Source organism: Mirounga leonina, unplaced genomic scaffold, assembly GCF_011800145.1.
Source record: "Mirounga leonina isolate KUSES-001 unplaced genomic scaffold, KU_Mleo_1.0 Mir_101664, whole genome shotgun sequence".
NCBI classification, from domain to species: Eukaryota; Metazoa; Chordata; class Mammalia; order Carnivora; family Phocidae; genus Mirounga; species Mirounga leonina.
Window position 1 is genome coordinate 23,251,532 of NW_023270175.1, and position 144,179 is coordinate 23,395,710.

Genomic DNA, 144,179 nt, shown 5'->3' on the forward strand with positions numbered 1-144,179 from the left:
TTGTTAAAGAAGAAAGGTCAAGTGTAACTATTGGAAAGGGGGAGCAGTTTTCCCAAGGTTGATTCCACAGGCCGCGTCAAGCCCTCGGCCACTGCTAGAGAAGTATGAGTCTGCATTAACCCTATTTTGACAAAACCAAAACCAAATCCAAAGCCATGTCTGGACTTGGGCGGGGGGGGGGGGGGGGGGGGGCCAGGGGGCAAGCCCAAGGAAGGGGGGGGGAAGGGGGAGAGGCCGCTTCGAGGATAGCAGCTTCAGAGTTGGTGGGGGAGGAAAGGAACACGAATCAGGAGGGTGGGGGAAAGAGGGGATAGCATCAGAGTTGGAATCAACCTTGAAATAAAAAGTTTCTGCATTTTTGACAATGCAGACATACTTACGGGCACGCTTCCCTGCTGGAAATAGAAAACAAGTCTTTCCACAGCATCATACTGACATTTGAAAACAACTGACCACAATCCAGGACTCTGGTGAACCTGGGCAACTCCCTTTGGTCTGGCCAGGCAGTGGTGATCCATGTAGTCTGAGAAGAACAGAGTCCCCGGGGCACAAAGGGTCCCTTGGCCCTGCCTGGGACCCTGCCCCTAACCCCCGCTGATGTGTCTTGGCCAAGGTGAAAGCTGTTGCTTTTCCTCATTCATCTGGATTCATGTGGACCCACCAAATACACCATCATACTCTCGCTCTGAGGGGACACCGAGGGAAATGATCCCCTCCTCCCATGGGGACAACCAGGAGTTCAGCTAGCCTTCGCTGATCTAACTGGGCAAGGAGCACTGTGGGTCCTACATACAGCAACTACTTCTTTCTTCAAAGATTTTATTTATTCATTTGAGAGAGAGAGAGAGAGAGTGCACGCACACACATGCCAGTGGGGAGGGCGGGCAGAGGGAGAGGGAGAGGGAGAGGCAGACTCCCTGCTGAGCAGGGATCCTGAGGCGGGGCTCGATCCCAGGACCTGGAGATCATGACCTGAGCCGAAGGCAGACGCTTCACCGACTGAGCCACCCAGGTGGCCCACAGCAACTACTTTTAAAGCTGATACCGCAAGGCATTTCCTTAAAACATTTCCCCCCCAAAAATGTTAGTTATTAGGTTATGCTCTGGTCTAATCTCCCGTTAAAATTTAAACCATTCAAACCAAAAACGGGTTTGAATTATGAAAAATATCCAAAGATCTTGACGCAGACAAGCCAAAATTTTCCCAGTTATCTGGTTATTTTTTAAAGTATCTCTTGGTAACATGTACGGATCTCCAAGGCAAATTTAGTTAGGAGCATCTGAAAACTCCCATTTACGATGGAAACACTGACAGTGACTTCAAAGGCTCTGTCACCTAGTCACTGAGCAACCAGTATGGGTGTGTACATTTTAGAGCCGGCGGAAAACCTTTTCTAACATTTAGAGCCGCCTAGAGATAGAACGCAATGGTAAGTAGTGAGATCACCATCACTGGAAGTGTTCAAGCACGAGTGGCTGGGCAACCACGCGGCAGGACTATTGTAGAGGACAATCAATCATCAAGGATTCAAGATTGACCTGGCTGACCTTTAAGGGACTGGGGGAAATGGAGTTGAGCTGGTGTATGTCTAGAAGATGATAAACTGATCTCCGTGTAGCTCTGCGTACATTCCAGAATCCCTGAATCAACGTGAAGTTTCCTACCCCTGCCAAAGCTGCTGATGGCTAACGCACTGATGTAATGCTGTGCTCCTCCATCCCGGATGCAGCGAGAGCACGCTATACTCCTACTAGTGTTACCCTCCAGGTGTGGCCCACCCAGTCGTTGGCCAACCCAGTAGCCATTCCTCCCTTCTTGCCTGTCGGTCTGCCCCTGATTTGTTCGGTGCCTCTCCTCCCCACTGAAGCCATGTCTTTCAGAGAGGACCGGCCTCAGCCCAGGGCATGAATCTTGGTTAGCCTTTCTACTCAACAACGTAGGGCCGGTGAGCCTACGAGACGAGAGGTGAGGGGATTCGAGACAACGAGAGGGGAGGGGATGCTTGCTGGAAGAGGGTACCGCCTAGGAAAGATTTCTTAGCTCTTCAAAAGAAACTTGAGGGGAAAAAAAGAAGTGTCTTATTGCTACCAACAGAAAGTGGTGTGCCAAGATGTAGTCTTACTGTAACCGTGACAGCCATGCTTTTCAGCCTTATGGAGGCTTCCCAGCCAACTCTCAGTCATGAGGGAAGCTATGCAACCTACTGAGGTTGGCAAGTTGAAAGATGGAAAGAATCGGGATCCTCGATAATAACATGGAGAAATAACCATCCCTGGAGCTTCCTTACATCGTGGCTTCTTGTTACAGGAGATGATAAAGCCCTTACTGTTTAACTCATTTTGAGTTGGATTTATCCTCACTTGTAGCCAAGAGCATCTTAATGAATATCACAGGCTTTGATGGGATCTTGTCCTCTCAACACGGTATAGAGAGGTGGTGAAGCCACTCTTCTAATCCGTGTGGCCTGGGCCAGAAGACTACAGGGAAGACAGACAAGGCAAGTGCTCTGAATCATCCTTGCCCTCTACTACTGCTCTAGAAGCATCCCCATACCTTACTCAAGCTTCCCTTGTGGTGTGATCATGCGCAGGTAACTCCTTAATCCCTGATGAAATTAGACCCCTCGTGGGTCCTGCTCACTGCCCCCCACCCCCACTTGCCTGGCCTTTTCCGGAGCCTGAGGTGTGGTGGACAGAACGTGGGCTCCATTTGGGAATATTAAAGCCTAACCTGTCAGTGTGGCAAGATGATTGCCGTCTCGGGCAGTTTACCTGATTCCTTTCTTCCCAGTGTTTCTTTGGAGTTGCCTCTGACTGATTGTCCAACAGGGCTGTGTGCCCTGTATCAAAGGCCAGGCCCCCAAACTGCTTTGCTGGGGGCACCTGGGTGGCTCAGTCGGTGAAGCGTCTGCCTTCGGCTCAGGTCGTGATCCCAGGGTCCTGGGATCGAGCCCCTCATCGGGCTCCCTGCTCAGCGGGAAGCCTGCTTCTCCCTCCCCCTCTGCCTGCCGCTCTGCTTGTGCTCTCTCTCGCTCTCGCTCTCTCTCAAATAAATAAAATCTTAAAAAACAAACCTGCTTTGCTTGGGCCAACAAGCCTCAAGGCGTAGCCTCCAGAGCCGCGGAAGCAACAACACCTGGCAACTTGGTAGAACTGCAAACTCCTGGGCCCCATCTCAGATCTACTGAATTAGAAACTCTGGGGATGGCCCCCGGCCATTTGTAGTTTATCGATCCCTCCAGGAGATTCTGCTGCACGCTCAAGTTGGAGGACCACTGGCCTAGACCTTGGCTGCCGCCAGGACTGGTAACTGTGGGTGTGGCAGTTTCCCAGGGCTCTAACGTGATTCTTTCCTACTGCAAGGGTCCCATTTCACTCTGTAATTATGCTTTCTTCCCTGTGACTATTTGATCCTCTATCTCCCTCTCTCATGGCAAGCTCTACCAGAATGGTCACCGGGTCTATTTTGCTTCGGGACGGCATCCCCAGTGCCTAGAACAATGCCTGGCCCATGGCATATACTCTGTCAGCATCTGTGGAATATGGGTGAAGAAGGGCCCCCACGGGCCACATAAGCTACCAGGTGGCGTATTTTGCCCCATACTGAATTCAGCAGATTCTCACGGTAGTATCTAGCTAAGCTGTTCACGTTGCACAACATTTTCTCTCTAAGCTGGGCACAACTGGTAAACTGGCTTTCACGTTTGCCCGACTTGAAACAATGAAGACACCTTCAAATTCCTCTAGAAAGTGACTTCCACTCAGCAGGCTGTCACGCTAAAGAGCCATGGATATTGGCTACTGTTTGCTACAGGATGTGCATGGAAGTCCGTATTCCTTTGTTCCTTTCCCCGCCCCCCCACCCCCCGGAAGCCTTGGCCCTCAGAACACCAAAGACCCCAGGGCCAGTGTAAGAGGAAACATGCAAAACGCCCAGAAGGCCCTACTCACTCCTGGCCCTTCCTAGACCACCTTGGATTTTTCTGGAAAGTACGGATGGGAATTGGATGCTGGGAAACACTTCTGCATAGCTTTCTCCCTCCTCGCTGTCAACTCCAGAATCAGGGGAGCTGATGTAACTTCACTATACGACCAGGAGAGAAGAGCCTGGGTTCACAAAGGAGATGGCAGCCCCCCGGGGACTCAGAGTCTGGCGGGAAGTTGGGGACAGTGGTGGGGTGGCGTGGGGTAGGGGGTGCGCAATCAAGAGGACCGAGGGGTGCTCTCCTGAGCATCCTGCCTGCCGGCCTCCTAGGAAGGAAGCTCAGGGTGTGGGACTCCTCTCCCCTAGCTGCACGGGGCGAGAGGAGTAGGAAGAGGTATGTTTTGTTTTGTTTTTTTAAAGATTTTATTTATTTATTTGACAGAGACAGAGACAGCGAGAGCAGGAACACAAGCAGGGGGAGTGGGAGAGGGAGAAGCAGGCTTCCCACTGAGCAGGGAGCCCGATGCGGGGCTTGATTCCAGGACCCTGGGATCATGACCTGAGCTGAAGGCAGACGCTTAACGACTGAGCCACCCAGGCGCCCGAAAGAAGTGTGTTTTAAGGACGGAAGACAGTGCGTGGGCCATGGAAAGGGACCATTTGAAGCTGATTGTGTTTTGAACACTTAAATCAAAATATGTCATTCTTAGAGACCTAGAATCTCCTCTTGTCAGGAAGAACCAGGCTTCATACTCCCATCTGCTCATTTTCTGTAAAACCCCAACCATAAGACTTTGATCTAAATGCAGCCTCCCTGCTACCGCTTGGCAAGGGCAGGTGGATGGGGTAGCTCCCTTCCAAATGCATGTGGTGTGTAGCCCACAGAGGGGGCGCCAAGAATGCAGATGGGGCCACGGTCCATCTCAGCGTCCTCAGCGGGAGCTCTTTCCTGCTCAGGCTCCAACCTGTGCCCACTGCCGGAAGTGGGGCCCGGAGGCCAGGCCTCAGAAGTGCCGTCACCCCTCATGCAGGGACCTCGTGTGCTCTGGGCCAAGCCCTGTCCTGGAGACTCTCCTGGCACCCTAGGCCCCCAGAAGGGCACTTCCCTTGGAACGCCACGGTGTTTTCCAGCTCCCAAAGCCCCGGCGGGTGCATCTTCCTAGCAGTTCCTCATGATCACCCTGTGCCATAGACAGGGCGTGGAGAGACCTCATTTCAGAGAAGACCCCAGAAAGAAGTCAAGCAGCTGCTTCGTAGTTTTTAAACTGTGAGCCAGGTCACCCAAGAGGTAACGTGACAGAAGCTGCCTAGGACAGCCTTGCCCCTCTCACCCCATCAGAGGATCCCCTCTTTAATCTGATATATATTTGGCCCGTTCATCCTGTGGGCTAGCTGCCTGATGCTTGAAGAAGTTTCCCATCTTCCCTGAAATCCCAAGTCCCTGCGGGATGGCGTCTGAGGAACCAGACTCCAGAGATGCTTCTCTGTGTTTCTCTCCAGAACCAAGAGGCTAGAGCCGAAGACAGTGGCCTAAGATGCCTGGCAAGTCTGGGATGCCTGCGGGGTTGGGGCTCTGTGGGTGAGCCAGAAGCAGTGCTGGAAGAAATGGAGAGAACACGGCCAGGTGGCTGGCCGCAGGTGTGTGACGTCCAAGGGTGTGATGGGGTGGGGGGCCGCGGGGACCACTTGTAATGCGTCTGACTGCACTGTGAGCCTGGACATCCAACAAGTACCTCCCGTATGGAACTGGATTGCCTTTACCACAAAGCTCCCAATCGAGACGGTTTGGGGCAGGCTAGAGCACAGGGGGTGTGAAGGGATGCTGAGCCCCTTCGGGATGTACAGTAGAGTGCTGAGCACTGTCAAACCCAAGGTCAACCCCACGGGATCCACGCCACATGCTTCTTAGTTCATCTTTATACACCCTGGGCAGCATGTCAAGGCCTATGCAAGAATTTCCATTCAATGGTGCCCACTTGAATTTTAAATTGCCTTGCCTGGCTTTTGAGGACTCCAGACTCTTCTCTAGCCCTGTACTAACAAATCTTCACCTCCATTCTTTATTTTTTATTTTTTTAAAAAGATTTTATTTCTTTATCTGAGAGAGAGAGAGCACGCACAAAGGGGGTCAGGGGTTGGGCAGAGGCAGAGGGAGAAGCCAGGCTCCCCACTTGAGCAGGGAGCCTGACACGAGGCTCGACCCCAGGACCATGACCTGAGCTGGAGGCAGACGCTTAACCCACTGAGCCACCTGGGCACCCCTCCTCCGTTCTTTCTTTATTTTTTTTTTAAGTTTTATTTAAGTAATCTCTACACCCAACATGGGGCTCGAACTCACGACCCCAAGATCAAGAGTCGCATGTTCTACTGACTGAGCCAGCCGGCGCCCCTTCACCTCCATTCTTTAGACACATCGTTTTCCTGCCGCTTGTCAACCCACATCTATCCCACCACCGCCTTCAGACCACCTGTCTGCCCTTACCCCTTCAGTTCCAGAGCAGCCAGCACCTTACTGGGAGGCAACCTGTAGCATCCAAAGAGTACTAAGAACCACAAGGAGCTCCCAGGGGCATTCCCTCTCCTCGCTTCCTTTCAAGTCCAGCTAGAGCCCCGTCCCCCCCTCCCAGGAAGTCACCCTGCCCCCTGCGCTCTGCGCTGTTCTCCCTTGATCAGCAGGGCAGCCAAGAACTTCTGTATTCACTGGTATGGTTTCCTGGGTGACCCTCTTCTCCCCAGTGGAATGACGGGCTTCCTGAGAATGAGGACCCCATTTACATCCTCGCTCGTCCTCCCACACAGAGACCAAAGCCAGATGTGTCATAAATCACATTACTGCCGAGAGGACACTTACCATGATGAGCACCGAGTAGTGTATAGAATCATTGAATCACTATATTGTACGCCTGACACTCCTATAACACCGTACATTATCTATATGGAATATAAAAAATTCTTCAATAATTATAAATTTCTAAATAAATGAATAAATAAATAAGTCCTATTACTGCCTCAAATCCCATGTGGTTTTTGGCACCCCCCCCCCCCACACACACACCCAGAGCCAGAGGGATCGCCGTTAGCAATCTCTGCTAACCAAGGGCTGGCCTCTTCGGGCACTTCTTCTTTGGAGCGTGTTTCAATACGACAGGGACCTTCAAATTCTTTGGTCATAGGGCGCCTGGGTGGCTCAGTTGGTTAAGCGACTGCCTTCGGCTCAGGTCATGATCCTGGAGTCCCGGGATCGAGTCCCGCTTCGGGCTCCCTGCTCGGCGGGGAGTCTGCTTCTCCCTCTGACCCTCCTCCCTCTCGTGCTCTCTGTCTCTCATTCTCTCTCTCGCAAATAAATAAAATCTTAAAAAAAAAAAAAATTCTTTGGTCATAAATTACAGTTCTCCAAAAGGGAACTTGGACAAATTATGCAATGTGGGGCACCTAAGGGCCCATCCAGCCCTGACTGTGTGAGCCAATGGCCCAAGGGGCAGGTTGAAGAAGAGTAACACCATCTCTGCTGGCCACCTCAGAGGCTGTCTGCCCTATCCATACCACCTTGACCCACCTCTGGAGTCCAGGGATTTTGTTCACCAACAGCTCGTCCCCATCAGCCTTCAGCGTCTGTGGTTGAACTGATTTTCTAAGTCACTAGGTGCTCATGACGTGGTCGCAGACGAGTGAGACATCCTTTGGCTTTCATTTGGAGGCGGAGTCCACAGTCCCTGCTGGGCTCACAGGTTTCTCTCTGGACCTTGGATCAAGGCTGAGGTCCAATACTGGAGTCAGAGCACCCCTAGGTCAGCACCTTTCCAAACTGTTTTCAGCACATACCACCTGATGGGCATGCTGGTGCAGGCTTTCGGGGGACAACCAACAAAGGCCACCAGCTTCCCTCTCCAGGTAGGAAATGGCAAGTCAAATTCTCTTGTCCCTCACGCACAGGTTTTGGCGTTGGATGTGGTCTTTTCTAATGTGCACTGAGACCAGTCCAGGAGAAACACACCTATTCTTGCACCGCCTATGATCTTGGTTCTCTTTGTCCAATTTCTGACCCACGTGTAACTTTTTTAAAAAAATATATTTATTTATTTATTTGACAGAGAGAGACACAGCGAGAGAGGGAACATAAGCAGGGGGAGTGGAAGAGGGAGAAGCAGGCCTCCCGCGGAGCAGGGAGCCCGATGCGGGGCTCGATCCCAGGACCCTGGGATCATGACCTGAGCCGAAGGCAGCCGCTTAACGACTGAGCCACCCAGGCGCCCCCCACGTGTAATTTTTAAGGTGAAATCCTGTTGAGGGTTCTTTTTTTTTTAAGATTTTATTTATTTGACACAGACACAGCGAGAGAGGGAACACAAGCAGGGGGAGTGGGAGAGGGAGAAGCAGGCTTCCCGCAGAGCAGGGAGCCCGATGCGGGGCTCGATCCCAGGACCCTGTGATCATGACCTGAGCCAAAGGCAGACGCCCAACGACTGAGCCACCCAGGCGCCCCTGTGGAGGGTTCTTTAAGAAGCCCAGATTTTATTCACTGGGCCCCATTCATCCCAAGATATATTTACCTCCTCTCGAAGCTCCAGCTGATTAAGCGGGTATGAATTTTCCATATGTAAACCATGGTATTTTTCTGAACTGATTGTGTTTGCTTAAGTGTTCAGCGAGTGGCCCCTTCCCAACGATGCAGCTGCCAGGGCGACCACAGAGCCCTGCCACACAGGGTCACATGGCCTCGAGAGGACTAGAACTGGCACAGAGGCCACATGGTCCCGACGCGCTCTCCACCGAGCTCTTCCTGCTTTGAAGTTCACCGAGCAAGGAGCCACTGTGTGAAGTTAGAAAACCTTTTCGACAAGATTGGTCTCCAAAAATAAAAAAATAACAAATTAAAAAATTAAAAAAAAACCACAAAAATCAAATAAAGAATTTTAAAAAAAGAAGAAAAGAAAGATTTGTCTCCAGGCGGCCCTGGACTCCTTCACCTGTACTCGGGTCAGCCAGAGTCTGCCATGACCTTTAACTTGGTCTTCTGCACGGCCAGGACGGTGCTCATTGCCGCAAGCCCGACAGGCCTGTCCCTTCCTGATGATTGAGACAACAGAGTAAGGGGGAAAGGGTAATGGAAGGAAAAGGGGCACTTGGGGGGAAAAAAAACGACAGGCTCTGGTGGCCAACCGACCTCGGTTTCAAATCTGGTTCTCGCATTTCTTACCTGTAGGTCACCCTTGGGGAAGTTACCTAAGGTCTTCGAGTCCTTTCCCTCCTGTGCAAAATGGAGCGACCTCTACTTGTGACCACGGACGTGGCCTGGCTTAGTGGCCCGGACCCGGGTTCGTCCTGCCTCACTGCTCAGTCGGGATGCTACAGGGGAATAAACAGCAAGGAACTTTCTTTTTACAGTCCATACGTTCAAGTAACTTTCGGTTGCTGCGGCTGGAGCTTGTTGCAAACTATTCAGAACTGAAACAAGTTTTTCATTACATTTTAAAAGCCAGGTGAGCGCAGGGACACTCAAGACCTATAAAGACAAGTGCAGCGAACGGGTTCAGACCCCGATGCCAGGGTCCAGAAAACTACCCACCCACCAGGGTTCTCTCTTTGTGGCCGGCCTGGCACCAACTGCCCTGTGGGGTGGGGGGTCCCCGAGAACAGTGAGTTACAGTCAGCTTTGGGTTATCAGTGTTGGTGCAGAAAAGCAAGTCCCAGGCCGTGGTAAACCTAAGCAACTCTATCTGGAATGCATTTTATATGTGCGTGTGTGTAGTTTTTTCTTGGCAGGAGGCTTACCTTCCTAATTATGTTTCCCTTCGGCTATTATTAAAATCAGTCTGCATTCCCCAAGCACACAGCACTGACAGCAGGGGGAAGGCACTCCGTAAGTGACAGGGTAAGGTCTGCCTGGGATTAAGTGTTTGAAAAGACACAAACCCGTATGTAGGTATGTAGGACTTCCAACTCTGCCGCAGGTAAGAAACACGGTAACACAGAGTTACTGCAAAACTTCCCCAAACACCGGAGAATAATACCTTTAAACCCCTTAGAAAAGCATTGTGGGCATCACACATGCTTTCTCTTCATTCTTTAACCGGACTGGTCAACTCTCATCAGCTTTTACCCGGCAGGATTGATGCATGAAAACTTTCTGCTTTCCAACAATCTTGCCTTTTCCCGGGATTCCTCATCTGTCTTTAAGAACTGTCAAAAGTAAAATGTGCATTTAATGCCACATGTGGACACTCTTGCTGAGAAATGGATTCCTCTAGATTTTATGGACTGGAATGGAAATTCAACCTTACATGACAACTGAACTCTGACAATCATTTACATATTCTAATGGCTCGCTGGCCATCGGACAGATCGTTCATATGGTGACTGAGAAGATCTAGGTACGCGTTTCCCACTATTCTCATCTCCACCCTGCGTGATGCAGCTACGGCTTCAAGTCCTCTCGGCTTGAGGAAACACTAAGAGTACATTATTCTAGGGCGCCTGGGTGGCACAGTGGGCTAAGCATCCGACTCTTGGTTTTGCTTCAGGTTGTGATCTCAGGGTCGTGAGATCGAGCCCGGCATCGGGCTCCATGCTGGGTGTGGAGTCTGCTTAAGATTCTCTCTCCCTCTGCCTCTGGTGGGAGGCCACCACATACTCTCACTCTCTCAAATAAACCTTAAAAAAAAAATGGAGTACATTATTCTAATAGGAGTCATTTCCGGGGTACATTTCCTTTGGACCATTCCCAATCATTAACAGTGGTGTTCATGTGCTGTGTTCTAAGGGGATCTTCCCAGTTGCTTTGGCCAGTCAGTATCTTCTTCACTGATGAGGATATGGAGACAAACTACCAGGAACGAATCTTAATGTGAACAGACGGTATCCTAATGATGCACTCCGGGATTATAGCCCTATAACGCCAACCGCTCCTCATTCAAGATTGGTTTCTTGAAAGAAAAAAAAAATCACCTCGATTCAACTGGGCCAAAATACAGTAAAAATCCCAAGTCGGGTACCACTGAGCAACCATGCCTTTAGAATGGGACTCCACATCTTTAGGGATCCCTCAATAATGTAATTGACCAAAAAAAAGGGGGGGAAATCTCTACTCATATTTGCTTCCATATGCATAAGGAAACTTTGGAAGAAGCCAAAGTGTGTGTGTGTGTGTGTGTGTGTGTGTATAATCAACTAATAATTTAGTGAATTTAGAGTGTGGGGTAACTGGACAGGTTGGATGGGGGAACAGGAGGGAAACTTTCACTCTATACCTTTATGTAGCTTTTGGTTTTTAAACCCTGTCATAACATTACCTAATGAAAAGCTAAGTTAGACAAGTAAATATTACATGGATTGGCCTTACTGATGGGCTGGTATTCCTAGATTACCACAGGTTATCTTTCAGAGATTTTTCACCTCTGTAAGGGCTTCCAGAAGAAAATAACTAGAAGAGGTTAAAAGTAGAAACTGAACTTGTACAATAAAGTGTATCCCAGAACGCACAGCTATATTTTCCCCACGAGGTTCTAAGTTGAAAAAACAGTTCTCAGTCCTTGTTCCCTTATTTCAAGGAAGAAAGTTGTATTTGGTAGTTGGGCATTTGCTCGAGAATGAGAAGGTGCACGTGCAGGCCTCCTCTCGCAGATCCGGTCACTGACTTGCCACCCTTTAGCTCTGCAAGTGGACGTATTCTGCAGACACCAAAGGGCAAGCATAATTTTGCATAGCATCACCAACATCTATTTTCATGCCGGTTCTAGAATCACAAGTGACAAATTCTTCTTCACGTAAGCTGTTAGGTTTCTAACACGCAGGAATGAAAGTTTTACAATGCACATCAATGCTTTGTACTTTGTCTTTTATCAAATTGTAGGTGCTAATTATGGACTGTTTTTGAAATAAAATGTAAATCGAAGAGTCGTTAAAATGTTTTTTTCTTAAGGTACAGGGTGGTGAAGTGTTGGAAAGAAAAAATAATTTCCAAATGACTTTGTAAAACACAGTCACATGCTATTAACTGAGACTTTGGAAAAGTCAGGTCTACCAACAAAGCTTTTATTCTACCTCATACTCTGAACTCTTAAGATTTTAGAATATTCAACTTGCCTTTGTTCTTTTTTGGGGGGAACGTGGTGCAATGGTGAGCCTGCCGGCTGGTTAGAAGCCAAAAGTTACCCAGTCAGATCTGAATGGAAAAATCTATGATTTGTTTATTTCATAGTTCAAGTTCAAAAGCAAGAGACAATTTAAATAATAAAAGGGTAACAGGAAAAAATGCAAAGAAAGAAAACAGTGAGAGTCCAGAAGAACCTTCAAGAATATTTAATTCGGAAAATGTTATTGGTGTAGAGAAGCTGACTGAAAGAAAACAGCTGGGCAGAGTTCAAGGTTTTAAATTAAAAACAATCTCACAAGGTCTACGGGGATAACTCTTTGAGCCACATTTTGGAGACCAGATTCATTTCTACCAAGTCAAAGTAATAGCAGTCTAAGCTAAAAAGGAAATTCCTCACAACTGAGGTAGTTACTAAGTATCAGCACATTTTCCAAGTTCTCACAAGGCAGCTTAGCTATTTACAATACATTTTTCCTCATACATAAATGGAGCACCTTTTCAATTTTAGGTCTTCTGTGATTTGTTTAAAAAAAAAAAACAAACACTTATACACACCAGCCAGAATATGCCTATTTTATTAACATCATGCTTTAATAAATAACTGGCTACTTCTAATAAAATTAAGCCTCTGTTTACAACAGCCCCCAATATTCCATGTTGACCATTCTTGCAGAATTTGGTGTGAAAAGCTGAATGAAATGTAGACCCTGAGCTATCAAGTAATTACATTTCAATATAAAAATAGAGAATTAGTCTTACAACCAAAGATGGAACAGGAACACAAACCACCTCTCTGTGGGTGTTAGCTTCTGTGGAATCGGAGATCTCAATGGCTGTCTCAAGCAGGAAGAGACTTGCAGCGTTTTCTCTTTTTGAAGACTTTTTGGGAACTCCTTTTTAAAGGGAGCTGTTACCTTCTCATAGTTTTAGAAGCTGTCATTTGGTAAGGATACAAGGAACGGGGTCCTAAGGGGCCAAGGCAGTTGTCTTTGGCCTGGGACAACAGTTATGGCCTTTGCCAGATCCCCCCACCCACACCCACACCCACCCCGGAATTGTGGCTAAGGGTCACAGCTAAGCTATTGCCTTCTGGGCTCTCTACTCCCTCCCGTCCCCCTCCAAACAACAACAACACGTGAAAAAAGTCTGGACACCCAGATCCCCCCCAAGCGGACTTCTTGGCTGATAGGGTAGCACACGGCTGTGAACCACAGCAAGCCCTTTGCCTTTCTGATCAGAGGGGCCCGGGTAAGACGACTCAAGTAGGACACTTTAGCAATCTTGTTTTACAAAAATTGGGATCCAAAACCAAATGCAAAGACGAAAAGTTTGGTGGAAGAGTGTGGACAGCTATTTGGTGAGCCCAGACTGTACCCCGGTTTTGGCTAGCCTCCAGACAGTTCCCTATTCTATAAGGTGGGGTGTGAAATCTGGTATGCTGTAACAAGGGGGACCAAATGAACTCCTTGGTCACTTATTTCTGCCATCGGGATAGGAAGTCAAAGCAGGTCAGTGTGGACATGAAGACCAGCACACAGCGGCTTGCTAACTTGCCTGGATAAGACAGAAAAAGACAAAAACCCACCCCCAAACTAAGTGTGAACGTGTGATAACTTCGGCATCCTGAATGCTTTCTATATTTCTAGGGAGAGTGTACCGAAAAAGAATCTTCTTCTAAATGGGCGCTGCTCTAAGTATAAGCGGGTTCGAGAAATGGACCTGTGACCTTAGTTTATATAATTCAATTCAACCAAGACGGGTATAGTCTGCAGTCTCTTCCAGTCCCTGGCTATCAATGAAGTAGAGCCTTCTTCTTGTATCGATGCCTGAATACAACCTACCAAGTGGCTCAGAAGCCCCCTTGTGCCTTCACATTCTGTCCTACCTTAACAATAATAAAAAACAAAATCACATCCGCTCCTCTCCAGATAAGGCAACTAAAACAACAGGGATAAATGGAAATTTTACTACTTGTTGGGCTTTTTCTTTTAATAAGATAACATGATAAATAAAACCTGCTTCTGTACAGCTATTTAATATTTCAGAAATACGTACACGTTACATGCCAAGAAAGGACCCTGGTTTTCTTGTAAGAAACAAGGTGAGATCATAATTGAAGGGGAAAAAAAAAACAACCCACAAACAAAAAGAAAGAAAAACAAAACAAACAAGAGTGATAAAATCACAAATGCACAACTAACTACAGTTCTGTACCTACACTGTCAGCCACGTTTAACATGATGCGGGGGGCGGGGGGCGCCAGGAACCGCCTTTATACATCCAAGTCCCTTTCCCCCCCTCGCAAAACTGAATGAGAACACAAAGTCGGCATTTTTTTTAAACCAGTGGCCACATAGTAAAAACTGTACATCGTTGTCCATTCATTTAAAAAGCAAAGTCACTAGGATGGTATAAAAGTGATAACTGGTGCCTTTTTAACTTTTTGAAGAAAACTCGCTAAGGCTCAGAATTATCTGCACTCTCTCTGCATGACCAGGAGCACGATGCAGAAGGCGGCGAGGAGGGAGGGCTGCGCCCGCACAAAGCCACCAGCGCTGCCGGCCTGATCGTTGGCGCTCTTCCCGGAGGGCTCGGTGGCGTTGTGCCCCAACTCCGAGGGGCACTGCTGGTACTCGCAACCGCTACCGCTTCCCTCCCCACTGCTCTCGTCACCTATTAAAAAAAAGGAAGAGAGATTTCATTCTGCTCGTTCTCTTCACACGGCGTACGAGAGCAACGTGTAAGATTCAAACCACAAACGCTTACTGATGTCAAAGAAGTCCACATCGTTCCCGTTGTAAGCATTCTTCATTTTACTGGTCATAACCCGAAGAGCCATGATCTGGCGAAGGATCAGTATGTCCGGTTTGCTGGTGTCCACCTGGACCTCCGGATTGTTGCCCTGGTTGGCTAAGCCATTTCCCGTCACCGCGAACAGGTATCTGAAATGAAAAATGACTCTGCTAAGATGATCGGTAAAGCTCAAAGTGGCCGAAGATCAGAGAATTCTGCCTTGATTCTAGTAGTCCTACTGAGTGCAACTCAGGGGAAAGTGCTCCCATTTCGTGTTTCTCCGCTTTGACGGGGACCTTTTGGAATGCTACCCCTTTTACGGAGGTTGGTGGGTCAGAGTCGAGGGCCGATACAGCGGGGACAGAGCAAAGTTACTTGAGTGTGGAGGGCAGTGACACAAGAGATCACCCAAGAAGAGAACGAGGCCTTTGGGGGAGCTGCAGCTTTAGGAGGCCAGGCCGGTGGGCCGAGAACCACAGGCATTAAATCCTGGAAAGACGGGGCTACTGGAACGACCTGACCCCGGGCTGCAGCCCTCGTGCTGGGTGCCTTCCCGAGGCTTGCGAGACAAAGCCCGTTCCTTAGACCGTCTAGAAGCCATCATGCTGTTGCTACCTACCGGCCGGTGCTTCGTGATGCCTCCCTCGAGTGACTACTGAGCAACCGCCGTCTGACCCACGCTCCCCCTCCCCGGGGCAGGCGGGAAGGGAGCCCGCCGGCCCGCTCGCCCGAGCCTAACCTGCTCTTGCCCTTCCCGTCCCAGCAGTCGTCCTCGTTCCCGTTCCCAGCGGCCATTCTCCCATCGCTGCACACATTGCTGGGCAGAGAGGACCAGAACTTCTTGGCCTGTTTCAGCTTCTCCTTGACATCAGTAACCTCATTAGCAGGGGCGGGGGGAAAAAAAGAAACACCTCTGTAAAAACACACAACTGCCTACAGATGTGTCTTCTGATCATGTCTAAAGTAGCTCCAGAGCGCTATGCGATTCATTTTCAGCTTGAGTCACAAGAGAAAAATGCAGATCAAATCTATACAGAAAAGAACAAACTCGCTCAAATGAACTAACGGTTGGAACACAGGCCCTGAAGGAGTGGCCCCGATCCACCGGCCACTCTCCCTCTGTATTTACAGCTACCGTAACCTGAGGCCCGCTGGCCTCGGGGCTCCGTGGGTACGAGGAGAAGCCACCGTCTCCTCCCGCGAGGCTTTCCTCCTCTGGCTGCAGTGTCTATACCGCCTGCCACAGCGCCCCCTCCGGCCACGGCGCGTGCGGCTCGCTGCCAAGGGCAATGCGGTTCGCTTCCAACCCCGTCCCCCGGGTGCTTCCTATCCATCCCCTTTGCTAGTGAAGCCCGGGGTCTCTGCTGCTCCCGCTGAACAAGGAGGAGTCTCATCGCTCTGTGCTCCCTATAATGGGCACAGTGATGCGCTCACAGGAGATGCGTCGCGTTTCCTAACGAAGTACGAACTTTATGAGCTAGAAAATGAGAGGCAGATTTATGGACATCCCCATGCAACCTGCTTGGAAAGTTTCACCTGAAAGACCCGCACTTGAAAGCCTTCCAACTAAAAATGCATCCGGAGCAAATGTTGTCAGTTCTTTGTCATTAAACGCGGCCGTTCCTGCGCCGAAGTGCTCACCAGTCGGTCCAAACTCGTGCCAGCTGCCGTGGTCGGACGTTCCTCGGGGTGATACGGTCTGAAGCGGGCGCTGAAAGCCCCCTCGGAGATGGATCGGGAAATCCGGCCGGCCGGGAGGGGTTTGGGGGGTCCACATCCCTGGAAGACCTGCATTGAAGCGAACACAGTCCCATTAGGGAAGCTGGGTCCCAAGCCCCCCCCCCCCGGGGGGGCAGGGGGAGGTGGGAAGAGGGGCGGTGGGGGAGGGAGGGCTCTGCTTCTCCTTGCCAGTTATCCTGCCTTCATTACCTTCTGAGACACTTGCACACTATTCTCCTGCATATTCATTATCGCATCGGAAATCTTCACATCGATGGGATCCATGACCGATTCGATGTTGAAAGGACCCTCGAGCCTCTCCGCCACCATCAGCATCGCATCTAATAGGACGTTTGGGGAAAAACACAACAGCAGAAAAAGTAAACCGTTAGTTCGGCCTTGGGTCATCAGTCTGATTATCTTACTGCCTTTGTTTCCGGTGGGGGGTAGGGAAGAAGGCATGCGTCATAATCAATTCATGTTTTTACGTCCGTTTCTATTACACAAGCGGCATTTAGTCACCGTGTATTGCTAGCTCTCTAAAGTGTGAAACGGCCAGGTGAATGCCTTATTCCACAGCAAAGGAACCCAGTCGGGAACGTTCTATTGTACTGATTATTCATTCCTCGTGTGTCGGTGGCTGTCACTGTAAGGCTCCGAGCTAGCTCCTGCTGACAAACCTAAGGCTGGGGGCAGAATAACATGCCACTTCTCCCAGTGACTTCCTAGGATCTTTTCATTTAGGTTCCATTTACAAGACTCAAAAACATCAATCCGTTAAAATCCTGGCATATCATTTCCTTTCTTTCATTTTTTAAATGAAACCCTTTCAGCTCCTTGAGCACACAGTTGGAAAGTACAAATGACAGTGTTCCTAGGAATTCTAATGACTTTGCAAATAATGCAAATTTGAAAGATGCAATTTTGTACTAAGATAAACTTCCCGGGGAGGGGGGTGGGAGGATGGGTTAGCCTGGTGGTGGGTATTGAGGAGGGCACGTTCTGCATGGAGCACTGGGTGCTATGCACAAACAATGAATCATGGAACACTTCATCTAAAACTAATGATGGAATGTATGGGGATTAACATAAGAATAAAAATTAAAAAAAAAAGATAAACTTCCCATTTCAAACACAAGGGCCTCGAGTTAAAGCAAAACATGTGCGTCTTTTCATTCGGGTGAAAAGACAACACAAGACACAGTACACAAAAAGCCTGTGCTCACAGTGTGAGTCTTCGCGGATTACTCTGCGAGTCACCTTGGCCTTCTGGAGGAGTCTAGAATGTTTTAGTACACGTCGAATCTCTTCAACAAAATATGTGGTACTTGCTTTTCTGCCGTAGGTGTTTGTGGGGATTATGAGGCTTAGTATTCTTGCCTGATTATCCTGGTCAAAATTAGAGGAAACTGGAAATGAGGAAAAGGCTGCTTCACTCCTGACAAGCACTGAACTCTTCAACTTGTTTGCTCTCCTTTCCACTCTGGTGCTTAAGGCCCGGCAGGGAAAGGATCGTTAGGCCCACATTATCTACAGCCTCCAGGTAGGCCAAGGACAGCTCCCCAGCAAGGAGGGCTAGTTTCCAGAAGACTATAGGCCCTTCTCGGAGAAGACTGCAGGCCACCACCATCTTCTACCTCAGCTTTCTGGTGCAAAGGAGTTTTGGCATCAGCCTGTCAATGAAATCCAATCTGCTCATCAACCTTTCACCTTCCACCTAGAACAGACGCAACACAACATCTGAAGGCGTGGGGGTCCTTTCTCTAAGCTGCAATTCCAATGTCACAAACCACAAATAGATTTCCGTGAAATGCATTTTTTTTTTTTTAAATAACAAATGAAGTTTCAGATTGCATTGTGGTAAGCACCAATAAAGTGGCGCTTCCAACCTCTAAGTAAAGACTGCCAGCATGAATATAGCATTGTACTAGAGGGGGAAAAATGCTTTTGATGTGCTAGCAAAAGGAGACTTTTGTAAACAAGTGGAGCACAACGTCAGTGCGTTCATCATTGTCAAAGCATCAGGGCTGCCGCGTATAGAAAGCACATTCTTTGCAGAAGAAGTCGCTTGCTCCAAATAAAAATATTATGAATAGACAGATAATCAACATCCAAAATGCAGAGGTTTAAACAAGAAAAAGAAAAGAAAAGAAAACAGAGCATTTTGAAACTACTCATTCCCCTCGTGGCGAGGAAAGGCTGGATCACTAATATGTTTGTGAAAGGCTCAAAGGAAACATAAACCCGATTCTTCTGGCTGTTTGGCGTCTTTGTCAACTCTGGGACTGGAGGGAAGCCGGGCCTTTGTTGGGGCCGATGCCATGGCGTCCTGCGCGGGGCGGCTGAGGAATGCGCTGAGCAGCCTCCAGCCCCTGGGGGGAGTCCTGGTCGGCTCTCAACGAGGCCCTGCCCTAGAAGCAGCCAGCCCCGAGGGAGATCCAAAGATGGTGGGTGTGGGGTTGTTTTTCTTCTGGTGGGTCTAGGCTAAAGGTCCCTCATTTCCGGGATAGCTGATGGGTCCCTGCCTCCTTCCAGCAGCCCCGACACCCCGACACCCCAACACCCCAACACGAAAGTCCTGCGACCTGAGTACGGTTGGCGTCAGGTGAATGTTAAGGCAACCACAGTGCGTGATGGAAAACAAGGTGCCACCAAGCAGAATGTATGGTTCTCTAGAAACTGACTGTTCTGGGGGTGGCGGTGGGGAGTATTTGGTCGACCTTTTGAGGCAACCTCTTACAAAACCAAGTCCAGCGTGTTTCAACTGTTTGGATCCATCTGGATCAAGGCTGACAACAATTCAAGAGAGGGAAAGGAGGCCACGGCAGCAAGAAGGCAGATGTGGAAAACTTAGCTTGAGTCTCTTCAAGGGCCTGGTCCAACCTCCGGCTCTCAGCGCTCAGGCTATGGGCACTGGGTCACCCCCACCCAGCCACAGAGCATCCCTCCCGTGTACCAGGCAAAGTGAATCCTTTCGCACTATGCCACCAATAACCACAAACCCCCATCTTCAGCCTCATGACCCACCGGGAAAACAAAAGGCAGTTTCCCGACTTAACCCCAAGATCTGATTTAAAGAAGTGGGGGGGAAAGCTCTTCGCTGTTCATTAACTGCAGTCATTTAAAGGGGTAAGAAAAATTCTTTGCAAAGAAAAAAAAAAAAAGGAACTTCGAGCAGAGGCATGTAAATTGGGACTGAATTCTACAACCACAGAGCAAATTAAACCCTGGTGAAAATTCATAAAAAAGCACTGGGGATTAACAATGTCTATTACTCCTGGCCTGTTAGATCAGCTAATGGGACATAAAGAATAAAATACCCATTAAAAATTAAGTTTAGATACAATTATATACCCCATCCCTCCAAAAAGGATCATTTCAAAGAACTGAAGAAAATGGATTGAGAAATCTGATCAATTTCCACTTGGGTTTAATTTTGTTTCTTGAAAAAGAGCAAATGTAGGTTTTAAAATTCTCAACAAGAACAACAGCAACTCACTCCTCCTTGCTTTAGAGTACCTGCTTGAAAACATTAATTAAGCAGGCCACAGTGTGGTTTTGATTTGATGTGGACCTGCAAACTCTTCAGAAAAATATGAAAAAAAAAAAAGCAAGCGCACAAGAGAATTTGTATTTTAATACAATGAGTTACAGTTTCTGCCAGACATGTTAGAATAAGAGAATAGTGCGAGGGACACGGCCCTCTGCACCTTACTCCTGATCGATCCATAGAAAAGTTGGCAAAACTCGAGGGCTGTCACTCCACACTGTGCTGTACAGTGAATTCTCCTCCTTTGCCCGGAGAACAAGTACATTAGATGCTATAAAATAAAAAGGCTAACCAACATTTACAAAAATGAATTTAGCAGAAGCGAACTGCAAATTTGGCAAGTGGGTGTGGGGGTGAGGGTAGGATTGAAAAAAGAGCAAAAACATCAACTTCAGATCTGGAAATGCCACGAGCTTTTCTTTCCTGGGGGAAATATTTAAAGCAACAATTTCTCCCATGGCTTCCTTCTGGGCACGATGGGCCTCCGCTGCCCCACCTTCCCTTTCACGGGACTTGGCTCTCCTGCGTGTAGATTTTCTCAGGTCTTCTCGCTTTGAGCTATTTAGGCTACAATTTTGCTGAAGTGCTTAATATTCACATCTTTTTTTATTCCTGTGTCAGCGTTCTCAAGAATCTGTTGGAGCCAATTTATTGATGCATTTTCAAACAGTTAATATGGTAATTAGCTCTCATGCAGACTAAAAAGCCTTCTCTCCAACACCAATCCCCCACCCCAAAGGTGCCAGCAAATTGCATACATGTTCCCATGATGTGAACAAATAAGTGAAAAACAGGTGCTTCTAAAGCCACTTACGTTCTGCAATTACACAAACCAGGAGGTTTCAGGACTAAGCTGTGCATGAAGAGCACATCAACCAAGTCGATGGCCGGACATTTAAATGATCCTTAACTTGTCCTTTCCCACCGATGTTGATGAATCCTCTTGGAAAGTGGGTACCCCACTCACATTGCTGTCTGGATTCTGGGTGCCAGGGACCTGTGAGAATGCTTACCTCTAAAATGACTAGAGCAAAAGGGCCTCCGTGCTCACCAGAGCAGTCGGTTACTGTTAAATCCTCTATAGAAAGAGAACCCCTAAAGTCCCCCCAATCCGGTTTCACTTGATTCAAATACCCAACGGGCATCCGGCCGGTGTGCGGAAGGCTCGGTCGCAGTGTGACAGAATGATTTCAAAGCTCAGTCAGTGATGGCCATACTCCAGCATTTACAGGGACACAGCCTATGATGCGTAACTAAAACGGACCTTTTGGGGGGGGAAGTGCCAAGAAGTCACATTCTCCTTATGACAACTTGCGATTCACCATGTCTGAGGTCTTCCGTAACGCCAACACTTGTTCAAGGAACATTTACTTGTAGACTGGTGTGAACTTTGAGTACAGTGGGAACCCTGGCCAACAAGAAATAAGGAACAGAAGAACTTCCACAGACGGTAATTACAATATTCCCCGTGGCCGGAAGCTGAGCATTCTCCAGTGATGGAAACCCCTGCCTCGCTCACTCACCTATGAAATTGTTCCATTCAAACTCGAGATCCCCTTGGTTGGCAAGACAGCCTCTCATGATGTTCGAGCAGTAGTTGTAACATGGCTTCACACTCACGAGCCCCTGGCAGTGGGAGCAGTAAAGCATCTTCAGCAAGGCCTCGGCACACTGCGCTGTGGGACTGACCTAGTTTGGGGCAAGACAAAGACAACGTGGGGCAGTGATAACACAGACATTCCAAGTGCATCCAGTTGACCTTGAAGGTTTGGCCATGAATTGAACTTAAGAATGAGTTGTGATGGATCACACTGAGCAGGCCTGGCCTGCTGCTTCTAGAGGAAGATTAGATAAAAGGAAGGGGTCTGCTGGGAAGAAGGTGGGTGGGTGGGGGTAGAGGCAAGAACACCGCTTGACCATAAATACCCCAGGTGCACATACTTCCCACCCTGTAGACTCCCATGCTTCCTCCATCCCGCTCCCCACCGCCCCCCCAACACACACACACTCACTCTCACTCATTTTATGTGGCTCAGTTGTTCCAAAGTCCTCGTACACACACAGTTCCAGGATCGGCCAGGAGACACAGGAGTAGAGACGACCTTCTCCTGCCCACCATGCATGGCCTGCTGTGGCCTCTACCATCACTGGGTCGGCCTCGGACACTTAGCCCCCCCATCGAGGTGTAGCGGGGTACCTAGTGTGTACTCCCTTCTGTGCCCGTAGCTGTGCTGAAGGCCAAACTCAATGTATCCTACAGGCAAGAAGGTGAATACATTTAAACTTGGGGTGAGGTGAAGGGCTTCCAAGGCCTGGGAACAGTAAAGCAGAGTGCTCAGGGAACACTCGATGGAAGACAGGAGACTTCGGTGACTCTGGGGAGAAAGGGTTGGATTTAATTGGCCCACTGAAGGGAGAACGCCCCCACCAGGGAGAACGCAGAGTGCCTGGGGTTGAGGAATTGTGGGAAAGACAGCTGGCTGCCCAGGAAGGAGCGTGTGCGTGGCCAGAACTGAAAGGCACGTGAAGACCAGGCAGAAACAGAGATACCATTCGGCAGGCCACAGGGGGCTACGAAAAGCTCACGAGGAAGGGAAGCAGCAAGGATAAACGTGGTACTGGCTGTCCTCGGCGGAGAAATGAGGCGTCGTGTCCTCTTTTCACTTCCACCTGTCCTGCATCTTCATCAATGCTTAGAAAGGATCATGGCCAGCCATCACTCATGGGCAGCTAACCCAAGGTTTCTGTCTTCTTGTTCTCTCTGCCCCGCCCTCTGCTTTCTGAGTCACTATCGGAGGATTAGTGCGTTCCTCTCTATCAGCACCAACCAGTGTTCTAAGCAAACTTTCCAAAGCAGATACCGGGGCAGGGAACAGATGCTGGGATGCACTTCACCTGCTCTGGAGTGTGACTTTGGAGACCGCTTATCAACAGTAGCCTTAGGAACAGGAACGAGGGATTAGAACTGTCAGGAGGAAAACTTAACACCACTGGGCTCCTATCTGATGTACACACACACACTGCCTCTTATCCCCACCAGAACTCTGGCCTCCAACAACAAGCTGGTAATTGTGTATGTCAAAGTCAACATCCCCTCCCAAGAATTAGGACCTTGCTGCAGTTTTTAACCGAGCCCAAATTAGTCCTTTTCACTGTGCTTTAATGGGCAGTGAAATCTTGGCTACCCAATATCCTGGGGGGATGGCCAGTCTGGAGGGCTAGATTTTCTGGATAGCTAAAAGTCCAATCTTTTAAAGTCATCGATAGCTAGGACTTCAATACCTGTCTGCCCCACCCCCTCACTTTACAGATGAGCACGCAAGCCTGGAGAGAGGAGGTGGCTGGAGAATGCCAGGATCACAGAAGTCAGAGCTGGGACGGGCCTTAGAAGTCACATCGTCCGGCTTTCCCATTTAAGAGACAAGAAAAGCAAGGCCACACAGATGAACGGACTTGCTGACGGTGCCCCTGCTACATCGGATTCTAGCACTGCACCTTATCAAACATGGCCCAGAGAGCTCACGGTTCCCGGCCTTCTCCAACACAGGCCGTGAACCCTCATCTTAGGCACACTTGTTTCCCTCTGTAGTTCGGCTCCACGTTGATGATACCCCTAACTGGCTGTATTGCAGAGAGGCGAAGGGTTAGTACGTAAATGCCTATGAGAAATCGGATTACAGCCGGTGGCATTTGTTGAATATTATGCTTCAGCGGAAACCATGCCCTACTACGGAAACATGTACAAAGCTCAAGTGTCAACAAATAGTTACTGAGCACCTATCTCGTGTTGGGGATTATTCTGGAATGTACTTGTGATTAGGTAGCAAGTAGGAATCTCTGTATTAGAGTAGGGAACCTGCTCTCAAAAGCACAAACACATTCCAAAATGGTATGGGCCTTTAGGAAATAAGCCAAAATCTAAAACACAATAATCTATTTGACAAACTTCCCCCCACCCCCAAAAAAAGACCTTTCCGTTTGTTTTCTTTTCTTAACTCTCTCCAAGGTCAGCTCCATTCTTTGTTCCATTGTAAGTCAAATCTGTGATGTAGCAGACCTGGTCTACTACACAGGTAGATGTCAGCTCTAGTTTTAAAGACTGGGACCAAACAAAATGACACAGAGTTTTATTAAAGGAAGATTATGAGGCTGGGTTTGGCTGACTTTTTCCACTTCATTCTCTGGCTAAGTGCTGGCTCATGCTCTGCACGTGACTGGTTGTCGAACTACTAAAAAGGATCACCAAGAACTCAGCTATAACATGCTATGGAAATACTAGATACCAGAACTGAGAAGAGAGATGGCCAAGTTCTAAGAAAACCACAATGGGCAAGGACATGAGCAATACCCAGGCTGGAGAAAATCAAACGGAGTCTTTGTGGTCTCAGGACCACTACTGAGACCGCTATGTGCAAGTTCACATTATTCAGACTTGAGAAACAAAACCCTTGTGTGGGAATGAGGCCCTGGTACAGAGAATGGTTGGGTTTAAGATTTTATTAGAGAGAGAGAGAGAGAGAGCACACACACACACAAGGAAGGAGGAGGGGCAGAGGGAGAGGGAGAAGCAGGCTCCCCCTCTGAGCAGGGAGTCCGACATGGGGCTCTATCCCAGGACCCCAAGATCATGATCCGAACTGAAGGCAGACACTTAACTGACTGAGCCACCCAGGCGCCCCTAGAGAAGGGTTTTAACACAGTCAGGAAAAGGAAAGAAACAGGCATCCCCTGCAATGCTCAGCCCCCCAGAGGAAGTACCAATAACGTGACCATTCCCCAGGCCTTCGGTGCCCACTCTCACGGACCCAACCAAGCTCAGGATGGTGAACCCAGGGTGCCAAGGACCACTTCTCCGTTTTGGCTCTGGAGTACCCAGTGGAGAAACAAAATGGTTGCCTAGCTTTTGGAATTTTCAGGGCTTTGTTCCGGGGCTTCATTTATTTTGAATACAAATTCAAGTTCAGGGGCACCTGGGTGGCTCAGTCAGTTGAGCATCTACCTTCGGCTCAGGTCACGATCCCGGGGTCCTGGGATCAAGCCCCATGTCAGGCTCCCTGCTCATCGGGAACTCTGCTTCTCCCTCTGCCTCTCTCCCCACTCGTGTGCAAGTGCTCTCTTTCTCAAATAAAAATCTTTAAAATAATTTTTTTTTAGGGCGCCTGGGTGGCTCAGTTGGTTAAGCGACTGCCTTCGGCTCGGGTCATGATCCTGGAGTCCCAGGATCGAGTCCCACGTCTGGCTCCCGGCTCGGCGGGGAGCCTGCTTCTCCCTCTGACCCTATCTCCTCTCATGCTGTTTCTCTCTCTCTGTCAAATAAATAAAAATAAACAAAATCTTTAAAAAAAAAAAAATTTTTTTTAAATTCAAGTTCATTCACATTCTACTCCCTCATAATCCTCAAAATCAATCGCTTCTTGAGTCCCTAAATAACTTACTTACTAAAGTACATTTACGTGGGGACCCAAGTCCAAGTGGTAGATCCTGCCCCGTGGGGATTAACACAAGGGGCAACTATACTCCAAGGTTGTCTTTTAATCCTCAATTCTATACTGATGCTCTATGGCATGACATGCCACTTAAAATACTCAACATAATTGTTCCTTTGGGTCATAGGTCCTCTTGACTAACATTTGAGGTCTTCCTTTTGTTTAGAATGGTCTGTTGAGCCCTGATGCCGGAATCCTTGGGGCTGGGGTAGGAGTGAGAGTGGGGGGGTTATGATTGCTTTGATAAAAGGCACATTTTTCAAACCTCTCTTAGAGATTAGTTATTTCTCAAAATATTTAGAAGCAGAGGAGGGAAAACTGTACATTCCTCCCTTCCCCCTTCGAAGCACTAACACAAAGAATGGATCAATGGTCTCAGGAAAAAATGCTTATTTAGCTTCTATGGTTTCATGATCATGCAGGGTCTTGATGTCAAAACTGAAGAGAAGAATATTCTGTTCTATGTCAGAATTACCTGTCTACTGATAGCTTTTAATGGATTTTATTGATATATAAGATACAGTTACAAGGTATTTACTATGTGCCAGGATCTCTTCTAAGTACTTTGCATGTATTAACTCATTTAAGCCTCCCCATAATCATATGAGAGGCATATTATCAATTCATTTCACACACGCAAAAGCGGAGGTCAAAAGAGATTAAGGGACTCAGACAAGATCTTCAAGGGAATGGCCAAGATTTGAAAGTGGGCATTTTGGTTCTAGAGCATGTACACTCAGCTTCCTTGATGTGTATCAGAGTGGCTTCTTTTGAGGAACATTACAGTAAAAGAAACTTGAGGGGAGCATAGGAAGCTTGGTCCTTTCCCCACAGCGCCCCAGACCTAGCAAAGGGGATCCACGCACAGCAAATGCTCAGCTATGAAGCTGGATGGTTTTCTGGTGAGAATTTGCAGTTTTCAAATGTAGTGACCAAATGAAACCATTTTTACGTTGGAGGGCAAGTTAGGATTCATCCACATGGTGGATGTGCTTGACCAGACCCTTCAATGAAATGACATACTGTTTAATGAACAACAAGGACTTCCTCAGCCATTGCTCTATTTTCACAATAGGTCGAGATGGCACAGGGGCGAGGGAAAAATATATATATATACCACCCACCGTCCCTGCTCACGAAGAATTCAAAAGCTCCAGTAAACACTGCTGCACATGGAGGAAAAAAGAGCTCACTTAAACAAACGAACACCAGAAAACAATACACATATTTTACCAAAGTTTTAACATTTTTAAAGAATTATGGCTAAATGTAGCAGAGATGATCAATTTCTACTAGGAAGTGGGATATTATGTAAGAAAAAGGTCTGACATCACTTACTTGAGAATGAGGTGGTCTGACTTGTTTAGTTTTGGGGGACAGTATGGTAGAAAGGGGACATCATCTGGACTCAACACTTCTATACGCCCTCAAATCAAAATCTATCTGAGTTACTGACCCATAATGACAAGATATTAATAGCCAACTTCCAAGTCTTATAAAATCCTTCAAGACTGACAAGGGTCTTTCTAAACATTGAAGTGCCTTAGGATTTTAGGAGGCTGTCTGTGTTTCATGGTAAAAGTCAGTGGGGGGGTGTGTGTGGAGGGGAATCCTCATTTCCCTTTTGTAGGATACTCATTCCTGCCACCCAGTATACATCTGACATTGACATCTGCATGTCATTTCTGCTATAAAAAGCCTTTGCAGAAAAGGCCCCTTCTCTGCAAAGACTCTTTTAATATAGATCGAGACTTTCTACTCAATAACCTGCATTTTCCAAACACCACATTGAAAACTACTGCAGGCAGCCTGAAAAAAGAAAACTGCTGGAGAAGAACTCTTCATGCAGCCTGGATTTCATTTCGGTGATTCCGGACGAACCTTAAGCCACACTACATTTCCTTTTAGTTTATTCCAGTCCCTAACATACATTTGCTGCAATATTTTTTTTTGGTCTGCAAAGCCAACTGCACCAAACAAACAAAAAGACCTAGATTTTATCTGTTGCTTGGTAACATAAGCACCCAATAAAAATAAGGGGAAATATTTCCCAAAATTATGATTAAAAAAAGATAGGAAACCCAAACATGTTGTGAGATGTGATGAGTTTATTCAACAACTTCCTAGGGTTGTTTTTTTTTTTTTTTAAGATTTTATTTGAGATTGAGAGAGAGAGAGAGAGCGCGAGCGAACATGAGTGGGGGCAGGCGTGGGGGGGGGGCAGAGGGAGAGGGAGAAGCAGACTCCCCGCTGAGCAGGGAGCCCGATGCGGGACTTGATCCCAGGACCCTGGGATCACAACCTGAGCCGAAGGCAGACGCTTCACTGACTAAGCCACCCAGGTGCCACAACAACGTCCTGGTCTGAATTCAGTGCACACACAAAAAGAAAGAAGGATGAGATATTCCTATTCCCGAGAACAGAATTTTCAAGACATAACAAAATATGTGGAACAAACCAGGGCCCGTTGAGGAATATTTGTTGATGCGCTGTCAATAAAACTGAAGCAACACTGTGTTAACCTCCTTGCAGAGGGCTTGATTTTTGTTCCGAGAGCACGCCGTCTCAAGTCCTTAACACTTTCCACGCTCCTGCTGTCCCACTTCGTCCCCCACTGTCAGCTACAGTCCCACCTTCCTCTTCACAATTCGAGTTGTTTAAGGTGGTGAGTGTAAACAAATATTCAGGGTTGAACAAGTGTCTACACCTAGCTTCTTAAAAGCTTTTTGGACAGACCTTTATTAGAATTTACATTTATAATGATGCAGGAAATGGCAAGATCATTTGTGCAGTCCTCTTGCAGGTGTCAGGGCATTGTGAACAGACAAAATTGAAGGGGGGCAATGGAAATTGTTCTCGAGGCAGGACAATCACTTAGACATCACAATGGTGAGGCACTGCTTTCTAATTATAGCCCCTGGAGTTTGGGGTGGGGGTGTAGACATAGTCCCATTATGTCAGTGTTAATTGAAACCATGAGAATGCAACTCTCTTTGGCATAGGAGCTATTCATTTTCATGGTGCATGTAACCACTCATGCATTTCTGAAAGACCACAACAGACTTCACCCTTCCAGGCAAAACTGCTGCTAGAGCAGGTCAGTAAGAAATGCATCATGAACCATGACATGTAACGAAGGACTAAGTCATACAGAGATGTGTAGTGCCAGGGTGCTCTTGGACCATTTGTTACCAATTAAAGGGACTTTTCTGCAGTTGAAATTGTAAAGCTCAGTGGAGTAAGGTGCAGTCACTGCAGGTTTGGCCCCAAAAATCTGAAGCAAGGCAAGTATACTTGGCCTAAGAAGTGACTTTCTCTTGAAGTAAGTTAAGCTTACTGGTGCTAATAGCCTTTAAAAGGCTTAGTGATAATCAAATCATTGCTCAGCATTTAACTACAACCCTTGTGTGGCAAAAGCAAGCTGGAAAAACAGGGCATCCACTTATGAAGAGAAAGTGGGAACGTGTTTGAGTTGAGTGTGCAGTAACTACCCCCAAGACCCCAGTGCTTCTCATATTTGACTTTCAGAGACCTCTTTGTAGATGAGGTGGGTGAGGTGACTCTCTTTAATGAGGAAATATACTCTCCACTCTGAATGGTCTTTTCAAGCCCAAGGTAATTCATTCTACTGGACACCAAAAGGAGTGTCTATTTCTTGAGTTGCTCTAGTCCCACCTGCAGACAACCCTTGGACAGCAACTGCAGACTTTGTTTCCAACGTGCTCAATTTGAAGGTTTTTTTTTTTAAAGATTTTATTTATTTATTTGACAGAGAGAGACACAGCGAGAGAGGGAACACAAGCAGGGGGAGTGGGAGAGGGAGAAGCAGGCTTCCCGCGGAGCAGGGGACCCGACACAGGGCTCGATCCCAGGACCCTAGGATCATGACCCGAGCCGAAGGCAGACGCCTAACGACTGAGCCACCCAGGCGCCCCTTGAAGTAAGGTTTTGATAGTCAGATCATTTACTGTCTTCCCCACACCACTGTATCTTAAATTAAAATTGGTTTATTTGGGAGTCATACTCCAGAAATTAACGTACTAAGTATTTTCTCAAATATCCAAGTATTCCTTAGATAATTCTAGGCAGAAACATTATATAGATGAGAGATTTTTCAATAATTTGTGTTTTAACTCCTTTAGAAATTGACCTGATACCTGAGTATCTTATCATTGTGTAATTTAGATAACATGACCTAACTTAGTTGAAGGATTTGATTTCAAATCAGTCCTTAAGTCTAGAAGAAGCTCAGTAGGGAAGCAAAACATTATTAAAAAGCTTCCAGTTACAAATTCAACTTTTAAGTAGACATAAAAGAGTATTTTTAACTAAACAATTGGCAAGCAATGTTTACTCAAAGTAAATCAAGCCTTATAGCTTGTATTCATTGTATTCTCATGTTACTACGCAAACATCTCTTACACAGATATGAGAAAATACAATGAACGTAGAATACAGATCAATTCTGAAGCAAATTTAGGGTTATATTTAGAAAGGAACTTTCTCAAACAACCTAACAATACTAAGGTACACAGGAAATCTCTTGCTGGAAAAAAAATTCATACCAGAAGAAACACCAGAAATTGTGACTCTTTTGAGTCACATACTCTTTATTGTATAGTTAAGGGTGTTTGAATCGTTTATACAAAAGCCAATCTTATGGATTTCCCACCATGAATTCTGAGAACCATGTCAAGAAGAATGTGACACTGGGAAGCCACAACTCCTTCCTTCTCCCTACCCTGGGAGGTGGGCTGGAGTGGACAACCGCAAGCCTTTTTGCCCTTGATCTTCTAAATCTGCAATGAAGGGTCTCTAAAGCACTTCCTTGTTTCATCTACTGCCTTCAGCTGTGAGTTGGAGGCTCTGGAATCTCAGTTCTCTAAGGGAGTTTCCAACCTAGCAAAGTGAGGCTAACCAGACTTCTGCCGGCCTGGTCCCTCTTCCCAAGAACTGAAAGGGAGATGGCTAATGGAAAACAACCATTTTCAGATGCTTGCAAAGGTCTTTCTACTTCTTGCCTTTCTCTTCCACACGAGTGTGCACGCACACACACACACACTCATTCAAACCACAGAGCAGCGAGCGCCTTTCCGCCTATTCAGCTGAGGATGAATGCAAGGACTCGATGAAGGAGGGCAGATGTTTTAGGTGAGCTACCATGTCAATAACTGTGATGTGGAATAACTGTGCCTTGTTTCAGGACTCTGACATGAGCATCTGCAAAATTCATAATGGTTGCTGAGGTTGGCAGAAGTTCAGGAATCAGATTATTCCTTTAATTATAACCATCACCCTCCCTACTTGCTCCCACCTACTCTCATATGCCCCAACAAATTTTTGCAAATTACAAGGAGAATTATCAGGAGGAAAAGGAGTCAACAAAAACATGCTGGAAAGAACTGTTGTTCCCTGAAAGTTTATGTGCCTGAAGATGAGAGAGAACATGCAAACCTGCAATAATGACGATGACCAATCAACTAAGCCTCCTATCACCCAATCTTAGGATGAAATATCTTAGAAACACCTAATTTTTATGGTACACGATTCTTTAGAATCTTACCTTCACTGGGTTAACGTCTAAGTTTCCTCTCTAACTAGGGTAACCACGAAGCCTGGCCTGATCAGGACAAGCCTGGTTGCTTCTTCAAACTTAGCGGCACATGCTGTCTGGGTAAGACTGGTAAGAAGCACCTCTTGGTTTAGACAATAAGCATCCTGGTTTGGACAATAAATTATGTGGTCACCCGAACTCTAAATGAACTGATAGGCAATCAGACTGATAGCCCAGATGTTTGTATCGCTGTTCAGTTTTCGTTTTGACCATGCCCTCCAGTCCTCAAAACCACCAAATGGCCTCAGTAGGAGCTGCTGTCCTTCGTCTGCAATTTTTTTTAGCGAATGGACTACAATTTGGCTTTTCCTTTGAGGGCTGAAATGTAACAGCACCAAGATGAGTCTTCCAAAGGTAACTTGTCCCAGATTACTGTTTCTTTGCTGGTATTAAGTCATGGAAGGGTAGAGGCAGGAAGACCTTCCAGAAGTTTTCAAATTTCATTTTTTTCTGGGGGAGCAGGGAGTGAAGGAGCCATAGAACCTTTTCCCCCTTGAAATCTTGCTCAAAACTCTACTTTGAGGGGCACCTGGGTGGCTCAGTCAGTTTAAGTGTCCGATTTTTGATTTTGGCTCAGGTCACAATCTCAGGGTCGTGAGATCAAGCCCTGTGTCGGGCTCCGTGCTCTGCCGGGAGTCTGCTCCAGATTCTCTCTCCCTCTTCCTCCCCCTGCTTGCTCTCAAAATAGATAAATAAAATCTTAAAAAAAAAAACAAAAAAACCCTCTACTTTGAAAAGAGAGAAAAGCAAAGTTTCTCTGGTGCAGCCAGGAGGTAAAGTCATAGATGCAGAGTCTCGCTTACTAGAAGATTCCCCTCATCTCCCCTGCCTCTCCTCAAGGAGGCCCCTGAAATACCTCCTTAAGCTGGTTTCAAAGAACATTGTCCAATTCCTTTAGCTTATAAATGAGGGAAATGTGCCTCATTTCAATCTGCTCTTGCTTACATATTACAATTTCATTCTCTCTATTGGTAACCCTATAAACAAAGCTGTAAGTCAAGAGCACGTGGCCCCCACTGTCATAAAAAGCTCTGCCTTCTAAAGAGCTCTGAGTGTACCTTAAAACAAGGAACCACGTACTAATGCATGTTCAATACTGCTCTAGACTGTAACTAGCAGGCCCAAACCTAGTCACTCAAAGCAACCAAATATGGAGCCTGTCTGCTGCTTTCTCTGGAGGGGAAGTAGAATAGGAGCTGAAAAGATACTAAACCAGGTTCCAATAGAAGAGCTACCCAAGAAACCACTGCAAAGAACGATGTTATAGGATGATGTTCATCACAGCATGGTATCTAACTATAGGGCGTATCTGTATCAGAATAAAGTGTGTGAGGGAAAGGCCAAGAGAAAGAAGACAGCAGAAGAGAAGAAAATGGTTACTGAGTCCATGGAATTCTACTCATTTTTCTACCTCCCAAACTTTCTTTGTTTAAATGTATTTATTTGAAAGAGAGCACGCACACACAAGCAAGAGGGGGAGATCTAGAGAGAGAGAGAGAGAGCCCCAAGCAGACTCCCTACTGAGCATGGAGCCCGCCCTGGGGCTCCATCCCATGACCCTGAGATCACGACCTGAATCGAAATCAAGAGTCTGACGCCCAACCGACTGCGCCCCCCGCAAACTTTCTTTTAAAAGGAAACAACAAAAACAAACACACAGGATGCAAAGAGCACTTACCACAGAGACTTTGCTCACTACATCCCTTGCGACCGCTAAGCCTTGAGCAAAAGTACGGGCAGCTACAAATGCACGCGTAACCTGAAGCTTCAGTTTCCGAGGGACATCTCCGAAGGGCTTCAGCTGCTCGGTGTACTTGCTCACGCATTCCAGATACTCATCTGTGAAGTGGTACTGGGAGTTCACCAGGCGGAACATCCGCTCCAGAAGGCGAGCCCAGAAGTCACTTAGCATTTCTTCCAGGTTCACGCTTCCTGCCACGTAGTAGCGCTTCAGCTCTCCAAAGAGATCTTTAAATAGCTCAGAATTTTGCATGTATAAGCGGCCATAAGTCTTCACAAACATGTCATTCAGGGATTTCTCTGCATTTTCCAGTAGTTCTTTGAAGAATTCTAAAAACAAAACAAAAAAAGAAAAAAAAATGGAAGAAAGGGTTTTCAGTAATTAAGTAACAAAGCATTTTTCAGGTCAGTTTGAAAACTGGAAAAAATACGACAAAATGAATTTGGAAAACACACTCGTATATAAGGTGGATTCCTTTTCGTGTCAATGAAAGGAAATCTAGCTCACGAGTCACAGTCACTTACACGTGTCTACACTTAAGAAAGGGGAAAAATGATTATTTTAGACCAACAACTTCCCAGTAGTCAATATAAAACATGCTTGTATGCGCGCGCGCGCGTACACACACACACACACAGACACTTCTCTCATTCAGTCACAAGGTAAATAAAGAACTTGATAAAAATGGGTACATGAAATCTAAAAATGAGGTTTGCCAGAACTTTCTACTGCAAGAATCTAAACCAAAGCTAACAATGCCTCCTAACTGAAACCTGACACCAGGACAGGTATTTTTAAAACATGTTGTTTTACTTGGACACAATTTTTTTTTTCTCCTTACATCTACGTGACATGCAAGAACACTGCTTGGGACATGCTGGAGGCCAAGAAACATAACGAAATACCACAAAAGCTAGCACTGAGGTTTTCTGAAAATAAGTTCTCAGGTGTTCCCTGTGAAAAATTGGGGTATCCAAGTTGACCTTGGGTTCTTAAAGGATTCATATGGTAACATCATGAGATTCTTTGGGGGTGGGGGTGGAGGTGGGGAGAGAGGGAAAGAAGGGGGAAGGGGGGGAGGGGGGTAGAGAGACGTGCAATGCCTAGCAGACTCAACCACAGATTTGGTATATTTACCGGACAACAGGGAAAATAACAGAAAAATACGTAAGAATACCTGGTTATTCCACCTTTACTTTCTGGCCTGAGTGTTAAAAAGATTTTAATCTCTCAAGTACAAAGGGCAAATTAGTTTCTCCTGAAGCTTTTGTTAGGCAGTTCAAAGAAGAAAAGAGCTAATGGTGTATCTGTAACAATCATTCTTAATGAACCTATGGCTGGTATAAAAATAAACACTTCACGATATTAAGTTTACAAGCAGGAAATGTAATAAATACTAAAGCAAAATGTAAGGACCACATCAATTAAGAAAGTGCCTCCAAGTGAACATGGAGCAGAAGAAAAAATCTGGTGCCTCCTTTGAAGCCAGAAGAACATTAGCAATCTTCTCAAAATGCAATAGCGAGACAAAGCCATTATCTTCTCATGTTGGGCGGGCAAATCAGAGGCTGAAAACTACTTCCCAATAGTTTCTCAAAACCTGCACTGGAAACGCTGAAGCCTTTTGGAGGCGATGCGTGTGACTGCTCCCTTCCAAGAGATTCCATACCTATGCCCCCAGCTCGGCAACCACATGGTGGCTTGAGCCTCAAGGTCCACAGTCTTCTGGGTTCCAGCTTTTCAAACTATGTGTGTTTTGTTTGCGGGGTATTTTTGTGGGGAGAGGAGCTCTTTCTTTTTCCTTTGAGTTTTGCTTGTTTTGTATTTCCTGGGCCCTCTTCAAGGAGACAAAGGGAAATGGATTCCCTCTGAAGAGCTAAAAAGGTTGGTGGTGGGGGAACGGGGACGCAAGTCAACTCCTCATCTCCATTACAAGTGCACAGCCTGGCGTTTTTGCCCAAGTTCTCTCCCCGGAAGAAGACCAGAAAGTACGCAAGGAGCTAGGGGAACCGTATGAAAAGCATTACTCAAATCAGGTACCTGAGAGGCCTCTAATTCTCTCCAAAATCCCAAGTGATTCTCAAGTGTGGTCAAGTCAGGCCAACATCAACACCACATCACCAGGGCACTTGTCAGAAATGCAAGTTCTTGGACCCCACCCTAAACCCACCGGATCAAGAGACCCTGGGCATGGAGCCTAACCATCTGCGACTCTGCTTCCCCTAAGGTTTGAGAACTGCTGCTCTCGCCAAGGAAACGTGTCCCATTTCCCTCCTCAATAGCAATCAACACCAGCTCAGGGCTGTGCTAAATATGAAGCATACGGGTTAAGCGTTTTAATTAGAGGAAAATCTCTTTCCAGTGACTTGGGTTTTTTTCATTTTTTTCCTTGCATTCTTGGGTGTGATTTATGATGTTTTGGGGGGGGGGGTAAATTTTCTTTTGTGGAAGTCTCTCAACTGAGTGTCCAGATGCAGGTAGCACTTTTCTAGAATTCAAAGCTGGGGAGTGTTGGGGTACGAAGCAACCTGGAAATGCCATCTGGTCCACTTCCCATACCTTGCTCGAATCCCTAGCAGCCCTGCCAAGTGCTGCTGGGTCGTCTGGGACATAATAAAGAAGGTACGCTGAGTTGCGTTAGTATGTGTCCCACAGGTTGCACACGTAGCTCTCACATGCTGGGAAACCAAAGCCTGGTCATTGAGATCAATATGCAAAGCCTTGTGTCAATCCACTGCTATTACTAGTTCACGATCCAAAAGAGAAGATTCCAAAGGCAACCACAGGTCCTTCCCTAATACTGGATTTTTATTATATTGCTCATAAAATTGGCACACATCATTTAGTGTAAAAGTAGGATGTTAGAAACTATTTGACTTGTGCTTTGATGACTCATTTAATAAATAACTGAATACTTACTTGCATTTCTAGTGAATGGCACCTACAGTTGTATAGGTTTTAAGGGTGGGGGCAGAGAGGCATTTCAGAGGTGTTTTAATTTAAAAAAGCTATACAATGTCAGAGTTCACTGTTTAAGCTTCAAAGTGCTCGAGGTCAAAGAAATGCTAAGACACTGAACATTTTATGGGAAAAAAAATAAAAGTCTTAGAGTTCCTCATTCAGATCAAGAACCTATGGGTTGGTGTTACTCTGTATAACGTAGCTGCTTTGGAGTATAATTAAGAGGAGAACAGATTTCAAACCAGCATGCCCTCTGTCCAATACCATCACGGACCTTACTTTGTTTCCCATGACTCAAATTCTGTCTAGGAAGGGTGTGTGCGTGCGTGCTATGTGTGATGTTAATTTAAACTTTAAGAGATTAGCTTGGTGCTACACACATACTCAATTCTAATTCCTTTGATTGTTCAGAAAATTGATTTCCTTTCTGACACACTTTAAAAGACTCTTTAGTATGGCCATATAAGTTGAAAATACAAAGATTGTTTGAGTGGGCTATATACAGAAATTCTATAAAACTGATATAACAAGTTAAAATCTGATCACTGAATCCCTCCTAATGACTATGCAATTTGACAAGTATGTACTGAGTGGCTATTATGGGCTCAAAGCAAAGCAAAGCACACAGTTTTACCACGCATCTTTTTTTTTTTTTTAAAGATTTTATTTATTTATTTGACAGAGACACAGCGAGAGAGGGAACACAAGCAGGGGGAGTGGGAGAGGGAGAAGCAGGCTCCCCACGGAGCAGGGAGCCCGATGTGGGGCTCGATCCCAGGACCCTGGGATCATGACCTGAGCCGAAGGCAGATGCTTAACGACTGAGCCACCCAGGCGCCCCTTTACCACGCATCTTAACCTTCCTGCCCAGACTATAATCAACATTCCCGAGAAGACACATTTCCTTCATCCAACTCACCTTTACTATACTGCCAACCCTCCACACATGGCTTTACGTGCACCAGAGATTTTTAAAGCACCTATAAAATCCTTAATCCTTCATTGCATATAGCAAGTTTTAAAATATTCATCTCTTTCGCCTACGGAAGTCAAGAGAACAAAAGCCAAGGGACCTGAAGGATCCAAACTCCCTTCTCTTTAGACTTATTCAAACTATGCCTTTTGCCTCAGAGCCCTTGTAAGGATGGCAGATATAATTTAAATTCCAAAATCCATACCAGTTAGGTCCAATATCAACCAAAACATAATAATTTGCTGTAAGGAGAAGAAAGGAGAAGGGGGGGAGCTTTTACATCTGCTCCTTCTATCAAACTAGCAGCTTTCACACGTTCGTGTATAACTCTTTTGCATCCCCACTCCTCCCTTTCTTCCTAGGACACTTTCTTCTCAATGAGGAATAGAGCAAAATTAGACATTCGGGCCCCGGTCCCGGTCCCGGTCCCGGCCATCAGTAGCAACTTCACTAATCACTGTAATGTTCATCTTCACTTTTCCCCCCATTATTCAGAATTCAGGATCAGGGTCTGATCTTAACTGCTAAAGAGAAACTGTACAGGCCCAAGACAGCTAGCAATCATTCCTTCTTAATCATTATGCCTGAAGCCAATTATAAGACACTCGGTGGCTAAGAGAGGACCAGCCAGAGCAGTGTAACCCAATATTCCGCAACGATCAGAAGCTTAAGTTAATGGGGAAATTAGATCTCCCTTGTGACAACTGCTTATACTCATGGAAAATGCTGGGCAGGGAGTCTGTTTCAAGTGATGCTACAGGTGTCTGAAAGACAGAGTCAAAGAGGTGATCAGGGTTTATTTCTCCTTCAGCTTTCAGTTTGGAGGCTTAAGTGTTTACGTTCTAAGGATCAAGCAACTGCTACTCCCAGGGCTCGAGGATGAGCACGTAACACAGGGGTGGAAACAAGCACTGTAACATGCTACATATCTAAACTGGAGTGATACAGTGGGGAAAGCATGGGATCCCTCACTTATGAGCAGTGTGACCTTGAATGGAGAGAAGATCTAACCTCTCTGATTTTCTTTGGCCTCATCCATAACATGACGCTGTTACTGCTCACCTCATATGGATAATGCCCAGCACCAGAGATGCTCAATAAACGGACACTACTTGTAATCAGTGAAGGGTTCTTATGGTCACCTTTAGGGTTTCTTCCTACCTACAGTCACTTTAAAAATCTCTTAAGGCTGGTTTTTATCTTTCCCGGTAGAGTCGAATATTATCCAGCTCGGGGAACATGAATTAAGCCAAAGCTGATGGAGGTCAATTAAGAAGACCCAAGGCCTTATAAAACTGGGAGCAATTTAGTCAAAGGAAATGCTTAATGGCTCTGGCTTCCAATGCTGTGAAATGTCCCAGACATCTACAAGGGTGGGAGCTACCACTGAGTGAAAGACACGGAATGGAGAAACCTCAACCCATGGAAGAGGAGTATTACACACATCACGCATATATAAACACAGATCAGGGATTAAGCAAAGAATCGGGGAAAGGAAAATTAAGAATGAAGCAGCAGGTCAACCCCCAACCCTCCCCACACACTTCACCTGCCAGAAGTCCGCTCAGTACAAGGGCTGAGCTAGGGGGACTGAAAGTATCTGCCAGCTCTAAAATGGATTATGCGGAAGTCAGGAGTATCCGTTTAACATGGGAAAAACTAGAACGAGAGGTCGCCTTTTCCATATAAAAGTTTTCTACGCAAATATCCTGTCTTTTAAAAGAACGAAGAAGAACATCATGTTCTTCTATCCCCAGCCACTTGTCTCGCATCAAATAAACATTCAAAATTCCTGAAACAGGTCAAAAGGCCCCAGTTCTGCTATTAAACGCCATTAGTTACTCCATTATAAACAATCAACTGGCTATTGATGAATGAGCTAGAAAACATTCTAGAACTAACCCACGACCTTAAGAGATTAGAAGTCCTTTCTATTCAATCCACTTGGCTGCGTGTTATAAATTACCACCTTGTATTTATATTATTAGGAAGCCGCCTTTTACGTTGAAGGATTAATTTCCTCTTTACTGTAAAGACTGAACTTCGCAGCCCTGGCATGGTGTGCGAACAGTTAAGTTACCACCTCAACAAAACTCCTGAGAAAAGAAGCCTCCTTCTAAGTGCTACAAATCATACTTTTCTCACTGTTAAGAAAATTCAAAGAGTTCTATTCACCCTTTCACCAGAGATCAACACATTTAATCAAGAACGGCTAACACAAGCATCTGCGAATGGAAGAGAAAAAGGAAATTAAACGAAATGGAAACTTTGGTCTCTGACGATCTCCTCCCTCTGTCTTGCTTTTTCGGTAACGTCTGCTTAAGTTTTCAGCAGGCACTTTCCTCCATCTTGGCATAATCTTACTTCTCAAAAGTGCTTGATGTACTGAAAGGACACGTACTTGACAAATGTTCATCAACTGACAGCACATCAACAGACCTCCCCTAGGATGACGGGGCAACGGCCAACTGCAGCCCTTACTAGGGGCTGTGAACATACGAAACGGTGCTAGGAGCTTGCCAAAGTAGGCATGGCTCTTTTTCTGCAAGGTTAATTTTCTTAGTTAACCCATTATGAATGCTAAAGCTCCTTATGTTATCTCTCATGGCCCCTGCCTCATGCTCTACTGTAGCCAGAGACATGGGCTAAAGACTGTAAGCCTTCTACTAGACCCCATTCCATCCGTACTAAGGGTACACCCAGTACCAGCTAAGCCAATTCCCTTTAACACACATACTCCTTCTCATTCAAGTGCTCAGAGGAGGCTGAGGGGATGTTTAGGGAAGCCAGGAGGCTGGAAAAGCCACCCAAGAGTTCCATATACCAACCTCTAGGTGGATCTATTCTATGGCCTCACATACAAACCTTATAATATGGTCTAGGTGCTCATGACCTATTATTAAGAGAACAATCAGGACACATAGTAACAATAATCTGTTATGGTTCCAATTTGCATCTACCTGCACAAAAAAAAAGATAAGGCAAATACAATGTTGATATAAAAACAACGGATGTTAGGGACCTGGGGTAATTTTTTTCAATAGATGTTTCTCAATTTTGTTCACCCAAATTTTTCAGTGACATTTTATAACCAGAAAAATACTGTACCTTCACATATTCAAAGAGTACTTTATTTCCCTTATTCTACTCATTTAATTGCTGGAGGTTTCCATGCATTTTTCTGTCTACAAATGGTCTATAGTGACCACTGTGATACTTTAAGGGGAAAAACCCAAATATTTTCTTAAAATGCCACCGAAGCATTTTTCATGAAAAAAATACAATTTTTTCCTATCAAGTATCCCCTTCAAATTGTAGCAACTTAAAAAGTATGACAAGATATGAAGAAAATAGAAACAAGTTGCCAATAACCCCACTACTAAAAGACAGCAACAACGGTTTATCAAATTCTCTTCTTCCTAGGAAGATATGTATTGTTACAGGCTTGAGATCGTAACGTATCTGTACCCTATTCTCGGGTATGTGATTAAAGATCCTTCAGAAACTTCAACGGTTAACAACTGCATATATAGGACACCATGTGGACAGACCAGAGTCATCATAGGACATTTAGACCGATTTCCTATTTGTCATTATTGTAAGTAATGCTGTGATGAACACCCTTGTACAGACATCTTTCTTTCCTTGAGAGAAATACCTAAAAGTAGAATGACTAAATCAAAGGGTATGAATGTTTTCAAGACTTCTGGCACATTGACCTCTAGAAAAGGTGTGCCCACATAACACTCTCTCTGAGTCATATTTATTACAAGAGTTTCAATGGCTTGGCCAATTCTTTCAAGGGGAGGGGGGGATGGAGCTGGGCAGGGACAATAAACAAGAAAGGCCTGGCTGGCTTGAGAATTCCCCCAGTCAATCAGTTAGGAGGCAGTGCTAGATCAAATACGCCCTTTTCTTTGCCTGGACAGACAGACACACAGAAGGAGGGTGGGCAGAGAGGAACAACAGTGTTCTCCACTCCCAGGCTCAAAGTGCAATGAACCAACAAAGTAGATAAAAGCCGTTCAGCTGAAGCTCTTCCATTTTATTTACTTGCCTCCAAACAGATCAGCTGCTTCTTGCTGATGCCCTGACTTCTTAAGAAGTCAAAGCTAACAGCAGAGGCCCACAGCGCTGGTGCTCTGGGCTCGGGGCGCCCTGCAAGTTGCACAAGCATTTCCAATCCAACGAGATAGCCAATGCTAGAGCCACGATTGGTCACACTTCAGATAACAACTCAAAAGGCAGAAAACCTTTGTCAATACAGAAATGCATGTGTTTTGTCTGAGCTCTTGATTTGATTACAGTAAAGCTGCCAGTGGCTTTTTTTTCATCAAGGTTCACAGAGAGATTATGAAAGAGTTAGCAAAAATGCCCGGCATTTTAGTCCCCTTCACATGGAAGGAAAAGAAAATAGAATTGTAAAGAAAAGAGGAGTAGTGCCTTCCAACGAAATCAAAAGACCCTTAGCATTAGGATCTGGAAAGAGCGTGACATTCACAGGATGGCCAGAAGGCCTCACACCTCTCTCTCCAGTTCTGAGCTACGCATCCCGTGAAATGCTGTCCACTGCATTACAGCAGAGGTTTCAGAAAGCAACACATTTTTTTTTTTAAACGTCTGAATGGATCAAATCTGAGGTGAAGATTAAAAAAGCAAGCCCTAGGATGTTCTACATTCTACCACATGTTCATTTTGGAGGATATTTAAGACTTGTTTTTTCTATAAACGTAAAAACCTCCCCCCCCCGGGGGGGGGGGTCTTGAGTCAGTCAATATGGACGTGCAAAGGACAAGAATAAGACCACGTAGTTGAAAAAATAGTGGAGGTCAGAGGTCAGGAAAATTCCAGAAATTTCAGCTTAGCTAATGGCCATGAAGCCTAGTCAGACGCATTTGCCTTTTAAGGTGAGTGGCCAGCTTCCTCCCACTAAGGTCACTGCTTTCATGGGCCTGTGAATGCAAATGCCGTCAACTCCCTGCGCCCCCACGCTGGGGTCAACTCCCTGCGCCTCCACGCTGGTTTTCCGACTGGTCTAATGAAGGGATGGCCCGTGTGAACTCTGGGAAATTTCCAGTCAGTGATTAAAACACAGATTTGGCTAAATCTGCAGAGTGCGACGAGTCCTGCCTTTGTGAAATGATAGAAAACAAGGGGACTTGAGGGCTTAAGGGAAGGGTGGCCACTTTGATTTACACTTGGCCTGTGCAGATAGATGGGACAATTATTTCTTTTATGTGCGTTTTAAGCTAATTCAGAAAATTTCTACTATTATTCGAGTTAACAAGCTTCAGGCTCATGGGAGGGTTTTCAAAGACCTGGGGAAAGTAGTGGAGTTAAGAAATGATAGCAGGAAAATAGAGGGTACCAGACAGGCGGCTAATTAACATCTTGTAAGACCTTTCACTAAAGCAGCTGGTCTAGTCACATGTTTAGAAGATTCACAGAATTTTCAGAACTGAAAGGGTCTTTAGAGAGCATCTAGCTCAACCCCCTCATTTTATGGATGGGAAAACTGAGACCCAGTTAATTGCCCCAGGTCACAGTGGGTTCACAACAGAACCAGGCTGACAATTCTATGCGCTCTGCCCCTGAAGTTACTACATTTGTTCCCTAACACGAGGAATTAACAGAGTTTTTGCAATGGACTAGCCTCAGACAGCTCTATTTCCTTAAGATTTCTTTAACATGCAAACCGTTTGATTCGGGAAGTTAAGCAAAAATGTATTTTCATACTTGTTACATCATTTTTACTATGTGATTCAGAGATATATTTAACGTGGCAGCTCTAATCTTCTTAATCTATTTGGGTTGTTTGATTGAACCATGCTTCTTTTAAAAACAACTAGTCTCTCACAAAATGCAACGTTTTGGGGTGGGCCTTTATGTTGTGGTCCCAAAACACGGATTATGCCCCACTTCTATTATTTCTATTCCTTTGCCTGGCGATTCTTTCAAAGCCCCCTGAACTGAGCATCTGATTAGCATATTCATGAGACAACCGATTCAGCTATGTTAATTAGCAGTTCTACTTCAAAAAAAAAAAAAAAAATTTCCCCCCAGAACTCACCAAGAGGGGGAGCAGCTAGCTCTGCCACTCTCACTTCCTGGCTCTAGGTCTCCAGCCTAGGACAGTACATTTCTGGTTCGGAGCATCCCCAGTTAGAGAGTGGAGAAGGGGGATTACGGTGTAGAAAAAGAAAGAAGTGAGACCTTAAACTCAGACATACAAGTTTAAGATAGGAGAACCCTGAGCATTTTGGTGGGGAGGGATGCTGCCTAAGGAAGTACACTTCTGTACTTTACCCAGGTCTGAAAACACACACATGCACACAGTTCACAACCTAAAAATGGATTTACAGACTGTATAATCTCTTTAGATGGGCAAACAGTAAAAAATTAAACGTGTACAAAAATTGAACATGTAGAACAAAAAAAGCCTTTAGAGATAAGGGAACTGGCCCTGAAACTCCACAACTGGCACTTGAACTCTGGAGCGCCTCGAGGAGGAAGGATAGAAATTTGAGGCAATGGGATGGTTTCTAGTTAAAGAAGGCTGACCCACTAAAAGCCTACGAACCTTATTTTTGTTGGAAAGTTTCTAAGAGGGGCACCTAGGTGGCTCGGTTAGGTTAAGTGTCTGCCTTCGGCTCAGGTCATGACCTCAGGGTCCTGGGATCCAGCAGCTTCTCCCTCTCCCTCTGCCCCTCCCCTCCCCCACCGCTTGTGTGTGTGCGCTCTAATAAATATACAATCTTTTTAAAAAAAATTTTAGGGGCGCCTGGGTGGCTCAGTCGTTGGGCGTCTGCCTTCAGCTCAGGTCATGATCCTAGGATCCTGGGATCGAGCCCCGCATCGGGCTCCCTGCTCCACGGGAAGCCTGCTTCTCCCTCTCCCACTCCCCCTGCTTGTGCTCCCTCTCTCGCTGTCTCTCTCTGTCAAACTAAATAAATAAAATCTTAAAAAAAAAATTTATAACGAGTTAGTTGTTCTGGCCTTAGAAAGAAGCCAGTATCTCATAAACAGGACTTAAGTTTTGATGGTACAGGCAGATGCCTGGGCTCAGGGTCACCACTTTAAATTTATACCATAAGCTTAAAGATGGCAAAAGATGCTCCTTTGAAGTTGCCTGACCTTGTGGGTTTCCATGTGTCCCTCTCCTATTTCCTCATGACTTGTCAGCCTTCTTCCTGCTACCTGGCCACCCCAGCTTGGTTCTCCAGTGGCCATCTTGCTGCTCGGCCCAACCTCCTCTCTTTCATTCACATCAATTAGCTCGGGCTTGTCCTTTATAATGGCCTGGAAAATTCTTTGACCAAGCTCCCTGCCCTTGGATTTCTGAGCATCAAGACAGCCCCTACACAATTTCACTCAACTTTCTCTTTAGGCCTGAGGACAGCTGGCGGGTCCTAACTGCCATCCTTAAAAATCAGTCAACAAACACAGCACCCACTTGAGGATTGTGGTTTGCTGGATACCAGTCAACTGAGGTTTTACCATACAAAAGCATTTAATTATCTCAGAAAACCTAGTCTGGAGGAAATAGGCAACGTATCCCAGCTCTGTTTTGATCTCCAGACCAAACACATTTCAACTACTACTCCTTCAAAAGAAATTTAATCTGTGCTCACGACCTTTATTGTCTATGCCATATTTTAATTTGAAGTCAGAAGAAACAAACTAAAGTTTCATAATCATTTTTCATGACCAGTTTTGAAACTGATAAAGAAACAGTGTTAACACATTTATTGAATGTGAAACCTGGTAGGGAAAGGTCAGAGAAACTGTTTTTCCGTCCTTTTTAAAAAAAACATGTTAACACTTACTGATAGTGTTTCTCTGTATGGCTTTTTAAAAATTACACACTGGAATCATACGAGTAATGCTATAAAACCATGGGGAGTGAGAAGGGGAAAGAATAGCTAAAGCGGCAGGCCTGTAGGCGAGAGAGGTCACTAATGTCCGTGGGCTCCGAACCAGCAGGAGACATATCCAACAGGAAATGGGGCGACTTGGAGGTGGCAGAACTTGAAAACAGCTTTATCTCCACTCCATCATGCTACCAACAGGCTAGCCTTTTGTAAAGAGCAGGACTTTTTCCCTTCTAAATGCCCTTATTAAACCCCAAGGGGTCATTTTTATGTACCAGCATCTCAAGTTTTCAAAGATGGCCATCTAATTATCTAAGTATTCTCCTCAAAGTAAAAGAAAATGCTAAGATTACAGTCTTGAATGAGAAATGCCAGAGTCAAGTGAATACCAGTCTTTTCAATAATCACACTAATAGTTTAGTGACCAAGAGAGACAGAGGTGGCCTAATGATGTCTTTTGACAATAACACCCATCTTCACATGGTGTTAACACGTTGTTAAGTACTCTTTATAGTTACAGCATGTGGGGGGGGGCGTGGACTAATAAACAGGATATATGGATATATAAAACATTTTCATCCATCCAGAAAGAGGAGGAGATAAAATCAAGACAGAACACAATTTTTCACAGTAACTGGTGGTAAAATGGGTATGATAAATGACATGCTACATAGAGAAAACTTTAATTCAACTACATTACAAATTAAATATGCTCTCATGGTCTAGCCTGGGAATCTAACACTTATTAAATCGGTTATAAGTTTCAAATAACAAATCTCAAAAGCCAACATTCGAAATACAACCTGTTCTTTAGCTGGGGACTGCCTTATCAGCTATATAAATCTAATTTAGTCCAACTTCTCACCATGGTAACAAGCCCTTTGCAGAAATACTCAAAGACATTTCACATCTTGAAAATTTGCCTTGTACTTCTTCACCACACATAATGTCAAGAAAAGCATGCTTCAAAGGTACTATGTAATTAGAATGGCCTTTAAAACAGGCACAAAGGAAATCATTCCTATTAAAATTAAATCTACTTCATAACAATCTTCAAGCTGAGTGAAGAGCACCAGAGAAGAGAATCCTGAGGTGTTTTGGACCCCATAGTCTATAGTTTTTAAAGTCTATTATCTGTAACATTGCCTCAGATATGACTGAAGTGCCTCTCATTTGGCTCATATTGGCTATTTCTTCACTATTAAAAGACAGCGTGCATATGAGAATTCATGTTTGGCACATGGGACTGAAAGGAGTTTGGTCGCGGCTTTACATGGACAAATGATGCCAAAGTGCCAGCTAAGGGATGAAGCCCAGCTTAACAACAATTATAAATATAGTAGCTACTTCTGGGTCATTGCTGCATGCAAACTCAAGAGCTGAATTTTAATCCTATCTATGTTCTACAGGGCTTCTAGGATTCTAGTTGTCTCTGGGAAATCCAGTTTGAAATTTAATATGAAGTCCAGCATCTGCAGAATCTCTATGCTTATGCTAAGTTTTCAGATGCCTGCTTTTTATTAGGGAGATTTTTTTTAAGTGACTTACGTCAACAACACTATTTTGTGTTCACCCAAGAAAATAAATGAAAGCCTTTAAATTAAACTCCTTCAATCTCTTTTTTGGCTTCTTGCGACCATATTTCCATAATGCCTACCATACAGATTCTAGTGCATCCAGAAGGATCCTAGCAATGAAGCTGGAAGGCTAACTTGCCCTTAGGTTCCAACAAGGAGAATGTCTTGGGAAAAGACAGAGGAGCTCTGAAAAAGCAATCATAGAAACTGAACTGTCCCCACCTCTAAAACATGACTTGCATAAAAGGTGTCAAACAAATTCAAGAACAAAGCACATACTGACGCTTACTTGGACCAAAGTTCCAATACCTACCGTCAAACTTCTTGTAACGGGAAGCAAAGATGGCCTGCAAGTGATTGCACTGTTCGCTGACCACACTTTTGAAATCATCTTTACTTTGCAGGCTATATTTCTCCTCCATCTCCTGAGAGCAGCAGGTATAGCCCTGGGGACAGATTTTCAAATGATCACCTGGAAGATAAAATTGTAGAACAATCAATCTCCATCATCATTCATCAAGTCCAAGAGGGAAGAGTTTGGCTTAAGTGCATACACTCTGCTTCATTTCCACCGGCAAGGTTCCCGCAAAAGCCTAGACATCATGTGTATCTGAAATGTTTTACTAAAACTAAAAACATCAAGGCAGTGGGCAGGCTCAGTTGGGTAGAGCATGCAACTCCTGATCTCAGGGTCGTGGGTTCAAGCCCCACGTGGGGGGATAAATAAACCAAAAACATCCATTCCCTTATGGGACAGCTAAAATAAGAAAGCCACCTACAAAAGACAAGAGGACGTTCGAATCAAGAAGATTGCTACACCACAGGAAAATCGGTGTGGCCAATAAACAGTATCATTCAAGATCAACCCAAGGCTTTTTTTTTTTTTTTTTAATAAATTAGTCCAGATTCTATGCTAAATACTGTACAAGTCATATAAGTGAGACATAGTTTTTCTAGCTTTTGGGAGTTTACATTCCAAGAGAAGGTACCCTTAATGAAGAATGATTTATAAAATACATGACAGGGGCGCCTGGGTGGCTCAGTTGGTTAAGGGTCTGCCTTCAGCTCAGGTCATGATCTTGGGGTCCTGGGATCAAGCTCCCTGTTTTAGGAGTCTGCTTCTCCCTCCCACTCTCCCACTGTGCTTCCCCTCCCCTCTAATAAAATAAAAAATAAAATAAAATACATGACAGCCAAAGACTGAGCAAACACACCAGTAGTAGTTATACTGTTGGGGAAGCAAAGGGGTAAGTGGATTTCAAGGGGTTGCTGGCCAAGAGGAAACAATGGGAGTTTGCGCTGGATAATTTCAGGCTGTGATAAGTCACAAAGTATAATGGAAAATGATCCTCAAAGTTCAGATTTTCTCATCCAGCATCTCCTGTGCAGTTGTCAGACACTATTTGACCTCATAATATCGGGATATGTAGCCACTGATCCCAATATAGACTAATGGCTTCCAATAAATGTCATCTTCGTGCAGTGATGTAGTCCTAGGAGTCAAGAGAAGTGCCAAAAGATGCATCACTCCACAGCCACTCAACCCACAAGGTATCTCCCTCCCTCTACACCGACTATATTCTGCTTGTGGTTAGGACAGGAAGGTTTGGAGAGCCTCTTTTTTTTTTTTTACTAGATCCCAAAGTTCACCCACACCTTGTTCCTCCTGCCACAGAACACAACTGTGCTTTGCAGAGACCATACCTCTCCCTCATAATGACCAAGAGATGTGGTGCCACTGAAAACTGCACCCCAACAGTTACTACCCCTTGAGTCACACCACCATTAACTGGTGTGATCTAATTTTTACAGATGTTTACAAGGATTCACTGACACTGTTCCTTCTGCTATTGCCATCCATGTTCCACCTAAGACGAGGGGTCTGAAAACAAATCAAGATCTCGGGAACTCAGGAATGAAGTATGTTGAAGACATATGCACCTGTCAACCATAAGTGTAAACAATAAATAAAGGGTTGGAGAATGATGAGCCAGTCAAACACCACCAATCACAGGAAATGAACTGGGCCGTGAGCTGGCCATTGCTGCTGCTTGGCTGAGTGTGCTTAGTAGAAGAATAATCTTGACCTAAGATAGATACCGCAGTGGCTTAGGAGAGGTGGGGTACTGCAGATAAAATGGACTTAAGCAACTTAATTTGACTAAACTAGGATCGTCTATAGCATGTACACAAATATTACATAATCATACAAATGCCCGATCATTCTTCCTTCCCAGCAATTAAAAAGTAGGGAGAATGTTACTACCACACAAAAGAGGGGGCTACAGTAATCAAGGACTATTTAGGAAAGGGGGGAGGGAAAAAATCTTCAAACAACTTCCTCATCCAGAAACTGCTAAACGTTTCTTTTGGCATTTTTGAAACCCTTGGTCAACAGATCAATCTAACCAAAAAAAAAAAGGGGGGGGTAAGACTGTGTCTAAGAGTTTAGGAGTTGTGAAGCTGCAGAGTATCTTAGATCTCATTAGCCAAAGAAGGTTGCTAAGGCTCAATTTTCTGCAAACACCTTTGTTACAACCAAAAACAAAACTCCCTCTTCACTGGCTTAACAAGTTCACAGCAGGCCTTTGGTACTGAGACACATAATTAACGGAGAGAGATCCAGTTGTCTCCAGGTTTCAGGGTTGAGGATTTCCCCCAATATGGTCTTAACATGTGAAATAATATGAAGAACCCCAACTAGGACAGCACTTGCTGTAGCTGTATTAAATAATCCATCACACTCACACCCCACATAGAAAATTAATTGGAATGCTTAGAGTGAGAGCCTAAGACACACAGGGCTATTTAAATGAATTATAAGAAGGGAGCAGCTACTTTTTAAGATCGTCACAGGCTAAAATTCATCACATGCTGGTTTTCCAACGCTTGCTAAGATTCCATTGGGGTATGCACTGAATTTCCAAGGCGAAACAATTCATGAGTTTGGAAAATAATCTACATTCACCAAATCTTAGCAGGGTTCACACATATAATAAACCAAGGGGCCACTTAATGGTTGCTATCAAAATAGGTTTCTAAATTCAAGGAAAAACACACCTTTTTCCCACCCCCAATGCGCGCGCGCGCACACACACACACACACACACACACACACACAAAACCTGAAGCCAGAAAATTCAGAGACAGCAGGAAAGAATAATTTTCTGTACTTTAGAAGGTGCTAGACATTGAGGGGTATAAAATGACCCACGGGAATTTTACACTAAGGAGACACCTTTCAAAAATGGGTAACAGCAATAAAAGTTACCAGTAACCTGCCGAAAGCCGAGAGCACCATTTCCACTCACATACACGTACACTAGAGCATCGAAAAGGCCCAGTGTGTCAGGACGCCTGCGCGGCTCAGTTGGCTGGGCGGCTGACTCTTGATTTCAGCTCACGTCATGATCTCGGGCCCGTGGGATTGAGCCCCACATCAGGCTCTGCACTCTGCACAGGGTCTGCTTGTCCCTCTCCCTATCCCCGCTTGAGCGCATGCTCTCTCTCACAAATAAATAAAAATCTTTAAATAAATAGTCCAGCACGGCCAGTGTACTCTGCCCGTTTCATAGCCATCAGGGGCCCTTAGCAGGGCCTTCTGGAGACCAGCTTATACCAGAACACTGGAGTACATATTTGTTTTGGCAATACCTAATAAGAGAGAGTCCACTTTCATTTTAGAGAGAAGGTCTCTCCAGGAAGACTTTGTCTAATGGTAAAAGGCTCGCCTCGTGTAAAGGACGACAACAGGGTAGACACTTGGCTAATGCTTCTGCTGTCAAAGTTGTCTTCCTCTCTGTTCCAAGAAGCCTACTCCAACAGGCCACTTTGCCTATGTAGCCTGGAATGCACCACTTACTCTGTCTGCATTTCTAAAAAGCATTACTTGAAAACGTAATCTGACATCCTTGCCCAAAGCCCTGCCTGAGATACACACAGTCCAAGACACACTTGTGAATTAAATCCCAAGACATACATACGCTACTGGGGGCTCAGTGCCGTAACCAGTTTCGGCTGATGAGAAATATGAGGGAAGGGGGGGGCAGTCTTGGTGCGTTTGAAAATGGAATCCGAGCTTCGCCTTCTCATAAGAACTCGAACAACTCATTTGGTTTTTAAAACTTAGAAGTGTCTGGGTAGCACAGTTGGTTAAGCATCCCACTCTTGGTTGTGATCTTGAGGTTGTGGGATCAAGCCCCGTCTCAGGCTTCATGCTCAGCAGAGTCTGCTTGAGATTCTCTCTCTCCCCCTCTGCCCCTACCCACCCCACCCCCCACATACTAGCTCACTCTAACCCCCACATACTAGTTCACTCTAAAAGAAATAAAGCTTTAAATAAATAAATAAAACTTGACTATTTGTAGGGCACCTGGCTGGCTCAGTCAGAAGAGCACTCTTGATCTTGAACTTGAATATTTCTACTTTAAGTACCCCAAATGGTTTATATTAAAAGGGCACACGTATTATTTGAAAGACATTCTCTTTGTCTGCGACTGCTCCTAAAATGCTCTGTCTGAATGAGAAATGCCTTTCTTTTCTTTCTGGAGATCTCCTTTCTAAACCTGGTGATCCTTTCTCATTTAGGAAAAGAAGGAGCAATGTTTTCTTCGGGCTGAGTGAGCAAGCACCGGGACAAGAGGACCTGATATGGGACAGGTGGGCAGACAGTGCAGGGGGTAAGTACTGGGCATGTGCCTTTTTTTTTTTAAAGGGCCCTAGGTAATTCTGCTACATACACTTCCATAAGAATTAGTACTTGAATCGCTTAAGTAGTAGACCAACAGAAGAGCTGGGAATAGTCGTGAACCAGTTAGTCCAATGGCTCAGGTGAACAGCGGGTCATGATCTACGACTATTCTTTGTTTCCTCTATTTCCCCAGCTCAACCTCCTCCTTCCAATGACCCTTGTGGGTGCAGGCTTCTCTCCATGTATCTCCTCCTGGCTGCTTTCACTCCTTTCCTCCCCCAGACTGTTCTTCATCACCCTCCTCCACAGCTTCGGACTGCACCAAATATGAACCCGGAGGCTTTTTTTTTTTAATTTGTTGTACTTATTTAGAGTTCCCTGATCTTCATTTAAAAAGCAGGTAAGGGGGCGCCTGGGTGGCTCAGTTGGTTAAGCGACTGCCTTCGGCTCAGGTCATGATCCTGGAGTCCCGGGATCGAGTCCCGCATCGGGCTCCCTGCTCTGCAGGGAGTCTCCTTCTCCCTCTGACCCTCCCCCCTCTCATGTGCTCTCTCTCATTCTCTCTCTCAAATAAATAAATAAAATCTTAAAAAAAAAATAAAAATAAAAAAATAAAAAATAAAAATAAATAAAAAGCAGGTAAGTTGAATGCTTTATGGTTTTCTAAGGAAGAACCTAAATTAACTTGCTTTTTTTGTACACGGCCCTTGATTCATTTTTTTTCTTTGTGGGTCAGTGGCCTTCTAAAGAAAAAAGGTCCCCTAGCTCTGTCCTCGGAGGCTTGGATGAGATTCAATGAAGCGTGCTTTTAAAGCTTAACTCTATGTCATTAAAACCAAAAAAAAATCACTCGAAAGAGCCAAACTTTTTTCAATCGCACCAGCTCTATGTAATTTCTCTTTAGTCTTGATATCAATGCCTTAGTTTTCAAAGCTGAACAAAGACAATCACAATAAATTACTACTCGATCCTGCCGAGTGTGTATTTGTCCCTTTTTGGAAGCTCTTCAAATCAATGGCTAAAGAAGCAGGCACTGAGGATGAGAAATCTATTCGATCCTTTATCAGGACTCGGTGGAAAACAATCTGTGGAAATGCGCTTTCTCGTTTTATCTCGTTCACTTCCTCTTACCAAAGGCTGGCTCTGAGGTACAAATGGGGCGCAGCCAATGTCTGTGGATTTTCGGTTGCTCGTACCCACTCCCCCCTAGAAAGTGCTACAAATGGTGAGCAGTTCTCAGGCCAGCTCTCTGCTTATTTACTAAAAACTCGACTCTTTTCACCTGTATCTTACAACCACTTTCTAGGTCATTCTCAGAAAATTCATTTTGAAGTCTGACTAGATGCCAAGAAAATGTCTCTCCGCTTCTCACGCATTTGGGGGGAATGGTGATAAAAGAATACTTGTAGGCACCACTAAGGTGTTAGCTTCTGTATCTGCAGGAGATACTAGGAGATGCTAGTCATTAGTCCCCCCCGAGTTCTAAATGGGGCAAACAGTAGCCAGAAACCTTTCCGGGACATGGTGGTAGAGAACCCAGGCTCGCCTGCACCAGCATGTGTACCCACTAAGGTAAGATTCTAACGGTAGGAAAACTATGTGCTATCCTCCCAACTTCTGTAGGACAGACATCCTCTGCACCCCAACTGACTTTTACCAATAAAATGACCAAGTGCCATTGGTAACTTATAGAGACACAAATTGCACCCTAAGGGTAAGGGCTGCAGTGAGGAACATTTGAGAAGAAGAGACTGGAAAGCACTTTGTAAATTGCAAACATAAGAAGACTATAATTTCACATTGCTCGTTCTTGCCGAAATGGAGTGCCTCACTTGGGTTTTGAAGAAAACTTAGCTCTCTACAAGGGTGTTTAGGAAGTGAGTTTAGAAGGTTCCAAATACTTAACACGATTTGGTAGTCTCGGGATAAGAAGACCTATGTGGGAAGTCAGGCCCTGGGTTTGAGTCCCAGCTGGACATGATTCACTGCAGGCTCTGGGGAAAGTCGCTTACCCACCAGAGCCTTACAAAGCCCTTTGTAAACAAGGAAGCAGTCTGTAAATGTAAAAAGTGCAATGAGGAAATGCAGAAAGAACATCTATTCTACCCCGATAAGCTACTGAAGTCATCCAGGAAGAGACCTTCCCGACAACTTGTACTAGCTGAGGGAGAGGGGCCAGGAGGGCAGCACCTTCTCTCCTCTGGCTAGTTCAGGAAACTTTCTTGTTCCGGGGTGGATTTGAGAGAATTCAAGACAGCCAGACAAGAGGTGCTGAGCAGCCTGCATGAGTGAGAGCGAACTGATGAAAACGAAACACCGACCTCTCAAGGGCTATCAAAAGCAAAGCTCCGGGAGCTTAAGGAGACACGATGATGGACTAAGATATGGTATCCTGGACGGGTCCCTGGAACAGAAAAATGACACTGGGGGAAAACACACAAAGACTTGTATGTGAATGTTTACAGCAGTATCATTCCTAATAGCCAACTGTCCATCGGCGGGGATAAGCAAAATGTGGTATATCTGTACGATGGATCATTCCGCCAGGAGGAGGAATGAAGTTCTGATACGTGTTAGAACATGGCTGAATCTCAAAAACAAAAACAAAACAAACACCCAAAAACTATGCTCAGTGAAAGAGCCAGCCATCAAAGTCCACATATTGTATGATTCCCTTTATATGAAATGTTCAGCATAGGTCAATTTACAGAGACAGAAAGTAGGTTGGTGGGTTGCCTAGAGGAATGGGAAGTAAGGGGAGGTTGCAGCTAAAAGGTAGGGGATTTCTTTCTGGGATGATGAAAATGTTCTAAAATTGATTTTGGTGATGAATCCACAATTCTGTGAGTATATTAAAAGCCCCTGTACACTTTAAATGGGCAAATCATTTAGAATATGAATTATATCTCAATAAAAGCCATTAGCAAAATAAAAAACTAAGAATATCAGAATATCAGAACTAGATGGGGACTTCAAATAATAATGCATCCACATTGATTTATCAATTGTGACAATGTACCACACTAAGGTAAGATGCTAATAAGGAAAACTATCTGTGCTATCCTCCCAACTTCTGTAAATCTGAAACTCTTCTAGGGTAAAAAGTTTATTATTACTTTTTAAAAAGCAAACTTCCGTTTTCAAAGGAAAAAGGGGTAAATATGTGTGTTTGGGGGGGAGCTTTCATCAGGCTTTTAAAAAAATATCAATGCTTGGTGTAATTTTACTGATCGGAGCTACATTAAGCTATTATTTGCTGGAGGTGATTTCCCTAATTCCTCAATTGCTACTTTACTCTTTTTCTAATTTTTATTTGTTCCAAAAGTAAAGCAATTCCTTGCCGTTGGTCAAGAGTTACCAAAATGGTTTCTGCTCACTTTCTAGACCTAAATCCATGCAGGCACAAAGTGAGCTAAAAAGCAGGCTGCTGTGTAACTCCAGTGCCTCCAAGCTACCCGAGAACCACAGGAGGAATATACAATGTTCTGCTTCACGGGAACAAAGAAAGAAAATCTCTAAAGGGTTTTAATATTCCCAGGGGGGCTAGGGGAGCATATACATTAATCCACCCACCCCTTTGTGAAAAGGAGTGGAATTACACATAGGATGTGCGATGCACATCGAAAGCCTTAAGTCATTTGACCTAAGCCTTAGTAAGAAAGCACATAAATTATAGTTATTATGCAGACGTAGCATTTGAGATCACCTACCAATCAGTAGAAGAAATGCAGCTAGTTAGTATTTTGCAAAACCTTGCGAAAATACAGCTCTGGAGGGCTTAAGACTGCCAATTATTTTTAGGTCCACTAATCCTGCAAGGTAGGCTGGAGAAAGCCAATCAGAAACACGTATATTTTGAAAATCAGTTGCATTGTATTTTTCTAAGAATACCTTCCTGTAAGTGTAGTTGGAAGAGTTAGGGTTGCTATTTTCAACAGCTTTCAAATCCACTCCAGATAGAAATCAAGCAGGGTTTTTATCGCTCTTTAGATGATAAGAAATTATGAACCTAAGTTTCTATCTGGCAATCTTGGAACCCCCTCGTAGTAGTAGTTAAACCAAAGGTTTCCTGAAGTAAGGCAATATCAGCCCAAGTGAGCAAGGCAAGGGGCGGGAAATGCACACTCCCACCTAGGTTACCGTCACTTTAGAACAGTGAGAGCACCTGCATCGATTTTGCAGTTACAACAGGCCCAGGACTCTCAACAGGAATAGTAATACTGGTGATTAACCCAAAACTCTTCAATAATTTGGAGGCTCCAATGCATACTACCTAAGCAGCGGGTGCTAATGAAGGCTCACAGGACTGTGTTAGGGACTCCTGGGGGGCTGGCTAGGGGCAGGCAGGAAAAGTCGGCACTCTCTCGCTTTACCACTAACGTAAGAGAGCTTTCCTGTCTGAGCTTCAGGTGCATTAATTTAAGACAGCTAGTCAGGGCCAGGCTTGGAGGGCCACAGGGATTCCCAGGGTCGGGGAATGCTGGCCACCAGCTTCTCACTCTTTCTCTGCACACCCCCTAGTGTACAGAAGTCTTAATGTAATGGTTGCCCCTGAAAGCAGTCTGTGGGTGATCACTTAAGACTACAGAGAAAGTGGATGAGGCAAAGTGTCCTCAGAAAAAAACAGGAGTGATTTTCCTTCTTATTCCTAAATAATCTCTCCAAGGAACCCCCAGGAGCCCTGTCCTCAGATAACCTGCCAAAGCCATTTAGGTTAAGTAGCAAGATCAGAAGTATTGGGCGGATGAGTCCCGAGTTTATCACAGGTGTAGAAGAAAATGCAGCTGGTGGATGGAGAAGTTCACAGACACTTGCTCTAATATAAATATCAATACCTTCCATTTCATATACACTACATGGGTCGTGCAGGTCATGAACATTTTTAAAAGTAGCTTCTCTTTTTTTCATAATTGTTTTCAGCTTGGGTGCTTAGGAAAATAAAAACCCTCAACTTTTTTTTTTTTTTAGATTTTTTATGTATTTGACAGAGACAGACACAGTGAGAGAGGGAACACAAGCAGGGGGAGTGGGAGAGGAAGAAGCAGGCTTCCCACGGAACAGGGAGCCCGATGTGGGGCTGGATCCCAGGACCCTGGGATCATGACCTGAGCCGAAGGCAGACGCTTAACCGACTGAGCCACCCAGGCGCCCCACCCTCAACTTTTTTTTACTCTCTTTCATGATACACCTAAAATTCCTCCCTCCAAAATAGTGTGAGAATAGGTTTTCAGTAAACCTACTTTCTAGAAAAAATACACCTAAAGAACAGCACATTCATTAATCATGAATCCTCCCAAAGATATTTCTCCAAATGGCTATCTAGAAAGCTTTTACACTAAGTGATAGCAACGTCTGCTAGCTCACATAAAGAAAAATGATTCTCTAACATCAGATTTCATGCCACAGGAACCGTTCTTTAAAATTCTAGCCAAGTGTCAATGAAATGGCAAAGAAGAAAGAAACATTTACATTTCCAGTGTTTGTACTTAATGACATCCCTTAAAATCCACTTCCACAAAATTCTTGTTCAAGGTCACAGTGAGTTACAGCTCACTCTAATACAGATCTGCATTGAAGGACTCAATTAGTCTCCATTCCACGCACATGGACATGAGCCACAGCTGAACAGGAGTTAACTTCTATAACATGAGAGGAAAAATTCTGCACCTTAGCACAGGTAGATGGAGGAGGGGCGGGGTCCTCCTTTTGCCAGGCTGAGTCTCTCCAGCCCTCAAAAAAGCTCCTCTCCTTACCATTATCAAATACCCTAACACCTGGGCCCATTGCCTTTGGGACATACACCCTAGAATTTATTCCCTTTTAGTGGGATCTTTGCTAAAATTTTGTCAACAAAAGTTGACTTCCTCTTGTGGGGCATTTTTTTGGAGCTCTAAGTAAAATCTGTCTGGGTCCTAATTTTGCAGAGCATGCCACCGTTAATGTTGCTATCCAGAGAATTATCTATCCATACCCTTTGCTTCCTTCCTCAAAGTCAACCGTTATAATGTTTGATGGAACAGTCCCACATTTCTGTCATGATGCCAATTATTTCAGGTTTCCTTGGCTTGGTGTGCAAACTCACAAACAGCTTTTTGAAGGCCTAAGTAGATCATCTGCCCTGGTTTCCCTTGGTCCACATATGCTTTAGCTGCTTGAAAACCACAAGGTCATTCATTAGCCAAGCATAGAGTCCCGTTATAGAAATGATGTTGCCTTTCCCAGAAGATTGGCTTTGCTTAAGTTTTCAGTGTTCCCACTCTTTATTGAGATTCTCCCAGCTTACCTGTATAGGGAGGAAGCCCACATCTGATGGGGATTTATCCTAATGGCAATCTACTAGCTCCTTGGCACCACTTGATCCCCCAATCTTACCCTTCAGGATCTTTCCTTTAGGATCAGACCTGTCGATTAATTACATTGGATTTGTTCCTTAGGATTAGAAAATCCAATATCTTTATCACTTCTTGAACTAGTTACTTCCACCAGTCCACCGCAAGAGATTATCTGGGAGGAGAATGCTGCTTTAAATTTTTCCCCAAGCCTAAATCAACAACTGTTCACTTTACCCAAACTAACCTTTGACCCAATTTGGCAACACAAAAACAGTAATGCGGTATTTTTCAAGTGCCTCTCATGCACCAGATGCCATCCATCAGTGCAGAAAATACAAAAGGCGTGGTCTCTACTCCTGAAATTTACAAGATGCGCAGACATGGATTTTATTGTTGCTCTACAGGCTTTTTCTCCCTCTTACTCTCTAATCTGAATTCCTCCAGCCCCTATCCCCCAGAATCTCTGAGGTCCTCGGATCTTCTCTTAGAACAACTCAAGTTCAAAAGACAGGAGAGTTGACACTACCCGGGGCAAAGCCATCCAACCCATGCTTCTCACACTGGGACTTCGGCAGAGGTGCTTTTGGAGGTGCCTTTGGACAAACTGGGAGCAAGAGTCACACACATTTTTTGAGTCATCCAAAACAGATGTTCGTTTGGACTCAAAGCAGAATCCTGTAATGAAGGGAATAAGCGAACTCCTTGGGGATCTGGTACTGCTACCTTCCTTGGTCAACGAAGCAAAATCGGCAAAGCAAAAAAAAACTTCTCACACAAATGCTATTTTTAGTTATTTGGCTTAACACGTCACGTCACTAAACATCCAAATTTATTTTAAAGCCTCCCACCTCTAAGAGGATGTTAATGCTTTGATTTTTACAAGTATCAAACTCTGGTCATTTAAGGCTGAGCTTCCCTAAACTTATATTCCAACAGGCAATAAACTACTGACATGGTCCCATTCAGTTTTTGCAAGTGAGGTCTCAGGAGAAGCGCTTTTATGCCTTCAAGTGACCGACACACCAAACAGCAAAGGAGCTGAGATACCACACAACTCCTCTGTGCCACACTGGGAATTATCCCTGTTTGTTCTGGGCTCTGGAACTCTGATAAAAAAGTGCTTGAAGCAAAATGTAAGGTATCAGGGAATTCTTCAGCTGGACTGCCGCCATGCCAACCACCTACCATTTTACTCTTCTTAAGTATCACAGAGAGGGAAAAGTAAAGGCAGATCTTGAGCACTAAATTGAAGTATTAATGTGATTATTTATTGACGACATGAAAAAATTTACTTCCTTACAGAAGATGATGGAACAGTGTTTGCTGCTTTGCCAGCAAGTGACACGGAAAAGAAAGAAACCAGTCGTTTGCTCTGCATTCAAGTCCCCACAGGCCTATTCAATTCCTGACCATCCTCAGATGCAGGCCTGCCAGATAAGAGGCCTTATAGTTACCCCAGGGCCACATAGATGAGAATGTTCAAAAAAAAAAAAAAAAAAAACCCACAACCTAATGCATTGGAGGTAGCCTGGCCCTCATTAGTGCCGAGCTGTCAGATAACCAAGAATGAAGGGCTGCCTGTTACCATTTTTTGCTTCGGGTGGGGATGAAAGGAAAGAGGCCATTCTAGTTTGAGCCTCTAGGAAGAAATGGAAGTTGCTGTCATAGGGCTGACATTGGAGTCACTGTAGAACGGTGCCATCATAGGACCTAAGAAAGACAGCAGAGCTTCAAAACCTGGGCAAAAGTCAAGCTTGAGATGGATGTTCATAGTCTGGCATCAGACAGCTTGCTATGGGCTGGACCAACTGGATAAGTGGGTGCTTGTTTCATTATGTCAATATCCAACTTGCCTTCTGTAAATCTTTGGGGTCATGGGTCAACTGTTCACTTGAAAGGCAATTAATTTGGCCAAATATCTGATCCCAAGGAAGTTCCAATCACTCCCCCAGTTCCAGAATGTGACCCATCATGAAAGCCACAGGAGTGAGAGAGAAAGAACGGACGAGAAGTGGGGGAGGGAGGAAGACAAGGAAGATGGTGTAATGACCGGGGGCGGAGTAGTGGCAATCTGGTGCTCAGGTTCCACTGTAAGTCTTAGCAGGCACAGGGAGAGGTTTTTCTCTCTAGTTTCCATTATACAGAGCCTGCAGATGGCACACCATTACTACTGCAATTATTGGCTATAATTATGAAAAGTCTTTGATGTGAGAGCAAAAATTATTAAAATGGCCCTTCTTAGAAAAAGAAAGGCAATAAATATAGCCTCCTTTGCAAAATTCAAGGACCAATTTCTTACCAGGACCTTCTGCCAGAAAAGAGGTCATCAGTTTAATATACTTGTTTTCAGCTTCTCCCCTTCAAGATGTTTTATCCCATGTGGAAAACGAATAATGGTATGTGGTTCATGATATATTTTAAGAGTACACTTGAGGGTACTTCAAAGGAAAATAAGAGAGTAAACTTCTCCTTGCAGACACACGTGTGATTTGCACAAGCTCCTAGTTTGTCCTGCTCCCACAGTAACCAACAAGAGGTCATTTTAAAAACGGTCATGGGATGCCTGGCTGGCTCAGTCAGTGGAATGTGTGACTCTTGATCTCAGGGTTGTGGGTTCAAGCCCCATGTTGGGTGTAGAGATTGCTTTAAAAGAACTCAAAACAAATAATAAAAATAAAAGTCTTTAAGGATGAGAACAAATGGCAACAGACAAATGTCAGTCTTGGTTTAAAGGTAACACTTGGTGGTGCTGTGCTTATCCATTGGAATTAGTACATATTTTCATGTACTTAGGTGGATATTAGTAACTAGAAATATGAAAGAAAAGAGAAGAGCTCGCTTTGTTCTCTTTGTCTTTTATAGGATCACAAACCATGCAAGGTCCCATTTTAGTTCTTTTCTTAATCTACCTAATCTTAGGTTGAAACTAAATCATAATCCCTAGTCTAGCCAATGTTAAAGGAGCACATACATTACCACAGTGCAAGATTTTAAATCATATTCTGGAAATCAGTTTCAATGTGGGGGAAAGGAGCCACTTCAAAAGCTGAAGCGAAAGCAAATGTCCAGCATTATAAGTCCTGCTTTTTGCAAATAAGCGGCCTTAAGTTAGAATGAGTCTGACCAGGCTTCGGGGAAAAATACTTAGGTTTCTGTCCATGGGTATCTCTATTGTTAATATATCATTCCAGCCTAATATAAAAACATCAACTGGGGCGCCTGGGTGGCTCAGTCGTTGAGCGTCTGCCTTCGGCTCAGGTCATGATCCCAGGGTCCTGGGATCGAGCCCCGCATCGGGCTCTCTGCTCCACGGGAAGCCTGCTTCTCCCTCTCCCACTCCCCCCTGCTTGTGTTCCCTCTCTCGCTGTGTCTCTCTCTGTCAAATAAATAAAATCTTAAAAAAAAAAATTTATAAAAAAAACCATCAACTAACCTAACTCAAGGGTAACTCTACTGTGATAAAGTCAATCATACAGAATGATAATACTACAAAAAGCTTGGAGAAGAGGCACAGTTTGATCTCAGGTTTCACAAACATTTGAGGAGGTGCTTGGTAGCACAAGTCTGAGCTTTCATTTTGCCTAAATGACCAGATGGGTATTGTTAAGTGTAGGGCATACTTATAAAAAGGCATGGTTTTGGGGAGCCTGGGTGGCTCAGTCAGTTAAGTGTCCAACTCTTGGTTTTGGCTCAGCTCATGATCTCATGGATGGGGAGATCAAGCCCTCCTTTGGGCTCTGTGCTCAGTGGGAGTCCGCTTCAGTTTCTCTCCCTCTTCCTCCCCCTCTACCCCTCCCCCCCAACTCACACTCATGTGCGCGCACGCAAGCTCTCTCTCAAATAAATAAAATCTTTTTTAAAAAGGCATGGTTTCATTCTTGTGAGATGAACTTTCATGATTTCATGATTTGTGGGAGCAAACAGAAACACAAATTATGCCAGGAATTATTACGAAACGAGCCTGTGTTAAAAAAAAAAAAAAAAAAAAAAAGGTCATGACACATTTTGCTTATTGGTTAAAACTCTTATAATAGCACTGACAAATTTGGTGGCCCTGGGAGAGCAGCCAGAAGCCAAGCTGCTTTTTCAGTACAAAACAAATGAAGAAAGTCACAACAAGTAGGAGACTCACGAAATAAAGGGACTAGAAAAGCTTTCTACACACAGTACCTGCTCTAGGTCTCTAAGACGGGCAGGCTCCACATGATCCGGAGAGCGTAAGGACTTCCGAGTTAAACAGGACTGAACTTGAACTCAGTTCTGTGTAACTCTGCATCAGTCTCTTCACTTCGGAGACTAGTTCGTCTTCTAGAAAATAGGGACAAAACCAGAACCTACCTCACAGAATCACTGAAAGCATTAAATGTATATGGTGCCTCACTCAATAGTAGCTATTATTATAAATACTGCCATCAGAAGAGAACTCTGTATTCCTCAGAAGGGGGATCCTTTCCATGCTCTGAGTTTGGCTATATTGAAAGGAAGAGTGTTGTTTTCCTATTACTGTTACTACTACTAGTAGTAGTCATCGTCATCATCTTTGGAAGCATTTATTTTTAAAATTTACCCACCAAAGAGCAATTTAGCTTTATTTAGCCAAATATAAATGGTCTGTTGGTAAAAATCCAGGCTACAGCAATACCATTCTGGGATAACAGGCTAGACAATCTTTTCTTTAGCTCTAGAATGCCTGTTATAACCTTGGAAATTAATGAAAAACAAAGTAAAGGTTGATTTATATGAAACTGCCATTGTTTTAGGTCAAAAAGGTCAAGCATCAGCAATTTTATATAGCCTGGCCTGATGATTTTGAGGAATCAACTTTGTATCAACATCCAAATATCTCTACGTATCAACTATGAACCGTTTGCATTCTAGAATTCCAGCACTTGTGAATACAATTCAGAAGAGTGAAAGACAGTAATATTTACTTCCTTAAACGTGCATCTTGCTTTTTAAAAAATGTGTGTGTCGGGACACCTAGGTGGCTCAGTTGGTTAAGCATCTGCCTTCAGCTCAGGTCCTGATCCGGGGTCCTGGGATTAAGTCCCAAATCGGGCTCCCTGCTCAGCGGGGCACGCCTGCTTCTCCCTCTGCCTGACACTCCCCCTGCTTGTGCATGCTCTCTTGTGCTCTCTCTGTCAAATAAATAAAATCTTTAAAAAAAATGTGTGTGTCTAGGGTGTGCACTATGTCACTGCATGTCCTGACTAATGATCGGCTCCTCCACTGTGGCAGTCACTTTGCTGAAAGCTCTATCAAATAAAGGTAGATGATTCAGAAATTTGGAATATCTAAGGATAAACGTATGTCAGGAAAAAAAAACAAAAAAAAAATGAAAGAAAGAAAAGAAAAAAGAAAAAAAAAACCCAATGAACCCACCCTGAGATAAAGGGAGTTTGTTCCCTGTCACATCAAAGGAAGGGAGAACAAAGATGGAAATGACAGCTCCCTGCACAATTGTGATGCATTTAAGTGCCGATTTTTTTTTTGATGTTTCTGATGAGAGTGTATCAACCTCAGATTGTCTGTCAGTTTAGCACCTGATCACCTCCTCATACTCTATTTCTTAAATATTTCTGTCAAATACATCCTTCCTCTGCTAGGTTTTAGACGGGTACCATAGATTTCCCTCCATTACCCCCTTACAATTATGCAGAAGATTCACAGACATGAATAAGAAAAAGAAAGTTCATCAACATAACGCTTAACCTGCCAAGATGTGTAGGCAAGGTTTGGAGATGAAAAAGGAGGGCTTCCTGAACAAGTGTTTCTAGAAGCGTGCGTGGGCGGAGCGTTCAGGAAGGGAGGGAGGAACAGGTGCTCCGGGAGATACCCTGGCCTTGGTCCTGAGTAGTATATAGGACGGAGGGCACCAAGTAACGGGATCAACAAGCATGTGAGGGCAGCACTAATAAATCCAACAGCGTGATGAGGAAAAGAAAAGTTCCAAACTCATTCAATGTCTTTTTCCTATTTAAGGCTAAGAAGCTCTGGCAAAACCAGGCATTATTATTGAGGGAGAAAGAAAGAGTTCCAAGAGTAAACAACATGCAAGATGCCTGGAGACTGGTTTAAAAACAGAGAGAAAAACAAGCCTTACCTATTGTTACCTCAGAATAAGTGCTCCCAAGTCCTTAAGATTTCAAGAGGGCTGCAGAGAGAAGGGATCCTTTAGTGTGGCTAAAAGGCAGAGTGAAAAGAAGTGAAGGTATCTTTGATGAGATAAAGAGCTAGTCCAAACAGAGAAGAGCGAAAAGCCCATAAGGCATTGCAGATTAGACACAAACTAAAAACCAGGCCAGGAGCAACTTGCGAGAGATTGCAAAGCCAAGAGAGTAAGAGGCTGTTTTCGCTCTATCAAAGGGAGGAAGCCATTTAGAGCATCGGCAGACCCACTTAATCACAGTCACCAGACTAAAAAGGAGATGGTGGATAGACTGAATGAATTCTTTGTCTTCTAAGGAGATTCGCATTCCCAAACCAGAACACTGAACTCGGCAGGTCAGAGGTACTAGATCAAATAGTGGTAAACATGATGCTCTGCATCTAATCAACAAACCAGGAGTAGATAAATCACTGTGACCAGATGGTATCCACCAGCCAGTTTTGAAGTAAGTCGAGGGTGAAATTGTTTTGGCCAACATGTGTAGGCCGTCTTTACAAACAGCCACTGTGCCCGAGAGACTGGTGCTTGTCAATGCGATTCCTATTCATAAGAAGGGTTCCAGGAGGCACCCTGGGAAGTAGAAACTAGTAAGACTCATTTCCATATCAAGCAGGCTGGCAAACTTGACAACAAAGGTGCAGTCACTGCACATTTACAAAAATAAAGCCTATGGGGAGGGAGGAAGAGAAAATCAAATATTTTGGCGAAGGAGACAAATCAAGTTCATCTAATAAACCAGAGCTCCGGGGCGCCTGGGTGGCTCAGTCGTTAGGCGTCTGCCTTTGGCTCAGGTCATGATCCCAGGGTCCTGGGATCGAGCCCCGCATCAGGCTCCCTGCTCAGCGGGAAGCCTGCTTCTCCCTCTCCCACTCCCCCTGCTTGTGCTCTCTCTCTCACTATGTCTCTCTCTGTCAAATAATAAATAAAATCTTTAAAAAAATAAATAAATAAACCAGAGCTCCTGGGGTGGGCAGGGCAAGAAAAACGTGCGGTTGGATAAAGAGGGTCCTGAAGATAAAATGTACAGGGGTGCTAAAAACACAACAAAAAAGATTACCCTGTACCTATCGGAGGTTAGATGAAAAGACTAGGGCAATTCTTTAAGGGATGTGGGAGAGACAAAGGAAAATAAATTAAGGTTTGGTGTGGAAAGATGGGAATGTTATTTCTTTTAATCAAGCATATGGAGAGGCTTTAGAAGTGTTCTTTTATAGCCTCCTGATATACTGAACTTATTCAATCAGCAGCCCTAGAAGTAGAGCAACAGCTCACTCACACATTGCTCCAACTTTTGGAACTACCCAATAAGCAAGGGAAGCCTTGGTCTAACCAAAAAAAACCAAAAAAACAAAAAAAGGAAAGATAAGAAAAAATCATTCAAAGTCTGAGACATAGCCTTTTATTTTGCACACCAATATTCCAGTTGCATATTTAACCAACTCTGCTGTCTGATTTCTAGACATTCAGTTCTGCCCTGGATTAAAAAGAGCCCCAAGGACATGACTGCATTAGCGTACCCTTTCTTACATGATTTTCGTGATGATGACTGTGGGTCTTCCTTAATTGATTACAGTTTTTAATCCTTCTGTTTATAAGCCAGGGAAATAAATATTCCAGAAATATTTTCATTGAAATGTTTAGAACATTTTTTAAAACTGTTTGATATGTGAAAGGGTAATTATCTGGAAAAATCTCGTACTCAAAATATTTCCTTTTCAGATGAGGCAAGATAACAAAAATGTTATTTTAAAGCCACAAGCATTAAGGTCAACAGTTGGAACAGGATGCAACTCAAAAGCTTCACAAAAGTTCTAGATGTATTCAGAAAGCAGATCAACAGGGTGATTTATTAAGGAAAATTCACTTGTGTTGTATATATTTAGATGCTTTGAATTTGTGTTCCAAAAAAGAACATTCATTTTCCTTCCACCTGACCATGGTGTCCTTGCCAGAGACACAACTGACCTGAGAATGGACCCAGGCGGCAAAGCTGTTTTTCCTTTCAAAAGACATCAAACAGCTGATTCATATTACCAAAAACATTAATCCCAGAAGACTTAGAAGAAAAGAGTTAAGTAAACATGAAAATAAGGTTTATTTCTATTCTAGGATGGGCTTCTTTATTTCTTCAAACACATATTTCCCCTTTGGGAAGGGAGACTCTGCTAACTGTACTTCACACCATTCTTTCTTTCTCTCAAGACAACTTGGGCTTGGTGAAGGAAAAAGATCCAACATATCTGAGAAGAAAACGAAAATCAGATGCTCAAGGAAAGCCAACTCTCAAACCACGTGCCTCAGGACAGGTCTTTGTCATAATGTGTATTAAGTGCTCCAGGGAAATGAAATGGAACAAACCCTGGGTAACAGCATGGAAGGCCAAAATAGCAATGTTTTTCTGGAAAACTAGATTGCAGAAATTCTATCGTTCCTTCTCCTTTCTATCAGAGACCCAAATGCAAAAGTTCTCATCTCTCACAGAAAAGAAAAAGTGACAAGGCAGGATTCTGAGTAAGGAAAAGACCCCCGAACAAATCAAATACAATAATGGAAACAAAGACATTGAAAAAATAAAATGGACAGAAAAGGGGCGGGGGAAACGGCGGCTCACTCATTTTCATCCTACAAACGCCAGTGTACAAAATGTCACGTGCCCTATCTGTAACCTGCATGTAACACAGGACAAACGGTCTACATTTGAAAGAACGAGGTAAGAACGGTTTTACAGTTTTAAATAGCCTTGGTCTGGAGACTGAACTCTGATCTAAACCCATCATTGCTCCCAGTCTCTCGCAGACCGTTTTATAAATGAACATGTGTGTGGCTACAGACGGCACTTAGCACTGATATTCGGAGATCGTGTCTTTGGAACAATGGCCTCTTAACATTTCCTCCTTCTTAGCAGGATCGGGCACTAAAAGCGCCAGGGTGATGCCTTGGCTAAAGAAGGGATGTAAAGCTTACAAGATTGCCAGCATTTCCGAGAGAAACAAACATCCTCTGTAAGGGCTGTCCTGAAAACAGCCCTCTGTGGTGGCTCACACAATCTTTATTTCATGAAAACCTACACAATGGTGACTTTTCAGCAAAAGCTTGTCCACTCCTGGTTTCCTCTCGGAAAGCTCAATGAGTGCTGCTGTGGGCCTGGACCCCCTCGAGCTCCTTCCACCGCACTGCTCTCGCCCACTACAAGAAACAGGTGAGTCGAGTCAGGAAAGCCTGGCTAAAGGTAGGAAGGGGGAGGGGAGGATGGGCCTTTCAGCAAGTAAGACAAATGCTGGTGTTGGTTGGCTTGTCTGACAGAAAGCCGGGGTGTGACAGCGAGCTGGGAACGTCAAGAGGCGCCTGGGTCAAGGTCGTCAGCATTAATGGTTCTGTAGCAGGAATGAACCACACATGCAAGCCCTCAGCCAATGAGCTGACAAATAAGGTTTGTTTTCAAACACACAGCTTTGCTATAGACTGAATATGCTTGTCTTGCTCCCAATTTCACATGTGGAAACCGAGCATGTGAGGGTGTTTTGGAGGTGGTACTTTGGAAGTAGTTAGGTCATGAGGGTGGATCCCCCAGCAATGGGATTAATGCCCTTATAAAAGGGACCCCGGGGGCCCTCACAGCAGACCCTGAATCTCCGGGACACCTTGATCTTGGGACTTCCCAGTCACTGGAACCCTGAGAAATACACTTCTGTTGTTTAAGACACAGAGTCTCGGGGATTTTGTTATAGGAGCCAAAACAGACTAAGACAACCTAGTTTTTTCTCTCACCCTTCCCCAAATACCCTCAAGCCTTTTATTACGAAAAGATGCCATTTACCCACTCCTCACCTGCCAACACTGCCTGCGTTCTCTGGAGGATGGAAAACGGTGAAATAAGGTTCTATGTTAACTAAAGGCTATCAAAGTTTCCAACCACTAAGAACTGGAAGGAACCCATGGCCCTGAGATCTGAGTCCCTCAGTCTATGGAAGAAAAGATGAAGTTCCCTGCAAATATGGGTAAAACTGTCCAAGGCGGCATGGCACTAAGTTACCGGGGGTCTCCTGTCATCCGGGTTGGGATTTTTGCATCCCTTTGTCAATCAAGTGAACCCTGACATTTAGCCATTAGGGAAAAGCAAATGGGAAATTCACGAGTCCAACGTGGTGCTAGACCCATAGCTTATCCCCCAGCCCCAACTATTTTTTAGTATCTTCCCCCAACTATTCTTTAATCGAAATATAATTCACATACCATCCAATTCATGCATTTAACGTGTACAATTCATTGGGTTTTAGTTTATTCACTGAGCTGCGCAATCACTACTATCTACTTCCAGAACTTTTGCATCACCCCAAAAAGAAATTTCATACCTATTAGCAGTCACTGCCACTCCATCCCCTCCACACACCCACACACTTCAGGTCTAGGCAACCACTAATCTTTTTTCTGTCTCTGTGGGCTTGCCTATTCTGGACATCTTATATAAAAGGAAATGTACAACATGGAGTCCTTCTGTACTGGCTTTTTTCATGAAGCACCAGGTTGTTAAGGTTCATCCGTTGTAGCGTGTCTCAGTACTTCCTTCCTCCTATGGCTGAATGTTATTCCACTGTGTGGACTATACCATGTTTTGTTTATCCATTTATCAGTTGATGAATATTGATTGTTTCTACCTCTTCACAACCATGAATAATGCTGCCACAAACATCCTTAAATTATATTATTTGATTTTTATTTCGACATTGGATACAGACATTGACAGGAAACTCTCTCAGCAACACTAAAATCTTAGTAATACCCAAACTTAGTTCTGTTTTTTTCTTTTCTGTCTTTTTTTGCCCAAAGGGTTTCAAATTCTTTTAGGTATATATATACATACCTAGCAGTGGAAGCGCTGGGTCACATAGGCCAAAAAGTCTATGCTGAACTTCTCGGGAATCTGCCACCCATCGACCTTTTGGAGTTAAGAATTCCATCTGGACTGGCCTCAGATATGAGCTTAACACAAGTTACTGGTCTCCACAAGCTAGCTGCTCTGGCCACCAGAAACGACAATGACATTTAAATTGGGAGTGATGACCAAAACAAAACAAAGTCCAAAACGTGGGTTTTAATCTCTCAAATAAGAAAACACGCTTAAATTTAGTCACTACTTCCTGTTTTCATCCGAAAATTTAGACAAGGCATTCTGAACTTCAATACACATGCATAATTGTAAAAGTGGAATGAAATGGTAAATAAGAATCAGATACCCACCTTTCTTTAATAACTCCCATATGAATTACATCTTTCAGGAATGGTAAAAGGAATACATAACTTTCTGGATAGGAACACAACAAATTATCTCAAAGAGATCTAGATATGAACGCTGCTGAAAATCTAAGAACATCCACTGTTCCTGACACAGCTAAAAAACTATGCTTCCTAGAGTAACTAAGACATTTAAGACAGTCCCATTCTCTATTAAGAGACCCTACTAATGCAAACCTTATCAACTCATTTTAGGAGGACAGCCTGGGTGGGTAAAAGGTCATTCTTGTCAAAGATGGGGGGGGCAGCAATGGGCCTTTCTATGGACAGTCACAGAGCTTGTTGATTTCTTTTCATTCTGAAAATTCTTTTTATTCATTACTCAGGCTATTGTGCAGAGCATATTCCCTGATCACAGCTGCAGAATTTTAGCCCCAAAGCCAAATAAGTAATTTTTTACAACCTCCCCGATTTCTTGTTTCTTAATGTTTTATTCCATTTCAAGTATAAGTTTTGGTGGCTGCCTGGAAGGCACACCCCCATGGTTTCCACCTAATTTTTAAAATTTCACCTTTTCATCCCAATTTCATTAACCTTTCATGACTCCCATGCTTGTTCTATCTATATTCCCACGAGCTCTCCTTTCTTTCTCTGGTCCATGAACATTTATTGGCTACCTCATATATATCAGGCATGGTGCCAAATTCTGAGGATAAGAAATGAGCACACTCTCTGCCCTAAAGGAGCTCAGAGTCTAGGACAGATTATTCCAGCAGTGCACCCTCCTTCCCATTTCCATTTCCCTCCCAGTTATGACAACATCCTACCAAGTGTCCACGTCAAAACTATCTATTTGAGAGCCTACTGAGTTTGAGAACTGGCTATCTTGATGTTCCCTCTTCCCAGGAGACCCTCTGCGACAGGATACAAACATTGATAGGGAAATCTCTTCTGAACATGAGAATCTTAATCTCTACCCTTATTTTAATAAGCTAAAGTTAGAATGATTTTATTTTCAAAGGTTTTTTTTTTTTTTCTAATCACAGTCTGTAGGTTTTTCTTTATTTTTTGGTAGAAAAAGGAAACAAGCCTGTTAAAACCTGCAAATATGCACTATTTTCTGCATTACTCATCTTTCCTAAATAGTTGCAGCTGTTTCGCAAGCTTTTCTCTGCAAAAAAATGGAGCTGTGTCCTACCCTGGATGTTAGACAGTAAGATCAGAAATGGCAAATGGCTGGATGGTGAAACGTTCATAAGCAATCCCTCAGGAGCTGTGCAGGAAGGACAGAATACTGTAGCGGGTCATTCATGGGCTCTCCAAGTATTTACATGCTATCAGGGCAGCCTTCTCAAGTTCTTATCAGCTTCATGGATTTCAGGTCAAATGTAATGAAGGCACGAATCAGGTATGCATGGAGATGATTCAAGTTTAAAAGCATTTCAGTTCATAGTATCAAGTTCCAAGACCCAAGCTCCAAATGTTATCATTACATAAATCATACACATATGTTTTCAATGGTTCTGTTCAGTGGTTCCCATCCTGTGGGTCTTAGAGGTATTTTCCAAAGTCTACGGACTTATAGGTCTGCCAAGGACTCTCTCCACACTGAATACGGTCTCACTTACAGAACACACTATGGTTTTCTCAGGCTACAAAAGGTGGGGATCCACTGCAGCCAACACTCAGCACTACCGTGCAGGGAAATCATCAGGGACTAGAACGTAGTCAGTTCATGAGACCGTGTGGGCAGAAAAAGTTGTGGGTAAAAATTCAATGAGCTGAGTCACTTAAGACAAATTATCAAAACGGTTTAGAAAAAAGGACGGTGAACCCTTCTCACTTATGTACTCAGCAAACGGCCACCACAGATGACATCAAACCACATTCTGTTGGGAGCCAAAGAGGGAGAGTTCAACACAGCACAGTATCATTTAAGGAGCCATGAGGAAGCAATGAGAAACCGTGGTCCTCAAACTGCTGCCACAAAGTGGCTGGGTGCTTTGGAGGCAAGAATCCCCCCTTTCTGGCTCTCAAAGACTTCATTCTGTAAAATGACTTCTGACCTCCTGTCTGGCTCCAACATTCATAAGAGCTCTAAGATCTTATGTTCTCATGATTCTGTTGCTCAGGGGCACCCAGGGGCCTCCCATGGAGGGCAGAGCTGACGAACATCAGCCCCCAAATGAGCTCCTCCACTGAGCGCTTCTCCAGTAGCCAAGAGTTTATGTTATTCACCTGGGCATCCCGAGAGCAACAGGAGCTGGCTGAGTTGCCCTCAATAAATACTTGTTTTGGATGAAGGTGAGGGCTGGAAAGGGCTTCAGAACCACAGATGTAGACCAAATCCCTCATTTCTTAGTCAACTGAGGTCCTTAGAGACTCATAGGGAAATCTTCTGATAATTGCTGATTCCTTCTGCAGTGAGCATACTTTCTCTTCCCTAATCCTGCCTCTCCAAGTTCAATAGCAATTTCTACATTCTGCATTTAGTAGCAGGGCAAATAGGGTAGCTGTATTTTAATAGATTATGAGACTAAAGCTATGTCTACCTCTGCGGGGTGGTTCAGTTTATACATTCCAATCTCTGAATGCCAAAAGCTGAGAACCAGCAGAGGTTTCAGTCCATTACGTCTGCAGGGCTGGAAGCCTGCCAAAGCTAATGGGGGGACATTTCTAGAGATAATAAACGGGCCCCTTTGCAGACTTTTGCTTTAGAAGTCCATTTAAACTTACACCACTGACAAACAGAATATGATTCCCATTCTATCAAGGGTGAAGGACTGAAAAGCAGTAATGAATTAGAGCAAAACATTCTTCCCGTGGCCAATGACAGACTAACCTACCCTCAGTGCAAGCCTGGCAGGATGGAGATAGGGCCATAAGACCAATTTCATAAATTGTATCCAAGCAAAGCACTTAACTTTTAGGGTCTCAGTTTCCCCTTTCACACTGGATGCCCTGTAGGCTACTTCCAGTTCTAGTGTACTCTGGTCTTCGTCTATGTGATTTTTCAATTAAAAGAATCCAGGGGAAAACAAAGTATTGGGATTACTTCAAGTGAATAAGCTTTTGCACAGCCCAGGAAACCATCAACAAAAGGAACCCCCAACCTACTGAATGGGAGAAGAGATCTGCAAATGATAATATCTGATAGAGGCTTAATATCCAAAATATATAAGGACCTCATAAAACTCAGCACCCAAAGAAAACATCATAATCTGATTAAAAGAGGCTGGGGATCTGAATAGACTTTTTTTTTTTCCCCGAAGACATGCAGAATGCCAACAGGACATGAAAAAACGCAAAGCAGCACTAATCATCAGGGAAATGCAAATCAGAACCACAAAGAAATATCACCTCACACCTGTCAGAATGGCTAGTATCAAAAAGACAAGAAATAGCAGGTGGTGGCAAGGATGTAAAGAACAGGGAACCATCGGGGCGCCTGGGTGGCTCAGTCAACTGAACATCCAGCTCTTGGTTTTGGCTCAGGTCATGAGATCAAACCCTGTGTCAGGTTCCACACTCAGTGCAGAGTCTGCTTGAGATTCTCTCTCCCTTTCCCTATGCCCCTCCCCCTGCTCACCTCCTCGCTAAATAAATACATAAAATCTTAGGAAAAAAAAAATAAGGAACTCTCTTGCACTGTTGGTGGGAATGTAAATTGGTGCAGCCACTGTGGAGAAAGCAGGAAGGTTTCTTAAAAAATTAAAACTAGAAATACCATATAATCCAGTAATTCCAAAACTGGGTATTTGCCCAAAGAAACTGAAAACACTAATTGGAAAAGATATATGCACCCTGATGTTTATTGTGGCATTATTTACAACAGCCAAGATACGGGAGCAACCTAAGTGCCCATCCATAGGTGAATGGATAAAGATGATGAATGGATAAAGAAGACACACACACACACACACAGGAATATTACTCAGGCATAAAGAAGAGTGAAATCTTGCTAATTCACAACAATATGGATGGACCTAGAGGGCACTGTGCTAAGTGAAATGAAGTCAGACAGAGAAAGACAATACCAAACGATTTCCCTTAAATGTGGAATCTAAAGAACAAAGCACACAAACAAAAGCAGACTCACAAGTACAGAAGACAAACTGGTGGCTGTGGAGGGCAGGGTGCAGCAGGATGGGCCAAACAGGTGAAGGGGGCGAAGAGGCACAAACTTCCAGTTATGAAACAAATAAATGCGTCATATGGGGAACATAGTCAATAATATTGTAATACTGTTGTCCGGTGACAGATGGGGACTACAGCTGTTGTGATGAGCACTGCTTAACGTACACAATTGTCACATCACTCTGTTGTACACCTCAAACTAACGGAACACTGTATGTCAACTAGATTTCAGTAAGAAGGAATCCAGGGGAAATCACTTGCAATTGATTGAAATAATAAAATCCTAAGGAATAAGTGTTCTAACAGCCCCCGAAACCAGAAGTCAGCGAGACTAACTTAACCTGTTCACACCACTGTAATGGTCCACACTTGAGCCCTCGACCATGAACTGCAAGGCCACGCGGCTCCATGGAGAGCATGCTGAGAGGGTTCCCGAAACTTCCAGGTAATGAATCTGGACATTATGAGCTAAGGTACTTTCAAAACCTGGAGATCTGTGGCTCCATCCTTGCTTCTTGGGCTGCCTCCCCTCTCTTATTGTGGTCCCTCTGAACCGGACTGCTTCGGGGGCACTTACCAACTGCTACAGGGTAACCCAGTGATCTTCGTGAGATATTCGCTGGCAAGTATCTTAACTGTCTTAACCCACTGCTGCCCAAATAACGATGTTTTCCCGTCATCAGCAAGGGCTCGACTGGGACCCCACCCTGGTCCGACTTACGGCTTCACCACAAGGGCCTGCCACTCAAGGCTCCAGTTTACTGGAAAGGGAGATGACCTACCCCTGTGTTCCCAGAACTAAACCTAATCCTGCAGGCCTTCCCACCTCCCACTACACTTGGGGGGCACATTCTTGTCCAGGGACCCTCCACATCCTGAAGCACGTTATGCTCGCTTGGAGCAAGGGTTGGAGCTAAAGGCACTCAGAAAGCCCTCCGTGACCTCCCCCATGTTAGCAAGTGAGGCCCGAGGCGGAGCGAGTGCATCCATCTCCTGCAAGCAAGCAACTCACTTCTTTAACCCCAGAAGAGGATTTCTGTATCCTTGTTAAGCTTCAGAAAGTAGAAAAGGGACCGAAGGCACAGAGGGATTAAGTGACTTATCCAAGGTCATCTACTACAGCCCAGGAATCAGTCTCCTAGCTCCAAGGCCACTAAACCACATGCCATAACAATAAACACATAAATCTGATTCCAAAACACCTATTCTACACTATTTGGACCTTTCTGCACAGCTCAGGTCTTACGGTGTTCCCTAGGCTGATGATATTTGATCACTGGGCACAAAACCATAATTCATACTTTAGCCTACAGCACCGTAACCAGGTTAAAAAAAAAAAAAATGCACAAATAAAACAGAAAAGAGTGCTTCACTGCTACTCCCTCTTACTCCCTGGGAAGAGGTGCATAAAGAATAAAAGATTTGCTTTATCGGTCGTTTCAAAAACAAAACGTTGGCAGGCCCTGGAGGAATGCGGTCAACTTTCACACACAAGCTCCATGGAGGGAGGCAGCTATTTGTGAGTTAGTCCACACAGCTTCTCCTACGGCGTGAGCCCCAACTCCGACTGTTATCTGCGTGCGTGCCGAGGGTGATGAGAAGGGGTGTTCATAGTGACGGCCCTGGCGTGCCATCAGAATCAGACTCGATTCTGTTCTGTAGGATTTTTTTTAGACATCGGTACATATGGCTTTCTTGCCTCTTTGAGACGCACTCTCCCAACATACGCAGAACCTGCTCAGCCAGGAGATCAACCTGATGGCGCTTCATTCCACAACCTTAGGCTGACTTACATCTAGAAAAGAATTTGAAGTTCACTTAGCCTTTTTTTTTTTTTGAAGCAAAACTATCTCAAATCATTTTTAACTCTCAAGTTCTTTTCGCGAACATCCCATTTCCTGTCCTCACGGTGACCATAAATGATAGTCCACACCAGGACATCTGAGAGTGAAGGGGGGCCCTTTTAACCATCATGCTGGGACAACAGGTGTGAGCCTGAGCTGTGCTAGGCAAACCAGAACAATGAGCTCCTCTCTTACCTATAATCTTTCAAGTACAGTATCTTCTGCTGAGATTCTTTCAAATAAAAAGGCTAAAACAAAACAAAAAAACCACATAACTGTTAAACTCCTTGCCATCTCTTCCAACTGTGAATCATCTTGAAACAGTGCTGGAGATGAACTGGATGCGCTTGTTTTCCTGACAGCATACGAAGTCTTAATTCCATCTCAATTATGTGGATGGCCAATGTAGGCCCTTCAATGAAGATGCAGGTCTCCCTGAACAAGACACTCTGGAGACAGCAATACAGCACATTTTCCAGTACTCCCAACATCCAAACTGACTGTAGACCTCATTCCTTCTATCCTCCACACCAAAGTCTAAAGGGATGTTTTCGATTCATGAAAGGGCTGTTAATAAAATCAGCCATCTTTCAGGGCCACCTGGGTGGCTCAGTGGGTTAAGCGACTGCCTTCGGCTCAGGTCATGATCCTGGGGTCCTGGGATCGAGCCCTGCATCCGGCTCCCTGCTCAGCAGGGAGTCTGCTTCTGCTTCTCTCTCTCACCACCTCCCTCTGCCCCTTTCCCCTGCTCATGCTCTCTCTCTCAAATAAATAAATAAAACCTTTAAAACAAAATCAGCTGTCTTTCAGCGTGTTTTATACTCCTTATCACCTAAGAGGTTTTGCTGATTCATTTACAGCTTCCCTCTTAAGATTTTTAAGAGCACAGTAATCTTATCATCTAAGAAAACATTAAGAACACTAGTTCAAAAAAAAAAAAAGAACATTACTTCAATATAAAGTAATATAATATTAGGTAACACTTTTTTTTAAAGATTTTATTTATTTATTTGAGAGAGAGAGAGAAAGAGCAGGGGAGGGGAGGGGCAGAGGGAGATGGAAAAGCAGACTCCCCACTGAGCAGGGAGCCCAATGCGGGGCTCAATCCCAGGACCCCAGGATCATGACCAGAGCCAAAGGCAGATGCTTAACCAACCGGGCCACCCAGGCACCCCAGGTAACATGTTTTTATACTTGGATGTGGCTTCTTGATTTTGTTCATATATCCAAGAGCAGATCCTACCTTACACATGGGTATATACGTGGGAGATGTCATAAATTACAATACCTTATGACATGCAAAACCAGGGAATTAAATTTATTCCACTTGCAATTAAATAATTTCATAGAAAATCACAGCCTTAATCCCTCCCCAAGAAGTAGGATGTACAATTAATTTAATCCTTATTGGTGCTTTAGGTTTGCTTTTTTTTTTTTTTTTAAGATTTTATTTATTTGAGACAGAGAGAATGAGAGAGACAGAGAGCACATGAGAGGGGGAGGGTCAGAGGGAGAAGCAGGCTCCTATGCGGGACTCGATCCCGGGACTCCAGGATCATGACCTGAGCCGAAGGCAGTCGCTTAACCAACTGAGCCACCCAGGCGCCCCTTTAGGTTTGCTTTCAATCCTGTTACCATATTCCTTCACACAATCAAGTGCTGTTGAAAAATTATTACATCAGTTAAGTTTGCCTCCTCAGAGAAATGTTATGACCCTTTTATACCCTGTGGGGCTTTTGACCCTAGTTCCTGTTTTTCTTATATTTCTGTTAAGTTATAATTCTCACAGAACTATCATCATTTACATAATTCAAGTCTGTCTTAAATGATACTGTATTTATAACCATTAGACAGTGTGAGCTAAGCAATGAAACCTAATATTATGATGCAGTTGATTAAAAAATGACATGAAAACCTAGTCAAGACTGTCAAAATATTTTTCAAATGCTTCACTTGCTCAGTGACTTATAATGCAGTCACACTCAATTAATTCCCTGGTTTTACATATCTTAAGGTACTGTAATTTATGACATCTTTCCACTTATACACCTATGTGTAAGGTAGAATTCTGCACTTGGATATATGAACAAAATCAAGAAGCCACGTCAAAGTAGGGGCACCTGGGTGGCTCGGTGGGTTGAGCATCTGACTCTTGGTTTGGGCTCAGGTCATGATCTCGGGGTCATGAGATCGAGCCCCGAGTCGGGCTCCACGCTCGGCACAGAGTCTGCTTGGGACTCTCTCTCTCTCATCCCCTCTACCTGCCCCCGACTCGTCTGTGCACATGCATGCACACTCGCTCTCAAATATTTAAATAAAGAAATTCTTTAAAATAAAAGAAACCATGTCAAGGCATTAAAAAGTGTTGATCACCCAATATTACATTACTTTATATTGAAGTAATTTTCTCAATATTTTCTTAGATGATAAAAGTACTATGCTCAATGCAGAGCTATTCTCTTCAAAATGAATTTAAATTGAATTAAACAACCCAGTATTTACAAAGCTTTCTTCCCAGAATAAATCATTCTTTCTGCATATGATATGAACATTTAAATGAGGATTCTTGAACAGCAAGTAACTAGTTAGACGTACAGTACTGGGCATTTAATTATCCAAAGGGATTGGGGGGAAGACAGAGGTTGAGAACTGGGGTTTAAATAAATCATTTTCAACAGAAAATTGATTCAACCAAGGATCTGGAGTCAAGCACTCACAGCCCAGCTGCGACTAATATTACTATTAACAACCCACCATTCAAGAGGCAGATCAAAATAATTAACACTCAACTTGATAAAAAAAAAAAGGCCAAATTACTCCCATATGATTGCTTTTAAAATAAGCAAGTTCTGTCAACTAGTTGATTACTTAGTTAAAAATGAAAGTTGACAAGGTAGATTGAGTGGAGGTGGGAGGTCAGGTCTCTCAAGCCAGTACATATGAAAATAAAATTTCAAAGTCAAGTGTCTTCTTACCAAATGCTTTAAAACAAAAACAGAAGAGTTCCTCAAAACCCACCCACAACGCTCCAAAAATAAGCTTTTGCCCTGAGAAGAGAGGATATGCAATCTGAGGTTTTTGTTCACCTCAGCAGCCTCAGCAGCAAAATCTATCCCCCAAATTTTCTGGTAAAGTCAAGAATCTATTTTGTCTTTTACTGTTAACCCAAAACAAAACATGGTCGGAAGGGAGGGAAGAGGGAGCTATTTTGCACGAGTCAGTTAAGAGTTCCAGCGTTGTTTGTATTTGTTGGAAAAAGCAATTTTCTAGAGAACCACTTGAAATAAAGCAGCAAACAGCTAGACATGGAGCACTGGGAAGTTCATCATTTTAGCTCATCTGCATCAATTGATAGCTCCTACAAAGTTCTTCAGTTTTGTTGTCGGTTGGAACTTAGTTTTTTATACCTTCTGTGTTCCAGAGGGACAGTTCCATCATCTCTACTTTTCATCCTGGATCACATTTCCAGCCTTACCCAAGAGATGCTTTCAATGCTCTAGTTGTAATAAGCCCTTTCTCTCCTTGGATGTTCTTTGGCCTCCAGAAGCCACTTGCAGATTTAACTAATTTCCCTTCCAAGGATTGAATGACCATAAGCTCAATAACGATTTGAGGACCTAGTTCTACATTCAGAAAAATTCCACAGGGTTGCTAACCAAAAGAGATGTTCTTTTAAGACTGTAGCTCTTGGGGGGGGGTCACTCTCAAAGCAAAAAGGAAGTTTCAATTACTTTGTGAAGTGAAGCAGAAAAATTAAGTGAGATCCAAGCAAACTTTATTAACTATGACAAGCAATCCTTAATGCTTTTGTTTCATGAGTGCTCTGAAACCTTTGCTAAAATATTTGAAAAATTCATCAAGCTATGGCATCCCAGTGTAGCTGCTGTGTGTCTGGATGTGCGTGTATGTATGGGCTTACACACATCTGAAATTAGTCTTCAAGAGCAAGTTCCCATTCAGCGTTTCAGGAGCACATTAGGAAATAAGTCAAGTCCTAAGCCTTCTTCCTGTTCAAATATAAACGTAATTGCAAACTATGGCAAATTTAAAAACTGTTAATTAAAAGCCTACTTTAATTCTTGAGTTTTAGGCCTAGACTGGCCTATCTCTTCTTCTCAGGGACCAGTGGAACAAACAAGACAGGGCATAACTACAAAGTGCTAAGAAGTGACTCTGACTTGGTTATGTTCTTAGGGCAAATATGCAGTCGTTTAAATCACAGTGTTCATGATTTTAAGTTACTTTCAGTTTCAGGACTACACACACACACACACACACACTCTCTCTCTCTCTCTCTCTCTCTCTCTCTCTCCCCCCTCTCCTACAAATTTTTCTGCTTTACCCAGATCACTGCTGCCTTTTGGGACAAATCCGCAGCCTCCCCTGCCCCGATGCTGTAACAAGCTCCAATTTTGTAATCTCAAGCAGAGCAAATAAAAGCCTGCAGCCATCACTTCTAAATATAAATAAAGCCATCTTCATATGCGAGGCTTGTCCTTAACCGGTATATCAATTCTATCAAATGGGTATATCAATTCTTGGATAAGAAAAAAAGGTTATGTTTGAGTTGATTTCTCTTTTTCCAAATTGGTTAATACAAGGAAATTTAGGCCACTAGACCAGTCACCATGTTTCTCGTAGGGAAAGGCAATTAACTCACCCAACAGAAACTGAGGCCCCAAGACAAACAATTTACTTTCCGGGACATTCTAGAAGTCATTCTAAAATTGAGCCAAGGGGGCTGCAGGTGATTTCACAGAAATGACGGCTGTTCCTACCCTAGATGAGCGCATTCATTCCTTCATCACTGAGCCCAAACGCCAAGTTACTCCACCCAGACCCAGACTCCACAGCTCGAAAGAGGTTACGTGAAACCCAAATTTTGCTTTTAAATTTCAGAAAGTCTTTTTGTTTTGTAATATATACCCAAGGGTATAATTAAGGGTACTCATAACAGGCCGATGTTCATTTTCTAGAAAGAAATCTCCTGACCACTCTAAAGTTTTAACACTTAGAACCTGCTCTCCAACCATCTACACCTACTTGTGACCAAGCCCACCCCCCCAGTCAGCTTCAGGGTTGCTCCTGGCAACACAAGTCTGAGATGTTCACAGAGAAAACACCGGAAAATGCAGTTTCTGGTTCAATAATAACATCTACTTACTAGCTCGTTCAGAATTCTTCCAGTTTCTACAATTTTCTGGAAATGATTAAAAATCAAGACCCAGGACATAAAGGGGAACATATTTCTCTCCCTCACCCTCTCCCTCTCTCATACACACACACCCCCCAAAAGTTAATTATAAGTTTTCCTAAATGGCAAAATACAGTAAAAGATTACTGATAAGGAAACCACTATCCCTTCATCTTTCCTGAGGAAGATTGCCTCACTTAAAAATCTGGTTGCTGACAGTTGTCTTTACAAAGTGAGATACCTTGCATCTCCTAAAATACTTCTCTGACCCGCTCTTTTACAATCTACCTAAAAGCTTCTCCTGAAGAAACACAGATCCTAATTCTGGGACAATGAATTATTATTACGTAAAGGCCACAGACACCAAGGTGCGTGTCACTTACTTTCCTAACATGCAGTTTTGCTTTCTGGACTGTTAAACATCCTTTACCAAGAATTACCAGTGGAAGCAATTTTTCAAAAAAGGCTTGTTTCCGAGTTGGATCATAGCTAAAATGGGGCCTGCGGGTGGGAGCAGTGAAAATCCGAAGCTTAACACGAGGTGGTTTGCACTGCTGGGGTTTGAACATTTTTGCTCGGAGCGCGCGAGTCTACAGCACTGGAACAGTGCCTCGGGAGGAAAGCTGTGCCAACTTCTAAAAGAGGATCCTCTCAAATTCCCTCCCTCTTCTTATCAAACCCTTTCCCACTAGGCCACTGTCTCCTCTGAGAGAGGTCCACCTGCCTCCATAGCTGGAAGTAGAACAAAATGATAATTCCCTCCTCCCCAACCCCTGACTCAAGAGGTTAAGCTCAACTAATACGCATAATTGCCGAACTGGAAGTTTTGCAAAGCCCTTTGATAAGGTCTCTGGTACAAATTAGGAACATTTTAGGCATTTGCTTAAGAGCAAGCACATGTCTTAGGGACCAGTGCACTGCCTGCTTGTCATTTTTTCAAAGTTGCTGGGATATTTTAGATAGCGAGCTTTGAAAGTTCAAAGCAATTTTCAATATTCTGCTCCTGAGTGTGTGGCTTTTAATATCCTATTGTTGGACAACACTGAACCAAATGACCCAATGGGCTTCACTTTTGAATTCTAGCAGATGCCAGCGGGTGGCGGGCAGGTGCTGTGCCTCAGATCGCCCTGAGCTCTTGGGGGAGCCCCGTTAACAACAGCTTACTGACACTTTCTTGACTTCTACACCAGGCCCACAGTGACGGCAATCCGAGGAATCTGAGATAGAAACTGTTCACTCCCACTTATTTTCTGACTGCAACAGGCATGTACCCGATTGCAAGTAAAAGCATTCCTTACCAGATGCTCATCCGCAGATAAAGAGCTACAAAGAATCAAAGCAGCTACCTGGCGCAAAGATTTCTATAGCATTAGTAGGGAAGAAACATAACTGGTCCTCTAAACCTTCTTTTTTATTTCCCCTTAACACTTCACAGAGCATCATGTTGTTGGCTCCTGGATAGGAACCAGTCTCACAAGAAACAAAAGGTTGTGAGAAATGAGTACATTGCTGATCAGCACCCAAAATGGGATACAACCAGAATTTATTCTGATATCCGCTTTACATGCTATTTTTTTTAATGATTTCTACAGTCAGGTTAATTAAAGAAAAGCACCCAAAAAAGCAAACACACACAAAAAGAAAAAAGAAAAGGACAACAGCACAAATGAGCTCAATTAGTAAGCAGTGACAGGTATGTGTCCAAAAGCTAGGGTAATTCTGGGGCGTCTGGCTCTTGGTTTCGGGTCAGGTCATGATCTTGGGGTCATGGGACTGAGCCCCACGTCGGGCTCTGCACTCAGCGCGGAGTCTGCTTAAGACTCTCTCTCCTTCTCCCTGTGCTGCTCCCCCCCCACGCTCGCTCTCTCTAAATAAATAAATAAAATCTTTGGGGCGCCTGGGTGGCTCAGTCGTTAAGCGTCTGCCTTCGGCTCAGGTCATGATCCCAGGGTCCTGGGATCGAGCCCCACATCGGGCTCCCTGCTTGGCGGGAGGCCTGCTTCTCCCTCTCCCACTCCCCCTGCTTGTGTTCCCTCTCTCACCGTGTCTCTCTGTCAAATAAAAAAAATCTTTTAAAAAAATAAATAAAATCTTTAAAAAATAAAAGCTAGGGTAATTTAATCTTTGTTAATATCAGTGTGTAAGTTCACTCATTCAATGAACACTGTGTCTATTATGTGGCAGGCAGGCATTAGGCTTGGAGCTCGGGTTACAAAGTCCCTGCCTTGAGGAAGCTTCCAGTCCAGGGCTTCCCATCACCAGGGCTTAGGGGCAAAGAGTAAGTGGTCCTCTGACAAAAATGAGGTTGCAGAAAGTCAGACATCAGAGAGTAAGTTCACAGAGAGGTTCTCCAAGGCCCCATTCTGGAATCTCTAGCATAGGAATGGCAGTGCAGAATACACTCATCTTCAAGTTGACTTGCCTCTAAAGTAGTCAGTGACAGGTCCGGCTAATGAGGGAGAATGGGCAAAAATCAGGAAGGCCACTGCCAAGGTGAGCAAGTGGGCGGCCAAATGATGCCCCTCATCACAGGGACAGGACTGCAGACTGGGCCCCCAAAACATCAATCTCTGCCCAGAAAGCAGATTAGTGGCTGCACAGGCCTGAGAGAAGGTGGACGAAAGGAGACTGATTGCTAAAAGGTACAAAGTTTCTTCTTGGGGTGACAAAAATGTTCTAAACAGACTGTGGTGATGGCCACACAACTCTGGAAACATCCTAAAGCCACTGAACTGTATACTTGGAGTGAGTTGTATAGTATATGGCTTATACTTCAATAAAACTGGGGAAGAGAAAGCCACCAATCTATCATACTGTCGTGGCTGCAAGTGCCTGGCATCATGGGGAGGGGTTGAGACCCAAACCTCCCCCACAGCCACCTAAGGAGAAAGCCCTACTCTTTCTACAAAAAGGTAATTCGATTGTGCCCAGAGTACCATGTTATTCTACAGCTCAGGAACACTACAGAATAGACTTTCTGGAGAGGGGCGGGGGGGGGGGGGGGGGGGAGAAAAGAAAAAAGAAAAAGTCACAGGAAGGGAGAAGCCCAGTGGGAGAAACAGGGAAAGAAAAGAGAAAATGTACAAAGTCACAAAGAGTATGGCCAGGGTGAACTGAGCTTCTTTGATCACAGAAACCTTTAAAAGCTTAAAAGTACCCAAAATTGGCAGGGGGGGGTGCGGGAAGAAGGGCAAACGAAAGCAACCTACAGTTGGTTACACATGTTGGGAGGAAACAAGTCAATCTGCCTCTAGGACCTTGAGAACAAATCAGTGACCCTTCTTGGGCTTCCACTTCCAGTCTTCAAACGCACTATGATTCCTAATTATGCTCAAATCCTTTCTCATTAATCAAGCAGAGCCCTTAAAGAACCAGGAGCTCTTCATAGCAGGGCTATCAGATTCCACTCTAAGTTCCCAATACAGAAATTTACTAAGAAAGTCACTCAACAGGTATATGGATGGCATACAAATGGACTAGCATTTCACAGGAGATATCAAAACCCTCCGAGTATCCACAGGGTTTTAAGACCTTGGCAAAACCTTTGACAAACCTTGTTGGTTTAGGCTGTAAAAACTCCCCGGGAACCTGCAGGTTTGTTATGAAACTGTTGCAGCCTATTACGAGACTGTGTATTTTTTGCTGCCTGGTTGGCAATATCGTCTAAAACAAGTAATATAAACACTTCCACTTCCACATACTGCATAATAAAGTATCTTCAAAGCTTCTGACCATTTAGACCTCAATTTGTAAATATCATCTATCATGCATGACAAAGTATCTCCCAGGATTAATACGATCATTGAAATCCTGCCAACATTTGTATATTGTGGGATTACAGAAACTGAACTACCCACCCCTGGTATGTGTATATGTAGTAGTCCACAGCTTTCTGCTTTGTTAACGTGTCTTCAAGGAAATAATTTTAATGGAAGCAGTTCACAGTAAGGTTCTCCCCAAGTACCAAAAGAAGCATGGTAACAAGATGGATAGAGGCATTTTTGTAGATTTATACCAAAGGGCAGCTTAGGGAAAATGCAAAAATCTGTCCATCTATTGTCACAACCAGATTCTCAAAAACAATTTCTTCATAATCATAGACTAAATAGCGTTTTTTTTAAAGGTAAAAGCCACTGACACTAAAAAAAGAAAGCTTAATAGGAAAACACTTTACAGCTGAGGCAATTTCCATTTCTTAAGAATATTAACTGGAGAAAACTACAAGTAGTTACACATTCTTGAAAATGGCCCACTTGTACTTGGGAATACCACAGCCCTTGGCCCTTTAGCAATCCAATTCTCAAGCTCTGTTCAGGAGAGCAAAGCCTCCCTTTCTTTCTTTTGCTTTCCAGCCACTGAAAAGCAGACATCCCTCCCCGCCCCCCCCCGCCCCGCCCAAGAATGAGAAATGCTAACCCAGGAAAGCAAGCAGCGGCTCTAACTGGTGCGACTATTAAAAACGAGTGCCTAGATTTGAACTTTCCTTCATATTGTCCATTATAACGGTCCTTAAAATATTTTATTGGTCCAGATACTGGTCTAATCCCCTCCATAGCTGCAGGGGATTATGCCCTAGGGTTTGCAACAGTAAAAACTCATTTAGGAAGGGAGAGAAGAATGTAACTTGAAATAAGACAGAGAGAAATGGCCCCTCTTCAAATTTCCCAGCACAGCTTTGAGAGCTGTCCTATAGCCAAGTCTCCCTGGGGTTCTCCTAATCCTCGGCAGCCACTGAAGAGAGCCAGGATGAAACTTTTTTCTGAACAAAGAGAACTGAAAAGGGCCAAGTCTCAAAGTCACAGGCTCCCAGCTCGCCACTGGCTCAAAGCCAAGGAGCAGCCCGCGTGCTGGGGCCGGCAGCCCTGCAGCTGATGGACAGACAGCAGGCCGGGAGGGGGCAGGGAGAGGCCACACATCTGACCCCGGGGCCCTCTCCCCGCCGCGCAGAGAAACCTCCCCAGGGGGACAGGGCTGCCCGCTCGGGCCCCGGCCCTTGCCAGTGGCATTTCACACTCGCCAGCCTTCCGGCCACAACTGCCCAAGCACGCGTCGGGGCGCCGTGTGCGCGTATGCGGCTCCAGCCACCGTGGCGTTCCGGCCTCCACGGTGGAACCCGGCGCGAGGACGCCTCCCGCTCGCTCCCCGTGACAGGTCACTGGGCGTGCTGGTGGCGCACGGGTTTCCCGGCCCTAAGGCAGCATCGCCTGCGCGCCGCCGGAGACCCGGCCCGCCTGGGCCCGGCACGCACTGGGTGGCCCGCCTGCCCGCTCTGCGCTCGCGGCTTGTCGTCTGCAAGGGTTCTTCAGCCCCTTCGCGCCTGTGCTCTGGGCCTGCCTCCTCGAGGAGCTGGGGGGAGGGAGGCTGACTCTCTCTGCCTTTGTCCGCCCCCTCGCCCCCCCCCCCCCCCGCCCACCGGGGCCACTGACTGGGCGGCGGCGGGCGGATGCTCCACGCCTGCAGTGGGCGAGGACCAACACGGACAGCAGTGGGCACGCTCTTTCTGGAGGGCCTTCAACCTGCGAGCGACTGGACGGGCTGCTTTGTTCTGCTTTCTTTTCACTCACAGATCCGTGTCGCTCAGACTCCTGCCGGGCGGCCCCCGTCCCGTCCTTTTCCTCTGTTTCCCTTGAAAAGCTGCTGCTTTCTTTACTAGCATGAGCACCTACCTCCAAGGTCCTCGAAAGCCTGGGGAAGGGAGGCATTCGAGAAAGAGAGAGGAAAACATACCCAAGGAAGCTAATCTACAGCAGGAGTCCTCCAACTGTGGGATCATGACCTCCAAAGGAGCTGGACAGAATTTCAAGGGGGTCACAGGCCCTGGAGCCCAGAGCCCAAGACCTCCCAACATCTGTTGTCAGTGAGGGCAGGGAAGCCTTTTGAATACAATTTCCTCTCCCGCATCACCACCAATATTCTTTTTCTAGCCCTTAGGTCTACCCAGCACCCCCTGCCACATGACCTCATCTCTCATTACTATCCGAATTATTGCCTCATTACATTGTCCTGTATTGTTCATTTCCCTTGGCAGCAGGGCTGAAGTAAGATCTTAAATTTTAAGAACAATTCTACCCATTTCCTGCCTTTGTTGCCCTATCATGAATACTATCTATCAGTTGGACCTTCAAAAAATATTTTATGATGTTAATATTAATAGTTAGCAACATGCACTGAGCACTTGTTATGTGTCAGGCACCATGCCAAGCACTATATTATCTGTATTTAATCTCCTTTGATCATCACAATTCTATGAGGTAGGTATTTTATTATACCTCCTTCTACACATATGAACCCTGGAGCAGAGTCACTAAGGAACTTGTATAAGATCAGAGCTAGTAGGTGGCAGTAAGGTTCCAGGGCCTATGCTGTTTTTTAATGTTTCAATGAGATAAAATTCACATGCCATATAATTCACCCATTTAAAGTGTGCAACACAATGGCTTTTAGTGCATTTAGAGTTGTGCGACCATCACCACAATCAATATTACCCCCCAAAAGAAACCCCATACGTTAGTCATCACATCACTTCCTAGGTCCTAAGCATCTAGCCAGCAGCCACAGATCCTACACACTCTATGGATTTGCCCGTTGTGGACCTTTTCTTAGAACTGGAATCAGGGCGCCTGGGTGGCTCAGTTGGTTGAGCGTCTGCCTTCGGCTCAGGTCATGATCCCAGGGTCCTGGGATCGGGTCCCGCCTCAGGCTCCCTGCTAGGCGGGGAGCCTGCTTCTCCCTCTGCCTCTCTCTCTCTCTGACTCTCATGAATAAATAAATAAAACATTAAAAAAAAAAAAAAAGAACTGGAATCATATAGTATTACCTGACACTGAAGAAGAGGAGGATGTCCACTGACAAATCTCAAACCCCCATTCCATCCCCAAGCCAAATCCATATTATAACTAACAATTTCCCCCCAAGACAGGAGAACATGCACGTGCTTCTGTTGGTGGCTGGAGGGGAGATGTGCCAGGGGGACACTGGAGCCCTTGGGGAGTTAGTAGGAGACAGCATGGCCCAAGAAATGGGCACCGTCTCTGGAGTGGGAAAGACCTGTGTTCACCTCACACATTGCTGACGGTAACATAACATAAAATGGTGCACAGCCACCATGGAAAACAGTCGGGCAGCTCCCCAAAAAGTTAAACGTAGAATTACCATATGACCTGGCAACTCCACTCCTAGGTATATATACACAGTTGACCCCTGAACAACGTAGGGGTTAGGGGCACTGACCCCCATCCCCCACCAATGCAGTCAAAAATCTGCTTAAAACAAGATACCCTGAAAACTACTAATAGCCTACTATAGACCAGAAACCTCACTGATAACACAAACAGTCGGGGGCACCTGGGTGGCTCAGTCGGTTAAGCGTCTGCCTTCAGCTCATGATCCCAGGATCCTGGGATCAAGTCCCACAAATTTGTGCGTGAATGTTCATAGCAGCACTGTCCACAATAGCCAAAAGGCAGAAACCCAATGTCTGCCAAATGACAAATGGATAAAAAATGCGGTATGTCCACACTATGGAATATTATTCAGCCATAAACAGAAATCAAGTCCCAAAAGATGCAACAATTGGGGATAAACCTTGAAAACATTATGCTGAGTGATAGAAGGCAGGCACAAAGGGTCAGATATTGTAGGATTCCATTAACATGAAATATCCGGAATATGCAAAATCCATAGGGACAGAAAGGAGATTAATAATTACCAATGGCTGGGGGTTGGGATGAGGAGTGGTTGCTTAATAGGTGCAGAATTTTACATCTGAGAGGATGAAGATGTTCTACAATTATAGTGTTGAATGTTGACAGTTGCACAATTTTGTAAATATACTAAATGCCAGTGGGTTGTACCCTTTAAAATGGTTGAAATGGTAAATTTTGTTATGTGAAATTTACCTCTAAATAAATAAATAAATAAATAAATAAATAAATAAGAGAGTTAAAAAAGGGGACACCTGGGTGGTGCAGTTGGTTAAGCGTCCGACACCTGGTTTCGGCTCAGGTTATAATCTCAGGGTCATGAGATCAAGCCCTGTGTTGGGCTCCAAACTCAGCAAGGAGTCTGCGCAAGTTTCTCTCTCCCTCTCCCCCCTGCCCCTCCCCGCACTCACTCACACTTTCTCTCTAAAATCAATAATTAATCTTTAAAAAGAAAAAAAAAGATGCTAACACTTTAAAAAAGAAAGTTACAAAAGAAAATCCTGGGGCGCCTGGGTGGCTCAGTCAGCATCTGCCTTCAGCTCAGGTCATGATCTCAGGGTCCTGGGATCGAGCCCCATGTCCTGCTCCCCACTCAGCAAGCAGTGTGCTTGTCCCTCTCCCCCTCCCTCTGCCCCTCCCACTGCTCTTACAATCGCAGGTGCCTGCTCTCTTTAATAAATAAAATCTTTAAAAAGAAAAAAAAGGGACGCCTGGGTGGCTCAGTCAGTTAAGCATCTGCCTTCGGCTCAGGTCATGATCCTGGGGTCCTGGGATCAAGTCCCACATCAGCCTCCTTGCTCAGCAGGGATCCTGCTTCTCCCTCTCCCACTCCCCCTGCTTGTGCTGCTCTCTCCCTCTTCTGACAAATAAATAAAATCTTTAAAAATAAATAAATAAAAAGCTAACACTTCAGGGGCACCTGGGTGGCTCAGTTGGTTGTCTGCCTTCGGCTGGGGTCATGATCTCAGGGTCCTGGGATAGAGCCCCATGTCGAGCCCCCCGGTCAGCAGAGAGTCGGCTTCTCCCTCTCCCTCTGCCCCTCACCCCTGCTCATGCTCTCTCTCTAATAAATAAAATCTTTAAAGAAAAAAAGAAAAAAGATAAAGGAAAAATCCTGGGGCAGCTGGCTGGCTCAGTTGGTGCTGTAAGTGACACTCTTGATCTCATGGTTGTGAGTTCAAGCCCCACAGTGGGGGTAAAGATTTCATTTAAGAAAACTTTTTTTAAATCCTGGGTTCAAATCTCATGCTGCTTGATCCCGAACAAGTGGCAGAAGTCACAGTTCCATTAAGTGCAAAATAGATTTGATGATGTTTTTGTGAGAATTAAAGGAGGGAATACATGGAAATCAGTACCAACACATAGGAAGTTCTCGAGTAAGAGAAGCCATTGGTGAGCCAAGGATCAAAACCACTGCCCTCACTCTGAGCGAAGATACCAGCTCCTATTCTCTACCTGAAACAGTGACACGTCTGTCAACATTTCTGCAGACAACAGAGTGGTCTTAAGTAGCAAATAACAGAGAAATTGGAGGCTCCATGAAAACAGGACTGCTCTGACCTGGAGACTGGAGAATCTAGAATTTTCTTTACAAAACCTTTTTAAAACGTCAGACCCCAACTCTGAGGACCCATTCCCAATCAAGCACAACAGCTTCATAAATTTGATGTAGCTTCTGGATGGCAAAAAGTTTTAAGGCTAAGAATCTATCTCAGCCAATATACAGAAAAACCCAAGGCTTTTCAAGAATAATAGAGCCAATCTGAGTCCAAAGCATCTTTAGTGAGGGGGATTATAGGAGATGATACACACAGAACAGAGCATTTGTAGTTTGTGAGGAATCCTTCCCTCCAAACAGAAAAGAAGGTATTTCTTTCCTAGAACAGAAGGGCAGCATTTTGTTGTTGTTGCCGTCAGAGCGCTTGTCTATATATTTATATGCAATGTGAATGTCTATTTTTGAAAACAAATTCCTCTCTAAGGAGTTGTTTTCCCTTTGAAAATGAGTCTTTAACATGATCGAAAGCTTCCCTAGGAAGAAATGGTTTCTATAATCCATAAGGGGAAAAATGCACAGAAAAGAGATGCAGACACAACTGAATACAGGCCTGTGAAGATCCATGCCCAGCTCTGGACAGACCTGCTTCTAATATGCTTTCACTGACTCTGTGAAGACCGTTCATCAGAGGGCTCAAATAGGCAGCCAGCCCTAGTTCACCTGCCTCCAAGGAAGCCTTCTTGCCATTTGGCGCTGGCCAATGCTTCATCCACACCAGCAATTCTGAGTGAGCAAGAGGTCAAACAACCTAGCATACCCCTCAATATAAAACCAGAAGTCAGCTCTCTGCATGCTACCTGGCCCTCCCAAGCAGCACAAGAGGCCCTTGGTGAGGGGACAGACTGGTGATGAAAGCCCTGGTCAGTGGGCCGTCGATGGCAGCACTTCGGGCAGCACCAACAAAGGAGGTCATTTGCGAGAACCTACTGGGAGAATGAAAGGGACCTACTATGCTCAAGAATGTATCAAAGCGGGGGCTCCCGGGTGGCTCAGCCGGTTAAGCATCTCACCCTCTTGGTTTGGTTTCAGCTCAGGTCATGATCTCAGGGTCCTGGGACAGAGCCCCATGTAGGGCCCTGAGTTCCACACAGAGTCCCCTATCTCGCCCCCTCCCTCTCTGTTCCTGCCCCCACCTCCATGCCCCACCACCCCCCAGCACACTCTCTCGCTCAAATAAATAAAATCTTAAAAAAAAAAAAAAAGAATGCATCAAAGGGTATTAATTTGAGTCTGCTAGGCTATAAGGTTCATTTTAAAAATGTGAATTTGTTCCAATGTGATTGATCTCTTAGGAAACAATGAGCATGTGAATTTCACATTCGCATTCTTGCGCCATATTTGTAGTATTTATGTATTTCCTAAGCACTTAGCATGTGCAGAACTATGCAATTGTTTTTATTAGGTTCTTTAGTTTTTAAATGTGCCCCTAGTTAAGTTTTTTAGTGCTGTACCCTAACCCCAATCTTCCCACGCCTGTGGTTTTACTGCCAGATTTTGCAGAGCACAGTGATCTTTAGGAAAGAATATGTTGTGTTACAGCAGGACTGACTGTACTTTCTTGCCAGGTCTGTGTAGTCAATAGGTTAAGTGGCGGCTGCATACTTAGTTGATCACTAACTTTTTACTTGCCCTTTCACCAGAATTTCAGGTTAATAAAGTGAATCCTTCAACAAACCCAGGGGAACACACACCAGGCAATGTCTGCCCGAGACCCTACATATCTAAGTGGGAGAGGTAACCAAAAATCACTTTCCAGCTGCCAGCCAGAAGGGACCAAGTTAACATCTGTCACAGGATGAAACAGTATTAAGAATAATAACAACCCAACTTTAAAAATGGGGCAAAGACCTGAGCAGGTATCTCAAAAGAAGATCTACAGATGGGGGTGCCTGGGTGGCTCAGTGAAGTGTCTGCCTTCGGCTTGGGTCACGATCCCAGGGTCCGGGGACTGGGCCCCACTTCAGGCTCCCTGCTCAGTGGGGAGTCTGCTTCTCCCTCTCCCTCTGCTGCTCCCCCTGCTTGTGCTCTGTCAAATAAATAATCTAAAAAAAAAAAAGGATCTACAGATGGCACATAAGAAAATGCTCTACATCATAGGTCACTGGGGAATTGCAAATGAAAACAACAATGAGACAATGGCCAGAATCCAAAACACTGACACCACCAAATGGTGCTGGGGATGTGAAGCAACAGGAACTCTCGTTCGTTACTGGGGGGAATGCAAAATGGTACAGCCACTTTGGAAGACAATTTGGAAGTTTCTTACAAAACTGAAGATACTTGGGCTCCTTGGTATATATCCAAATGTGCTGAAAATTTATTCCACACAAAAACCTGCACACAGATGTTTACAGAAGCTCTGTACAGAATTACCAAAACCTGGAAGCAGCCAACATAGCCTTCAGGAGGTAAATGGGAGAAATAATCTGTGGCAACCCAGACAATGAAATATTATTTGGTGCTAAAATGAAGTGAGCTATCAAGCCATGAAAAGACATGGAAGAAGCTTAAATTTGTATTACTCAGTGAAACAAGCCAAACTGAAAAGGTCACATACTGGATGATTCCTACTATATGACGTTCTGGAAAAGGCAAAACTATGGAGACAATAAAAAGATGAGTGGTTGCCAGGGGTTGTAGGGAGGGAGGAATGAACAGGCAGAGCACAGGTGATTTTTAGAGCAGTGAAGCTCCTCTGTATGATAGTATAGTGATGGATACATGTCATTATACACTGTCCAAGCCCACAGAATGTATATCACCAGGAGTGATCCCTAATGTAAAGAATGGACTTTGGGTGATGAGGGTATATCAGTGTAGGTCCATCCATTGTAAGAGATGTCCCAGTCTGGAGCAGGATGTTGATGCAAGGGGAGGCTGTGCAGAGGTCCATGGGAACTCTGTACTTTTTGCTCAAATTTGCTATGAGCCTAAAATTTCTCTAAAAAATAATGCCCATTAAAAATATTAAGAGCTCTCAAATCAAAGTTAAAAGCCCTTTCAGAAACATGTACACTCATTATTGTGACCATGCAACATGAGAATTTTCTCCAGAGAACTCAAAATGCACAAAGAGGGCGCCTGGGTGGCTCAGTCAGTTAAGCGTCTGCCTTTGGCTCAGGTCATGATCCCAGAGTCCTGGGATCGAGTCCCGCATCGGGCTCCCGGCTCAGCGGGAAGCCTGCCTCTCCCTCTGCCTCTCCTCCTGCTCATGCTCTCTATCTCTCGGTCTCAAATGAATAAATAAAAAATCTTAAAAAATGCACAAAGAATTGCACTGTAAGGTGTCCAACCGAACCCACTACCCAGAGCAAATGGCCACGTGCAAGATAAAATGTAAAAGGCCTAACTAATTGTGACGATGTTGACTCCTGTGTAAAAAGAAGCCATGCAATCTTTCGTTTTCTTTTTGATGGCAAGAATAGCGCTATCCAATTTGTAAAAGTTAGTCTGTTTCAGGGATCCCTGTCACACAAAGTCATGTCCTTCAGCTGAAGACCAGAGTGGGGTCATACCCTGTTGTTAAATCTGCAGTGAATTAAAGTTATTTCTTTTAAAAGAAAGGGTTTTTTTCCCCCCCCCCGAGGATCTCGAAGTTCAAACTTTGAAAGAGGAAAGAGAGAGGAGAGGAACTTGAAAGTTGCTATAAATGTCTCCGTCTTCGGTTTGAAAGGTTACATAAGGACGCACAATTACCTGAGTAGGAGGGAGAGCCCAAGCCAAAAGCAGACTCTGGGCATTGTCTTTGGCACACGTAAAGCATTTCCAGAAGGCTTCAGAAGGCTTCAGACCTTGAGCCGTCGAACTATGTGTACAAGAAGGGACCTTGAAAGGTCAGGCATCACTCCCCAAGGGTGTCATCAAAGACCTTAACAGGAACCCAGGGCCCTAAGAAGGTATCAGCACAGATGTCCGCTCTCAAGCTCACCCATCCCCACCCACTCGCTCATATCTCTCACTAGCCAGCACTCCCCTTTCCGACCCCCCCACCCGCCACGCTCCCAACAAAACAGGAAGAGTATCTGGACTTGCTTGCAAACTAAGGCTTTCTCAGTACAATCTCTAGCCCTGCTGGGAAGCACTGCCCTTCAGACTCCCCCCAAAGCCCTTTTCAACTCAGAGGCCTCGTATCAGGGCCTGGAGCCCTCTGCCCAGACTCATACTGAATGTACCTCTGCTTGCATAAAAATATTAAAATGTATCTTGATACAGGTAATTGATGCCTCCAAGAGCCTAGTATTACTTCCTTACCAATTTCCAGCACTTTTCCAACTTGTGGGCGAATAAAGTAAGTGGGTTTATAGGTGACACAGCCTCTGCCTCACAGGAACGTGTCCTTTTTGACTTTGTAGTAGAGAATTTAGTTCGAGGACTCAGTACTGCTCGCAAACTGGGGGGGCCTACAGTAACGTGTATGAATCAATTTTTATGGGGTGGCAGGGGAAAAGGAGCATAAAAATGTTTATCATCGCCATGGTCTTAGGAAACACCAAGGAATTCAGTTGTTCAACATCAGGAACAGTCAACAGAATTGGGCTCCCCTGGTTCTGGATTTTCCTTAAGAAGTACTTATAATCAGAAGTAACTGTTTTGTTTTGTTTTTTCTTTCTAAGACAGGCTCTATGCCCAACGTGGGGCTCGAACTCACGATCCTGAGATCAGAGAGTCTCAGGCTCTACCGACTGAGCCAGCCAGGCGCGCCCAGAAGGAACTGTTTTAACAATGGCGACATGAATGTCTCACATTCATATGGTACTGAAAGCGCCTTCACATGTATTATGCTGCCCTCACCGTAAGCTCTGAAGGTATGATCCTATTTTGCAGTTACAGAAACTGAGGCTCAGTTTCCGATCAGAACAACGAAGATGAAAATCCTCTTCTGAGAGGTTTGCGAAGCTGGGAGAAGATGCGCAGAGATCAATGCTGGGCGTCCCCGGCCCCCCGCTTCACCCAGCGCGGGCACGGCAGTACTCGTTGGAACGTAAGCCCTCAAACTGCCCAGCCGCCCCACGGTCCGCCTCCCGGCCAAAACTAACGTCTGATCTGCGGATGGAGTATGGCTGCGTCTGTATAATCAAGCTAATGCTAAAATTAAAGGACATTCCTAAACTACTACCAGTTTGGCAGAGGGATAGCACTGGGCTTTCGGCTTCGGCGAGGGCACCGATGCTGCTCTTTGGTGCGGCGCTTTCCTATGTGAGGGCCTTGCGGGGGGAGGGGAGGCGGTTAAACAGCAGTGAGGACAGTGGAGTCCATTTTACTTGGGTTTTTTGTTTTCTTTCTTTCTTTCTTTCTTTTTTTAATCTAAGCAGTTCTTTCAGAAGATTCTAGCAAGGACACAAATGGAACTGAAAAATGTTTAAACAAAGAATACATATTTGCTTGTTCAAATTAAAATTACTTCGAGGCACATTATCGAGAAACTTTATCTGTAAAGTAATTGGGCAAAGCACAAGGGCTCTTAATTTTAACACGTAATGTTTCAGAGAGAATGAAAGGGACATGATTTTACTCCCTTTCAAAGAGCAGCAATAAAGACCCTGATGATCCTGTATTACACACGATATGCCGCTCTTAATGCCATTAATGGAAATGGGAGGCAGGTGCATATACTCAGAGACTAAAGAACAACCTGAGAAGTGGCTATTAAGTCAGAGATCTGTCTATTCAGATCCCCCCTTGCCTCCCTTGTTTTAAGGACCAGCTCAATAACTGGCAGAGTTGTTAAAGCATTAATAGTCCTAATTCGCCCTGACACACTTGAAGGAAAAGTACCTCTTCTGTGAGTACAAAGGACTCCCCCCTCGTCCAGTTTCTAGTCTGCTTAGTTTGTTTTTGAGACTAGAGCTAATTTCATGCAGAATTCGATTTTAGAAAAAAATAACTCACGTGTTAATCCACCCGGTGCTTCAGGAGCCCAAGCTCATTCTCATGGCTATTAGAGACCAGATTCTATCTTAATACTCAGGCCGGGGGGTGGGAGGCAGTAGCCAGAAGCCCCCAGTCCCCTCAATCAGGGACTCCTCATGCAATCTGGCATGGTGGTGGCAGCAGAAGTTGGAACGTGCAGTACATAAAGGAGGGGTCCCTGCACCTCTGGTGAACAGGCCGCTTAAATCCGCACTGACTTAACGATCAGCCAGATCCCGACAGGCCCGTTTTCACAAATGTCCACTCAATCTTACTCGGCCACAACGCCATCAGCCTCGGTTCACAAGAGCAGAGTGGCTTTATGGACGAAAGCCTACAGTTACCCTGGGGTGGGCTGAAAGTCTCTCCTTTGGTCTCCAAGTATTTCCTGTTATTGTAGTAATGCTGCATGAAAGACAGCAGTAGGTTTCAATTATATGCTGCAAATAATTCTCCTGAAGCATTTTGCAGTGATATTAATTCCTTGTTGTTTATCGCTGCCAGAGTGGAAACAGCAGAGAAGTGGAAGCAATGCTGGTGAGTAAAGGTTAATATCTGAACATCAAGTAAATAAATAAATGAGTCCACCGAAGACTAAATGAGATTTCCACCTTGTTAGTGAATTAGGGCTTATGGATTTAAAATGTTATTCTCAAATTCTTTCCTGAAAGGTTTAGGAATAATTATACACCACTTAAAGGACAGGCATGGCCAGATAAACCTAATAAGTCTATAATTTGTACTAGAGGCAGGGTTTCCTGTAAATGCGAGCTGGATTTAATTTTATCATTTGTACTTTGAAATGTTTGTTGATTATTAATCACATGGTATGTTGGACTTCTGAGGCTGCAGCCCTTCATTTTCCTGATACAGGAGGGCTCAAATGCGTGAACGGAGTTTCCCCCAGTAAGCTTGTCCGTTTCTAACTTGGAACATCCACTTACACTCAGCGTAAATGATCCCCAGCTCTATCGCCTTCGTGTTAAACTCAAGCTCAAGAATTAGGGAATCAGAAGATCGTTTCCCCCAACACGTGTGTGTGGTCTAAAAGCCATTTTCTTCCTGGGACAATTCTACAGCTGGGCTCTCCTACAGCTAAGGAGATGGCATCAAATCCTCTCACCAGATAAACAAAGGTTTGCAGCTAAAGGCACTTTTAGCAACTCTGGGCATAACAAGCTAGGTGGCAGGCTGGAGTGTGCACTTATCCAGGAGCACAAACAGGCAGAAGTCCTTACTTCTGAGGCTTCACACCGAGAGGAAGACCCTGCCTGTACCTGGCAGTGAGCAGTCTTAACCCTCGGTGTTTTCAGTCCGCTCAACATGGAGGGAAGAATGTGCTTCGAAGTCGAACATCCCCAGCATTGGATCAAAGTGCTATGCCAAAGATGCCGCTTTGAAAAGGGCTTCTGGGAATGTATGCCCTTTGTTGTCATGGGAAAGAAGTTGGGTATTCTTCAAATCAAGCTAATACACATTCAGTGAGCCCCTGGATGGTTCGCAAGGCATGATGGGATTATAAAGCAGAACAAGACACGATACCTAACTTCAGAGAGCTTATGCCCCTGTAGAGGCAATAAAACCAATAGTCAGTTTTAATATAAAGTATTATTTCCTTAAGAACTGAGACTACGTCTGTCTTATTCACTTTTTTATTTTATTTAAATTTTGTTAGCTAACAGCGCATGTCTTACCGGTTTTTATATCCCTAGTACCTGACACTTAGCAGGGCACACCAAATGTGTTTAATAAAATGTTTGCGGAATAAATGAACAATTCACTATCCTGATGTCCATTCATTTCTCCACTTACTCATTCACAGCAGGATGCTCTGGGGAAGAAGGGGAGATGTCCACCCGTGGGTATCAGAGAAAAGGGATGCAAAGGTCTATGTGAGATGAGCAAAATGTTTCACTGGCAGAAGCAGGAAGAGGCGACAGTCCCAGCTATTCCCTGGGAATGAGGAGTCTGACTTGGCCACGTGTAGACAGAGTATGAGGTGTGGGAAGAGGGGAACATAAAACTGGGGAGGTAGAAAGATCGGGGGTGGGGGGTGGAGCGGTAAAGGGCCTCCACCTCAGATGATGGTTGCAACCACAAAATACACACGTGGCCAGCACCACGGATGGTGGGTCCATCCCGCTACTGGTCTGACGGCCGGAGAGACTATTCCGAACACAATGGTGGTTGATCATTTGACTTAGGTTTCGGGCAGGAGCAATTTAAAGAAACTCTGGAGTAAGGATACATATCTGGATGTTGATGCCTTGTGGTTTATACCTTTCTGAAGGAAGAAGAGTTTGGTTCAAATTCCCACTCTGGCCTATGTCCCAAGACAAGGGGAATGGGGTCTCCGTGGCCTCTCACCAGCCAGATAAGCAAACCATAAACACACTGGCTGAGGCAGCTTGCACTGCCCAGCACCCCACTTTAGGCAGAGAGGCGCACCCAAGCCAGCTTTCTCTTTAGAATCCGAGCTTCAAAAGTGTGCCTCCAGCTTTCTCAAACAGCTCCTTGGCCTAGCTCTTCACCTCAAACTTTTTTTTTTTTTTTAATCTATCTGTTATGAAACGAGGTGTCTTCTGATGCAGGTTTAGCTGTAGGGCTGGACCCGGGGATAGACTGCCTCCCCGGCCCCTCCCCAGCCCCATCTCCTTGGTCTGTTCCCTTGCCTCCTCTTATCCACCTGCTCTTCCTTCTTAATTAATTAGCACAGAGGAGAAATGTGCTTATTAACTACACTAATGTCTAGCCTAAGACAGATGGGGATATAGTGACACATCGCCTATCTGGAGCCTAAAAATAAGCCCCCAAAGGCTCTGGTCAGCCCAAGTCCAAGGGCTGGAGTCATAGGAGAGGCCCTTCCTCACAACCTATGTGCACTTAACTTGGCAGAGAGTTCTGATGAGCTTAATGCTCCGGTTTCTAAGACCACAAGGGAAGCAGCCAAGAAGGAGGGACAGAAGTGGCTGAAAGCAGGCACGCTGCTGACAGCAGTACAGAATGACAGCTGACGGCAAGGAAGGAGACAAAAACCATTCAGAAAGCTCAGTTACCCAGAACTGCTCATTTCAAGGTTTTATTGTATTCGAGGATACATATGCAATGAGGAAAGGGCTTTTCCTCCTATTCCTCTTATCTTTCCAGATCATCTCATCAGCTCTCGAGGCCTTTGCAGTGAAACCCAGAATATCAGGGCTGGCCAGGATCTTAGTGACCAGCTAAGTTCAAAGCCCTCATTCTGAACACCAGGAACGGGGCCCTGACACGCTGACTTCCTGAATGCCCATCACCCAGCCATTCGGTGGCAGGGCAGGGAACAGCACCCAGGTCTCCTGGCTCCAGGCCCAAGGCTTTCTCCTCCCTGGCAGGGATACGCTTATGTGCTTATGTTATAGCTTGTGTCCACTTAAAGAACAGCAAAACGAGACAAGACAAAAATCAGCTTGCTTAGAGTGTAATGAATTCTGAAATTCATCATCAAACTGCAAAGACAGTAGCTTAGAACTTCTACAAAGTTCAGTAAAAGGAATTAAAAGCTCTATATATGTTGTCAAGTTCCCAGACATCCCTCCCCAATCACATTTTTATTGTTGTTACTGCTATCAATTGCTTTCACTTATGAGACGGAGACATCTTTAGTATCAGGGCTCTAGAAGTTACAGTGAATTCCTACAACACCATGCAACGGCCTCCCTTCAAGGACGGAAAGCTTTCTTGGCCTCAGCAGATGGCCCCCTTTCCACTCATTGTTACAACAGAGTTCTAGCACAAAAAGGCAAATGTGGACTGCTTTCGCTCCGTGCATTCACCCTACTGATCATTCCGTTTCTTCCCAAGAGGCCACTGGTAAGCCAGGACTGGGAGGGAGCAAGAGAAGGGGGTCTGGAAAAGAACTGCCTGGATCCCAGATCCTGTTAGTGATTATACACTAGTGTAGCTTCGGTGGTTTCTACTGGTTAGCTCTTTAACTCGGCTCGCACCCTACATCTTGCTCTTAATTATTAACAGGCTTTAATCTGTTAAATGTACTGTAGCCGACAATACCAAAAAAAAAAAAAATTGTTCATGTACAGAGGAAGGACATGGGAATCAGAAAAATTCTACCTTTCTTCAAACCACCTGGAATATTATTGTATCATTCTGTACTGTGCACATGAAACAAGACATAAATTGAACATAAATGGCTCAGGAAAGGCGGGGGATGGGGGTGGGGGAGCCTGGCACAGGAGGGAAGATTTAAAGGGATACCTACATCGTTATAATTCTCATGACATCAAGTCCCATGAACCCGAGACGTGACAATCTCAGGAGGCTACCAACAACCAAAGGTTACAGGAAGTGGTGAGTGCTTTCGCTTATAACAAAGAAGCAGTAACTCATCCAGGAGCCATTCATTTGCCAATCTGCTATCCCCAGTAGCTAGTCTCAACTCAAGAAAGCCAAGCTAAAGCCAAGTCAGGGATACTGGGAGATAGCCCTGAACACTGGGGTTCCTGGGACCAAGTGGGACACCGTGCTGGCCTGGACTCTCAAAGGGACAGCTCCTCCTGATAAGGATACCGAGGTTGTGAATGATTTATCACTCCTGTTGATTTATCACTCCTGTGCATTACAGGAAATTCATCCACCCAGTCACCTCTCCTGGGTCCTCACTGTTTCCATAGAGGGTACCCCGGTAAAAGGCAGAAAAGCCAGAAATGGTCCTAAAAAGCGTACAGCTGTCTTCCAACTGCAGGCCTTATTGGCAAACTCCTCTTTCAAGGCCCCATTGAGGGAAAAGAGCACAATAATCACCCGCCATTTGTCAGACAGCCCCAAAAGCAGCAGCTACCCTCGGTCCTCTCCCCCTGCTCCCCCGCCCCCACATGCCCCTCCTCCACCACCCCGCCCTTTAAAAGCACCTCTTTCACCAGCCACCTGTCAAAATAAAGCAAGCCACAGATCTTTCAAAAACTAACACTGGAAAGAAGCCGTTGGACGATTTCTTTCCAGGACCTGTTGAAAGATAAAAGACGAAGCAGACAATTTAAAAGGCGAGACTGTACCCTCCCGATCACAAAGCTGCAAGCAGACAAACCGTGGAAGCCAATGACACAGGAAACGCCCTTTGACCAGAGGCAGACTTTAGGCATAGTAAAGTTATTTTCCATAAAGAATAAGAAGCTGAATTAAGCCATTTCACAACTAATAGTCATAAAATCTTTTCATTGTAAAAAAGTGGGAGAGGAGGGAGAATGGAGGGTTATTACGAGCTCCTCCTTTTAGAAACAATGACACTGCTTTCTAGGAAGTTCTGTTTAGATGACAAATGTTTTAGGAAGGGTTTTGTTTGGGTTTTCTTCCCCTTTGTTTTGTTGTTTAAAGTGAGACACACAGACATGTGGGACATTCTGCTCCAATCAAAGGGCAGAAGAACCACAGAATAAAGGCCCTGCCCTTCAAGCAACTAATTTGTACTCACCTTCGGGTTGAATCTCCTCCCACCAGCCAACATTTTAGCTGTTTCTGGGAATACTGCTGAACGAAGTGTTTAGGAACCAAAGTAGGTGCAGGTTCCTGGCAAGAGCTCAGAGGGTGCATCTGCGAAATGCTAGGGAAAAAGCGAAATCTTAGAGCTGACCAACAACCTGAGTTTAAGCCTCAGATTTCCTCCCCTTGCAGGCCTGGAAAGCAGCGGCCTGGCGTGACGCTGCCCTTCAGCTAGGCTTTAGGCACGAGGGGAAGCTGCATGCTCTTACACCTTCTGAAAGTTTAAAAAAAATAAACAAGAAACTCATCATAAAATTGAACTTAAGGAAGTTATGCAACAGAAGCCAAACATGGAGGAATGAAGATCATCACTGTTGTGTTCAATATAAAACCAAACACACACAAACATGAACACCTACAAACCACCAGAAATAATCTCAACGTCCATAGGGGGAGCCCAAAATAGAGGATGGTACATTGACTTTGGGGAATATTATGTAGCCATTTGAACTGTAACTGTACAGAGCTGTGTGTAACAATGGGGGCATTTTTCATGTTACGTTAAAAAGAAGAAATCTGGGGCGCCTGGGTGGCTCAGTCGTTAAGCGTCTGCCTTTGGCTCAGGTCGCGGTCCCAGGGTCCTGGGATCGAGCCCCGCATCAGGCTCCCTGCTCCGCGGGGAGCCTGCTTCTCCCTCTCCCACTCCCCCTGCTTGTGTGCCCTCTCTTGCTGTGCCTCTCTCTCTGTCAAATAAATAAATAAAATCTTAAAAAAAAAAAAAAAGAAGAAGAAGAAATGTACCAAGCAGTATGTACTACACTTTAAACCAAGTGCAAACAAATACACATGCGTAGGGACGGAACAGACCGTGTAGGAAGAGAACAGACCGCGCAGGGAGGGAAAAGACCACGATATGCAAAGGATCTAGAAGTTACTCCTTGTTATTGTTGTCATACCATCTTCTCAATTGGAAAAAATTTAACCTACCATAAACCATAATCTCTGGAGGTCAAATGACACTACAATAACTCAGTGCCAGGTTCAAAGTCCCAAGAGCAGAGTTAGGGCAAGGAGCAGAAAAAATGGCCAAAGGAGCAGAGGAAGTACTGTCCACATCCCCCAAACGGCTTGAATTCCTAGATCTCAAGTGGCTTAGCCCGCGGGGTCACTTTTCCCCTAGTGTACGACTCTGGTTTTCTGGTCATTCCAGGCGGCTGTGTTTGCGGTTATTGTAAGGTTATTAGCTACTTAGCAGGAGAGCTTGGACTCAGAGACCAAGAGATATGAATTCATACACAAAAAGAAAGCAGTTACCAATAAAGATAAGAAGAGTTTGATTCTTTAGACTGAAGACAATACCGTGGACCCGAAAGCCTGACCAGACTTCTCAAGTGTCGTTTCTTTGGGCTCTTATGGCAGATCGGTACAAGAAACGAACTCCCTGATGACACGGATTATTACACTGTTTACTGTTGGACCTAAGGATCCCTGCAACAAATGCTTTCTAGATTTAGCAAAAAGGAGGAAATGTCTCGCCTAAGGAGCTGTTAAGGTTTCTTTTGATCAGATAAACAGAAAATGCAGAACCAGCTTAGTGTCCTGTTTTACCTCCGCTAACTGCAAAGCCTACTGGTCAAGTGCGGATGGCTCATTCACTGTAATGATAGCCTTGCTTTTCAAGTTCTTTATTCCACCTTCCTTCCATGCGTCTTTTGCTTTTCTGTTTATATAAAATAGGTTCATCTACATAATGCATTCAAAAAAGAGCCATAGTGAGTGCTCGGTGAATGAATGCTATCTACGGTTACTAAGATAATAATTAACAACACCTATCTCCATGATTGTAAGAATCTTGTTGAATATGGACTAAATAATTTTAAGTAGGTAGGGTTTATATTACAATTAAAAATTTAAAAACCTTGGAAGAAAATGACATGACTTCCTAAAGTGGCAGGTCCTGCAAGATTTTTAAATATTAAGGACATATGGTTGAAGGATGGGTCACTAGTTCCTTTTAAACCTGCACCCTTGAGAGCACCTGGGTGGCTCAGTGGGTTAAGCACCTGCCTTCAGCTCGGGTCATGATCCTGGGGCCCTGGGATGGAGCCCCATGTCAGGCTCCCTGCTCAGCGGGGAGCCTGCTTCTCCCTCTGCCTCCCCCCCCCGCCACGTTCGTGTGCACTCTCTCTAATCAAATCTCCAAAAAAATAAAAAAAATTAAAACTGCACCCTTGATGTTTAAGGACCAACAGATTTCCATTAGTAAAGCAATTCGAAGGCTGATGAAATCATGCCAGTCTCTTCTTGGTCGTTTTTGTTAAATGGGGAAAAAAATGATCAATATTGACTGATTAAACAAAACAAATATGAGGAGAGAAAGAGAAGAGAGATGAGAAAGGCCCAGTCGGGGTTACAATAAATTGTTTAAAAAGGAACACGAGCACCGTGTTCAAAGCCTCAGTGGACAAAATTCAATACAACTAAAAAACACACTTATGTGGAATTTGAAGAAATTTCCAACATTTTACATTTATCTGGAGTAAAATGCCTTGCTATTCCTCCTTATTTAAATTGATCAAAATTTCCCTTCATTTCAAAGAATGATAATCATAATCGAAATACTTGAAGTACATTTTAATGGTCCCTTGGAAACTGTCTGCAGTTGGGGGTTATACTTTCTTCCACAAGAGCACTACTAAATACACAACACTATATAAATTTAAGGTTTGACATACTCTCTGATCACACATCTAGTAACTGTTGCAAATGGTGAAAAATGCCTTTACGACCAATTTCTGTTAGGAAAAATACTTAAAACTTGAGGCAATTTCTATTTGGCGAAATGTAGGATCTAAATCTACATTTCTTAAATGTCACCCCAGGAAGACACAAAGCATTGGCATAATGCTCAAGCATATAGCACAGATTCAAAGACATTTCTGAAATTAATAACTGTGCCAAATGCAGTCATTTCCCTTTATTCTTAGTGATCAGCTTGCATTCCTCTCACATTAAAAACACATCTCAATTTTGGGGGCTGTTTTCCCTTTCTGCAAAATACGATAGAACAGCTGCTGGAACTTCAAGAAGGAAAACAAATACTCTATCCTAACAGCAGAGGTGCCACTAGTCTCTCGTGTTAGTATGGTCAATTATAGAAATGCCTTCCATAAATTTGACTAATTAAAGGGAATATGGGCTGAATTATACAATATTTTACAGTATCTCTACAACTGTACAATATCTCTGCAAAGAAATGCACACTTGTCACTTTCAAACACTAAGTGACCCTCCCCCAGAAGTATGGGTAACTGAAGCAACTTAGAGACCTACTTTAAGAAGTAGAGATACATTGATAGACCTACTTTAATAAGTAGAGATATATTGATAACTAACACAATGGTTTCAGTCAAAACCAGTTGTTTCTAAGGTGTCTGGAAATACTCTCTTCCCCTCTCTAGGTGTTAAACATCCCCTAATACTGTATTTAGGCCATTCATGTGCAAACCCTTTTATTATAGACCCAGCTAAGATAAACAAGCTCAGCCTCAGCCTCCACTATCCCAGAATCTCATGGTGTGTTTACTTCATTCTTAAGCTTAGAAGCAACCGAGAAAATCTCAGGGCTCCAAGGGAAACACTAAGAGGTTATTGGTGAAAACAGTACATGTTGTGTCTGCTTTAAAAATAAAAGCAGAGACAATCACTCCTCCCTAAACTTAAAGCTATGTTTAGACAGCTAAGGACTGATTCACCCTATCACGAACTCATACCTCTTAGCCCGTATCAGGAGTACTTCACAGCACATAGACCATTCCATCGATAACCCAAGAAACAAAATGCTTATTTTTATCCTTAATCAGGCAACTTATCCTTATAATGATAGCAAGCCATAGTATTTTAAATAGGGCACATGTCATAATCTTTATGTTTAAATTCATATTTAAAATAAGGCAACTTTATTTTTTTGATATCTTTTTTTTAAGTAAGCTCTATGCCCAACATGGGGCTCAAACTCACAACCTGGACATCAAGAGTCACATGCTCTACTGACTGAGCCAGCCAGATGCCCCCATCCTCATTTTAAAGAATTATTTTCTGTCAAATAAATAAATAAAATCTTTAAAAAATAAAAATAAAAATAAATAAATAGATAGATAATTATTTTCTCGGGGCACCTGGGTGGCTCAGTCGTTAAGCGTCTGCCTTCGGCTCAGGTCATGATCCCAGGGTCCTGGGATCGAGCCCCACATCAGGCTCCCTGCTCCACGGGAAGCCTGCTTCTTCCTCTCCCTCTCCCCCTGCTTTTGTTCCCTCTCTCACTGACTCTCTGTCAAATAAATAAATAAAATCTTAAAAAAAAAAAAAAAACAAATTTAATTTAAAAAATTAAAAAATAAATAAAAATTTATTTTCTCTGGGGCACCTGGGTGGCTCAGTCGGTTAAGTGTCTGCCTTCCTCTCGGGTCATCAACCCAGGGACCTGGGATCGAGCCCCGCGTCATTGGGGAGCCTGCTTCTCCCTCTGCCTGCCACTCCCCTGGCTTGTGCGCTCTGTCAAATGAATAAAATCTTTTAAAAAATAAAAATTATTTTCTCTCTTTGCTGTTCAGCCTGTGTGCTTTCCATTAATTAATTAATATTAAAAATAAAAACTTTCAGGGGCACCTGGCTGGCTCATTTCGTAGAGCATGCAAACCCTCGATCATAGGATCGTGAGTTCAAGCCCTGCATTGGGCATACAGCCTACTTGAAAAAATTTTTTAAAAAAAAGTAAAATAGGGCAACTTTAATCTCCATGTCCAAACAAGACTTGGCCCTTGCATAGAAACATATAGCCCCAATTTACTACAGTGCAGTCAGTTCTGTATCACTGCCTTGCAGATTGCCCTTCAAAACTGGACGGATTTGAATTAGAAGATGGCTAGAAACACTGGCTTGTCACCAGGAAACACTGAGAATACTGGGATTTCAAGACTCCTCATGGCTCTCTGGGTAAACCTGCCAGGTCAAGCCCATATACACTCCAAGCCTCAGTTCCTCCTTAGGGCTTTAAGTTTCTGAACAAACAAAAATAGGGTCCTATTTACAGTTTTAATCTAAAATTCTGAAAAATAACACAGGGCAACTGGCTGACTCAGTGGGTAGACCATGTGGCTCTCTTTTTTTTTTTTTTTGACCATGAGCTTCTTGATCTCAGGGTTGTGAGTTCAGCTCCACATCGGGCATAGAGATTACTTATAAAAGAAACTTCTGAAAAATATCCATCATATTTCGATTTTAAAAACAAGTAATCTGAGAGGCGCCTGGTTGGCTCAGTTGGTTAAGCATCCGACTCTTGATCTCAGCTCAGGTCTTGATCTCAGGGTCATGAGTTCAAGCCTCGCGTTGGGCTCCATGCTGGGCGTGGAGCCTACTTAAAAAAATAAATAAATAAGTAATCTGAAAACCCATCTTTCTTGAAATGGAGAAAGCCCTGTTCTCAGAGCTGAGGTGCATGGCAGGGATGCTCCTTCCTCAAATTTACTGCTGGGGCTGTCTTTGCTTACAATCCTATCTCCCTGGACACTTGCTTCCCAAGCCAGCTCCTTCCTCCCCAATGGACAACCTCTGCATACTTGGTCACCATTAATATAGGCTTGGGGAGGGCGCATCTGGTCCATACTTTGCCAAACCAGAGTTCTGTAACAATCACTGCTGGACCAGAGGGCTTCATTTGGAACCACTCATCATTCAAAAAAACCTATTATTTCTTCAGTCTCTATGGGTATAAAAGTGGACGCCAAACTTTCCCCCAGAAACCTGAAGGCTTTAGTACTCCCAGTACTGGGTGGTTCCTCTGCAGACCACTCCGAAAACAGAAAAAAAAGGACGTAAGAGTTCACTTTGCATTTTGGGGTGCCCATGTAATCCCAATCCCTAAAATGATGGCTGAGATTTATCACCAGAGAAGAGTGCTCCATGTAAGCCTCACTAACTTAGACCATCTCCCCTGCACTGCTCCACCAAGTACTCCAGAATTCTCCTCGGGACCCAATGACAGAAACAAGACCCTGGCCATATCTAGCAGGGCCCTCGTGACGATGTCCAAAAGCACTACTCCTGGGAGATGAGAAGAGCCCTACAGGGATAAATGCTGAAGAAAACTATGCTTCACCCTGATCATCATTCCCAAGACCAAGGGCTTCTCCTTGGAAATAGTTATCACAACTGTAATTGCAAAGAATAAAGCAGAGAGGGAGAGGGACAAAGCGTGTTGGGCGGGGAGGGGGGGGGGGTTCAACTTTACACAGAGGTCAGGAAAGGCTTCTCAGTTGAGGGAATAGGTAAGCAAAGCCCCAAAACATTTGAGGGAGTGAGCCATGCTGCTATCTAGGAGCAGTGTTCTAGGTGCCGAGGATAAGGGCAAAGGAACAGAGAGACCAGCATGTTGGGGGGGGGACTGGGGGGAGTTGGGGGGAATGACAGAAGAGAAGAGAGTGTGGACTGGCATGGGAGGGGGCTGTGGGCAGACCCCATAAGGCCTCATAAGCTTTGGCTGTCACTCCGGATGGCAAGGGGAGCCCCTGGAGGGTTCTGAGCAGAGAAATGACATGGTCTGAATCAGGGTTCACAGAAAAGGATAGCACTGGCTGATGTGCTGAGACAGACTGGGCAGGGGAAGAGGGGATGGGAAAGGAGGCCAGGACAGTAGGCGCCCAGGCGGTAAGAGGAGGACAGGTTCTGGATACATCCTGAAAGCAGTGCCCAAAGGTAGAGCTTATGGAAGAGCGTTTCCACAGAAGCCACTTTCCACCCCGTCTCCTGACTCTGTTCAGATCACAGGAACACAGTCCCTTATTTTGGAAGGCTGTGACTTCCTCATTTGCCCTCCAACTGGAGAGATACAAGGCCATCTTCTAAGATTGCCACACTGCTTAATGATCAATCAGCAGAGCCTTCTTCCCAGAGTGCCTAGGCCCATCGGACCTGAAGGGGCAGGAAAAAGAAAAAATTAGTTCCAAACTGGGGAAAAAAACGAGGCAGAACAGTAACCAAGCAGCCAACCGGGGGCCTTCGGTTCAAATTCAGTCTAAAGCGAGGCCCCTGCACTCCTCCCCTTAAAAAAAAAAAAAAAAATTCTCCCCATCAACACAAAACACCATTCCTCCTCAGAGCCTCCAACATCCTAGGCCAGGGAGTGATTTTGCAGCATGGTTTCCCAAAGCACAACCCAAAGTTGTCTTGTTTTGCAATTTAGAATCTTAGCATGGGGAAATATTCTATAATTAAGGCAATTTTAACAATAGCAGATAATAATTTGACTATAAATTGTAAGGAATGTAATGACTGCTTATTCTGGCACCAAAGAAGCAGGACTTTCTGTGAAGTGACTGCCAAGAAAAATGATACTCCCACTCAGACTGGACCTTGCAAGTAGTAACTGTTACCCACACGCTTTACACTGCAGTCTGGTGCTTTGGTGCTTTGTTTTCATCTCTAACCAAACACCAGGCTGAAAACGCAAATGGAGACAAACTCTGTGGTAGGACAGAAACAATAACTGGAGAGTAAAAAAAAAAAAAACAAGAAAGTCCTGTGACTTAGGGCTCGCTGGGATGCCCACGTCAAGGCTTTGGAGAATGAAGGAAAGTTCTGAAGTCCAAAAGCCACCACTTTCCAGTCTAGCCCAGAAGCCCCGCACAGAAGAAAGAAGCCAGGCTTAAAGAGGCTTGCGAAAGCCAACAGACAGAGTAGCTGGGAGAAGAAAGGACTAGAATGAAAAGGATGGCTGGGATGAAGTGAGGCCAGGTGACCTTGAGGTAGACGAGACAAAAACACCAAGCTGGCCCAGGACCTGCCCCCAGCTTCATTCTGGCTGGAAGCGAGGAACAGGAGCAAAATCAGCCTCCCTTTTCTAAAAGCACGTTTGCAGGTGCAGCGGAGTTCCTCTTAACGTCTGGAATAGACAGCACAAGAAGCAACCATCTGTCCACCAGGATTAAAGCAAACCACATGAAGTACTCCGCTCCCACCTCCAAGCAAGAAGTAACGCTCCATTGTAGGTTTGAAAAGAGGATTCTGCCTTTTGCCCTATCTTATTTAGGCGTCGAGAACTGAATGCAGAAATTTTCAAACAAATAGCTTCACATAAGTTCACTGAAAAGGGACAAATAGAAATATTCAAAATACCCAAGAGTCAAAAAGCACGCTCGAACTTATCTTCGAACCACCAACATGGCTCGAACACCTGCAGTGCGACAGAAACTGGAGATATGTGGCCTCAGATCAGGCATGATGGGGCAAAGAAGGGCTTCTTTTTTTTAAGGTTCAAATAAGGCACATGGTCAAAGACAAGGACTATGCAATGTGTGTACTCCTTAACTTCTAATGCTTCTTTAATTATCATTATCCATTTACTCAGCTTGGTAAATGTTTAAGAGGGAAATCAATATCCAAATATTTAAACCTGTCCCCTCTAACCAAAACCCAGCTCTTGCCTCTTGTGACTTCAGGTCAGAATGCCTGTGTCCCAAGCAGAGCATGGCAGGCAGTAACATTATTAAGGAACCAAATGGAACTCGGATGTCCCAGAGGACTTAGAAGAGAAGGTGTGCAGGAGCGAGATCGCCAACCAAAAGTTCTGAAGTGAATAAGCCACTGAATTAATAATATACAGCCTTTAGTTGGTTTTTTTGTTTGTTTATTTTTAAGAAAAGGACAAAGTGACACACAGAATTTGACTCCTTATCGATCCAGCACTGGTAAACGAGGTGCCCTGCCCTAAGGGTGAATGTGTAAGTGAACTGAACCTTCCTCCCTTTCAAAAGCAAGTTTGGATTTCAAACAGGTCTACTCTTTCTAAAGTCTACGCTCTATCTATTTAATGATACCAAACACTATTATTTAATACTGCCCTGAAACATTCTAGTGCCCTCAGGGGTTAGGGAGCTGCCTCTGAGCATTCGCCCCATCCTAGAGGGGCTCAAGGAACTGAAAGGTGCTGCCAAGATCAGCAAGTCCTGGGTCCACCGGCTCAGCTTCTGGCCACCCTCACCCCCACCCTGTTTCACTCTCACTTTTCCCAGATGTCAAGTCTTGCCTGCCTCTAAAACCATCCCCCCCTGGGACTCCTCCACTCCCCAACCAGCACTACTGGCCACTTCTCATCGGCCAGGGACTGGGAAGCCGGATAACCGTTCTATCTTCTTACCGCCCACCGGATTTGAACACAAGCACCTCAAAAGCTTGACTCATTTTAAACCTTTGAATCCCGAGCACCTAGCATTTTGCTCTTGATAGAAGAGCTATTCAGTCATTGATTGCTGATGATAAATTCCCAAAGGCCTTGTCTCCAAGTAGAATGCACGGGCTTTATGACAGCTGTTTCCATCATGCAGCTTTTCTGCTTACTTCCACATTCCCAGCTGTGTTCTGGAGGGCTGTGCCGGCCAGAAGCCTAGGGATTTACTGTACTTCTATTTCTTGATAAGATACTTGAAGAGAATAAACACATGGCAAAGAAGACATTAAAGTAAGGGATAAAGAGATCTTTTTTATTTTACCAATAAGGAGAAAGGGAAGAAATATCACCTAGCACACTGACACTTAATAAAGGACAAGCAAGACTGGATTCTTTTCTAATTCTCTCCAAAGTACTCTCAATGGCCTGGGCTTGCTTCTCTACCTGCAGCAAAGCACCACAGGCTACAGGTCACTTGCACCTTGATGAAAAAGTATTTTTCTCCAAGTTCAGCAGACCCTCCTCTTAAATCCAAGTTAGCCAAAATTACAATGAGCATGCATTGCGTGCAAATTAAAGCTCTCCTCTAAGACAATACTTTCTGATGAATTTCATCGGAAAATTTTGAATCGTAGAATCTCAGAGATGGAAGGGACTGGGACATAATCTAGGGCAGTGGTTCTCAACCATGGCTGCTCACTGGGACCACGGGGGAGCTTTTAAAAATCATCATGACCGGTATGCCTGGGTGGCTCAGTCGTTAAGCATCTGCCTTGGGCTCAGGTCATGATCCCAGGGTCCTGGGATCGAGCCCCGCATCGGGCTCCCTGCTCCACGGGAAGCCTGCTTCTCCCTCTGCCTGCCGCAGCCCCTGCTTGAACTCTCTCTCTTTCTGACAAATAAATAAATGAAATCTTTAAAAAAAATGATCATGACCTAGCCCCACTGCCAGAAAGTGTGATTTAATTGGTCTGGGGTGGTGCCCAGGCGTTAGATTTTAAAAGCTCTCCAGGTGATTCTAAGGTGTAGCCAGAGTCAACAATCCCTGATCTAATACAGCATTCTAACACCCCTGCTCCCATTTTTCAGACAAAGGAGAAAGAACCCAAGCAAAGGTAGGAGACAACGAATCGGTCAGGGCTAAGCTAGACTGCCCCTTCCAGGAAACCACGTCCTCTCCATGTAAAAACTACTCCATCCAGGGGCGCCTGGGTGGCTCAGTTGTTAAGTGTCTGCCTTCGGCTCAGGTCATGATCTCGGGGTCCTGGGATCAAGCCCCGCATTGGGCTCCCTGCTCGGTGGGAAGCCTGCTTCTCCCTCTCCCACTCCCCCTTCTTGTGTTCCCTCTCTCACTGTGTCTCTGTCAAATAAATAAATAAAATCTTTAAAAACAAAAACAAAAACTACTCCATCAAGGACAGTGGGGTTTCTCCCATTTTCTCTCCTCAGTAAACCAACATCCCCCACCTACCCCAAAGGAAATGCATTTTCTGAATATTCTTTGCCTTGGAATCCCATTGCATAATTCGCGAAAACCTATATGGCTGCCTGTTTCCCTGCATCCACTTCTCTTCTCTCCAAGAACTCAAGAGAGGTTCGTCAGGCATGGTTTTCCCTTAAAGAAGCCATCCTGCTTTTCCTCCTGGACTCACTTAGCCCACCCTTTTCCCCATTGTCCTCACATGGGCCTTCTTTCAAATCACTTGCAAGGTGCACCTCCAATTCCTTCGGCTCGCTCGCTTGCTAGTCTGTACCTGCCCTGCTGTCCCTCGTGGCCTTCCCCCTCTCCTCCTGGCCCAAGCTCTTTCCATTTTGTGAAAGATTCCTTTTCCCCTGAAGCAGCAGCCTCTTTTACTCTACCAGTTAGTCATGCCGGCTTCTTTTTTCTTCCCCCAAGCAGCTGGTCTTTTTGATGTCTGGCACACATTTATCTGGGCTTCCAATAAGATGTTTTTACATAGTTTCCAGGCTTCCTGGAGGTTATTGACTTTTTTTTTTTTTTTTTTTGGTAACTCTTCCATTCAATTTTTTTCCTAATTTCTAACATTTGTTAGAGTTTCTTTTTCAAAAGTTGAATACCTGGCTGATGGATCGCTTTGATTTTTCTCTCCCACCAGATTGCTGAATTAAATGCATCAGAACTTAAATATAACATTTCGAATTACCTCCAGGATGGAATCGCTTCATGAATTTTCTGCACTTTCATGTTCTCTGTAGTAAGCAACAGATGCTTCACCAAGTGGAATTGAAAATGCTAGTTCTTACCTGTGCGTGCTTTAGTGGGTCTGCTTATATAAAATATTCTGATATCCTTAAGCCTGTGTTCTTCTGCTTGGTAAAGACAAGAAACTTCAGGTTTTATTTTGTAAAAGGTGACCAATGTGCATCGAACAGCTCCACATGCCAAATCTGATGTGCTAAATTACTCTTCTAAATTTGCTCCAAATTGCCTAACACGGAAGTCTCAGTTATCTATTCCTTAAAGAAGTAAATCTCAGAGTGAGAAGAAAAACAATTCTGAATCTTGCTGAAAAATTCCTATAGCACTTGGTTATTAATGAAGTGGTTAAGACGAGTACTCCACCACCCCCCAAAAATGGAATCAAAACATTTATTATATGCTATATCGATGTATCATGGAGATTTACTCTAAATTTATTTCACTTCAGAATGCTTAGCTCCAAAAGATTCCCAGGAGTGCATGAGACCATGGGATGACAATCTATCATCAAGGCAGCATAAACCCCATTATGGCACTGGGATCCTGGCAGAGAATGCGAAAGAATTGTCTATGTCATCCCCCAGCCCCCACCCCGCACACATTTACCGAATATTGCCTTGAGCTATCCCACTTAGTACTCAAAACACCAGAAGCTGGACCTCTGTCCTCAAGTTGCTCACAGTTGAGAAGGCACATAGGTGCCTGCACAATTAACTATAACAAGAGACAGTTATGTGCAAAGACCATCGATCTGATTCAAGCAAAGAATTAGGAGGAAGAGGGCACATAACTCTGGGACGTTCAGAGGTGACTTAATGAAAGTATCATTTGTGATACCTGAAGCCACTGAAGCTCAAAGCAGAGCAAGGAAGGACTCCATTCGAAGCACGGCATGAAGGAAATGAAGCTGGGGCCGGTCAGCATGGAATGAGAGGCTAACGAGCCAAGAGGAAGGCAGACCAGTTAAGAACTGCATACTTCTGTTGAGTCACTATATTGTGTCCTGAAACGAACAGAACACTGCACGTTCGCTCTCCTAGAATTAAAATAAAAATTTTTAAAAGAGAACTGCATACTTAAAACAGCCTCCTGATAGCCCTCACTGACCCTTAACTCCCAGGGACACCGGCTCTCTTCCTAAAACAGTTTGACTGATGACACTCCCCTCCTCAGAAACCATCACCAGCTCCCCAGGGCCCAAGAAATACAATTTATATTCCTTCTACTGGTAACACTAGGTTGTCTGTGTCTGGGTATTAACACCTTGCCTGCAAAGGACAGGACTGGATCCTCTCTCTACCACACCATCAGAACAGGGCTGGGATGGTCTTTTGCTGGTTGATGGTCCTCTCGTAGCTTCTATTTCTAAAGCCAGCCGTCCATGGGTGTTGGGAAGGTACTCTGTCTTACGACCTGTACAACAATGCACAGACTGTTCTTCTGGGTCAAGGAAGACCTGGGTTCTGGTCCCACTTCTACCATTCACTAGCTGTGAGCCTGTGAATCTACTTCCAAATCCCTTTGAATCTCAGTTTCCTTGTCTCATAAAATGGGGAAGATGATGAAGATAATAATACTTCTGACTTCGTGTGGTTGTTGTGGATTTTAACTGAGAAAATATGTAAAGCCCTTAGCTCAGGACCAGGTCCAGAGAAAGCAACCAATAGCTACAAACTCTTTCCCTGAGGCCAAAATGCATTTGTTGTGACCATATGCGGGAACAATGTCAGTGCTAAAACAGTTAATGTTACTGGGGAGCCAGAGACTCCCTTCCAACTGATTTAGATTAACACTGATGTTGTTTCCCTTGTCGAGACAACAAGAAACTTCCTTTTCATTCCTCAGTCTAGTCTCCAGCTAATCCTGAAATTGCATGCAACCCAATGTGAGTCAAATAAAAAAGGAAAATAGTAATTATGCCGAATCAAACATTTTATATTTGTATGTTCTAACTGGAGATTGAGCTGCATAAGCCAGAACTTTTATTAAGTTCTTTTTTGAGCATGTCCAGGAAGTAGTTCCAATACTACTTGGGACAATCTCTATACTGACAGGCCCTGTGGCTCAATCAGACCCTCTTTCTTATATAAAACCCAAGGAGCCAAACTGAGGATTCCAACAGAATACAAGATCACAAGTTCTCTGCAAAATCCAACCCACCTACTTAGAGTGGGAAAGAGGAAATGTAAATCTTGAGGACATATGCTGTGTCTTACATACAATAATCAACTCCGTATCAGAAAGGATGCCTACCTCTCCAACACACACATACTTTTTGCCACGTAATCCTAACATAGCTCGTCATTCCCAGAATCCTTTGAAGCATACATATGTGCATATGTGTGTATGTGTGCCTGCAAGTGCATTGCTCATGAACATGAATGGGAACGGGGGGGGGACCACTCCAAAATCACAACTATGACAAAGTTCTCCTTGGTATCCTTCAATGTCCCTACGAAAGAGACCTATGGCAGGCTTAAGAACATCCCTAACCAACTGCCTCACTCTTAAAGACAATTTCAGCAAAAGTTAGATCAGTAATAAACTCCCAGTGGTTGAGGCTGCTGGCTGGCTTAGTCAGTAGAGCACGCGACTCTTGATCTCAGGGTCATGAGTTCAAGCCCCATGGTGGATGTAGAGATTACTTAAAAAACTTTTTAAAGAATCAAAAATAAAATTAAATGCCAATTGTTGCATCTCTCTAACCCTGTCTTTATGGAACGGAGGCACAATGAAAATGGTTAGATTTTCAAATTTCCTTAAATTGGGGCACCTGGGTGGCTGAGTCGTTAAGCGTCTGCCTTCAGCTCACGTCATGATCCCAGGGTCCTGGGACTGAGTCCCTGCTCCGCGGGGAGCCTGCCTCTCCCTCTCCCACTCCCCCTGCTTGTGTTCCCTCTCTCGCTGTGTCACTCTCTGTCAAATAAATAAATAAAACCTTTAAAAACAAAAAATAAAAAAATAAATTTCCTTAAATTTACTAGTGAACTAGCATTGATAATCTGGTCCCAAATCCCTTCTCCTTTGGAACCCTGTGGGCGCTCCTCCCTCCTCATCTGTACCCCTGGGACGGTACTTCTCGCATCCCACGCCGCATTCGGATTCCGTGTGCGCATGGCTTGTCTCCCTACTACCTGGGAAAGGTCCTGGCGGCAGAGGCCCCTCCAAACCTTCTGGCTGCCTCCACGATGCCCAGCACCGAATGCTGCACATAGTAGGTGCTCCAAAAAGATATGCCCTTTGAAAGCTGAACAAAAACCTTATCCTTGGTGTTAAAGATCCCTTTTGATCTACCCATTATTTGGTAAGTTCGGCAGTCAAGCCTGGGTCCCGAAGCCCTGTCAGGAGGATGTACTCCCTGACACCCTTGAGAGCACATCAAATTATCTTAATTATGATCTAAAAAGACTAAGCCTCCTTAAGAACACAGTATTCTTAAAGCCTGTTCAAAACTCTAGAAGGCAAGTACAAGGCCGTTGGGGAATAAAACCTTAAACTTGGGCTAAGCCTGGCTCTAGGCACCCAGGCGTTGTGACCCTTTGCCTGGCAAACAATCCTGGACTTTTTGCATATAAAAAATAAAATAGATCATCATCCCCCACCTGGACTTTTTGCATGTAAAAAATAAAATAAAATAGATCATCATCCCCCACCCGGACTTTTTGCATATAAAAAATAAAATAAAATAGATCATCATCCCCCACCTGGACTTTTTGCATATAAAAAATAAAATAAAATAGATCATCATCCCCCATCACCAGCACCACATATACACACACACACACACACACACACACACACACACACACCCCTGGCCAGGGAAAGTGCCTGGCAATTCATTCAGACATGGGCTGTATACAAGTCACTATATGGACTACACTCCCCCAAATGACCACAATTATCTGAGTGCAGCCCAGGGAAGACAAGGCTAATGTATGCATCTGGACAGGCCAGGGTGATGGTAAAGATTACCCCCTGTTTCTATACTGGCCGTCTAAAGGTATTTACTTGGGTCTGTCTGTGTTGTGACAGTGTCCTAGACTCAAATGAATGCCTCTAACACTCCACATTTTTGAGCCATTCAGTCATGCATTTTTGTTATTGTTGAAAGTGGTGCGAAATTGCACTGCATGAGCTAAAGTCCTTGGTGGTCTTCCAAGGATTCCAGCTAAAAAGGCACTTCCTTTGTTCCTCAGGAGAATGCAGTCCAGTAGGTCATTCAAAAGGGGAAATAAAAGCAGCAGCTCTGGGAGGGAAACGAAGGACAAGACAAAAAGAATAAAATGTTTTGGGTGTGAGCACATTAGCTTCCATTTCCTGCTGCTGGTCACTAATAACTCTCCTATCTTTGGGGGGAAAATATCCAGAGAGACATATATGCAAAAAATATCGCTCAGGTGTTGGCTGGCGACCAGGGCAGTCAAAGGCAACAACACCTAGCGCAGTCCTTGAGCACCCTTCAAACTTCCTTTCTTCTGAGATGCTGCCTGGGGAAGAGTTCCTGCCATGAGGAGCCTGCACAGAGCCAAGCTGGAGAAAGTGGGGAGGGCAACTTCACACCGCCCTCCTCCCTGAATGCTGCTGGTCCCTCTCAAAGGCACATAATGTTTGCAGGAGCAGAAGATGAAAACTTGTCACCTTCCCATTAAGCGCATCGCCGCATCTATGCCTTCAAAATGCGGGAATGACAACTGTAACCTTCACGCCAATCATCTCTGCTGGGCCCAGGCCCAAACCGTGCAGGGCACAAAGACCCCAGGGTCTGACCTGTGGAGCCCCCAAGCTTCAGTGGCTGTCGGTTCACTTCACTTTTTCTGGCGGGGCGGGAGGGAGAGGGGAAAGAAAGAGGGCTTTTCAGGGCTCCACAACCAATAAAATCGTGCCGCTGTGAGGACATACTCGAGTTCCCAAAAAGACAGGCAGCTCAAGGGCAAACAGTCTCTAATCAGTAGCGTGCCGAGTTACTTGATAACTGCCAAGGTGCAGTGGGCTCCCCGGCTGCTCCAGCAATTTCTTGAGTTCTATTTCTAGACGGATGCCGAATACACTGGGAAAGTGCCCAGCGACTTCCCTCAATTACCTTTGTAATTTATATGTAATTGATGACTGCACTTAATCTCCAAGGTTATTAATAGCCCTTCCAAAAAATGACCCCCGCGTCTTCCTAAGCCTCTGGAAGCGCCTGGTTAAAATTACAGTATTTCCTTTGCTGGCTGCCGGCCCCCTGCCCGCCCCACCCCGGTGACCAGCCCCGCGAGGCAAAGGCGCGCTCTCCTCACTTCCATGAAAGGTTCGGAATGGAGGCTTGGCCCCCGGGGGCTCGAACCGCTCTCTCTCCTCCGTTAGGTTACGCTGGCCAGCAGCCAGCTAGAGCCGTGGTTCTTTCCGAATCCTCAGGGCGAACGGGCTACCTGCGCCGCCGCTGGCCCCAGCGCGGCCCGTGGGGCTGCGCGCAACAGTTGCCCTCGGCGAATGGGAGACAGCGAGCCGGAGGGGACCGGCCACCGCCGCCGCCCGCCTCGCGAGGAAGGGCGAAGGGCGCCCGCCGAAAAGCCGCCTCCCCAGCGCCCCAAGAAGGGCTCTCACCAACACCCCACGCACCCCCCAGCGCCAAAATCCGGTGAACTTTTTCACAGGCTAAGGCTTCTCCATTTGCATAACCATCTCCAAACTGCGATTCAGGTTTCCTGTAGTCAGTCCTTTGAAAGGTTTGTAATTGAATGTGCAATTAACCCTGAAAATGAGGTGAGAAAAAAGAAAGCGGGGGTGGGGGGGTGGAAGTATCCTTCCCGTCCAGCACCTTCCGGAAAGCAGGAGAGTTCCCAAAAGTCAGGGTTTGGAGGGGGGGAGAATCGTTTGCTTTTTAAGGGCGACTTCTAAAGCCGCTGTAGCTACTGAAACTCCTAATCCGCGTCAGCGGTGGAAGAGAGGCGGGGAGAGGGTTTTTAAAGAACATCAATGAAACCTCCATTCGAGTTCCACGTTTGGCGTCCCCGGGAAGCCGGCAAGCTGTAGGTTGTCCCCCCCCCCCCCCCCCCGCGCGCGCGCCCACCCACCCACCCCCCCCCCCACCCACACCCACACACACACCCCCCCCCCCCAACCGGCGACCCTCACAACCTCCCGGCCTCTCGTCACCCACACAACAAAGCAGGGAGCCCAGTAAGGAGTTCAACCCGGAACAGGCGAGGGAGCCGGTGACACGCACTTTGCGGGCCAGAGTCCTCGGGGCTCCCCGGGACCGGGAAGACGCGGCGGGGCGGGAGCAGACGCGCGGTGGCCCCCGGCCCGTCGGCGGCGCCCCTCCACTCGCAGTCCTGGGGGGCCGCGCTGCGCCGGGGCTCGCTCTCGCGCTCTCTCCCGCCTGGCCACGGCTCTCCCCCTGCCCCGGGCTACCTGCGGCCGCGCGGGGGGGCTCCGCGGTCCCTTCCCCGGGGTGCCTGCCTCCGCGCACGCCTCCCGGGGGGCCCCCCCACCTACCGTTGATCTCGTGCGTGGGGGCATCGTTCTTGTTGAAACCTTTGGACACGTAGAGCCGTCGCACTTCGGAGCAACTTTTCGACTTGGGCTCGGCAGCCAGCAGCGCGGCGCAGAGCACGGCCAGGGTGCAGAGAAGCGCGGGCAAGCCGAACCGGGCCATGGTGCGGGCCGGGGCCGACGCGCTCCCACCTCTGGGACCGGGGGAGAGTGGCGGGCGCGGGCCGAGGGGCGCGGGGCCGGGGGCTCGCGAGCGGAGCGGAGCGAGAGGGCGAGGGAGCTGGGGTAGGAGTTGGGAGACCAGCGCGAGGAGGAGACGCGGGGCGAAAAGTGGAGCTGGGCCTCGCGCGTCAGGCAACGGTCCCCGGTGCCAGGCGCCCAGCCGGGGGAGGAGGAGGAGGAGGAGGGCGTGGAAGCGGTGCGCGGCCCACGGGAGCGGAGGCACGGGCCGGTGGGCTCGGGGCTGCGCGGGGCGGCGGACGGGGCGCGCCGGCCGGCAGCGGGACAGGGGCGCGGGGAAGGAGGGGAAGGTGGCAGGCGCCGCCGGGGCCGCGGAGGGCGTGGGCGGCGGCGGGCGCTCGCTGCGCGCTGCTCGGGCTGCCCGGCGCCGGTCCGCTCTCGTGGCTCGGCTCCGCTCGGCTCGGCTCACTCTGCCCTCGGCCGCGCGGCTGTGCCCTCCTCAGCTCCGCCGCTGATTGACTGGCCGGCGTGCGCGGCGACGCTCGGCAAACTTGGCCCAGCGGGCGGCACTCAGGGGGAGGGGGCGGGCGGCGGGCGGGCGGAGGGGGGGGCCAGAGACGGGCGGGAGCACGCAGGGCCGGGACGGGAGAAAACCTGGAAGCGGGCTGGGATCCGGAGCGGCCAAATCCACTTCCTAGGGGGCCGCACCGGGCGCTCGGCGCTCCCTCGCGCGACACGCCCCGCGGGGCTCCTCCCTCCTCCCCTCCTCCCCTCCCCCGGGGAGGCGGGAGATGCTCGCCGCCCCCCACCCGGAGAGGGAGGGCTAACTTCTCCGGGGCGGAGGGCCCAAGTCGTGGGGGACCACGCGCCTGGGCACTTGTCCCGAAGCCCACGTCCGAGCCACAGGCCTTCTGCGCGCGGCCACCTGACTCGCTGACCGTGGGCCAAAGCCGGGCGGAGCCCTCCCGCCTCGATACCTGCCCTCCCGGCCGCCCCGCAGCCCGGAGGATGCCCCTAACCGCCTGGCTCCTGCGCCAGGAGGAGAGGGCGCCAACAGGACTCGCACTGTTTCGCTGCAGGCACCAGGGCACCTCGGAGTCCCAGCTGGCCCTAGACCCTCACCTGGCCCTCTCTGCCCTGCTTCGCATCCAACGGTGCTCCATGAGCACCGACTTGTTCGGAACCCCGGCAGGCATTCTCCTCCCCCGCCTTCCCCCAGCCACGCCCGGTTCTGCTACAAGTCTAACCAAACCCTGAAGTGAGAGAGCCCTCCCCCCCCCACCCCAAGAGCGAGGCGATGGGACAGTCAGGGATGACCTCGGAGACTTTGGAAACCTGGCCCTAATCCTCCTCGTGAATGTGGGGAAACTGAGGCCCAGAGAAGGGGAGCGACTTGCTAACAGTATGCAGCTGAGATGTGGGTCCAGAACCCTGGGCTACACTCCCAGGTCACCTGGAGTAAAGGTAGCCCAAGACCCCCAATCCCCTTTTGCCGTCAAACCTCTTGAGAGAGACTCACACCTCTCTGGGACCCAGTCTCCACTTAGCCACCAGAAAACTGGAAATGGGCGAGTCTTCCCACCTTCCCAGCTTTGTCAGATTCCATTAATGAGTGTTTTTGAAGCTCCCAGGGCTCCTTTAATGAAGGGAACTGTGCAGATTGGGAACTTGTCATTACCCTTGTTATTGTTACAATCTGCTTTAAGAGGTTAGGGTGAGCAGTGCCTCAGACACCTCGGGAGTGTGCTGGGAACTGGGCAGATAAAAGGGGCTGGAACTTATTATTTGGCTAGACTCTCAATTCCCATAAAATTACATAGGATGAAGATATGAACCATCATTACAATTATCACCCTCATAGGGTTTGTTGAGACGTCGTCCACTGCTGTTTGTAAACCACGTTGACGTGTTGGCTCTGTGGGGTTGTAGAAACTTAGGTCAGCTGTTGTTTTGAATGCCCACTGCACACTCTTCTACATTTTATTAACTCTTGGAGATCATCAAGGTAAACAGATTGTGACCTGTCTATTAGTGAAACTTACAATTTCTGTGGGTTGGCAGAACATTTAACCCTGCAACTAGCAGAGGAGTTTTTCTACATATGCAAACTCCCCTCCCAGTGAATTTTCTGCCATTTTCAAGAGACTTTCGAATAGTCCACCTTTTTCTCAAACTGATACCATTCAAATTCTTGCTAGGGCTTAGCCCAGCACTTTTAACTTTCATTGATTGATTGCATTTACTTAAAGATGTTCTTTACCAAAGATGATATAATCTGAGATGCAACCAACAGTAATAACAAAATGAAATCCAGTGACCATAAGTGAAAAAAAGATCCTCCCAAACCATGGAGCCCAAATCCAAAAGCTGCTTTTCACAAGTCCAGGGGGAACTCATTCCTTGCCCCCCCCCCCCCATTTACTCCTGCTTTTTCTGTTCATGTATTATTAACCAAAACTTGAGCCTTTTCCACCAGAAACAGTAACCTCTGGCTAGAAACGGATCTGGACAAGTCTGAACTTTACCACACAAGACAGGAACCCCAAGCCCTGCTCAGAGGCGGCTCCCACTTCAAAGCCTCCTTTCATTTAAATACAAACAGGGTGAACAACTGGCAATCTACGAAACAAATACCATCCAGCTTCCCTTTTCAGATGGCCCCTAGCTCCTCCTTTCCTCCCCCCACCCCCACTCCAGCTTTTCTCTTATAAAGAGGCTCCTTAGTGGAGATGCGTCTACCCTGTAAGTTCTCTGAATAGTAGAAAATGGATTGAGTACTGCACGTAGAATGTAAGAATCAACAGCTTCTCACGGTGATCAACTCTCATATGGCACTTTTGGGGGAGCTTTTTTATTGTGGTAGAATACGTAAACATAAAATTTACCATTTTCACCATGTTAAAGTATACAATTCAGTGGCATTTAGTACACTCACAAAGGTGTGCCACCATCACCACTATCTAGCTCCAGAATATTTTCATCATCCCAAAAGGAAACCCCGTACCCATTAAGGAAAATCTATTCCCCTCTCCCCCCTCCCCTCAGCCCCCAGAAACCACTAATCCACCTTATGTATCTATAGATTTGCCTATTCTGGACATTTGGTATAAATGGAATCTTGCCATATGTGACCTGTGTTTGGCTTCTTTCATTTAGCATCAGGTCTTCAAGATTCATCCATGTGGGAGCAGATATTAGGACTTCTTTCCTTTCTGTGGCTGAATAGTATTCCACTTTACAGATACGCTACATTGGGTCATATAGTACTTTACCGTTTGCAAAGTGCGTTCGGGGGCACTCCTCTACTCTTAGACATTTTTAGTGTTTTGTTTTTTAATAGATGAGCAGGGGCACCTGGGTGGCTCAGTCGGTTAAGCATCTGGTCTGCCTTCGGCTCAGGTCATGATCCCAGGGTCCTGGGATGGAGCCCCACGTCGCAACCTGCTCAGATGGAGAGTCTGCTTCTCCCTCTCCCTCTGCCCCTCCCCCTGCTTGTGCTCTCTCTCACTCTCTCCCTCTCAAATAAAATCTTTTTAAAAAAATAAAAGTAGATGAGCAAACTGGGTCTCTGCAAGGTTACGTGGCTCGTTCACAGCCACGGAAATCCTGAGTAGCTGAACCAAGACTGAAAATTATAAGGCCTCTGACCAAATCCCATGTGATTTTTTTTTTTTTTTTTGGTTAGGGAACACAGTCGTCTGGGTCTCATTTAGGGTCAGCTGTGAATGTGCAACTGCCCAGATCCTGTGGAAGCGTCCCTATTTCAGAGAACTAAATGTTCACTGAGCACCCACTGTGTGCCCGATGCTGCTCATCCCTAGAGGGAGGGAAGACATATACGCCAGACGGAGTTTGCAGTTGAATGCACTGGGTAAGAGAGATAGAATGACTTTACGGTGTACCTGCTTTTCCCAGGCGAGGCATTTCTCCTGATGAGGCCCTGGGGTACATTCGCTGGTGGGCAGAGAGAACAAGGTATGCACTCACCGCTGCTATCCTCCAAGCCAAGAACTAGTCGAGTCAGGTCCACTCTCTCGGCTCTGGGGGCACTTCTCCTGGCCTGCTGGGGAGCTAGCTTGGTTGCCAAATACGGGGCTGGTGAGTAGAATGTGACTTCCTTTCCTAGGATAGGTGCTGTCCTACAGCCCTCTAACCTCTCGCTTTACCCAACCCATCTTTCCCCCAGCCATCCGAGTGAGCCTCTGACCTCACCACCCAAACAGTGTCCCTCCCCTGCTTAACCCTGCCCCTCCCCCCATGGTACCCCATCACTTTCCAGATCAATTCCCAAATAGTTCTGTAGATGTGGATCTTGGCTCTCGGGCCATTATCTACATTACCAGCTTTTTAATTTTTATTTATTTATTTTTTTACTGGCCCTTCCCAACCTTGTCTTTCTGGTGCTCGGCCCCTCCTTCTCCATCACGCCATGGACATTCTTGCACCCATACCCTGCCCCTGCTAGGAATACCCTTCGTTCCCCTCCACTCCTTAGACAACTTCCTCCTAGTCATCCATTGAAACTCAGCTGAGATATCACTTCTTCCGGAAAACCTTCCTGGGTGCCCCCCAGCAGAACTACTGGCTCCTGCTTCGAGGCCTCCAAAGCACTGTCTGCACCAGCATGACCATGCATTGGTCATGTTTTCTATGAGGATTCCTCCGCCCCCAGGCTCCAAGCGCTCTCTCTCGGGCTTTATTTTGATTTGAATGCCTACTGCTTGCTAGAGTACAGGAATAAAAGACCTTGAATTGTATTTGAAATCTCCTGATTTTTAAATGTTAGTGACTGCTTAAGACATCCTAAAAGTTTGCCACACAAACTCAGCCCGTCTTCAGCCTAGATTTCACCAAGTAATGTTCTCCCCCACCCCAACCCCCACCCCGTGACTCTCCTTTTCAAGCAACCAAGCGAGTAATACCAGCTGACCCCTTGCTGTGTAGCAAGGTTGGTTCTGAGAAGGCTCTAGAAACTTGGAAGACCAGAAGCATTTAAAGAGCTGACTGTCTGGTTGGGGAGGTGGGATCCATAGCTGCGTGGAGAAAGACACTGGTGAGGGTAACACAAGGCAAGACCTGTCCCCCAGGAAGTTCACCTCAAGTTGCTCTTTGTTGTATGGTTGTCAGCCTCCTCTTGGTCCCTTTGGAAATTTACAGAAGTAGCCGTAATTGAAGGATCAGTCACTTGGAAAGAGTTGATGTGTGTAGTCTGTTCCTGTCTCCTAATTTCATACTTCCCTTCAGTATTCTTTCTCTAATACTTGAAGGTTGCCTTACCTTTCCTTCTCCCTCAGAGAGTTCATCTGTGTTTACAACTTTAACCACCAGCAACGGGTACCTAGCCACCTTACTTCCTGTTTGTGCCCGTGTTCCCCACTGTACTCCCTTCTTCTTCAGTAATCACCCGGACAATTCGAGTCTTCCTTTTTACTCCATGGCCATCAACACTTGTCCAGGTTCCATTACCTCTTGTCTGGACTGTAGAGCCAACCTCCTAACAGGTTTTCTGGCCTCTGACCTCTCTCTCTCTCTCTCCATCCATCCACCCCGGGGCTGTCACAAAATCAGTCTGATAGCATCATTTGCAAGCTTCCCACTCCTTGCCCAAAAAGTCTTCTGTGGGAAGCCAATCTTGCAATAATAACTGATATTTGTTTAGTACTGCAGAGTTTAGGAATTGCTTGCACATGTATTATCTGTGAAATATGTATTATTTTCCATAATTTATGGGTGAGGAAACTGGTTCAGAGCCTTAAATTGAGGCCCTCTGAGTCCAAGTTCAATTACAGTCACTTCTCACGGTGCCCCAAGCCCAAAACAGACCCAGGAAAACTTTGAAGACAGTGCAAGGCTAATGGATAAATGTTGGAGAAGGTAGGACTTCCTTTGGACCCTGAAGGACAGGGAGGAATTGCCAGGGAGAGGAGTGGGGATGTAGAGGGCCAGTGGAGGCTAGCGAAGACCCGATTTGGGCTGAGTCCAGGTTCATCTGGGAGACTATCATGACAGAAGGTGCCAGATAACGGGGACACGGTACCCTGGGATGACTGTGCTATCTTGATCCCACCAACACTGACGATGTATAAGCAGAGACTGAAAAGACAAAAGTGGTGCCTTAGAAAGAATGATCTGGGGAGGCCAGGAGGCATAGAATGGATTGAAAGAGGCCGCGGCCGTCTCCTCCACCAAGTGGTGAGGGCCCAGGCATTTCTTCATCCAGGGATTCCTGATGAAGAGCAGAAAACAAATGCAAAGGGAAAGGCAGTAAAAGAGGCTAGGCGGTGGGGCCAGGCAGCCCGAGAGCCCAGTCCCGGCTCTGCCATTTACAGGCAGCGTGTCCTTAGATAAGTAACTTACCCTTCCGGAGCCTGGTTTTTTTTTTTCTCAGGTGTCACACCTACCCCTTGAGGATTACAAGAGAAAAACATATGAAAAGCATTCCTCTGGGCCCCGAGCGCTTTTTGTGCCCTCAGCACAAGGCATGGAAATCAGAAATACACGGACGTAATCAGAAAGCACTTAGCACCCTGCCCGGTACAAAGCACTCATTTGCTCTCCATGCACTCATTCCTTCACTCAACAAGTATTTACTGGGATCAACACTCTTTAAGGCTTTGGGAGCATACTTATGAATAAAACAGTATCCCTTCTCTTGTGGGGCCTAAAAGTTGGGGCTCAATAGAGTAAATATTAGCTAATACTCTCGTTATGGTTATTATACATTCCATCCACTTCACAATTTGCTCAGAACCAGCCTTGCCAGCATTGAAATGCTATTTAGTATGATAGCATATTGGTCTAATAATTTTTTTTTAGATTTATTTATTTGAGAGAGAGAGCGCATGCGAGCACACAGAGGGAGAGGGCAAAGCAGGCTCCCCGCTCAGCAGGGACCCTGACATGGGGCTCCATCCCAGGACCCCAGGATCATGACCTGAGCAGAAGGCAGATGCTTAACCGACTGAGCCACCCAGGCTCCCCTAGTCTAATGATTTTGAAGATTTATTTATTTGAGGGGCGCCTGGGTGGCTCAGTCTTAAAAAAAAAAAAAGATTTATTTATTTGAGAGAGAGAGAGTGGGAGGGTGAGGGGCAGAGGGAGAGAGAGGGAGAGAGAAACTTAAGCAGAATCCCCGCTGAGCGTGGAGCCTAATGCGGGGCTCAGGCTCACAGCCCTGAGATTATGACCTGAGCTGAAACCAAGAATCAGATGCTTAATGGACTGCACCACCCAGGCGCCCCTTGTTCTAATAATTTTGTATTGGAACATATGAATTATATCCGTATTGGTCTCCATAGTTAGCGTTGAATTATACAACTTGTTGAACACAGGGAGATCAGAGTTATTTTTATCCACTAGGGTTCTCTCACTCCAGTAAAGGTGTTCTTGTGCCCATTTTCCCAGCGAGATAACTGAGGCCCAGAGAGTAAAATGGACATTCTCATGTCACTGGTACTGATATGTTCTCATACTTTACTAATGGGGCAAAGGTTTCACGAAGTATGTAGCTTCTGTAAAAAATGACAACTCACATCTCACGCTCATCGGAGAACAAAGACCAAAATCTGTATGGAAAGCTGGTTAGCCTTCTCTATCCCGAAGCTGTTATCTATAGTCTGATTTATAAAGAGCATTTGTAATTACTGAAAAAAAGAGCCCACTTTTCAGTGGGTGTACTTCCCGGTGATGGCAGAACAGTTGCCATAGATATTCATTACCCTAGTTTGTGGCCTATGATTTGACCTACAGCTTTGGATGTAAAACACGCATTTCAATATAATTGGGAGAGTTCCTTCTCTAATTTGCCCACTGGACATAAATGGAGCATTCATGGAAAGAAAATTATTTCTTCCTATCCTTTTGATTCAATACAACTACCGATACATGCGAAGGTACTTCTGAAACACTCATTTTTCAAAATGGTTTGTACGACTCTCCCACATGGCACGCAGCCGCTGAGAAAATTGCACAAGCAAAAGGACAGGATAGAGGCAGGCAGCCCAGCATTGTCCAAGCAGAGGGTACTCGAATGTGAGATCTGGAAGGGACCTTGACCTTTGTCTAGCCCATCCACCTCAAACTTGACCTTTCCTTTTGCATTTGAAATTTCAAGCCCGTGAAAGACTGTCAGAGGCAAAATATAGGTTCTGACTAGAACGGTGGCAAGAGGGAACAAGGGTTTCAGAGGGAACAAGGGTTTCGAGGTTTCAGGCACGTTGTGCCTCGGGATTGCAAAGGACACGTAGTTACATGTGGTAGCGTAGGGTGCATTTTATATTCATTCTCTACCTTGTTTGGAAAAACAGACAAGCTATCTGGTGGCAGCCCCCCCCCCCCGCCCAGGCCCCCCACCCCCCGACCTCGCGGGGCTCCAAGTATCTGAAGGGTGCCCTCCCCAACTCCGGCCCTGAACATCATGAAACCTTGTCTCCCCCGCCACCCCACACCCTCGCCCCACCGTGAGGATCAGGAAACCCAGCCACAAAACCAAGGCCCAGTTAGAAAGGGACAGAATGTTTTAAGCGACACAAGAAGGTCCTTAATGAAATGCCAAGGGAACCCTACAAGTAGTGAGACTTGCACTTTAAACCTGAAAAGTCAGATGGAATTCCTTTTCCTTTTTCTCCTTCTCCTCCTCCTCCTCTTCTTTTTCTTCTTCTTTTTCCATAGCACCATCATCCCTGCCTTTATGTGAAGAGACAATGTGCATTTTTAAGAAGACCCAGCAGGGAGTAGGCATTTTTATTCCAAAGAGATACCACAGATAAAAAGAGCTAAAGAGAGTCAGGGTCAGACATAGTTTGACATTTGTCATTTTCTAACCACTGATGGGTGATGTCTACAGAACTGTTGCTATAACAATAATGAATTCAAATGAGCAAGGAAACTAGGAACCTGCACAGACATTCATAGCATCTAGCTGAATCCAGGCTGCACACACAGCACAGGGCGCGGGGAGGGGGGGTGTTGGCTTTTCCCATGTCCCTCCCTGCTCATGCTCACATATACATGCTTCTCTTACCCAGCATGACTTTGGATAATTCAAACTGACATTTTCTTAATTCTCAGAGTACCCAGTGCCGTATTCCAGCATGCAGGCTTGGGGGGAGGGGGGCAGGGGAAGGGGAAGGACGCACAAAAGTGGGCAGAACCCAGGAAGGGGCTTACACTCACTCATTTCCACCACCTCCAAGAGAACCCTGCCTTTCTTCCCTTGACTTCTCAGGGTCAAGGGAAGGAGGCAGCTAAAAAGAAAAATGTATCAAGAAAAACCTGTAGGTGCGCCTGGCTGGCTCAGTGGCGAAGCATGTGACTCTTGATCTCAGGGTCATGAGTTCAAGCCCCACGTTGGGTGCAGACCTTACATTAAAAAAAAAAAAAAAAAAAAAAAGCTGGGGCACCTGGATGGCTCAGTCAGTCGAGCATCTGACTCTTGATCTCAGCTCAAGTCTTGATCTCAGGGTCGTGAGTTCAAGCCCCGCACTGGGGTCTGTGCTGGGTGTGGAGCCTACTTAAAAAAAAAAAGTAAAAAAAAAAAAGAAAAATTTGTTTTCAGAAGTCCAATTTCTGATTTTAAATAATCAAATCTAATTTCTATGACTCCTAACTTTATTTCCTTTAAAGTATGGATTCATATTAATGTGTCTACCTTTAATAAGTGTATACAAATGATATGATCTTGAAAATTTGCTGGTTTTAGTCACTATTTTAGGTACTGTGAATAAAGGCATTCAAGGTTGCCCAACTACCACCTCTACTTAGGTCCAAACAGTCTTCATCACCAAAAAAGAAACTCTATAACCCATTAAGCAATAACTCCCCACTTATCCCCCCCAACCAGCAGCCCCTCACAACCTCTAACCTACTTCCGGTCTCTATAAATTTGTCTATTCTGGACATTTCATACAGTGGAATCATACAATATTGGTCCCTGTGTGGCTCATTTCATTTAGCACAATGCCTTTGAGGTTTATCCATGTTGTAGCATGCATCAATAGTTCATTCCTTTTTATGGCTGAATAATATTCCATCGTGTGGATACACACGTTTTATTTATCCATTTATTGCTTGGTGGACATTTGTGTTGTTTCCATTTTTTGCATGCCCAGGAATTTATCCTAAGGAAATAACCAAGGAGATGCATAAATCATTAGTTATAAGGATATTCACTGTATGTGTATATATACTATAATTTGTTAATCCATTCATCCTCTGATGGACAATCAGGCTTTTTCCACCTGTTAGCTATGTGAATAATGCTGCTATGGATACGCATGCACATGTATGTGAGCACTGGTCTCCGATTTTTTGGGTATTGACACACTATTGTTTTAAAGATTTATTTATTTTAGAGAGAGCTCGCACGCACACAAGTGGGAGGGGCAGAGGGAGAGGGAGAGAGAATCTCAGACAGACTCCATGCTGAGTGTGGAACCCGATGCAAGGATCAATCTCACGACGCTGAGATCACCACCCGAGCCGAAACCAAGAATCAGACACTTAACTGACTGTGCCACCCAGGCGCCCCTTGACATACTATTTTTTATCACGGACTGTGGCTCGGTATTGTTAAGAGAAGGTTCTATCCTGTTGCCTTTTGTGGGCCAGTAGCTGAGTAGTCTGTCTTTGGCAGAGCTTGGAGAATGGCATGGTGAGAAGTCACTGGGCTGTGAATCAGAGTCCTCCGACGGAGTCCTAACTTTGCCACTATTCTTGACTCCAATTTTCTCATCTGTGCGATTGGGGCGCTGGAGTTTCCTCCAGCTCTGACACTTGATTTTTGCCTTAGACAAGATCCTGGCCCTCGAGAAACTTACAATTTTATCTAAAAAAAAAATTTTTAAGTAAACACTACCCGCCAATGTGTTGGGACTCGAACTCATGACCCCAAGATCAAGAGTCATGTGCTCTACTGAATGAGCCAGCCGGGCACCCTGAAACTTACAATTTTAGTGGGCAGGCAAGACATATCCCCCAACAGACAACTCATGACCCACAACAGCATGTGCGAAACACCAGTGATTTGCCTCACAGGTGTTTGGAGAAAGTTTTTCTTTGAGCCTACTCTCCCCATTCAACACGAGGAAGCCTTTTCAATGATGTTCCAATTTCTGGCTGCAACAGCTGCAGCCGCCGCCAGTCATTTGGCCGTCTTGGGTTCTGCTCAGTTGGGATATTAGCCGCAGGGACCAAGGGCAGCAGTGAAAACAGCGATGTCATAAAGATGGAGGCACTGAATTGTCAGCAATGCCCAAAGCCGGCTGCACAAAGCTAGAACTTTACTAGGAAATGAGGGGCAGCTGGCCATGGTGTCCCGCCCCGATCCCCCTCCCTGCTTCCCCACCAACCCCCCTCCGCCCGCCCCCGCCCTGGGGAAGGGCTGCTTCCTTAAGCAGGAGGAAAAGGAGCAAAAACCCCAACCCTACCCCCCCCCCCGACCCTTGAAGAAACCCTGCTCCACCACCTGCCTTGCAGCCTCTCAGCTCGTTCTGTGAAGAAACACAGCTACAAACCGCACCGCACCCTCTCCATTCACTGCCACATCCCTTCTTTGAATTCCATTGTAAATGTTACTTGACAATTGGGTAAAATCATGTTTCAAAGAATGCACTGGACAACATGCAGCAGGGACCCATTAAAATACTGCTTTGCTATATACAAAAATATACTCATTTTCACAGATTTAAATACTTCTCAGCTCTCTGCAAAGGACTGCGTGACAGATGGTTTCAAAGCGAGTCACATTTACAAACAGCAGACAAAAATATTATTTAGCAGATTCTCTAAGAGTTCTTCTGAGCTGTTCAGACCCAATCTTTTCCCAAGGGCTCTTTTATTTCTAATTTGCGGAGGCCAACAAAAAAGTCTCTCTCCTTCCTAGCAACCTCTGTGTGTGCGTTTCTTGAGTTTGTAGAATCTAAGAACCGAAAGCAGTTCTAGAGCTATGAATGTTATTCTAGAAAACACTACCTTGGCCTGCAAAATATGAATTACTAGCCCATCACAAACACTAAGCCAAAAATGGGGGGTGGGGTGGGGAGAGAAAGGACCAAGAGGAGAATGAGTGATAGAGGAATTGTCACAGGAGTTATGAATCATGTACACAGTCATCTAGTGAATTATGCTTCTTCAATTAAAGCCATCAAAACAAGGACCGCCTCCTGGACAACTCTGCTTTTAAAGTTTTGAAAAAGGTCACGTGTCAAGCACATATTATGAACAGGGAATAAGCCACAGAGCTGGCCTGTAATCCGGGAGCATCCACTGTCGGGAGGGACCGCACCACTAACTCACAAGGCAGGCAGGGTGTGTTAGCTCCAGATAGCCGGTGGTCCTCATGATCAGCGGAGGGGTGAGGTCACTGGGCCTTCTGTGGGTGGGTCCAGGCGAGGGGAGATAGCCACACCAAAGATCTCAAAGGGATAGGAGGACCTGTTAGATAAACAGAATGCCTTGAACAAAGGTCTAGAGGATGAGAATTCGGAAATGGGCAGAGGGAGGAGAATGGGGGACGGTCAGCTTGGGGAAGAGTGGAACCAGAGGGAGGGAAGAGCCAGTGAGCCACACCTACGTGGTTGGCAGCTCGGAGCCCTGTCTGGCTGGATGGAAAGAATGCTTGGCAACGTAAGTGTGACCATCGGGGTATGCGCTCTTACCGTCCTCATGAAGACCATCTTCCTTCTCTTCCTGCTAGCCTTACCCCGAAAACCAACAGGCTTTACACCGTCTCTAACATGTATTGACAAGGAAAGGAAAAAACCCGAGCAGAGCAACGGCATATCTAGCCTGGGTTCTGATTAATAGCACAGTTGTGGGTTGGCTGAGTGATGCCATTCTGCAAGAAGTTAGCGCATTTTCATCTTTTACAGTGAAATTTTCCTGTTTATTCCTCCCACTCATGTTCTAGAATTTTATTTATAACACTTTTTGGCCTGCTCTTTAAAGTGTGTGTGCATGCCTCTGTGTGTGAGAGACCGACTGAGAAGCTAAAGTACTCTTATTGGGCTTTGAGCTTCTGGAAAGCAGGCCTCACATACATTCCAAGTATAATTATGATCCGTTCTGCATAAGGAGAAGCAAGATAGACGGTGCCCCTCTGTTCTGGCGGCACCAGCTTGCATAGCCGCCTCCTGGGCTAATATCCATCCAGCCTCGGCTTCCCGCGTGGTCCCAGCAAGGCGGCCTGCCTGTCGCCCGGGGCCCTGGGGCCCTCGGGGAGTCTGACTCACGGTGCTAGAAGGGTCGGTCACCAGGGCCGGTCCCCTGCTGTCAGGCAGGTCCGGGACCAGACCACCCACCCAGGCGGGTGGCTGAAGATGTCAAGGGAAAGGCCACCGGCCCAGCGGGGCACCCGGCACAGAGCTCAAGCAGCCTGACAGGCACAGAGTGCTGCCCCAGATGCACCAGGGAGGGCAGCAGGGAGGAGGGGGCCTCCTTGCCCTTGTTTGTGGCCTGGTGGCAGTGGCAGCAGGCTGCGGAGGGGTCAGGGGAGCCGGCCTGGCCCACGTGGAGGCCAAAGTGAGCCTGGGCATCTCTCCCGGGACAGGGCTGCCTTTTCAGCCCCAACTGCAGCCTGGACAGCCACTTGCCCTTTTACTGGGACGAGGCTCGGAGAAGGGAGGTCCCTCCCTCTTGCAGCTCAGGGCTGGGGGCTCTTCCTCTGGCCCACAGGGAGATGAAGAGCAGCTCAGCACTCTGCCTGAAGCTGGATGAACACACCTGGGGTTTGTCCTCTGCTGTCCCATGGTCTGGCTTAACTCATCCATTGCTAGAGGGCAATATGATGTAGTGGAGAGAATCCTAGATTTGGAATTGGGTAAACTTGTGTTTGCATCTTCTGCCACTTGGTTCATATACGATCTTGGGAAAATTATTTCATTTTTCCAGGCTTGTTTCCTAATCTGGAAAATGGGAATAAAAATAGTGTCTTCCTCAAAGGGTGGTTGTGAAGATTAAAGTATCTTTTAAAAAAAATTTTTTTTAATTTACTTATTTTAGAAAGAGAGAGAGAGAGAGCAGGAGCAGGAGGGGCAAAGGCAGAAGGAGAGTGAGAAACTCAAGCAGACTCCATGCTGAGCGCAGAGCCTGATGCGGGGCTCAACCTCACGCCCCTGAGATCATGATCTGAGCCGAAACCGAGTCAGATGCTCAACTGTCTGCACCACCCAGGTGCTCCAAGATTAAAAGTATCTTGAACACAAAATACAGATGACAAATATTAGCGCCCTTCCATTTGCAGGGGGGGAGATTTATTTATTTATTTTAAGTAAACTCTACCCCCAACGTGGGGCTTGAACTCACAACCCCTGAGGTCAAGAGTCCCATGCTCCACCGGCGGAGCCAGCCGGGCGCCCCAGCTCCCTTCCTTCTCTACCTTGATGTGCCATACCGACTTTCAAGAATCCATTTCAAAACATGTGAAGGATTGAGCTCATTTTCTCAATTGCTCTAAATACTGCTTTCAGTAAATGTACCAGTGCCCAGCATTTTCGCCAGTATTTTGCTATAGGGAGATGTGGCTGGGATGCCATGATTTATATAACAGGATCTCACCTGTCTGTTCAAAACTTTTTATTCCTTCGGTGGTTTTTTTTTTTTTTTTTTTTTTTTCTTCCTGTGTTGTCTTCAGATTCATTTTTCACCTTCCTGCAAAACCTCAGGCTGGACCCGGGCCTCTGGGTCAGTTTTCATCAGTGCTAAGCGGAGTGGATGAATGCCTTCTTGTTTCTGCAGACGGATGTTTCTGAATGAATAAAATAAAAGACAGATAGTACAAAATAACATATGTAAAGTGCCCAGCATAGACTAGGGCTTGGATAATGAGCAGCTGCTGTTATGATTATTATTACTTCTATTATTATTACAAAGCAGGAAACGATAGGGGAAGACCCTCAAGAGGAAAGCTTTATCATTCCTATGCCGCCGGAATGCTGAGTTCCAAATGGAGGTACCTCAAAGGCCTATTCAGTCATCTCAGCAAGATATTGAAATACCCCCATCTAAAGTCAATGAAGTCCCCACAGTTGTCAACTTGATCCTCGAGCCTGAGACCAGAGAGAAAGAGGAGGCTGGCCAGCCTAAAGTTCCTTTTAAAGGTTCCAGACAAAAGGTTAATAAGGAAGTGGAGAGGCCCTTCCTGGAGGGACACAAAGGCAGGGCCCTCCCCTCAAGGAACTTAGACTCTCCCCTTGGCTCACTTCTCTCCCTATTATACCCCACTTGTATGTTGTTTTGTAAGTGTCCTTAAATCTTTTCTCAAGAGAGTCACTTGGAGATCACTAATTAGGCCTGTAAACCCGTCGGGGACAAGGGCCCCTGGCTTTTTACTTCTTTTGTTCCCTGTGGCTCACAGCGGCTAGAACAGTCCTCAACACAGGGCATAGCCTCCATCGAAGTAGCAGACTGTCTGACCTTGGGGACCTGGTCAACAGGCTAGTTAGAAGCTTCAGCTTAGGTTGTGTTGAGTGGCATTCACTGGTGACTGGGGCTGGCTGGCTGGCTGGCTGGTGGTGGGCTGCTTGGCCCAGACAGAGCAAAATGAACCACCAAGTACAAGCATGCCAAGGGCAGTTCAGTGGAGGAAGCCAGGCTGGGAGCAGATGGGGGTGGGGGAGGTGGCCGAGGGGGGGTGGCTCAGTCATCTCCTGCAGTAGATTGGAGATAATTACCTCTACAACACGTGCCCAGATTACCTTCTGCGGCACTGAGTCTTTGACAGCAAAATGCCTGTTAAGAGTGATAGAAGCCAAAGGGAGGGGGCAGGAGAAGGGGGAGGGGGACGGGTGTGTGCGGGCGGGCTTGTGCAGATTCTTTAAAAGCCTGACCTTTTCAGATGTGTTTAAGGCTGTAGCCATCTAATATCTTCTGCGTGCTACCACCACCACAGTAAAGTCACTCACTCTGGGATTTTGGGCGACATCTGCTTCTAGTGGCTAAGGATTCATCGACCGGATTAGCCAAAGCACAACATTCTGGTTGACACTGGAAATTCAGGGCCGCCTTTTTGTCTTGGGGTGGAGGAGAGCTCACCTGGGGTCAGGAAGGATTCCCAGTGGAACCCCTGAGATAGCATGTCATTTAGGGAGGTCGCGTCTTCTCTCCGGGGCAGGGGAACAATGCTCCTCAGGCCTGTGGGGGGAAACCACAGATTTCATCCCCGTGGTTCCTGAAGGAGGGACTGGAAAAGCTACAAGGAGGCAGATTTCCACTCTATATAAGGAAGAGCTTTCTAACCCACTAGAGCTGTTCAAATCTAAATGGGTTGCCTGCTAAGGTAATGAGTTCTCCATGTGGGTGAGTGTTTAAGTTTCTGATTTTGTCTTCCTAACCACATATCCTGCTTCTTTGCCCAAATTTGCAAAACCAAAGCCCTAACCGCCCATGATTCAAAGTGACTAAACATGAGATCCTGGCATCCTCACCTCGGGGGCTGTTGGGTCCGCTGCCAGTCCTGGCCCAGAGGATGGCGATTTCTTCCCCTAGAAACTGAAGCTGGCTCTCCTAAGCGGTTGTCCCGGGGGAGGCGTGGCTCAGACCGAGCACTTCCTGGGGTGCATTAGGACGTTCCTGCTTTGACCCTGGGGGAGCTGGGCGCTCCAGGTGTGGGGCCTTCCTTCTGATGTTGGACTTTCTGGGTGCCAGGCGGGCCCTCTGGGGCTGGGCCAGCTGGGCCAGGCACAGCTGTTAGGCCCCTCTCCGAGGCAAGTCCATTCTTCGACTCCAAGGTAGAGCTGCCACCAAGCAAGCTTGGCAAGTAAATACAAGACATTTATAAACTCCAAACCATTTTTCACTAGCTTGCCGGTCCCCTAAAGGTACTCGAGGAGTAAAGGACGTGAAATTAGCATTCTTGACCTTTGACCCTACACAAATCATCATTCCCTGAAAGAGTGGCTATTCACAAAGCAGAATTCAGCCACTGGGGCCAGATAGACTCAATCTAGAGACATGGGCTTTGAGAGGCAGATTTGGAGCGCTAGTTGTAAGTGTATTCGGCCCTTAAATGAATATTTATTTTCAAGAAAACATTCGAGATTATTGAGTGCTACTTTCAATAATAATACTTTACGCTCGGGAGGGGGTATCCGTCTCCATTTACAATTTACAAAGAATTTTCAAGAACCTGGACTCATTAAATGAAAGGAGCAAAGACTCAGCCCACCACTGGAACATATGTGCTCCGTGAATGTGAAGATCTCAACCGAAAACTCACCGAGGCCCCTTGATTGTTTATATCCTCCCTTGCTGGCTCAGGACCCGTTTCAATGCACTTCCGTGAGTGGGTACAAAGGCCCTGTGGGTCCCCTCCCAGCCACCCCCCCGCCTTTGGCCCGTTGAAGACATCAAGAGCTCCCTTTCCGTGAGATCGTCTGAGAGTAGCAGGGCTAAGGCGGTGGGCCAGGACTGAGCCCTTTGCAAGGGGAGCTGGGAGGGACCCCACCCACCCCTACTCGCCCCAGATGCTAATGGGCAAGGAGGGGGGACAGAAGTGGGACAACTGTCTCGGGGGCGTAGCTGGAAACAGAGTCAGCTGCCCCAGCACCACCTGACAGGGAAGAAGGAGGAGACAGGTGAGGGAGGGAGATGATTCCCCTTCGGGAGTGTCGAGGTTTCCACGCACGACACTGAGCCAGGGACGGTCTGGAGCTCTTCTACTCCCCCGGTACCTGTTGGCCTCTTCCCGCATTGACCTTCTCCCCCCCAGGTACCCCAGGAACACACAGTCTTCCCCCTCCCCCATCTCGGACAAGCTGGAGCTCTTATCCTCGAATTCAACCCTCCCCGGAAGCAGGAATCTATGTGCTAATGTGTTAATCCTCCTATTCAAAAGGTCGCTACTTCCCTACTGTGGGGCCCAGCAGCGGTCTATAACCCGCCCCATACAGTATTTCTGTCCTGGGGTGAGCCTTGTTCCAGCCTAATTATAGCACAAAGGGGAGTTTAGACCCACTCATGCAGTTGTTTAAATTTACTGGGAGCAAACAGGGCTGGGGGATTTGGAAGGTAGCAACAGGGTCCCGACTTCCAGGTTACTGGAGACCACGAGATGGCCAGGGCCCTCAGGGAAACTACGAGGACTCGGGAGAGTCGTGCCTGTGTGGCCTAGCCAGAAAGATCCCCTTAAGGGGCAGGGGAGTGTGGGCAAATTACCCTACCGCCTAGCTGGGGCCACAACTGGCCTCCCGGAGGAATGTGGCCCCCCCTCTGGTGTGCCATGGGAGCCTTTAAAAAGGTTGCCTCCACTGTGGGAACCTTTCCTTCCCGTGTGGGAAAGAACTGGGCTCGGGTTTCAAGCAGGCCATTCTGAGAAGGCCTGGGAGAAAGAAGGGAATGGTGGGAGCAGGCAAGCAGGCCTTTCGTAGTGATGGCGGGCACCGGGGAGAGGCGATGGTGACCTCCCTCACTCTCTGCCTGGGGCTTCCAAGTGACACAGTGCCGGGCACTTGCTCCTACTTTGCTGAACAAACAAAACAGAGGAGACTATCTGGGAGAGGGTAAGTACATGGCCTTCTGCCCCCGTCCTGCCTCTCCTCTGCGGCAGGGCTATGGTGGCGGGGGTGGGGGGAGGAAGTGGCCCTGGTCACTGGACCTGGAAAGCTTCTGAAAGGACCAGTGATTGAGGGGAAGGAGCCCTGGCCCTCTGCTAGGGAACTTCACAGCTCTGCTATTCCAGCGTTTACCTCTTGAAGAGAGTTTTTGGGTTTTTTTTGGTTTTTTTGGGTTTTTTTACAGATTTTATTTATTTTTTAGAGAGCGAGAGAGAAACAGCATGAGAGGGGCAAGGGTCAGAGGGAGAAGCAGGCTCCCCGCTGAGCCGGGAGCCCGATGTGGGACTCGATCCCAGGACCCTGGGATCATGACCTGAGCCAAAGGCAGACGCTTAACCATCTGAGCCACCCAGGCGCCCCAAGAGAGTTTTTAAGAAGTTAAAAAACAGGACAGGACTTGAAACTCGAGCACACAGAGGACTCTTCCCCGCACCCCCTTGTTAGTCAAAACTGGGAGCGCCATGGTGGTTGGGCGCGCCAAGGTGAGCAGCCTCACCCCCCCTGAGGCCCTTGTGTCAGGCCACAGATGACCAGCCCTGGCTGCTCCTGAGAGTCCCTGCGGGCCACTGAGGAACACAAGTCTATTGTTGCCCTGTAGGGACCTTCTGACTTAACAAGAGACAAGCGCCTTTGAAATCTTAACTCTGGGGCTGCCTGGCTGGCTCAGTCGGTAGAGCGTTGGACTCCTGATCTTGGGGTCGTGGGTTTGAGCCCTATGTTGGGTGTAGAGATTATTTCAAAAAAGGGGGGTCTTGGGGTGCCTGGGTGGCTCAGTCAGTTAAGCATCTGCCTTTGGCTCAGGTCATGATCCCAGGGTCCTGGGATCCAGCCCCGCATCGGGCTCCCTGCTCAGCTGGGAGCCTGCTTCTCCCTCTGCCTGCCGCTCCCCATGCTTGTGCTTTCTGTCTCTCTCTGTCAAATAAATAAATAAAATCTTAAAAAAAAAAAAAAAAAAGAGGGGGGTCCAGATCCTCATGAGCAAGCTGGGCAGAGTAAGAAAAAAAATGTGCCAAAATGCGTCAGTGGTCGTAACAATCTTGAGACTGGGGATAATGAAGTTTTCCATTTTCCCTTGTTTTTCCAACTTTATCAGGAAAGGGCCTGTGTCAATTTTTCTAAAAACTGCTTCGCTCAAAGAAAACTGGCCAGAGGCCGTGATCTATGTGGCAAGGTGACTGGGGCCTTGACTGGGCTGACCTTTCATCTGGAATTGTACTGTCTAATATGCTAACCACGAGCCACGCATAGCTGGTTAAATGCAAATTAATTGAAGTTAAGTAAAATTTAAAATTCAGCTTGTCCATTGCACTAGGCACCATGCAGATGCTTATAGCAGCCACTTGTGTGCGCCCAGACTGGACGGCACAAATATAAAATATTTCCAGCGTCTCAGAAAGTTCTGTTGGATAGTGCTGCCTTGGAACATCTATGAGAATGGGTTTGAAAGTCAAAGTAATCTCAAATGTGTGCTAACAACTACAGGGACCAAAGGTCTTTAAAGCATCTACTTAAGGGGCGTCTGGCTGGCTCAGTCACTGGAGCATGTGTTTCTAGATCTTGGGTGGTGGGTCTGGGCCCCATGTTGGGTGTGGAGATTACTTAAAAAAATCTTAGGAAAAATAAAGCACTTGGAATCCTTTGCTTCTAGTAATGGATTGTTCCACTTTATTTTCCTGTATTTATTCAAAGAGGTGAACTCAACCTCTTTGGGCAACACTTTGTTAGTTGTTATTGTTATTGTATGATTGAAAGTAGTAAAATTATAATTCCTGAAAGCATGCTCTTACTGCTTTTCAGATAGTAGCTGGCCTTGGCACATCCTTCTGGATCCCAGCTTTTGCTCTCATTCTAGAAGACGATCAGTCCGTTCCAGAGGCTGCTATTTTGCAGGACGGGTGAGATCTCCTGAGAGATCTTGTAATGCCTGATAGGATTCCAAAGCTAACTGTTGCCCCCACACGTTACTCACAGAAAACTAGGCTTTACCGTGGGGGTGGAGGTGGGGGCAGAATGGAGGTGGACTGGAGGGGTGCGACGTGGGGAGAAACCCAGGCAATGGTGACATTTGACTATTATCCGAATGTTTCTAGAAAATGGGAAAAAAATCCTCCTTCTATGGAGATCGGGAGCCCCCAAATATCCTAGTCTTTCCCTCTGACCCTTCCCCCAACTAAGAAAAACACCCTTACTGGATGGACGCTTGCTGTGGTCTCACCTGTGAAAAACTCCTCCTCGGGGTATAGGTTAAACTTCAGTAGCTGGGCTAGGCTACTCTGGCCAGGCGCTGTGCCAGGCACCAGGGACTCAGAAATGACCAAAACTCAGTCCTTGCCCTCAAGGAGATCACGCTTGAGCAGGGGACACAGACTTCTAAGCAGTGTATTGCAGGCACCCCTTCACTGCTGTTTAAATGGACACCTACAGGGTGCCCAGGGGGAGCGGAGAAAAGGGAATGCTGCACTCTGCACGCCCAAATGAGAGACGGTTCCTGGAAGAGATGCTTTGAGGACTAGGTAAAAAATGAGTAGAAGGAGGTGCCTGGGTGGTGCAGTTGGTTAAGCGTCTCACTCTGGGTTCCGGGTCAGGTCATGATCTTAGGGTTGTGGGACGGAGCCCCGTGTCAGGCTCCAAGCTCAGCGTGGAGTCCGCTTGAGACTCTCCCTCTCTATCTAGCCCCCTCCCATATGTGTGTGCTCTCTCTCTCTCTCCTTCTAAAATAAATAAATAAATCCTTAAAAAAACAGATGAGTAGAAATTCACTAGCCAAGAAGGGGTGAGAGGTGGGTGTTCAAGGGAGAAGCATGGAGCCATCTAACATCTAACATCTGGCCTTGGGGGTTGGGGAGCAAAGACTGAAAACCTCCAGCACAGGGCAGAGGGGGTTAGGAGTGGGGGGACACCTGGCTGATGGGGTTGGCATGGCAGGCCACAGAGGACCCTATATGAAGGCTGGACTTGATCCTGATGAGAATGAGAACCTACTGAAAGACATACTGGCAAGAATGGACTGGAGGGGAGTAAGTCTGCACAGAAAAAGCCAGTGGAGTGTTAGGCTCTGCTTCTACTCCCAAGACACTTACTGGAATCACTCACTCAAGGTCAGTCAGCTTCCAACCCAGTTCTATCTGTCTCTACAGTACATTCCATTGTCTCTGAGCATGTACCGCAGGAAATAGCCTAGGAATTAGCCAATAGGCTCATTTCCATTTATTTAACTGGTTTATACAATTGACACAAGGTGCCAGGCACAGAAATATAAAGACGAATAAGGCATGGCCACTGCCCTTAACTCTCCTGCTTTTTAAATAATCCAGAGGGGCACCTGGGTGGCTCAGCTGGTTAAGCGTCTGACTCTTGATTTCAGCTCCGGTCATGATCTCTGGATTGTGAGATCGAGCAGGCATTGGGTGTGGAGGCTGCTTAAGATTCTCCCTCTCTCCCCCTCTGCCCCTCCCCTCCTCCGCACGCATCTCTCTCTAAAAAAAAAAACAAAAAACAAAAACATTATTTAAATAATTAGAAATATATCAGAGGGTTTGACTGTCATTTAAACAGCAGTGAAGGGGTGCCTGGGTGGCTCGGTCGTTAAGCGTCTGCCTTCGGCTCAGGTCATGATCTCAGGGTCCTGGGATCGAGCCCCGCATCGGGCTCCCTGCTCAGCGGGAAGCCTGCTCCTCCCTCTCCCACTCCCCCTGCTTGTGTTCCCTTTCTCGCTGTGTCTCTGTCAAATAAATAAAATCTTTTGAAAAAATAAATAAATAAACAGCAGTGAATGTGACACTACTCTAAGACCTCTACACATGTTTAGAATTATAATGACTTTTAACAATAACTTTGGTAATACAAACACCTTTAGGTATTTAGATTTTCTGATTTGCCCAAAGAAGTGAGCACATAACCAGAAATCCAAGTTAGCCAGTTCCTTCTATGGCCTTGGGCATATTCCTTCCTCTGAAAAACGAGGACAGATCTAACAGCACTTCTATATCTGACAAGGCTAAGCTAGAAAGCTTACTATCGAGTCCCATTAACTATTTCCATATACACTCATATATGTAAGGCATTTCGCCTTTATGTTCTTTTTGTCTTTAACAAAAAAATTCCCCTTACTCTATTTCTCAGGAGGATTTGGTTCTCTTTCCCCCTATGATTTCCAGAACATTTCAAAACTTTTCAAATGAAAATATGCGAGTCATGACTTGTGGGTAGCAAGTTAGGACTTGTGGGGACAGTTAGGGGGAGGGCAAACTCTGAGATCTGCCAGCAATTGTTTTCTCTCTTGATTCGAACGAAGGAAAAGATCATGTTATTTATACAGCATAAGGTTCCAGATTTTCAGGAATGAAATCTGAGCCCAGCATGTCAACATATTGGTCTGTTCTGTCTTGGAATCTACAGTAGATGGATTTCTTTGTGCTGGGAAACATTAGGAAGGTCAATATTCTTTTCTGATTTTTTTCTTTTAAGAAAAGAGTTCATTCTCACACTCTGAAGTGGCGGTATTAGATATCATCCAGATAATACGCTCAATGGTCGAGCCGACTTCAGTTTCAAACATAAAGCCTCAGGGCAAACAGCTTTTATGTATTCAGTTACATGTTCTTTACTTTACAGATAATGTTTTTCCACAAATACTCCCAGCCTGGGAGGAGATACAGAAGTGAACAATCCAATGAAATAAAAATAATAGTGACGTTAGTAACAGAGTCCCAAATCGCAAAGGACCCAGAGAGACACGGACCTGGGCTTCGGGATCAGGGGAACCTGCTAGAAGCAGGTAAGTCAGAGGCCTCCGGGGGGGGAGGGGGTTGGGGTGGGGCGGAAAGAGCGCTGGGCCGGGGATCACAGGACAGGACTTCAAGTCCTGGCCTCTTTCTGATGAGCTCTGCAACAACGCGTAATCACTTACCCTCGATGGCTTTCAGCTTTCTCATCTTCACAAGAAAGGGGTTGGCCTGGACCTAAGAGGAAAGGGTCCTGGAGCCCAGGACAGCTGGAGGCCTGACCCTGGTTCTGCCACTGGCCGGTGTGGAACCCTGGACCGACGGCCAGTCTCTGAGCCTCAGTTTCCCCCTCCCCCCCCCACCCCCGTAAAATCAAGGACAGTAATACTTTCCGGACTGAGGTACGCTGAGGATTAAAGGGATAGTGTTTTTAAAGCGTCTGGCACATAGTAGGCAGCACTCTGGCTTCCCCTGGAAGTCCCTTCCCGCACTAAGACACCCTGGCCCCCATCCGGTTCCTTTGTCTCCAAACTCCAGTCCGTGGCTTAGCAACAGCCCGCATTCCCAATCACGGCAGGGGCACACACACCTGAATTGCTGCTTTCAGTTTTCCCAATTGCCACGAAAACTTCTTCCCGCGAAGTATTTGCCCCAACTGGGCATCTCCTGAAGTGCGTCGCCACACTTTCTGGCTTCCCGGGCTCCGCGGCCACTCCCCCCCCCCCCCCGATGGGGAGGAAGGGACCGGGCAGTGGGGGATGAGTTTGGGAGGGAGGCGACCGGGACGGGGCCCGGGGACCGCGCTCGGCCTCCCACTTCCGCCGCTCCAGGTGTTTCGGGGCCGGCCGGCGATGGAGCGAGGGTTTCCCACGTCGGGAGGGCGCAGAGCCGGCCCATCTTCCGGGCGCGGGCCTTGGGATTAGCAGAGCCCAAAATAGGGTCCCTTGGGGGGGATGGTCTGCTGGCGGTTTGACTGACGTGGCCCGGGGAGAGGGCTGCTGGTGGTCCTTCCTTGGGAAGGCAACTCCTTGTTCGGAATTCCTTAATTCCAGGGAGGCTTCAGATACCTATTTATAAAAGTAACATATATAATTTACATATATTTATAACAGTATTATAACCACATTAGAGAACCTTTGAAAAGCAGAGCAAAAGAAAAACCCTTCCCCATTTATAATTACAACTCCCAAATGCAGAGGCTGGTAGTATTTTGCTGTGTGTTAGTTGTGTTGTGTTCTTTGAGTCCTTTCCCAAAGCTTTCATTTCGTTAGTTAGTTGTATATTCACACACACACACACACACACACACACACACACTCACACTTTTTGTACCTTGCTTTTCACACTGTAAACTTTTCTAGGTAGATGCTTCATGGTCATTATTTTAGTGACAGCAAACTACACTTAGGGGATTCAGTAGGATGTATGTTACAATTGTGCTGTTATTAGCCCTTTGGGTGGTCTCCAATGTTCTTCTGTTGTAACTAACACTACCACCGGGAATGTGTATTAGCATAACGTCTTGTCTTTTCACCCAAATTTCTTTACTTTTGAGATTTTATTTATTTATTTGTCAGAGAGAGAGAGAGAGAGAGAGCGCGCGCCCGCGCACAAGTAGGGGGAGGGGCAGAGGGAGAGAGAGAAGCAAGCTCCCCGCTGAACAAGGAGCCCAATGCAGGACTCGATCCCAGGACCCTGGGATCATGACCCGAGCTGAAAGCAGACACTTAACTGACTGAGCCACCCAGGTGTCCCTTCACCCAAATTTCTTACCATTTCCTTAAAGTCACCTCCTAGAAATTGATTACATCACCTCTAAAAATGTTGGTTGTTTTTTTCTTCCAGGGTAACTATGCTGTGATTTACAGCGAGAGGAGCACCTTTATCCCCCTTGAGTTCGATTACTAGTTTTGTCTGTTTTTTAAGCAAGCCTTTTGAAGTGAGTGGGATTTGAATGAAGAAAGATGGCTTAGTGAATAAAGCCTGGGAGGTTGTCCCAGGGACAACCCCATGATCCCATGATCAGGGAGACGTGGTGAGTGGAAAAAATGGATGAAAGTGCTTCGTGGGGAGGAAGGGACAGGGCAGTGGGGGATGAGTTTGGGAGGGAAAAATGGTGGGGCCAACCCCCTTGATGTGACCCAAGTTGCAGGTGCAAGAAAGATGGATTTAGAAACAGCAGTTTGGACCAGTTAAAAGCAAAAGAGCCTGGGCTCCAGGCATGAAATCAGCCTCAAGGATTTGGTGAAGGGATGGAAGAGAA

At 45.7% G+C, this 144,179-nt stretch overlaps 1 protein-coding gene across 1 annotated transcript; it reads right to left on the reverse strand.

Moving 5' to 3' along the window:
- Positions 1-12,087: 12,087 nt before the first annotated feature.
- Positions 12,088-119,121, reverse strand: GPC4 (glypican 4). The gene is made up of 9 exons (XM_035008785.1): positions 118,468-119,121; positions 46,616-46,774; positions 32,858-33,249; positions 21,603-21,768; positions 16,740-16,870; positions 16,452-16,598; positions 15,550-15,686; positions 14,784-14,959; positions 12,088-14,690 (listed from the first exon to the last, which is right to left on the reverse strand). The coding sequence occupies exons 1-9, from the start codon at positions 118,625-118,627 to the stop codon at positions 14,488-14,490; spliced, it is 1,671 nt and encodes a 556-aa protein (XP_034864676.1). The 5' UTR covers positions 118,628-119,121; the 3' UTR covers positions 12,088-14,487.
- Positions 119,122-144,179: the final 25,058 nt, after the last annotated feature.

Coding starts and splice junctions, on each gene's coding strand:
- GPC4 (XM_035008785.1), bottom strand. CDS start 118,627: ATGGCCCGGTTCGGCTTGCCCGCGCTTCTCTGCACCCTGGCCGTGCTC. Junction 21,769..32,857: donor TAGTGAGCAAAGTCTCTGTG/GTAAGTGCTCTT, acceptor GCCCCAAACTAG/GTCAGTCCCACAGCGCAGTG. Junction 14,691..14,783: donor TGTGGACTTCTTTGACATCA/GTAAGCGTTTGT, acceptor TTTTTTTAATAG/GTGACGAGAGCAGTGGGGAG.